The 113,341-nt window shown below is 42.1% G+C and overlaps 2 protein-coding genes across 2 annotated transcripts; one reads left to right on the plus strand and one right to left on the minus strand.

Annotated features, from left to right (window-relative positions):
* Positions 1-56,650: 56,650 nt before the first annotated feature.
* LOC109908395 (mucin-5AC-like) lies at positions 56,651-90,836 on the plus strand. The gene is made up of 93 exons (XM_031793197.1): positions 56,651-56,672; positions 56,774-56,867; positions 57,016-57,197; positions 57,456-57,616; positions 57,851-57,915; positions 58,064-58,245; positions 58,504-58,664; positions 58,900-58,964; positions 59,112-59,293; positions 59,552-59,712; positions 59,948-60,012; positions 60,161-60,342; positions 60,601-60,761; positions 60,997-61,061; positions 61,211-61,392; positions 61,651-61,811; positions 62,047-62,111; positions 62,260-62,441; positions 62,700-62,860; positions 63,096-63,160; positions 63,309-63,490; positions 63,749-63,909; positions 64,145-64,209; positions 64,358-64,539; positions 64,798-64,958; positions 65,194-65,258; positions 65,407-65,588; positions 65,847-66,007; positions 66,243-66,307; positions 66,456-66,637; positions 66,896-67,056; positions 67,292-67,356; positions 67,505-67,686; positions 67,944-68,104; positions 68,340-68,404; positions 68,553-68,734; positions 68,991-69,151; positions 69,387-69,451; positions 69,600-69,781; positions 70,038-70,198; positions 70,434-70,498; positions 70,647-70,828; positions 71,085-71,245; positions 71,481-71,545; positions 71,694-71,875; positions 72,133-72,293; positions 72,529-72,593; positions 72,742-72,923; positions 73,181-73,341; positions 73,577-73,641; positions 73,790-73,971; positions 74,230-74,390; positions 74,626-74,690; positions 74,839-75,020; positions 75,279-75,439; positions 75,675-75,739; positions 75,888-76,069; positions 76,328-76,488; positions 76,724-76,788; positions 76,936-77,117; positions 77,376-77,536; positions 77,772-77,836; positions 77,985-78,166; positions 78,425-78,585; positions 78,821-78,885; positions 79,034-79,215; positions 79,473-79,633; positions 79,869-79,933; positions 80,082-80,263; positions 80,520-80,680; positions 80,916-80,980; positions 81,129-81,310; positions 81,567-81,728; positions 81,965-82,029; positions 82,178-82,359; positions 82,616-82,775; positions 83,012-83,076; positions 83,224-83,405; positions 83,662-83,822; positions 84,058-84,122; positions 84,271-84,452; positions 84,692-84,793; positions 84,956-85,278; positions 85,493-85,557; positions 85,827-86,023; positions 86,228-86,329; positions 86,491-86,813; positions 87,019-87,083; positions 87,354-87,550; positions 88,843-89,060; positions 89,697-89,758; positions 90,018-90,166; positions 90,568-90,836. The coding sequence occupies exons 1-73, from the start codon at positions 56,651-56,653 to the stop codon at positions 81,677-81,679; spliced, it is 9,795 nt and encodes a 3,264-aa protein (XP_031649057.1). The 3' UTR covers positions 81,680-81,728; positions 81,965-82,029; positions 82,178-82,359; positions 82,616-82,775; positions 83,012-83,076; positions 83,224-83,405; positions 83,662-83,822; positions 84,058-84,122; positions 84,271-84,452; positions 84,692-84,793; positions 84,956-85,278; positions 85,493-85,557; positions 85,827-86,023; positions 86,228-86,329; positions 86,491-86,813; positions 87,019-87,083; positions 87,354-87,550; positions 88,843-89,060; positions 89,697-89,758; positions 90,018-90,166; positions 90,568-90,836.
* Positions 90,837-97,128: 6,292 nt separating this feature from the next.
* On the minus strand, positions 97,129-110,565 carry LOC116354382 (mucin-19-like). Its single transcript, XM_031793509.1, has 4 exons — positions 110,527-110,565; positions 110,069-110,282; positions 109,262-109,359; positions 97,129-109,045 (listed from the first exon to the last, which is right to left on the minus strand). Exons 2-4 carry the CDS (start codon positions 110,223-110,225, stop codon positions 98,024-98,026), a joined length of 11,277 nt encoding a protein of 3,758 aa, XP_031649369.1. The 5' UTR covers positions 110,226-110,282; positions 110,527-110,565; the 3' UTR covers positions 97,129-98,023.
* Between the last annotated feature and the right edge of the window lie 2,776 nt (positions 110,566-113,341).

Below are 113,341 nucleotides of genomic sequence, written 5' to 3' on the forward strand. Positions count from 1 at the left end.
CACAACACAACTGATTGGCTCAAATGCATTAAGAAATCCACAAATTAATTTTTAAGAAGGCAAACATGTTAATTGAAATGCATTCCAGGTGACTACCTCATGAAGCTGGCTGAGAGAATGCCAAGAGTGTGCAAAGCTGTCATCAAGGCAAAGGGTCTTGATTTGAGATTTGAAGAATCTCAAATTTAAAATATATTTTGATTTGATTAACACTTTTGGTTACAACATGATTCCATATGTGTTATTTCATAGTTTTGATGTCTTCACTATCATTCTACAATTTAGAATTTCAAATAAAGAAAAACCCTTGAATGAGTAGGTTTTATAAAACTTCTGACCGGTAGTATACATATTACCTCAGCTACCTCTACCACTGCACATTGACTCGGTACAGGTACTCCTTGTATATAGGCCCCCTTTTGTTACTTATTGTGTTTCTATTTATTTTTTATTTGCTAATTTCCTTACCTTTTAATTGTTGGGAAAGGGCTCATATGTAAGAATTTCAGATTAACGTCTACACCTGTTGTATTCGGCATGTAACAAGTAAGATTAGATTTGATTTGATTTGACTGTCCAAATAAAGAGCTCTTTTTTTTTTTGCCAAATTATTTTCCTATTAAGCCAAAACCAGAGTGACAAGTACTGTAATCACGTACAGTTAGATATAAACTGTTGAGAGAAATGTTGTCAGACTGCATAAACTGCGTGGAGGCCCTGGCATGTCACCAGATGGGTGGAGGCCCTTGCACATCACCAGGGAGTGCCTTCACACACACAAGTGACTCTACTGGTTCATACACGGCCCTTACGTAGGTAATGCCCAATATGAGATATAGAGTGGGGTTTGAAATGATTGACATCCTTGATAAAGATGACCAATAATGACTGTATAAAATAAATAAATAATGAAAATACTGAAGTATGCATATTGTAAGCTACAAAAAGGTGAAATTATATTAATTTATACTAATACAATTGTGCACGGGAGGTCTATGGTGCCGTCCTAGGGTCGTATTGTTGTATTGTCTTTTCTGTACTTGTATTGTATTTTTTTTGTATTGAATTGAATGTTATCAGTCAATATGGAGAAGGGAAAACCCTGTGTAGCTCCATTACCAGCAGACAGAATGTGACCAACCGGCTCGATTCGGTCTTAAGTAGCAACATTTGAAATGCTTCTTTTTTTACATTGGATAAAAGTAGAGACTCATCGCTAGAAAATTGTATATCATACACTACAGCTGAGGAATAATGGAAAAGTAATTCTGCTTTGAAATTTGATGAACTTGTAACCTCACTTTTGAGAAAATGGCCCTAATATAATTTTGTAAACCTGCTGGAGAGCTCTTCTTTGTCTACACCCATTCAGCATTGTTCACATCCTCTTAAGCCTTAGCCCCAATCCAAATGACACGTGAGGCCATGTACCAAACAACCAAAGATTTCAAGATTAAAGGCTGTTTTAGACTACGGCTATTGAATAGCTGTCGCAGTTACATTGAACATTTTATTGTCGTCCGACATCAAACGTGTCTTTGTTGTTATGAAAAAGTATAAACACAAAAACTACATGCTGCGTGACATCTGCAGCCTTGGGGTCCAAAATAGCATAACTAGTGTATTTTTACACCATCGTTTAAAAATGAATTTAGTGTATGTCAAACTAGCAAACCAGGCAACTAAAATAAACTTTCTAAACAATGTTTTGGTTTGTTTCTAGCTTGTTAGCTTGGTTTGTTTCTTAGCTAATGTTAAGTTATCTGGCTAGCCAGTTCGACATCATGGGTTTACTAGCCACCGGCCCTGGCAATCATCATTAAGCGCACCTGGTACCAATCATTATGCACACCTGTGTATCATCATGAGACACACATGGACTCCATCACTTCACTGACTACCTCCCCTATATCTGTCACTTCCTTAGTTCCATTCCACAGGGAGTATTGACTATGTGTTCCATTTCTATACACTACTCGTGGTTCTTGTATTGGTCTATGTTCCGTATATTATTAAACTCACCACCTGCACTTTCTTTCCGAATCCAAGTGTATATGTTACAGGTTGTGAGTTTGATGAAATAAAAGCAGTTTATTCTACAGAATTTTTCAAAACTTGCACACTGTCTCATTGGCATAAAGTTATATCCTAATTTGACTTTGGTGCAGGTCATGTTCTTCATATTACCGTCTCTGGTAAATACATACTATATCAAATAAAACCTACGTTTATTTGTCACTTGCACAGGATAAAGAAGGTGTAGTGAAATGTTTACCAACATAGTGGAGTCTTTTGTTTAGACTGGCTAACTAGCTGGCTAAACATACCATAATCCCAACTCATAACATTACTACCCTGCATGAATCTGCAGGTAGCTAACCAACTAATTTCAATATTAGCTAGCTAAGATTAAGGCTATTACTAGCAATGCAAATGACTCTTTGAGATACGAATAATATTACTACACAGATCATACACTAGCTAGCGAGCCAGCCATCTGATGTTAGCTAGCTAACAGTAAGCTTTAACTTGACATGAAAATTACTTTCTGACAAAATGCGAAATGTAAAATATCTGCAAATGTAGCTAGCTATGGCGCCGGCAGACATGACAGCTCTGCTTCTAGATCCTAACCAACTGTGCAGTATATACATGTTTTGTGTGTTATGTCTTACATTATTAGCCCAGAAAGTTTTTTGTGCTATTAGATGCATCCGGAAATAACTTTTGGTTATCAGAGTGGCGGTAACTCACCAGCATTACTATCAGGAATACGACTTTTCCGAATTGGATCCTTTGTTTAAACCCCACAGGCAAAACATCAATACAGAGACAAAGTAAGGTTGCAATTCAACAGCTCAGACACTAGACGTATGTGGCAGGGTCTACAGACAATCACTGATTACAAAGGGAAACAAACCACGTCGCGGACACCAACGTCTTGCTCCTGGACAAGCTAAACACCTTCTTGACCCGCTTTGAGGATAACACAGTGCCACCGATCTAGCCCACTACCAAGGACTGTAGGCTTTCCTTCTCCGTGGCCGACGTGAGTAAGACGGCCCAGACGGCATCCCTAGCCGCGTCCTCAGAGCATGCGCAGACCAGCTGGCTGGAGTGTTCACAGACATATTCAATCTAGGGAGCTATCCCAGTCTGCTGGCCCCACTTGCTTTAACATGTCCACCCATCAGGACTCAGGATAAGACTCAAATGCAGACAGTCCCAATCACAGATGTTTATTTACAAAACAGGGGGCAGGCATAAACACAGGTATAAATGCACAGGGAATAATTGGGAAAATAGCTACACCTGGAAGGGGGTGGAACAGATCAGGGTGTGACAACACCATTATTCATGTACCCAAGAAAGCAAAGGTAACTGAACTAAATGACTATCGCCCCGTAGCACTCATTTCTGTCAACATGATGTAATTTGAGAGTCTTGTTAAGGATCATATAACCTCTACCTTACCTGACATCCTAAACCCACTTCAATTTGCATACCACCCCAATAGATCCACAGATGATGCAATCGCCATCTCACCGCGCACTGCCCTATCCCATCTAGGACAGGAGAAATACCTATGTATGAATGCTTTTCATTGACTATAGCTCAGCCTTCAACACCATAGTACCCTCCAAGCTCATCATTAAGCTCAGTGCACTGGGTCTGAACACTGCCCTGTGTGTCCTGGACTTCCTGATGAGCCGCCACCCAGGTGATGAAGGTAGGAAACAACACCTCCATTCTGCTGATCCTCAACACAGGGGCCCCACAAGGGTGCATGCTCAGGTCCCTCCTGTACTCCCTGTTCACCCATGACTGCGTGACCACGCACGCCTCCAACTCAATCATCAAGTTTGTAGACGACACAACAGTTCTAAGCCTGATTACCAACAATGAAGAAATTCGGCTTGGCTCCTAAGACTCTCAAAAACGTTTACAGATGCACAATTGAGAGCATCCTATCACTGCCTGGTGCGGAAACTGCCCTGCCCGCAACCGCAGGGCTCTCCAAAGGATGGAGCGGTCTGCCCAACAGTTCACTGGGGGCACACTGCCTGCCCTCCAGGACACCTACAGCACCTGATGTCACAGTAAAGCCAAAAAGATCATCAAGGATATCAGCCACCCGAGCCACAGCCTGTTCACCCAGCTACCATTTAGAAGGAGAGGTCAGTACAGGTGTATCAAAGCTGGGAACGAGACTGAAAAACAGCTTCTATCTCAAGGCCGTCAGACTGTTAACTAGCCATCAATAACCTACTACAAACCTGTTACTCAACCCTGTGCCTTTTGAGACTGCTGCCCTAAATACATAGACATGAAATCACAGGTTGTTTTAATAATGGAAGACCAGTCACTTTTATAATGTTTACATATTGCTTTACTCATTTCATATGTATATACTGTATTCTATTCTACTGTATTTTACTCAATGCCACTCTGACATTGCTCGTCCTAATATTTCTATATTTTTTAACTCCATTATTTCACCTTAGATTTGTACAGTATTGTTGTGAATTGTTAGATATTACTGCACTGTTGGAGCTAGGAACACAAGAATTTCGCTACACCCGCAATAACATCTGCTAAATATGTGTTTCAATACAATTTGATTTAGACTATCCTATCTCCCTCTCATTCACTGATGCCATAGTTTCCCTTAGACAGGTGTTTTATACAACAACCTTCTGTGTGTTCTCTTTTGACTCCCTCTGCATATTTTCAATCAAACTCCAGAATTTTCTCCATCTACTTAGCTATCATACTCCACCGGACATTTAAATTATTTCAAAACTCGATCCTCCAGAAAGTGGAGAACAACACTTGTAATTCAACAATGTGATATCTTTTTTTTAAAAGCTGCGTTTGTAACGTCAGGAGAGTGATGGGTGTGGAGTCAGGCGCAGAGAGCAGAAGTTTCGGGGATCGGGGGCAGCTAGTAGACCGGCGACGACGACCGCCGAGCGCCACCCGAACTGCCTTGATGACAGTTTTGCACACTCTTTGCATTCTCTCAACCAGATTCATGAGATAGTCACGTGGAATGCATTGCAATTAAAATGTGTGCCATGTTAAAAGTTCATTTCTGGAAATGATTTTCTTCTTAATGCGTTTGAGCCATTTACATGTGCTGTGACAAGGTAGGGGTGGTATACAGAAGATAGCCCTATTTGGTATTATATTATGGCAAGAATAGCTCAAATAACCAAAGAGAAACAACAGTCCATCATTACTTTAAGACATGAAGGTCATTCAATATGAAATTTCAAGAACTTTGAAAGTTTCTTCAAGAGCAGTCGCAAAGACCATGAAGTGCTATGATGAAACTGGCTCAAGTAACAGACACATCAACATCAACTGTTCAGAGGTGACTACATGAATCAGACCTTCATGGTCGAATTGCTGCAAAGAAACCACTACTAAAGGACACCAATAAGAATAAGAGACTTGCTTAGGCCAAGAAACACAAGCAATGAACTTTGGACCGGTGGAAATCTGGACATTGGTCTAACGAGTCCAAATGAGGGATTTTTGGTTCCAACCGATGTGCTTTTGTGAGACGCAGAGAAGGTGAAGGGATGATCTCTGCATGTTTGGTTCCCACCGTGAAGCATGGAGAAGGGGGTGTGATGGTGTGGGGGTGCTTTACTGGTGACACTGTGTGATTTATTTAGAATTCAAGACACACTTAACCAACATGGCTACCACAGCATTCTGCAGTGATACACCATCCCATCTGGTTTGTGCTTAGTGGGACAATCATTTGTTTTTCAACAGGACAATGACCCAACACACCTCCGGGTTGTGTAAAGGTTATTTGACCCAAGAAGGAGGGTGATGGAATGCTGCATCAGATGACCTGGCATGCACAATCCCTGACCTCAACCCAATTGAGATGGTTTGGAATGAGTTGGACAGCAGAGTGAAGGAAAAGCATCATTTCTTAATGTAATGATGGACTGTTGTTTCTCTTTGCTTATTTGAGCTGTTAATTGAGCTGTTCTTGCCATAATATGTCAGTGGTCTTTTACCAAGTAGGGCTATCTTCTGTATACATACCCTACCTGTAATGAATACTCTGGGAGAAAACGGTGTAGATTCACGTGGAGTGGGCGGCAGGTGTTTATTACGCCTTCGCAGAAGGCAGGAATCGTGGTCACAGGCAGGCAATGTTCATACACAGGTAGGCAAACAGGAAGGTGAATCAAAACTAGGACTGAAGGCTATAACTAGTTCTCACAAATGAGCTAGGAAAAGGCTTGATTGTGTCAAAACGAACAATACCTCACAAAGGCACAAACAGAATGAATTGCACTAAATAAGGAGCTGATGAGACCAGGTGAGTAACTAACACAGTTGAAATCAATGAACAAAAACGAAAGACAGGTCTACATTCAAGAACACCACGAAACAGAACACAAGGTTGACGAAGAAAATAAATACAGAACCTTACACCACCTCGTCACAACACAACTGATTGGCTCAAATGCATTAAGAAATCCACAAATTAATTTTTAAGAAGGCAAACATGTTAATTGAAATGCATTCCAGGTGACTACCTCATGAAGCTGGCTGAGAGAATGCCAAGAGTGTGCAAAGCTGTCATCAAGGCAAAGGGTCTTGATTTGAGATTTGAAGAATCTCAAATTTAAAATATATTTTGATTTGATTAACACTTTTGGTTACGACATGATTCCATATGTGTTATTTCATAGTTTTGATGTCTTCACTATCATTCTACAATTTAGAATTTCAAATAAAGAAAACCCTTGAATGAGTAGGTTTTATAAAACTTCTGACCGGTAGTATACATATTACCTCAGCTACCTCTACCACTGCACATTGACTCGGTACAGGTACTCCTTGTATATAGGCCCCCTTTTGTTACTTATTGTGTTTCTATTTATTTTTTATTTGCTAATTTCCTTACCTTTTAATTGTTGGGAAAGGGCTCATATGTAAGAATTTCAGATTAACGTCTACACCTGTTGTATTCGGCATGTAACAAGTAAGATTAGATTTGATTTGATTTGACTGTCCAAATAAAGAGCTCTTTTTTTTTTTGCCAAATTATTTTCCTATTAAGCCAAAACCAGAGTGACAAGTACTGTAATCACGTACAGTTAGATATAAACTGTTGAGAGAAATGTTGTCAGACTGCATAAACTGTGTGGAGGCCCTGGCATGTCACCAGATGGGTGGAGGCCCTTGCACATCACCAGGGAGTGCCTTCACACACACAAGTGACTCTACTGGTTCATACACAGCCCTTACGTAGGTAATGCCCAATATGAGATATAGAGTGGGGTTTGAAATGATTGACATCCTTGATAAAGATGACCAATAATGACTGTATAAAATAAATAAATAATGAAAATACTGAAGTATGCATATTGTAAGCTACAAAAAGGTGAAATTATATTAATTTATACTAATACAATTGTGCACGGGAGGTCTATGGTGCCGTCCTAGGGTCGTATTGTTGTATTGTCTTTTCTGTACTTGTATTGTATTTTTTTTGTATTGAATTGAATGTTATCAGTCAATATGGAGAAGGGAAAACCCTGTGTAGCTCCATTACCAGCAGACAGAATGTGACCAACCGGCTCGATTCGGTCTTAAGTAGCAACATTTGAAATGCTTCTTTTTTTACATTGGATAAAAGTAGAGACTCATCGCTAGAAAATTGTATATCATACACTACAGCTGAGGAATAATGGAAAAGTAATTCTGCTTTGAAATTTGATGAACTTGTAACCTCACTTTTGAGAAAATGGCCCTAATATAATTTTGTAAACCTGCTGGAGAGCTCTTCTTTGTCTACACCCATTCAGCATTGTTCACATCCTCTTAAGCCTTAGCCCCAATCCAAATGACACGTGAGGCCATGTACCAAACAACCAAAGATTTCAAGATTAAAGGCTGTTTTAGACTACGGCTATTGAATAGCTGTCGCAGTTACATTGAACATTTTATTGTCGTCCGACATCAAACGTGTCTTTGTTGTTATGAAAAAGTATAAACACAAAAACTACATGCTGCGTGACATCTGCAGCCTTGGGGTCCAAAATAGCATAACTAGTGTATTTTTACACCATCGTTTAAAAATGAATTTAGTGTATGTCAAACTAGCAAACCAGGCAACTAAAATAAACTTTCTAAACAATGTTTTGGTTTGTTTCTAGCTTGTTAGCTTGGTTTGTTTCTTAGCTAATGTTAAGTTATCTGGCTAGCCAGTTCGACATCATGGCCCTTACTAGCCACCGGCCCTGGCAATCATCATTAAGCGCACCTGGTACCAATCATTATGCACACCTGTGTATCATCATGAGACACACATGGACTCCATCACTTCACTGACTACCTCCCCTATATCTGTCACTTCCTTAGTTCCATTCCACAGGGAGTATTGACTATGTGTTCCATTTCTATACACTACTCGTGGTTCTTGTATTGGTCTATGTTCCGTATATTATTAAACTCACCACCTGCACTTTCTTTCCGAATCCAAGTGTATATGTTACAGGTTGTGAGTTTGATGAAATAAAAGCAGTTTATTCTACAGAATTTTTCAAAACTTGCACACTGTCTCATTGGCATAAAGTTATATCCTAATTTGACTTTGGTGCAGGTCATGTTCTTCACATTACCGTCTCTGGTAAATACATACTATATCAAATAAAACCTACGTTTATTTGTCACTTGCACAGGATAAAGAAGGTGTAGTGAAATGTTTACCAACATAGTGGAGTCTTTTGTTTAGACTGGCTAACTAGCTGGCTAAACATACCATAATCCCAACTCATAACATTACTACCCTGCATGAATCTGCAGGTAGCTAACCAACTAATTTCAATATTAGCTAGCTAAGATTAAGGCTATTACTAGCAATGCAAATGACTCTTTGAGATACGAATAATATTACTACACAGATCATACACTAGCTAGCGAGCCAGCCATCTGATGTTAGCTAGCTAACAGTAAGCTTTAACTTGACATGAAAATTACTTTCTGACAAAATGCGAAATGTAAAATATCTGCAAATGTAGCTAGCTATGGCGCCGGCAGACATGACAGCTCTGCTTCTAGATCCTAACCAACTGTGCAGTATATACATGTTTTGTGTGTTATGTCTTACATTATTAGCCCAGAAAGTTTTTTGTGCTATTAGATGCATCCGGAAATAACTTTTGGTTATCAGAGTGGCGGTAACTCACCAGCATTACTATCAGGAATACGACTTTTCCGAATTGGATCCTTTGTTTAAACCCCACAGGCAAAACATCAATACAGAGACAAAGTAAGGTTGCAATTCAACAGCTCAGACACTAGACGTATGTGGCAGGGTCTACAGACAATCACTGATTACAAAGGGAAACAAACCACGTCGCGGACACCAACGTCTTGCTCCTGGACAAGCTAAACACCTTCTTGACCCGCTTTGAGGATAACACAGTGCCACCGATCTAGCCCACTACCAAGGACTGTAGGCTTTCCTTCTCCGTGGCCGACGTGAGTAAGACGGCCCAGACGGCATCCCTAGCCGCGTCCTCAGAGCATGCGCAGACCAGCTGGCTGGAGTGTTCACAGACATATTCAATCTAGGGAGCTATCCCAGTCTGCTGGCCCCACTTGCTTTAACATGTCCACCCATCAGGACTCAGGATAAGACTCAAATGCAGACAGTCCCAATCACAGATGTTTATTTACAAAACAGGGGGCAGGCATAAACACAGGTATAAATGCACAGGGAATAATTGGGAAAATAGCTACACCTGGAAGGGGGTGGAACAGATCAGGGTGTGACAACACCATTATTCATGTACCCAAGAAAGCAAAGGTAACTGAACTAAATGACTATCGCCCCGTAGCACTCATTTCTGTCAACATGATGTAATTTGAGAGTCTTGTTAAGGATCATATAACCTCTACCTTACCTGACATCCTAAACCCACTTCAATTTGCATACCACCCCAATAGATCCACAGATGATGCAATCGCCATCTCACCGCGCACTGCCCTATCCCATCTAGGACAGGAGAAATACCTATGTATGAATGCTTTTCATTGACTATAGCTCAGCCTTCAACACCATAGTACCCTCCAAGCTCATCATTAAGCTCAGTGCACTGGGTCTGAACACTGCCCTGTGTGTCCTGGACTTCCTGATGAGCCGCCACCCAGGTGATGAAGGTAGGAAACAACACCTCCATTCTGCTGATCCTCAACACAGGGGCCCCACAAGGGTGCATGCTCAGGTCCCTCCTGTACTCCCTGTTCACCCATGACTGCGTGACCACGCACGCCTCCAACTCAATCATCAAGTTTGTAGACGACACAACAGTTCTAAGCCTGATTACCAACAATGAAGAAATTCGGCTTGGCTCCTAAGACTCTCAAAAACGTTTACAGATGCACAATTGAGAGCATCCTATCACTGCCTGGTGCGGAAACTGCCCTGCCCGCAACCGCAGGGCTCTCCAAAGGATGGAGCGGTCTGCCCAACAGTTCACTGGGGGCACACTGCCTGCCCTCCAGGACACCTACAGCACCTGATGTCACAGTAAAGCCAAAAAGATCATCAAGGATATCAGCCACCCGAGCCACAGCCTGTTCACCCAGCTACCATTTAGAAGGAGAGGTCAGTACAGGTGTATCAAAGCTGGGAACGAGACTGAAAAACAGCTTCTATCTCAAGGCCGTCAGACTGTTAACTAGCCATCAATAACCTACTACAAACCTGTTACTCAACCCTGTGCCTTTTGAGACTGCTGCCCTAAATACATAGACATGAAATCACAGGTTGTTTTAATAATGGAAGACCAGTCACTTTTATAATGTTTACATATTGCTTTACTCATTTCATATGTATATACTGTATTCTATTCTACTGTATTTTACTCAATGCCACTCTGACATTGCTCGTCCTAATATTTCTATATTTTTTAACTCCATTATTTCACCTTAGATTTGTACAGTATTGTTGTGAATTGTTAGATATTACTGCACTGTTGGAGCTAGGAACACAAGAATTTCGCTACACCCGCAATAACATCTGCTAAATATGTGTTTCAATACAATTTGATTTAGACTATCCTATCTCCCTCTCATTCACTGATGCCATAGTTTCCCTTAGACAGGTGTTTTATACAACAACCTTCTGTGTGTTCTCTTTTGACTCCCTCTGCATATTTTCAATCAAACTCCAGAATTTTCTCCATCTACTTAGCTATCATACTCCACCGGACATTTAAATTATTTCAAAACTCGATCCTCCAGAAAGTGGAGAACAACACTTGTAATTCAACAATGTGATATCTTTTTTTTAAAAGCTGCGTTTGTAACGTCAGGAGAGTGATGGGTGTGGAGTCAGGCGCAGAGAGCAGAAGTTTCGGGGATCGGGGGCAGCTAGTAGACCGGCGACGACGACCGCCGAGCGCCACCCGAACTGCCTTGATGACAGTTTTGCACACTCTTTGCATTCTCTCAACCAGATTCATGAGATAGTCACGTGGAATGCATTGCAATTAAAATGTGTGCCATGTTAAAAGTTCATTTCTGGAAATGATTTTCTTCTTAATGCGTTTGAGCCATTTACATGTGCTGTGACAAGGTAGGGGTGGTATACAGAAGATAGCCCTATTTGGTATTATATTATGGCAAGAATAGCTCAAATAACCAAAGAGAAACAACAGTCCATCATTACTTTAAGACATGAAGGTCATTCAATATGAAATTTCAAGAACTTTGAAAGTTTCTTCAAGAGCAGTCGCAAAGACCATGAAGTGCTATGATGAAACTGGCTCAAGTAACAGACACATCAACATCAACTGTTCAGAGGTGACTACATGAATCAGACCTTCATGGTCGAATTGCTGCAAAGAAACCACTACTAAAGGACACCAATAAGAATAAGAGACTTGCTTAGGCCAAGAAACACAAGCAATGAACTTTGGACCGGTGGAAATCTGGACATTGGTCTAACGAGTCCAAATGAGGGATTTTTGGTTCCAACCGATGTGCTTTTGTGAGACGCAGAGAAGGTGAAGGGATGATCTCTGCATGTTTGGTTCCCACCGTGAAGCATGGAGAAGGGGGTGTGATGGTGTGGGGGTGCTTTACTGGTGACACTGTGTGATTTATTTAGAATTCAAGACACACTTAACCAACATGGCTACCACAGCATTCTGCAGTGATACACCATCCCATCTGGTTTGTGCTTAGTGGGACAATCATTTGTTTTTCAACAGGACAATGACCCAACACACCTCCGGGTTGTGTAAAGGTTATTTGACCCAAGAAGGAGGGTGATGGAATGCTGCATCAGATGACCTGGCATGCACAATCCCTGACCTCAACCCAATTGAGATGGTTTGGAATGAGTTGGACAGCAGAGTGAAGGAAAAGCATCATTTCTTAATGTAATGATGGACTGTTGTTTCTCTTTGCTTATTTAAGCTGTTATTTGAGCTGTTCTTGCCATAATATGTCAGTGGTCTTTTACCAAGTAGGGCTATCTTCTGTATACATACCCTACCTGTAATGAATACTCTGGGAGAAAACGGTGTAGATTCACGTGGAGTGGGCGGCAGGTGTTTATTACGCCTTCGCAGAAGGCAGGAATCGTGGTCACAGGCAGGCAATGTTCATACACAGGTAGGCAAACAGGAAGGTGAATCAAAACTAGGACTGAAGGCTATAACTAGTTCTCACAAATGAGCTAGGAAAAGGCTTGATTGTGTCAAAACGAACAATACCTCACAAAGGCACAAACAGAATGAATTGCACTAAATAAGGAGCTGATGAGACCAGGTGAGTAACTAACACAGTTGAAATCAATGAACAAAAACGAAAGACAGGTCTACATTCAAGAACACCACGAAACAGAACACAAGGTTGACGAAGAAAATAAATACAGAACCTTACACCACCTCGTCACAACACAACTGATTGGCTCAAATGCATTAAGAAATCCACAAATTAATTTTTAAGAAGGCAAACATGTTAATTGAAATGCATTCCAGGTGACTACCTCATGAAGCTGGCTGAGAGAATGCCAAGAGTGTGCAAAGCTGTCATCAAGGCAAAGGGTCTTGATTTGAGATTTGAAGAATCTCAAATTTAAAATATATTTTGATTTGATTAACACTTTTGGTTACAACATGATTCCATATGTGTTATTTCATAGTTTTGATGTCTTCACTATCATTCTACAATTTAGAATTTCAAATAAAGAAAAACCCTTGAATGAGTAGGTTTTATAAAACTTCTGACCGGTAGTATACATATTACCTCAGCTACCTCTACCACTGCACATTGACTCGGTACAGGTACTCCTTGTATATAGGCCCCCTTTTGTTACTTATTGTGTTTCTATTTATTTTTTATTTGCTAATTTCCTTACCTTTTAATTGTTGGGAAAGGGCTCATATGTAAGAATTTCAGATTAACGTCTACACCTGTTGTATTCGGCATGTAACAAGTAAGATTAGATTTGATTTGATTTGACTGTCCAAATAAAGAGCTCTTTTTTTTTTGCCAAATTATTTTCCTATTAAGCCAAAACCAGAGTGACAAGTACTGTAATCACGTACAGTTAGATATAAACTGTTGAGAGAAATGTTGTCAGACTGCATAAACTGTGTGGAGGCCCTGGCATGTCACCAGATGGGTGGAGGCCCTTGCACATCACCAGGGAGTGCCTTCACACACACAAGTGACTCTACTGGTTCATACACAGCCCTTACGTAGGTAATGCCCAATATGAGATATAGAGTGGGGTTTGAAATGATTGACATCCTTGATAAAGATGACCAATAATGACTGTATAAAATAAATAAATAATGAAAATACTGAAGTATGCATATTGTAAGCTACAAAAAGGTGAAATTATATTAATTTATACTAATACAATTGTGCACGGGAGGTCTATGGTGCCGTCCTAGGGTCGTATTGTTGTATTGTCTTTTCTGTACTTGTATTGTATTTTTTTAGTATTGAATTGAATGTTATCAGTCAATATGGAGAAGGGAAAACCCTGTGTAGCTCCATTACCAGCAGACAGAATGTGACCAACCGGCTCGATTCGGTCTTAAGTAGCAACATTTGAAATGCTTCTTTTTTTACATTGGATAAAAGTAGAGACTCATCGCTAGAAAATGGTATATCATACACTACAGCTGAGGAATAATGGAAAAGTAATTCTGCTTTGAAATTTGATGAACTTGTAACCTCACTTTTGAGAAAATGGCCCTAATATAATTTTGTAAACCTGCTGGAGAGCTCTTCTTTGTCTACACCCATTCAGCATTGTTCACATCCTCTTAAGCCTTAGCCCCAATCCAAATGACACGTGAGGCCATGTACTAAACAACCAAAGATTTCAAGATTAAAGGCTGTTTTAGACTACGGCTATTGAATAGCTGTCGCAGTTACATTGAACATTTTATTGTCGTCCGACATCAAACGTGTCTTTGTTGTTATGAAAAAGTATAAACACAAAAACTACATGCTGCGTGACATCTGCAGCCTTGGGGTCCAAAATAGCATAACTAGTGTATTTTTACACCATCGTTTAAAAATGAATTTAGTGTATGTCAAACTAGCAAACCAGGCAACTAAAATAAACTTTCTAAACAATGTTTTGGTTTGTTTCTAGCTTGTTAGCTTGGTTTGTTTCTTAGCTAATGTTAAGTTATCTGGCTAGCCAGTTCGACATCATGGGTTTACTAGCCACCGGCCCTGGCAATCATCATTAAGCGCACCTGGTACCAATCATTATGCACACCTGTGTATCATCATGAGACACACCTGGACTCCATCATTTCACTGACTACCTCCCCTATATCTGTCACTTCCTTAGTTCCATTCCACAGGGAGTATTGACTATGTGTTCCATTTCTATACACTACTCATGGTTCTTGTATTGGTCTATGTTCCGTATATTATTAAACTCACCACCGAATCCAAGTGTATATGTTACAGGTTGTGAGTTTGATGAAATAAAAGCAGTTTATTCTACAGAATTTTTCAAAACTTGCACACTGTCTCATTGGCATAAAGTTATATCCTAATTTGACTTTGGTGCAGGTCATGTTCTTCACATTACCGTCTCTGGTAAATACATACTATATCAAATAAAACCTACGTTTATTTGTCACTTGCACAGGATAAAGAAGGTGTAGTGAAATGTTTACCAACATAGTGGAGTCTTTTGTTTAGACTGGCTAACTAGCTGGCTAAACATACCATAATCCCAACTCATAACATTACTACCCTGCATGAATCTGCAGGTAGCTAACCAACTAATTTCAATATTAGCTAGCTAAGATTAAGGCTATTACTAGCAATGCAAATGACTCTTTGAGATACGAATAATATTACTACACAGATCATACACTAGCTAGCGAGCCAGCCATCTGATGTTAGCTAGCTAACAGTAAGCTTTAACTTGACATGAAAATTACTTTCTGACAAAATGCGAAATGTAAAATATCTGCAAATGTAGCTAGCTATGGCGCCGGCAGACATGACAGCTCTGCTTCTAGATCCTAACCAACTGTGCAGTATATACATGTTTTGTGTGTTATGTCTTACATTATTAGCCCAGAAAGTTTTTTGTGCTATTAGATGCATCCGGAAATAACTTTTGGTTATCAGAGTGGCGGTAACTCACCAGCATTACTATCAGGAATACGACTTTTCCGAATTGGATCCTTTGTTTAAACCCCACAGGCAAAACATCAATACAGAGACAAAGTAAGGTTTCAATTCAACAGCTCAGACACTAGACGTATGTGGCAGGGTCTACAGACAATCACTGATTACAAAGGGAAACAAACCACGTCGCGGACACCAACGTCTTGCTCCTGGACAAGCTAAACACCTTCTTGACCCGCTTTGAGGATAACACAGTGCCACCGATCTAGCCCACTACCAAGGACTGTAGGCTTTCCTTCTCCGTGGCCGACGTGAGTAAGACGGCCCAGACGGCATCCCTAGCCGCGTCCTCAGAGCATGCGCAGACCAGTTGGCTGGAGTGTTCACAGACATATTCAATCTAGGGAGCTATCCCAGTCTGCTGGCCCCACTTGCTTTAACATGTCCACCCATCAGGACTCAGGATAAGACTCAAATGCAGACAGTCCCAATCACAGATGTTTATTTACAAAACAGGGGGCAGGCATAAACACAGGTATAAATGCACAGGGAATAATTGGGAAAATAGCTACACCTGGAAGGGGGTGGAACAGATCAGGGTGTGACAACACCATTATTCATGTACCCAAGAAAGCAAAGGTAACTGAACTAAATGACTATCGCCCCGTAGCACTCATTTCTGTCAACATGAAGTAATTTGAGAGTCTTGTTAAGGATCATATAACCTCTACCTTACCTGACATCCTAAACCCACTTCAATTTGCATACCACCCCAATAGATCCACAGATGATGCAATCGCCATCTCACCGCGCACTGCCCTATCCCATCTAGGACAGGAGAAATACCTATGTAAGAATGCTTTTCATTGACTATAGCTCAGCCTTCAACACCATAGTACCCTCCAAGCTCATCATTAAGCTCAGTGCACTGGGTCTGAACACTGCCCTGTGTGTCCTGGACTTCCTGATGAGCCGCCACCCAGGTGATGAAGGTAGGAAACAACACCTCCATTCTGCTGATCCTCAACACAGGGGCCCCACAAGGGTGCATGCTCAGGTCCCTCCTGTACTCCCTGTTCACCCATGACTGCGTGACCACGCACGCCTCCAACTCAATCATCAAGTTTGCAGACGACACAACAGTTCTAAGCCTGATTACCAACAATGAAGAAATTCGGCTTGGCTCCTAAGACTCTCAAAAACGTTTACAGATGCACAATTGAGAGCATCCTATCACTGCCTGGTGCGGAAACTGCCCTGCCCGCAACCGCAGGGCTCTCCAAAGGATGGAGCGGTCTGCCCAACAGTTCACTGGGGGCACACTGCCTGCCCTCCAGGACACCTACAGCACCTGATGTCACAGTAAAGCCAAAAAGATCATCAAGGACATCAGCCACCCGAGCCACAGCCTGTTCACCCAGCTACCATTTAGAAGGAGAGGTCAGTACAGGTGTATCAAAGCTGGGAACGAGACTGAAAAACAGCTTCTATCTCAAGGCCGTCAGACTGTTAACTAGCCATCAATAACCTACTACAAACCTGTTACTCAACCCTGTACCATTTGAGACTGCTGCCCTAAATACATAGACATGAAATCACAGGTTGTTTTAATAATGGAAGACCAGTCACTTTTATAATGTTTACATATTGCTTTACTCATTTCATATGTATATACTGTATTCTATTCTACTGTATTTTACTCAATGCCACTCTGACATTGCTCGTCCTAATATTTCTATATTTTTTAACTCCATTATTTCACCTTAGATTTGTACAGTATTGTTGTGAATTGTTAGATATTACTGCACTGTTGGAGCTAGGAACACAAGAATTTCGCTACACCCGCAATAACATCTGCTAAATATGTGTTTCAATACAATTTGATTTAGACTATCCTATCTCCCTCTCATTCACTGATGCCATAGTTTCCCTTAGACAGGTGTTTTATACAACAACCTTCTGTGTGTTCTCTTTTGACTCCCTCTGCATATTTTCAATCAAACTCCAGAATTTTCTCCATCTACTTAGCTATCATACTCCACCGGACATTTAAATGATTTCAAAACTCGATCCTCCAGAAAGTGGAGAACAACACTTGTAATTCAACAATGTGATATCTTTTTTTTTAAAGCTTCGTTTGTAACGTCAGGAGAGTGATGGGTGTGGAGTCAGGCGCAGAGAGCAGAAGTTTCGGGGATCGGGGGCAGCTAGTAGACCGGCGACGACGACCGCCGAGCGCCACCCGAACAGGAAGGGGAGCCACCTTCGGTGATATTCGTGACCGCGTTAGAAAGGGTTACCTACACATACTAACCAGCTCATGTTATAGACAGAAAGATGCGTGCTACATGGCAGACCAATCTGAACTCATCTCTCGGTATGTCCAGCCCATCCATTATCTCAGCCAATCATGGTTAGCGGGAAGGTTCCTGTCTATTTCAGTTGGCTAAACCAACTACGCTCGTAATGCAACCATTTTATTTGTATTCACAGATGGCATACAAGTTTGTTATTAAGGAACATGAAAGTTCACATGTTCCAGAAAGCATTTCAGACAAAAAACGCATTTTGGGAAAAAAATAGATTATGTTTAAATGGCTCTCCTACGCATGACGTACACATAGTTTCCTGAAACGAGTCACAAATGGCATTAGTGTCACACCCTGACCATAGTTTGCTTTGTATGTTTCTATGTTTTGTTTGGTCAGGGTGTGATCTGAGTGGAAATTCTATGTTGTGTGTCTAGTTTCTGTTTCTGTGTTTGGCCTGATATGGTTCTCAATCAGAGGCAGGTGTTAGTCATTGTCTCTGATTGGGAACCATATTTAGGTAGCCTGTTTGGTGTTTTTGTGATTTTTCTCCTGTGTCAGTGTTTGTTCCACATGGGACTGTTTCGTGTTTACACGTTTGTTGTTTTTGTAGTTTATTCATGTATAGTTTTCTTATTAAAAACAAACATGAATTTCAACCACGCTGCATGTTGGTCCTCCTCTCCTTCGACGGAAGAATCCCGTTACAAATAGGCACAGTATCTGTATCGGCTAGGTATGACAATGAAAGATTAAAGTTGCACATTGTTACGTTAGCAGAACACAGCTTCTATGGTATTAGGTAAAGGGTTGTTTATTCTACATGGATCTGTTACTACATTTGAAAGTTATCAAAACACTTAGTTTAGAATATCTGCATAAATTCAGCAGTTGCATTCTTCTCATATTACTCTGTAAGGTACAGTATCGGCAGCAGAAGAAGCAACACCCAAGTGGATGCTACACTACACTAGCGGAGGGGTCGTCCAGTGGCTACAGAGTGCTGGGTACTGAGAACAATGTCAAGACCGGCTAGCCACCATCACCATCATCAAGCCTGTCCTTCCCTTGTGCCATTCAACTCGGCTGCCAGAAGAAGTGGCCTTCACCAAGAGCAGGCACCAACCGAAGCTGTCAAGACTTGTGGCTAATGGCTAATAAGTGGTTAATAAGTGGCTAATGAGTCTGGCTGCACATTTGAATGGCTGACTTACTGCAAATTGAGAAAATATGTGACTAAAATAAGAAGAAACTGTATTATGAAGCCAAGATCAATGATATAAAGAATGATGTATAACAATTTTGGATTACTTTAAATGAAATTATGGGCAGAAAGACCCATTCAATTCCATCTTCATTGAATCAGATGGCTTATTCATCACAAAACCATTTGATGTTGCCAATTATTTGAATGATTATTTAATTGGCAAAGTGGGAAAACTTAGGCAGGAAATGCCAACAACGAACAGTGAGCCATCTTATTCATGCATAAAAAAACAAATAATTAAAGAAAAGCACTGCAAGTTTAAATTTTGTAAAAGTTAGTGTGGGAGAGGTGGAAAAGTGATTGTTATTGTTGTTATCAATAATCACAAACCTCCTGACATTTACAACTTAGATGGAAAGCTATGGAGGATGGTAGCTGACTCTATAGCCACTCCTATATGTCATATCTTTAATCTGAGCCTAGAGGAAAGCCTTTGTCCTCAGGCCTGGAGGGAAGGCAAAGTAATTAGGGTACCCAAGAGTGGTAAAGCGAGCATTACTGGTTCTAACAGCAGACCTTTAAAACCTCTTGAAACTAGGTTATTTTTGGAAAAATAACCTTCCCAAAGTGAACCTCCTATTTCTCAGGACCAGATGCTAGAATATGTATATAATTGACAGCTTAGGATAGAAAACACTCACAGACAAGATATTGTCTGTGAGTATAATAGAACTGATATTGCAGGCGAAAACCTGAGGAAAATCCAATCAGGAAGTGCCTCGTATTTTGAAACCGTTGTGTTCCTATGCACCCCTATTGGCCATTGAAAGGGATATCAACCAGATTCCTTTTTCTACGTATTCCCTAAGGTGTCTACAGCATTTTGACGTAGTTTCACGCCTTTATGTTGAAGAATGAGCATAAACGACTACATTGCGTAAGTGGCCAGCTGAGGGCTCTCAGAGTGATTCTTGTGTAAAAGACAGAGGTAGTAATTTTTCCTCTCGCTCCTACTGAAAAGCCAATTGTCTCGGTTGATATATTATCGAATAGATATTTGAAAAACACCTTGAGGATTGATTATAAAAAACGTTTGCCATATTTCTGTCGATATTATGGATATTATGGCATTGTCGTGACCACTATTTCCGGTGGATTTCTGAACATAACGTAACAAACAAACGGAGGTATTTTGGGTATAAAAATAATCTTTATGGAACAAAAGGAACATTTGCTGTCTAACTGGGAGTCTCGTCAGTGAAAACATCCGAAGATCATCAAAGGTAAATGGTTAATTTGATTGCTTTTCTGATTTTCGTGACCAAGCTTCCTGCTGCTAGCTGGACATAATGCTATGCTAGGCTTACACAAATGCTTGTCTTGCTTTGGCTGTAAAGCATAATTTCAAAATCTGAGATGACAGGGTGATTAACAAAAGGCTAAGCTGTGTTTCACAGTATTTCACTTGTGATTTCATGAATATGAATATTTTCTAGTAATATTTTTGTCCGTTGCGCTATGCTAATTAGTGTAGTTGATGACAATTCTCCCAGATCCGGGATGGGTAGTTCCAAGAGGATAAGCTTGTTGCCAGCTCTTAGTAAACTGTTGGAAAAAATGGTGTTTTCCCAAATACAATGCTACTTCTCTGTAAAACAAATTAACTTGTTATGGCTGCAATCCCCCTATTGGGATAAGTGTCATCAACAACCGCTGATTAGCATAGCGCTACATACAATAAATATTACTATAAATATTTATATTCATGAAATCACAAGTACAATATAGGTAAAACACAGTTTAGCCTTTTGTTAATCCACCTGTCGTGTCAGATTTTGAAATGATGCTTTACAGCGAAAGCAATCCAAGCGTTTGTAACGGCGTTCTTCGTTTGTTGAGAGAGAGTCGGACCGAAAGGCAGCGTTGTGGTTAATCATGATCTTTAATAAAGAAAACGGCGATACATGAAATAACTAAATAAATACAAAAACAACAAACGGAACGTGAAACCTAATTACAGCCTATCTGGTGAACACTACACAGAGACAGGAACAATCACCCACGAAAGACAAAGCGAACTCAGGCTACCTAAATACGGTTCCCAATCAGAGGCAACGAGAAGCACCTGACTCTGATCAAGAACCGCCTCAGGCAGCCAAGCCTAACTAGACACACCCCTAAACCTAGCAATCCCAAATCCTATAAACCCCAATACGAAACACAACACACAAACCCATGTCACACCCTGGCCTGAACAAATAATTAAAGAAAATTATAATTTTACTATTATAATACTAAGACCAAGGCGTGACAGAACCCCCCCCCCCCCAAGGTGCGGACTCCCGGACGCACCTCAAAACCATAGGGAGGGTCCGGGTGGGCGTCTGTCCATGGTGGCGGCTCCGGCTCGGGACGTGGACCCCACTCCATAAATGTCATAGTTCCTCCCCTTCGCGTCCTGGGATAATCCACCCTCGCCGCCGACCATGGCCTAATAGTCCTCACCCAGAACCCCACAGAACTGAGGAGCAGCTCGTGACTGAGGGGCATCTCGGGACTGAGGGACAGCTCGGGACTGAGGGGCAGCTCGGGACTGAGGGGCAGCTCGGGACTGAAGGGCAACTCGGGACTGAGGGGCAGCTCGGGACTGAGGCAGCTCGGGACTGAGGGGCAGCTCGGGACTGAGGGGCAGCCCGGAACTGAGGGGCAGCCCAGTACTGAGAGGAAGCCCAGTACTGAGAGGAAGCCCAGTACTGAGATGAAGCTCAGGTAGGTAGTAGGCCAGATAGGTAGTAGGCCTGGCTGGCTGGCGGATCTGGAAGATTCAGGTTGACTAGCAGATCTGGAAGATTCTGGTTGACTAGCAGATCTGGAAGATTCTGGTTGACTAGCAGATCTGGAAGATTCTGGTTGACTAGCAGACCTGGAAGATTCTGGTTGACAGGCTGATCTGGAAGAATCTGGTTGACTGGCAGATCTAGAAGATCATGGCTGACTGGCGGATCTAGCTGCTCTATGCAGACTGACAGCTCTGACTGCTCCATGCAGGCTGACAGCTCCTTGCAGACTGGCAGCTCTGGCTGCTTCATGCAGACTGACAGCTCTGACTGCTCCATGCAGGCTGACAGCACCCTGCAGACTGGCAGCTCCTTGCAGACTGGCAGCTCCTTGCAGACTGACAGCTCCTTGCAGACTGACAGCTCCCTGCAGACTGACAGCTCCCTGCAGACTGACAGCTCTGACTGCTCCATGCAGGCTGATGTTACGCCCCTGAAAACAGGGGAGAAATAATCACGAGAGTGATACGGTGTTGTATTCTCAATTTAACGTTTAGTTGAATCAGTTTCACAAAAGTAACACATTACAAAACAACAGAAAAACCATTATACAAATAACACAGCAAAATATCTTATTAACAACGTACATGTTCATTCACAATCGACATAAAATGGCAGCTACTCTCAGTACGATGCTATTCTTCACTTCAACCGAGCAGGGCTAATATTACTCTCTTCAAACTTAACTCTAACTTCCTCAAAACGTTACTAAGACACACCTTAAACACTCTTGACATGTTAGTGAGTTATAACATTTAAATTACTATTTTTATCATCAATAAAGTACCTGAAAACAGGGGAGAAATAATCACGAGAGTGATACGGTGTTGTATTCTCAATTTAACGTTTAGTTGAATGAGAAAAAGACCGCGATTTTCCCCAGGAATATGGGTGGAGACCAGAGCAATCGATCTCCGGCTCATAGATTAAGAGCATTTCGTAGATCACAGATTAACACTTTTAGGCACTACAAAATCAAGTAATCAATATAACATTTACACATTACTCTCACAATTCGTACCCTTTGACAGATTTAAACTTTAACACAATTATATGAATGTTATCAATCTTTATCAACTGATACTGAATGCATCTTTTTAACCTTAGATGTTTTAAGATCCTCACATACTATGAACTTACTAATACTTTTTAATGTATAACAGGCTATGACTATTTCCTTTAACCTGTCACACTGACAGCTCCTTGCAGACTGACAGCTCCTTGCAGACTGGCAGCTCCTTGCAGACTGGCAGCTCCTTGCAGACTGGCAGCTCCTTGCAGACTGGCAGCTCCGACTGCTCCATGCAGGCTGACAGCTCCTTGCAGACTGACAGCTCCTTGCAGACTGGCAGCTCCTTGCAGACTGGCAGCTCCTTGCAGACTGACAGCTCTGGCTGCTTCATGCAGGCTGACAGCTCTGACTGCTCCATGCAGGCTGACAGCTCCTTGCAGACTGACAACTCCTTGCAGACTGGCGGCTCCTTGCAGACTGGCAGCTCCTTGCAGACTGGCAGCTCCTTGCAGACTGACAGCTCATTGCAGACTGACAGCTCCCTGCAGACTGGCAGCTCCTTGCAGACTGGCAGCTCCTTGCAGACTGACAGCTCTGGCTGCTTCATGCAGGCTGACAGCTCTGACTGCTCCATGCAGGCTGACAGCTCCTTGCAGACTGACAGCTCCTTGCAGACTGGCAGCTCCTTGCAGACTGGCAGCTCCTTGCAGACTGGCAGCTCCTTGCAGACTGACATCTCTGGCTGCTTCATGCAGACTGACAGCTCTGACTGCTCCATGCAGACTGGCAGCTCCTTGCAGACTGACAGCTCCTTGCAGACTGGCGGCTCCTTGCAGACTGACATCTCTGGCTGCTTCATGCAGACTGACAGCACCCTGCAGACTGGCAGCTCAGGCTACTTCAAACAGGCAGGAGGCTCCGGCAGCGCAGGAGAGGAGGAAGGCTCTGGCTGCGCTAAACAGGCGGGAGACTCCGACAGCGCAGGAGGGAAGGAAGGCTCTGGCTGTGCTGAACAGGCGGGAGACTCCGACAGCGCAGGAGGGAAGGAAGGCTCTGGCTGTGCTGAACAGGCGGGAGACTCCGACAGCGCAGGAGAGGCGAGGCGCACTGTAGGCCTGATGCGTGGCGCGGGCACTGGTGATACTGGAGCGAGGACACGCACAGGAAGCCTGGTGCGGGGAGCTGCTACCGGAGGACTGGTGTGTGGAGGTGGCACATGATGTGCAAGTCTAGGGATGTGCACAGGAGGCCTGGTGCGTGAGGCTGGCACCAACTTCACCAGCCGACTAACACGCACCTCAGGACGAGTATGGAGCGCTAACTCAGGTGCCATCAAATCCCCGACACGATCCGTCGGACGAATATGATATCTATAGCACCAAGCTAGCAACTCCCTCATTACTCTCCACTCCACTTTCCCCATTAACTCCTTCACAGTCTCATCTTCGCTCACCTCTAACACCGGCTCTGGTTCTGGTCTCCTCCTTGGCTCCTCACGATAAACAAGGAGAGTTGGCTCAGGTCCATCTCCTGACTCAGCCACTCTCCCTCTGAGCCCCCCCCCCCAATACATTTTTGGGGGTGACTCTCGGGTTTCGCTCTGCGCCGCCGTGTCTGTTTCTCCAACTCCATTCGCCTATAGCCTTCTTCGCACTGCTTTAGCGAATCCCATGCGGGCTCCTGCACTCTCTCTGGGTCGGCCGCCCACCTGTCGATTTCTTCCCACGTCGTATACTCCATGCCATTGCTGTCCATAACGTCCTCCTTTCGCTTTTCCTGCGGTCGCTGCCTGTAACCACGCCGCTCGGTCCGTATGTGGAGGGTGATTCTGTAACGGCGTTCTTCGTTTGTTGAGAGAGTCGGACCGAAATGCAGCGTGGTGGTTAATCATGATCTTTAATAAAGAAAACGGCGATACATGAAATAACTAAATAAATACAAAAACAACAAACGGAACGTGAAACCTAATTACAGCCTATCTGGTGAACACTACACAGAAACAGGAACAATCACCCACGAAAGACAAAGCGAACTCAGGCTACCTAAATACGGTTCCCAATCAGAGGCAACGAGAAGCACCTGACTCTGATCAAGAACCGCCTCAGGCAGCCAAGCCTAACTAGACACACCCCTAAACCTAGCAATCCCAAATCCTATAAACCCCAATACGAAACACAACACACAAACCCATGTCACACCCTGGCCTGAACAAATAATTAAAGAAAACACAAAATACTAAGACCAAGGCGTGACAGCGTTTGTGTAAGTTTATCGATCGCACGATGAAACATTAAGTACACTGAGCATCAGGTAGCTCAGTCATGAAAATCAGAAAAGCAATCAAATTAATCGTTTACCTTTGATGATCTTCGGATGTTTTCACTCACAAGACTCCCAGTTACACAACACATGTTCCGTTTGTCAACATGTACGGCACTGAGACAAATGACTGATGACTGATGAATGATGGAAGTACATTGATAATAAGAAGATTGTGGGAGCTGTACGGTTAGATTTCAGTGACGCCTTTGATGTTATTGACCATAACCTGTTTTTGAAAAAAATTTCAACATGTGTTATGGCCTTTCAACCTCTGCCATATGCCATATTGTGGATTCAGAGCTACCTATCTTATAGAACTCAAAGGGTTTTCTTTAATGGAAGCTTCTCTATTGTCAAACTTGTAAAGTGTGGTGTACCGTAGGGCAGCTCCCTAGGCCCTCTACTCTTTTCTAGTTTTACCGATGACATACCACTGGCATTAAACAAAGCATGTGTGTCCATGTATGATGATGATTCAACCATATATATGCATCAGCAACCACAGCTAATGAAGTCACTGAAACCATTAACAAAGAATTGCAGTCTGTTTTGGAATGGGTGGCCTGTAATAAACTGGTCTTGAACATCTCTAAAACTAAGAGCATTGTATTTGGAAAAAATAATTCCCTAAATTCTAGACCTCAGTGGAATCTGGTAATGAATGAACAAGTTGAGGAGACTAAATTACTTGGCGTTACCTTAGATTGTAAAGATGGGGAGACGACTGTCCGTAATAAAGAGATGCTCTGCTTATTTGACACCAGACTCCAAAAAGCATGTTCTGAAGGCTCTAGTTTTGTCCAATCTTGATTATTGTCCAGTCGAGTGGTCCAGTGCTGCAAGGAAAGACCTAGTTAAGCTGCAGCTGGCCCAGACCAAAGCGGCACACTTTGCGCTTTATTTTAATCAGAGGGCTGATATACAGTGAGCACCATTATTCATTGGACAGTGACCATTTTTTTATTATTTTGGTTCTGTACTCTAGCAGTTTGGTTTGAAAGGATACAATAACAATAGGGTGAAGTGCAGACTGTCAGCTTTAATTTGAGGGTATTTTTATACATATCAGATGAAACGTTTAGAAATGACAGCACCTTGGGGGGGCGGAGCTAGCATGTTGGAGTGAACGGCTGTGCGTGAGAGGCTCCTGCAACTTTTTTGTGAAATAATCTAATTTAACCTACTTTATGGCACTTTTTACAACAAAAGTTTCTTTCTAATACAAGATTGTAACTTTTTATATGAAAAAGCCGAGTAATAAGCGACCAAAGGACAATAAATCCACAGCGGAGGCCTACTCCCCACTAAACAACGAGACAGACATGGCGGGAGGCACATGCAACAACGTGACACTTACAGAACTTACCCGGGCTTTGGGGGAGCTACGTGTTGCTATAGCTGAGAATCTTAAGGCCACTATTGCTGAACTGGACACCAAAATCGAGAGCATCATTCGAACGGTCGCTTCGCATGGCCAGAGTATTGTGGACCTTGAGAAAGCTTCTGAATTCAACGCTGGTAGGATCGACGAGTTAGAGAAGCTGTGCACGTCATTGCAGGACACTGTGCAGAGGCTTTCTGTGAAAGTGGTGGACCTGGAGGGCCGATCCAGGCGTAATAACCTTTGCGTTGTTGGTCTGGCAGAGGGGGTAGAGGCGGGCTCTCGCCCCACCGACTTCTTCGCCAAGCTATTGAAGGATGCAATGGGATCGGATGTTCTGGATTCGGATCCCCAGATGGACCGCGCACATCGCTCCCTTGTCCCAGTGCCTGGACCGGGCCAACGTCCTCGCCCAGTAATCATCTGTTGTCACAGTTTCAAGACCAAGGATCTTATCCTGCGTGAAGCTCGAATGAGGGGCAACCTGTCACATAAAGGGCATCCATTCCGTGTCTATGAGGATTATGCGCCCGATGTGGCAAAGCATCGCGCCGACTACAGAGATGTCATGACCAAACTCTACAAACTCCATCTTCGCCCAGCCTTACTCTTCCCTGCAAGACTAAGAATTACCCCGCCTTCCGGTGAGAAGATTTGGCTCTCCTCGGTTTTGGACGCAGAGAAGTTTATCCGGGGATATACACCAATCCCCCGTACAGGTTAGAGTGCCTTGTTATTGCGTGTTAGGGTCTGCTCATGGACTCGAATCCATACTATACCATATTGGGTGAAAACGTATTGAACGGGCTCAACAAGGGCTACCGAACATGTAAGACGCTGAGCAGACCAATGGATGGCGGTCAGAGCTCTCATTTAACGTTAAATTCACTTTCATCCCGGCTGTGCTCAGCGATGCATATTTTTTACTTCCAGGTTTGATCACTGACACCTTCGGACGGATATACTTATATTCCCCCACTTTTGTTTTGTTTCGTTATTTATTTTACAATCCTTACATTATTCTTACTACCATACCATTTATTTATTGCTTGCAGGGGACTGGGGGTGATGGTTGGGAAGGGGGCAGACACCTGGTTAGCAGGTTGATGTTTTGTGCCGTTCTGCCTTTGTCTTGCCGTGGGCCTCTCTCCCGACTAGAGTCCCACCAGCCCTCTGTAGTGCTTATGTCTGTGTAGGTGTGCGTACATATAATTACTATTTGTACTTTATTACTATTTTCTCTTAGCATTTTAGTATTATGTATGTGTATATTTTAAATCAGTGTAGATTGTTATTCTGGGGTATGAATGTTTGTATGTGTATGTGTGCATATGGATGTATGTACATATTCTTTAAATATATATTTTTATATATGATTTTTTTTGTGTGGGTATGTATACATACATGTATATGTATGTATGTGTGTATGTATGTATATGTATATATAGGTATGTGTATGTATATGTGTCTATGTATATATGTGTGTGTATGTATATATGTGTGTGTGTGTATGTATGTATATGTGTATATATGTATGTATGTATGTATGTATATGTATGTATGTGTGTGTATGTGTATGTGTATGTGTATATATATATATGTGTATGTGTGTGTATGTATGTATATATATATGTATGTATGCGTATGTGTATATGTGTGTGTATGTATATGTATATATTTTTATTTATTTTTTATTAAACATGTTTTTTTTATGGGGGGAACGTTTAATTTAACAAATCCTTGTTCCGATCTCCTGACCCACAGTATGTAAAGGTACGGCTGACTATGTCGGTTGCGGATGGTTTATTTTTTGACCGGCAGTGCTTAGCAATATAATCTTGAGGCTATATCTTGCTTATCTCTGGGATTGACCCAGGATCACACTTAAATGCGCAATATGTTTAAGTTGCAACTTATTCGGTTTAGGTTTATTAGATGCTAACTGAACACTTAACTCGCGGGAGCCTCCTCAGTTCATATGTTAGTAGAAGTTCCAGGATAGTGAGAGGTGAACGTATAGTTGGGATTTAATTTTTGTTTTACCTCTTGTTCGAGGTCGCGCCGTGCTTTTTTGGCATCGGCCAGACAATGTGTTTATCATTTTTATTTTTCCTTTTTTTTCTCTCCTGTTTGTACATGCCTGTTAAATGTGGGTTGATGGGGGGGGGGGGGGGTAAGTGTTGGGGAAATTAGGGGAACAGGGTGGGAAGTAAAGGTACTTGCAGGGGGGAAGGGGTGGGTTGGATACTGCTCGGGTGTAGGAGCTACATATGCTGATCGTGATGGTTTGGTGCGCTTTCTTACCTTTTTATCAAGTTACATAGTATGCAGGCCACCATAGGAACTACAAACGAGAGGAGGGCGGGGCTTACATTCACTTCCTGGAATGTCAAGGGTTTAAACGAACCAATTAAGAGGGGCAAGGTCCTAGCCCACTTGAAAGCACTCTCGTCTGATATTATATTTTTGCAAGAAACCCATCTGAAGAATAACTCTCATAGCAGACTTAAGTGTAGGTGGGTGGGGCAAGTGTATCACTCTAACTTCTCTGCCAAAATGAGAGGCACAGCGATTCTGGTACGGAAAGGAATTCCCTTTCTACATAAAACCACTATTACGGATAAAGAGGGTCGGTATGTGATCGCAATAGGAGAAATCCACTCTACCTCAGTAACTCTACTAAATATCTATGGGCCAAACATTGACAACCCCTCTTTTTTCAAAAGAGTCCTTGCCCTGATTCCAGATATCTCTCATACTAACCTGGTCATTGGAGGGGACCTTAACTGTGTGCTAGACCAATATTTGGATAGATCCTCTACCCGGCGAACCCCTACCTCCTATTCAAGCGAATTCTTGAATACCTACATAAAAAAATCGAACTGATTTGATATATGGAGGATCGCTAACCCTACGGGTAGGGAATACTCCTTTTACTCTCATGTTCACAAGGTTTACACTCGAATTGACTACTTTTTGTTGGATGCTAGACTACTCCCCTATACCTGTAATGTGAGGTATCATGATATTATAATCTCGGACCACAGTCCACTCACCTTCTCCCTGAGATTGGGTGACATTGTACCAAACCAGAGGGTCTGGAGGTTGAATCCTCAGCTCCTCACAGAACCAACATTCTGTGAATATCTTAAAGACCAAATTACATTTTTCTTTGATACCAACGACAACACAGAGACCTCCCCAGCATTATTGTGGGAAACACTGAAGGCTTATCTGAGAGGCTGTATCATCTCCTTTCAGGCTGCCAGGAGTAGGCAAAACAGAGGAAAACTGGAAGAACTGGAGGGACAAATTCACTTACTGGATAGGGAGAATGCTAGCCACCCATCTATGGAGAAACATAAAAAAATGACCTCTTTAAAACTAGAATATAATCAGATTCTCTCAGCTAAAATTGCTAAATCTTTTCTCTATGCCAAGCAAAAATATTTTGAGTTTGGTGACAAACCACACAAATTACTCGCCAGACTACTTCGAAAAAATGTGAGTGACCGAATGATTCACAGGGTTAAATCTGCATCTGGGGAATTACTCTCTTCCCCCAAAGACATCAATGACAGATTCCGGCAGTTTTATGAGACTCTATATAGCTGATCCTAACCCCTTAATTATGCAAACATTTTTGGAGGACTGTAATCTTCCTGCCCTGAACCAGGAAGATTCTAACTTCCTGAATAAGGAAATATCTCTTGATGAAATTCGAGAAACAATTAAATCTCTAAAGAGTGGTAAGACCCCGGGCCCAGATGGATACCCTGGTGAATTCTATAAAACATTCAGCAACATGCTCTCTCCCTACCTGCACAAAATGTTGGTTCAGGCCAATGAGGATGGAGCTCTCCCTTCTACTTTGGACGAAGCGTTCATTACAGTTATACATAAGAAGGGTAAAGATCCAGAAGAGGTAGGGTCATACAGACCAATATCTCTCTTTAATACAGACCAAAAGCTTTTAGCAAAAACTCTGGCTAACAGGCTTAGCACTTTAATTGGCAAATTGGTCCATTCGGATCAGACCGGCTTTATCCCTAACAGAAACTCATTCTTCAATCGCAGGCGCCTCTTCAATATTATGTATTCTCAGAGGTTACCCAACGTGGACCTTGCCGTCATATCTCTTGACGCCGAAAAGGCCTTTGACCAAGTTGAGTGGCCCTATCTATTCAAGGTCCTACAGAAATTTAATATTGGAGATAGGTTCATAAATTGGATCCAGCTTTTATATAGGAACCCCTGTGCCAGAATACTCACTAACCAATCATTGTCGCCCCGATTTAACCTCAACAGGGGGACAAGGCAGGGTTGTGCGCTGTCGCCTATGCTCTTCGCCCTAATTATCGAACCGCTTGCTCAGACGATTAGATCTCATGCAGCAATACACGGCTATAATACTAAAGATACTCTAAATAAGATCTCCCTATACGCAGATGACATCCTCCTCTATGTAACAGAACCCCAGGCTAGTATCCCAGCTATTCTTGATGTGATCAATTTGTTTGGTACCTTCTCGGGATACAGAATAAATTGGGACAAGAGTGAATTAATTAATTAATACGGTCGCAAAATACCTCCTGGCTAGAACATCTCCCATTTAAGTTATCTTCAGAAAAATTTACCTACCTAAGAATTGTAGTTACCAAACAATACTCCTTACTATTTAAAGAGAATTTCCCCTCTCTGATACAAAAACTCAAAGCAAACATACTATTTTGGAGAACTCTCCCAATTTCTTTGCTCAGAAGAATTAATGCCATTAAAATGGTCTTCCTCCCACAACTGCTCTACCTATATCAGAACATCCCAGTATTCATACCTAAATCCTTTCATAAACAACTGGACTCAATTATCAATCCTTTCATCTGGGATTATAAAACACACAGGATAGGTAAAAAACACCTCTGTAAATCCAAGATGGAAGGAGGATTGTCTCTCCCAAATTTTATATTTTATTACTGGGCCGCTAACCTCCGCGTTGTTACGTTTCTGTTGGATGATGTACTTCCGGCATCCAGCTGGCTTAGTATGGAGCGTGAGGAGTGTCACCCCTTCTCTATTGGCGCTATGATTTTGTCACCTGTCAATCTGGAGATGTCACTTTATTGTAACAATCCTATTATACATAGCACAGTCCGAATCTGGAAGCAAATTAAAGTCCACTTTGAGCTTAGACCAATGTCATTCATGCTCCCTGTCGCCAGGAACTAGGGACTGACATCTCGGTGGCAGACTGGGAAGAGAGCTTGGAGTATATCCACACATGCTCCATTAATTCCAGACATCGTCTCATACAATTCAAGGTATTACACAGATTACACTATTCCAAAACTAAACTGCATAGGATATATCCTGACACATCCCCTACATGTGATAAATGTCAGGCTACGCAGGGTACACTACTCCACTGCTTTGCCCTATGCTCTAGCTTGCATGGTTATTGGTGTGGAATTTTTGGGATCCTCTCTGAAGTTTTGGAGACTTCAATAGATCCAGACCCACTTCTGATAATCCTGGGAGTATCTGAGTCCCTAAACGGATTAACCAACCCCCAAAAACAACTAATCTCGTACGGTCTCATCTTGGCAAAAAAACGAATCTTGTTGTTTTTGAAAAGGAGGGAAGCGCCCTCTACCAAATTATGGCTCAGTGAATTGGCAAACACTGTACACTTAGAAAGAATTAGATATATTCTGAACAATAAATTATCAACATTTGATCATCTGGCAGCCTTTCCTCTCCTACTTGGACGAGTCGGTGCTGTGAATTTGTACTTTTTAACGCACTCTCAATTGTAATATTTGAATCTACCTTTGGGCAGCATGTGCTGGCCCTGCCACCCGAGCAGTTGGGAGGGGCGGGGGGGGGGGGGGAATAAGCGGGGGGGGGACATCTTCCCTCTTTCTTTCTACGTGTCCTTGTTTTGTATGTCGTGTTTTGTATTATTTGTTCTGCACCCAGAACTCTGGGTCTTGTTGTTCCTGTATGCTCTTTTATGTTTAGATAAGAATTGTATACCTGTCTTGTATACCTATAGACCATTCTTGTGTGTGTTTAGTAAAAAATATTTGAAACAGAAATGACAGCACCTTTTGTACATGATCCCCCCATTTTAAGGTACTACAAGTATTTGTTGAATTGGCTTCCAGATGTGTGTCGTTCGTCAGGTGTATTCATTTGTGTCGTTAGTGAATGCAGGAGAGCTGTTGATGAATAGTATTGATTCTAGACTTTTCTCTTGCCTTTGGAGGTTGTTGTTGGGGTGTGAAACATGAGGAAGACAGCAGTGTCGATGCAAATGAAGCTGGCCGTCATAAGGCTCAGAAATGAAAATCAATCCACCAGGAACATTGCAAAAACCCTGGGCATGCCCAAGTCAACAGTTTGGTTCATCATTAACAAGAAAAAAAACTGTCAAAAGACCAGGTAGACTGAGGAAGACCACTGTAGTGGATGACCGGAGAATACACTCTATGGTGAAGAAAACCCCCCTGACAACAGCCCAACAGATCAAAAACACTCTCCTGGATGCAGGCGTAGATGTGTCAAAGTCTACCATATGTAGAAGACTACTCCAGCAGGACTACATACACTATTTGGTTTTATCTGAGCAGATAAGCCATCTGGAGAGCCTTACGGTTGTGGGCGGAGCAGTTGCTGTACCAGGCGGTGATACAGCCCGCCAGGATGCTCTCGATTGTGCATCTGTAGAAGTTTGTGAGTGTTTTTGGTGACAAGCCGAATTTCTTCAGCCTCCTGAGGTTGAAGAGGCGCTGCTGCGCCTTCTTCACAATGCTGTCTGTGTGGGTGGGCCTATATCGACATAACCTGAAAGGCCGCTCAGCAAGGAAGAAGCTACTTCTCTAAAACCACCATCAAAAAGCCAAACTACAGTTTGCAACTGCACATGGGGACAGAGATTGTACTTTTTTCTGATGAAACAAAAATAGAACTGTTTGGCTATAATGACCATTGTTATGTTTGGAGGGAAAAGGGGGACGCTTGCAAGCCGAAGAACACCATCCCAACCATGAAGCACGGAGGTGGAAGCATCATGTTGTGGGGGTGCTTTGCTGCAGGAGGGACTGGTGCACTTCACAAAATAGATGGCATGAGGCAGGAAAATCAGGAAGTTAAAGTTTGGTCGCAAATGGGTCTTCCAAATGGACAATGACCCCAAGCATACTTCCAAAGTTGTGACAAAATGGCTTAAGGACAACACAGTCAAGGTATTGGAGTGGCCATCACAAAGCCCTGACATCAAGCCTATAGAACTGAAAAAGCGTGTGCGAGCAAAGAGGTCTACAACCTGATTCGGTTACACCAGTTCTGTTAGGAGGAATGGGCCAAAATTCACCCAACTTATTGTGGGAAGCTTGTGGAAGGCTACCTGAAACATTTTACCCAAGTTAAACAATTTAAAGGCAGCGCTTCCAAATACTAATTGAGTGTTTGTAAACTTCTGACCCACTGGGAATGTGGTGAAAGAAATAAAAGCTGAAATAAATCTTTCTCTCTACTATTGTTCATACTTAAAATAAAGTGTTGCTCTTAATTGACCTAAGACAGGGAATGTTTTACTATGATTAAATGTCAGGAATTGTGAAAAACTGAGTTTAAATGTACTTGGCTAAGGTGTATGTAAACTTCCGACTTCAACTGTAATAGGCCTACATGTCCAAATGTTATGAGTCAGAGTACCCTCCCAATTTGTATAGTTATTGCAAAACACCGATGCACTTGGAATCCTCTAGCAAGGACACTTAAACAAATCTCTGACATCAATCATACACATTCCACTTTTGGTAAGTTTGAGGCAGCACGCAGTGCAGTTTTTTCCCCAGCACACGTGGCTGTGTCAACTCACAAAAAGTATTATAGTCATACATAATATTATATATTCAAGCACTGAAAATATTTGTGTAGTAAATATTTATTCTTTATGATTGCCTTTATTGTTTTTTCCTTTGCCCCCCCTTTAAACCTAGCACAATCAGTCTTCCTATTAGTACTGAGAAAACACTGTCTGACCTCACCTCCAGCCTACACATTTACTGTATTAACAACCTAAATAAGTAACATAAAAAATAATACATTGATCGTGTTTAGGCAGGTCTTAAGAAACATTTGGATATTAATTTTCCTTGTATAAAGAACACGATTCCATATTTGCGAGTTTCCTGAGTCCAGGAGTCAATCCGTAGAATGCGGTTGACAATGTGCATTTTAAGGCAATGTTACCACATTAGGCCTTAGTCTATATCTATGAGCAATGCCAAAGGCATAGTTTGTTAATTTAGCAGACAAGACAGTCATATATTCCTGTTCCCTAACACAAATCTATTTTATGAAAATGATATAATGGATTATAATAAATCTCATATAAAATTATATTTTTGCAAAGTTGTAAGTGAGATGAGACCTTAATCCATGTGTTTGAATAGATTTTTAATCATTACAGAAATAGTTTATGATCTGATAGATTTTCGCTAACCTTACCAATGCAAGGATATTACATGGTAGGATATTAATTCCAAGTTATTCCCTCCCATAAATGTCAACATCTATACACATTGCAGAAACCTGTGTATACAGTGGGATAACTAAGAAGAGTTATCTTAGAGATAACTAAGAATAACATTGATTTTCACAAAGTGGTGACAATGTTTTTGCTACAATTACTATTCTAATTAACAGGGCCATGTTGCTTCCTGTTTTGCTCAAGTAAAACTTTGTTTAGTGTTATAACCTCAAGTTGTGATGTTGTTTTCAATAGTTGTTGAAGGCATTTCACCATATCACTAATGTGATGATAGATGGGAACAGAACATTTCTCCAACCCTTTCAAAGAATGACAGAAATGTGTAATGGGCAGGATATCTAGTAAGACTGAATATATTGCAATCAAATACAATTAGTGTACCCTTCATCAGTGCCAAGTGCCCTTAGCGAAGGCAGTGTCTTAATGACATCTGGAATGTCTCAGCATTTATTGTTATGGGCAGGTGCCAAAAAAGTAATAATGTTGCAATACAAGATTACCTTCATGCCACTTTAACAGCTAAAACATTTTGTACTTCTGAAAATCTCTTTATCTGAATACAATGGGAAACCTGTTGATGGCCCATCAGCAGGCACCTCAGAAATGTCCCTGTAACTGTATGAGTCCGGGAAGATATCTGGGGTGAGATCCATTCAAGACACGCACCTAATTGTAGAATATTCTAACTCCGGAAAGGATTTGTCAACATGCTGACAAATCTAAGCCTTTATACTTAGGCATGATCATTTGTGTTCTTATTTCTCAAAAAATACATAATGTCAATAGATATCCTTACATGATATGTAATATTCATCCTTGTATGTCTGATAGAAAATGGGCTAAATATCACTCACGATCAATGTCCAGTGCCCAAATTATTTGTCTGTTCAGGTGCCGAAAATCCTTGTGCTTCTTCACCTGAAGGTGACTTTTCTGAACAAGCATTTACATCGTATTCAGTAGTAAGCCACAAGGCACGGAAAGGCAAACATCGTCATACTTAATCCAAGTTACTATTTCCAAGAGTTCCAATCACAACACAGGTTTTCTGCAAAGATGCAAATGTAGGCCAATCTTTGCTAAAAAAAATACATTTTATTTACTCAATGAAAATATTGTTCAGTGGCGATTGTAGCATGTAAATCTTGGTGGGGCCCAAAAAAAAGTGGGGTGGTTGCGAGCAAAGCCACTACACAACATAACACTAAAGAATACATTAATTACACTATAACGGTGACAAACGGTGCCCACATACTTTTAGGGCCTAAATAAAGCTGTCCCAACAACAGAGTCCCAACAGCAGTCCCAACACCTTACCAGTGCTAAACCTGGCTATCAGCGGAATCTTCGCTGGCAGCAAAACAGTTCATTCAGCAACTTTTACTGCCTTTAAAAAAAACATAGCTGATATGGCTGACTTGCTTAAACAAATGTGGTTTCTACTGACAATTGAGATGTACAAACTATGGCATAAGGGGACGACAAGCGTTTTAGAGGCAATCCGTAATTTTGATTAAAACATTTTGATGAAGACATTAATGGGCGAGCTAGGATGGATGTAGCCGCAATTCAATGGCTCAGACACGAGACATATGTGGCAGGGTCTACAGACATTCACGGACTACAAAAGGAAAGCCACGTCGAGGACACTGACATTTTGCTTCCAGACAAGCTAAAGACCTTCTTTGCCCGCATTGAGGATAACACAGTGCCACCGACGTGGCCCACTACCAAGGACTGTGGGCTCTCATTTTCCGGGGCCGACGTGAGTAAGACATTTATGCTTGTTAATAGGTATGTAAGTGAACACCCCCCTGAAATGGACAAAAATTTATGGGAGGTCATTGGCACTGGACAAACCATATACACGGTGTCCAATACCACTCAATTCGGCGTCATTTGATTCAAAGTTGATTGCAAATGCCATATGGCAAATGCCAGTTGTAACACTTTAAAAATCCAACAGGTGGCGAGCGCGCTCCACCGTGGTTTTTCATATTGCAAATGCAACACAAGTCAACATCCAAAAGCAAAATTTTCAAAAAGTGAAAAACAATATCAGAAACTTATCACCCCCATAAAAAAGTGCTTTCTGGACCGTTTTTCGAAATTCTTTAGAATTTTTTTGTCAATTACACATGTGTAAGAACTGTATGAATATACTTTTGTCCAATTTTATTATCATAATTTTAAAAAATTAAATGCAAAATTGACTGGCCTGATGAACACAGGATGGCCGGGCAGTGATAGTTGTTCCTTTCCATCGCTCGTTGTGTTGACTTCATCATGTCCATTTGGTGATGTTTTTTCACTGTTGAATCATATTGCAAGTGCACGTGCATTTGCAATATGTTTCAATGGGCATGTACCATCACGAGTTAATTCTCATCAGAATGGTATTTTTGTATAATACTGTGGCGAGGTTGCAGTTATCTGTTCTATGTCAAGACTAAGTTGCATGGGCCGCTGAGAGGGGAGAGGTCAAAGTGTCATCATGTGTAAACATATCTTTCACTCCCTACCTTTTTCTAGTGGGGAAAGGAGGGTGGCAGTGTCTGGAATCATTCTATGCTCCCTCTAATGTTGTTTCTATCTTAACCTATAGCCTCATTCTCCTCTCCGTGAGTTTGTCCAGGAGTTTGTATTTAGAGTGGGTTGTATCTAAATGACAATTTGATATATGCCTGTTGATTTGGAGGATTAGTTTATGGTTCTGGGGTTTGGGAAAGGAGACAAAGCTGAACGATGAATTATGTCTATGCTGTCTGACTATGTGTGATCTTTGCTATAAAGGATCCCATTTTGCCATTGTGTGGGGACTCTCAACTTTTCATTAGAGATACTGAACTGTTGAAAGTCAAAATGCTATAGAGCTTATATAATTAAAGATGGACTTTTATAACTAACTCTGACTTGTGTGTGTGGTTTGCTCCCATGATTTGGTAAATAGAGGAACTTTCCATGACACTGGGCAGTGATTCTGGTTCCTCTCCATCGCTCGTTAGGGTTGATTTCAGAATGTCACTTTGGTGATGGTACCTCACTGTTTAAACATATTGCAAATGGACAATAGTCACCAGCAAGTCACCGTCCATCAGTCAATTAGATATTATTCTGACACCAAACTGATACAAACTGACACCAAACTCACTTTGAGGGGTCCTTGAATGAGCAATCGAACAGAAACGTTGGGGGCCGTCTATATGGGCCAAGGCGGTCGTAATACACCTAGTCTTGCGACTCTGGGACATTTCTAAATGTCGTCATTTTCGTGATGCAAAAATGAATTGAAGTTATTGCAAATGTACGAGGCTGTTTCTCGGTCCGAGAACCTTCTAGAGCACTATCGACCTGAGTTCTAGAACAGGTTTCTAAAGTTTCTAAACTCTAGGTCTGACGGTTCTTTAAAAGTCCCAACGAGGTTAACTAATAATGCAGGCAGTGTATGTCTTTACGCACCCCAATGTGTCCCACCTTCCAAGCTGTGTGTGTGTGTGATTTCATTTTTCTTTGAAATTTAATGGGAAAAATGGGGGTTGCCTAATCACACATATGAAGTTTTGGAAAGATCTGACTTTTTTAACCCTTTGAAACAGCCCCTGTGACACCAATTATGGCACTTTCGGTTGGCACAGGAAGCTATAATTAAACACATATCCTCATTGGGTTATGCTTTTACAGAATCCTGAGTTTTAAGTCTTTATGTTAAGAACTGACTGATTTACACAGGGTTGAATGCACTATTTCTATCAAACTGCAGGTAGGATATGGATATACACTTTTAGGGTGATTTTAACCACTTCTGGTTTGTCCAGGAAGCTTAGAATCGACACAGGTAGACCTCATAGTGGCCTGGTGGACTGTCATCGAAGACAGGTTCATACGGCATTCATAACCCACATCGGCTTCAGGTTGAATTTAGGGCTGCAGGCAATGTATTCCTATGGGGAGAGAAGTCAATGCAAACTGTTTGATGTAAACACCTTCTTTTAACTGTTAAGGGTTAATGCCACATGGTCAAGGTTAGGCTTGCACGGATCGGGAGGACCGTAGGAACGTACCTGAGGTCAAATTGGGCTTCTCACCCTAAAGATTCTCTCACTGTCACCCAAAAGCAAATGACGTTGTGGGGCAGGCTTCATTTTGGGCCTACTTTTCTCATGGTCGCTGCGCTCAGACTGAGCGAGCTATGGTCAAGCGGGATATCTCGTTGAACTCGGCACGGCCTAGAGATTATGGTAATGCCCTTGCCTGCTCTCTGTGTCTTTAAGCACCGCACTTTGTCACTCCATCCTTGCTGTGTGTGTGTGTGATAGCTTTTATTTGACATCTGTTGGGAGAAATGACTGATTTACAGTTCATGGGGGTTACCTAGTCACACATATGAAGGTTTGGGATGATGTGACTTTTTCAACCCTTTGAAACAAAAATTGTGACCCTATTAAATGCACTTCCGGTTGGCATAGGAAGCTATAAGTAAACACATGTCTTGATTAAGATAGCGTCTTACAGAATCCTGAGTTTTAAGTCTTTAAGTTAAGAATTGACTGATCTACACAGGGTTGAATGCAGTGATTTTCATAATGACAGGTAGGGTATGGATATACACTTTTAGGGTGAATTTAATCACTTCCGGTTGGTCCAGGAAGCTTAGAATCAACACAGGTAGACCTCATAGTAGCCTGATGGACTGTCATCGAAGACAGGTTCATACGGCATTCATAACCCACATAGGCTTCAGGTTGAATTTAGGGGTGCAGGCAATGTATTCCTATGGGGAGAGAAGTCATTGTAATCTGTGAGAACAAAAAACCCTGTTTTACTGTTAAGGGTTAATGCGACACGGTCAAGGTTAGGCTTGCACGGAGGGATGCTTCTCATCCTAACGGTTCTCTCACTGTCACCCAAAAGCAAATGACATTTAGGGCCAGGCTTCATTTTGGGCCTTCTCTTTTTCAAGGTCGCTGCACTCAGAGCGAGCTATGGTCAAGCGGGGCATCTCGTTGAACTCGGCACAGTCTGGAGACTATGGTGATGCCATTTTTAGTGTTGATTTCAGAATGCCATTTTGGTGATGGTCCCTCTCCGTTTAAACATATTGCAAATGTACAAAAGTCAACTAGCAAGTTAGTGTCATTCTGACACCAAACTGATACCAATTGACACCAAACACACTTTTTCCAACTCATTTAGAAGCCAACTATCACATATTTCAGAGCAGGCCCATAATTCACAGCGCCTTCAGTTTAAAACATTATAAAAACGTAAAACACATAGTTACGTTCTAGCTGCGGGTCCAGTTCGGACATTATGTGTAGGCCTATGTGAGGCGACCCCAAATCCCGAGTTTCGGCTCGATAGGTCATTCGGTGCCCGAGCAAGACCCTAATTGGTGCTGAAAATCCACTTTTTTCCATGCCTTGCTACGGGGTCCTTGAATGAGCTATCGGACAGAAACATTGTGGTCCGTCTCTATGGGCCAAGCCGGTTTCAATGCACCTAGTCTTGCGTCTCTGAGACTTTTCTAAATGTCGTCATTTTCGTAATGGTCAAAATGAATTGAAGTCATTGCAAATGTACAAGGCTGTTTCTCGGTCCGAGAACCTTCTAGAGCCACCTAACTCACCACGCACTATCGACCTGAGGTCTAGAACAGGTTTCTAAAGTTTCAGAACTCTAGGTCTGACGGTTCTTTTTTAGCTCGAACAAAGGTAACTATTGCAGGCACACGCCAATGGGTCCCTCCTGCCAAGCTGTGTGTGTGTGTGTGATTTAGTTTTTCTTTGACATTTTATGGGAGTCATGACTGATTTACAGTTCATGGGGGTTGCCTAATCACACATATGAAGCTTTGAAAAGGTCTGACCATTTTAACCCTTCAAAACAGCCACTATGATACCATTTAAGGCACTTCCGGTTGGCACAGGAAGCTATAAGTAAACTCATATCCTGATTGGGGTATGCCTTTACAGAATCCTGAGTTTTAAGTCTTTACGTTAAGAACTGAGTTATTTACTGAGGGTTTAGCGAGTGTGTGTTATTTCAGAAAATCACAGAAATCTCACAAAGCTCCGTAGCACACTTTAAAAAGATTTGTATGAACACCCTGCAACTGGATCTGTAACTGTTTTTTTTTTACTATTTTTGAACATCACCAATTTGACATTGTACGATTTTTCTTAAACGACGATAGATACATGTCTGGTTCTTTTTTTATTGACACCGTAGGTTCCTTTACTTTGACGTGAAGCAGAAAAATTATTGCTCTATTTTCATTTTGGACCTTTAATCCCAGAAAAATGGCAATAACTCAAAAACCGTTGAGGCCTAGACGCCATCTTGTTCGGGGCCAACTGCCCATTATGCCAAACCTACACTCACCAAGTTTCGGCTTCAAAGTCTTTTCCGTTTTGGAGATAAGGCCATGTCGTGATTCGTGATGTTTTGTACGTTTGCAATATGATTCCATTCGCCCTCTTGTGGGATTTATCGGGACAGCGGAAAAATGACCAAAATTATGATTATTTTATCAAATGGAAACCGAATGTCCGAGAGAGTTTGTTTGATGACTTCCCGGTAGATTACGCACACCTGCTCCCCATCATTATGCACACCTGGACTTCATCATCACCTTGATTACTTTCCTTGTATTTAACCCTCTGTAGCCTATGTAACCCCCTGTAGTCATCAGGCAGCATTGGTTTTGTTCATGTTCAGTATGCTTCTCCTTTTTTGTTGATCTGATTTGTTCCTGTTTATTAAACTCACCTCATTCTGCACCTGCTTCCTGACTCCAAGCGTTACAGAATACTGCCTCAATAATTATGGAAACAGCAGAAGATAAAGACATCTCCCAGACGTTCATTGAAAAGGGGTACCTACGACACCAACATCATGATCAGGTGTTGCAACTGAGTGCAGCTATGGATGAGGTCCTCCGCATCTTCCACGCATCGACACCACCCGAGATGTTTCACCTCCAGCAAGCACAGGTCCTCGTACCACGAGACATCTCAGCCAGCCAGCCAGCCCCCCAAACGACCTGACTGTCCCTCCGGGGAAAGGTATGACAGGACTCCATCCAAATGTGTGGCTTCCTACTCCAGTGGTCTATCTATTTCGCCCATCAGACGGGAGCCCCCACCACAAGAGGTCCAAGGTCCAAAGTGGTCTTTGACCATCCACCTGAGGGCAGAGAGGGAAGTGAGAAACTATTCCAACCAAACAGCTGCTGATTATGCTGTCACCGTCCGGGCCATGGCAGCCTCCAGCGGATGGAATGAACCGGCACTCTGCATCCTATTCCAAAGAGGACTGCGCAAGGAGGTCCAGACAGTGTTGGCGTGCCAGGACAACAACCTTTCCTTGGATGCTCTCATTGCAATGGCCATCCATCTGGACAACCTTCTTTGGAAGCGCCGGCAGCTCAATCTCTCCTCGCCCTACTTCTTTTGCCTTCCCGAGGCAGAGCCTGAACCCAAGGAGGTAGGGGCCACACACCTCTTCGTGTGTGGCCCCAGCCGGAGGCAGCTGGGGCTGTGTCTCTTTTGCGGCCAGGAGCGGCACCAGCTTCAGCAGTTTATGGTGCATACCAACCCGGGATGCACTGGGGCAGAGAGGCTGCCCCGTGATCACCCATCTCCCAAGGTATGCATGAGTATTCTATCGTCATAATTTTCCGCCACACCTTTCCTAGGTTCCATGGTGGTTGAGAGTCCTGTAAGTGCCCTCCAGCCCATCATTCCGTTCTCCCGTATCGTAGGCCCCGTGTTTTGGGACGTAAATGTGGACATCTGCCAGGCTCTGGAGAGGGAAGCTGAGCATGCTACCTGTTCTCTTGAGTGCATCTACGGCCCTGCAGCGTTAGGAGACCGAATGTTGACCTAGGCACACATATCCCTCGTTGCCGGACACGCAGGTATCACCTGCACCATTTTATCTACTGGTGGCCCACCTTGGCTCAGGATGTCACCCACTGTGTAAACTCCTGCTCCGCATGTGCCCAAACAAAATCTCGGTGGCACGCTCCAGCAGGGAAACTTCTTCCTCTTCCCGGGACACAGCGGCCTTGGTCCCATCTATCCATAGATTTCGTGACTGATCTCCCTCTGTCTGATGGTTTCAACATTATTGTGATTGTTGACAGATTCTCTAAATCCTGCCATTGTATTCCTCGCTCCTCGTCTCCCTATCACTCTCCAGGTTGCTGAGGCACTGTTCCGGCAGGTTTTCCGGCACTATGGCCTTCAGGAGAACATTGGCTCTGACCGTGGCCCCCAATTCACTTTGCTTGTATGGAGAGCCTTCTTGGAGAATCTGGGGACCACGGTCAGCCTCACATCCGGGTACCAACAGGCAGGTGGAGAGAACCAGCCAGGAGCTGGGGAGGTTCCTTAGGTGTCATTGCCAGAACCAGCAGGGGGAGTGGGCCACTTCCTTCCATGGGTGGAGTACGCCCAGAACTCACTTCATCCCTCCTCCACCGGGCTGACTCCCTTCCATTACGTTCTGGGAAAACAGCCAGCCCTGGACCCGTGGATCCCGTGCCACTGACAGACCGTCAGAGTTCCTTTGTGGAGATTTGAGAAACTTCCAGAAAGACAATCATCTCTGCACCACTCCACTAATCAGGTCTTTATGGTAGAGTGGCCAGATGGAAGCCACTCCTCAGTAAAAGGCACATGACAGCCCACTTGTAGTTTGCCAAAAGGCGCCTAAAAGACTCGCAGACCATGAGAAACAAGATTCTCGGATCTGAAGAAACCAAGATTGAACTCTTTGTTCTGAATGCCAAGCGACACATCTGGAGGAAACCTGACACTATTCCTACGGTGAAGCATGATGGTGAAGGCATCATGCTGTGGGAAAATTTCAGCGGCAGTTACTGGGAGACTAGTCAGGATCGAGGGAAAGATGAATAGAGCAAAGTACAGAGAGATCCTTGATGAAAACCTACTCCAGAGTGCCTAGTACCTCAGACTGGGCAGGACAACAACCCTAAGCACCAGACAAGACAACGCAGGAGTGGCTTCGGGACAAGTCTCTGAATGTCCTTGAGTAGCCCAGCCAGAGCCTGGACTTGAACCTGATCTCTGGAGAGACCTGAAAATAGCTGTGCACCGATGCTCCCCATCCAATCTGACAGAGCTTGAGAGGATCTGCAGAGAAGAATGGAAGAAACTCCCCAAATATAGGTGTGCCAAGGTTGTAGTGTCATACCCAATAAGACTCGAGGCTGTAATCGCTGCCAAAGGTGCTTCAACAAAGTACTGAGTAAAGGGTCTAAATCTAAACAAATTACTGAGTAGAGGTTCTGAAGTTTATGTAAATATGATATTTAATTTTAAATGTTTTGCTTTGTCATTATGGGGTATTGTGTTGTAGATTGATGAGGGGGAAAAGCTATTCAATCAATTTTAGAATAAGGCTATTATGTAAGAAAATTTGGAAAAAGTCTGAATGCACTGTATATAGACTTTTGACTGAAACATACAACATGTCTTATCCACATGTTCAAAATCTCAATCTAGTTTGAATTTGGGTTAAGATTAAGCAATATTATTCAATGGCTTGTAGGTGGCACCTGGCTCACACCTGGGAGGCAGCCTGGTTACAAAACAGATTGTTACAAAACAGACAAAACTGGTTCATGTTAATCTCCCCCATAAGATGCAGTGAGGAATGGTTAATACCGATCAGGAATGACATCAGTGACTCATCTCCCACAATATGGTGTTGAGTGTTCTGAGAAAGGCCCAGCCTACCCAAATAAACTAGATTCTCTAGATCTCACATTTGAACATATCATTTAAGGTCACTGTACTGAGGTTGATGGATGACAAGCACCTTTTCCAGGTAGACAACATACTATGAATTCTTAAAATGAGATAAAGTTTTTAGTCAACAATCTCTTCTCCTGCTGCTGATAGACAGTCCCCAAATCCAGATCAATTCAAGAAAGCGTACAGTATTATATAGAGCCCTTATTGCATGAAACTTCCTTCCATTTCATATTGCTCAAATAAACAGCAAACCTGGTTCAAAAAACAGATGAAGCAACACCTCACGGCACAACCCATCTCCCCTATTTGACCAAGATAGTTTGTGTGTATGCATTGATATGTAGGCTACGTGTGCCTTTTAATTTTTTTTTATGTCCTTGAGCTGTTCTTGTCTATTGATGTTCTGTATGTCATTCTGTATTATGTTTCTTGTTTTGTGTGGACCCCAGGAAGAGTAGCTGCTGCTTTTGCAACAGCTAATGGGGGGTGTCATCAAAACTTTTGACTAGTACTGTATAAATAATGTTTTCTTGATGCATTTAACTCCTGAAAATCTGTTGCAAAGGTAATTTCCGGAAACATCAGAGTTCTTCATGTGGGAGAAGTCAGTGCTCAGGGATGCAAGATTTTTTTTTCACTAGTAATTACGGGTTGGAGGGGCATTCATGTTGATTTTTCTTGGTTGTACCTTCACATTTATGAATTTATGAGATGTTATGAATGCAGCATACCCCTAGGCTGTGAACTAATTTGAATCCTGCCCAACCCTACTCTATCTGGTTTGAGGAGGTAAGAAAAACTGAGTACCGCCCCATCTTACTGGGAATGAATCATGGGACGAGCTGACTGATGATTAACATAATGTTTTTCTCTTTAGCATATGTGTCACGCTATATTTGGTGTCACTTCATCTTATAAAAGTGATGACAGTCAAGGTGACAGCTCTTTAGAGTCATGCACCACACAATATCAAGATGATAAGGTTCATAACAGTGGGTAAGTATATTAATCTATTACTGAGACATTTTAACAATTCTTTTCCTAAATATTTTCTTTAGACTTGTTTTCTGTAAAACATTTAGAGGCGGGATCCTGGACGGAGATAAAGCCTAGTCTTTAGACTAAATTGCACTTTTAAATTTAATCAATGAACATTTTATTTCTCAAACTTCATTTGTATTTTTATTTTAGCTAGTCCAGGCCTAGTCCATGTCTAAGTACTAAACCTAGAAGGAGGTAGGCTTATATTCAGATTACTGCAGTTTTAAAGGCAATGAGGTTTCCTGCTTTCAATGACATTGTTGAAAATTAGTGTGAAGTGTTTCAACATCCAAACAAATGTTTCCAAACTAGTTCATTTAGAATTTGATACATTACATGTTTGGCAAATGGTAATATAAACGTAATTGTTCATGGCTTCCTGTTGCAGAATCGTGCTGTAATTTAGACATGTTTTATTTACTGCAATTATTTTTGAAAGAATCTGCATTGTTTAATTTTATAAAACGTCAATTTGGATCCTGAATGCTGATTGCTTGAAAGTGGTTAGTTATTTATGGTAATCCATGGCTAATGCCTGTTACTAGTGCTGAGTGATTTGTGTTTTTTTGAGGTTGGTTCATTTTCGGTTTGATCTAGAAAAAAATATAATGGTTTTCTATTTCGGTTTTGATGAATTATTTTGAGACATTAAATGCACTATGCAATATGTGGGTTGAACGCTGTAACAACACTGAATTTATTTTCTTCAAAGATGGTAGTGACTGCCCATTACTGCTTATCACTTACTAACCATTATATATTCACATTAATTTACTTGAATAAAATATGTATTTTATTTGATGACATTATTATTTCATTGCAAATCATCATCTCATCTCTATAGAGCTACTTTAATGACTGCTGAATACCAACTATCAATCACTTACCTTATGTATTTTCAGCCTCTTGAGGCTCTTGATCCCGCATTCTCTCTTCTCTCAGTCTCCATGTCAGCTCTGCACAGATTTAACAAGTTTAAGCAGGCGTGCAAAGGATTATGGTCATTGTAGTTCATTTCCATGGTTTCTGCTCTAAACTACGTATGTAGAATATTGGCCTGTTGGAAACTACAACTCCCTACTACATCACACAGTTCGGGTTTAATTTATCTCCACAGAAAATACAAATGGGGCTCCAATTTTTTTTAAACGAAATAGAATTCAAATAATTGAACCGATGTCGGTCAATTAGTTGTAGAGAAAACAGTGCTATCTAAAACCTAAAAGGGTTCTTTGGCTGTCCACATAGGAGAACCATTTGAAGAATCATTTTTGGTTCCAGGTAGAACCCCTTCGGTCCATATAGAACCCTTTCCACAGAGGGCTCTACATGGAACCCACATTTTTTCTAAGTTTGTACACTATATATACACACTATATACATATTCACTCACATACAACATTGACATTTCTCACAAGGTCCACACACACACACACACACACACACACACACACACACACACACACACACACACACACACACACACACACACACACACACACACACACACACACACACACACACACACACACATAACACACAAGCATACCAACACAACACAAACATACATACACTACATACGCCTCATCACTAATCAACCTGGCACGGGAATCCTGGAAGGATATTGACCTCATTCCGTCAGTAGAGGATTCCTGGTTATTCTTTAAAAGTGCTTTCCTCACCATCTTAAATAAGCGTGCCCCATTCAAAACATTTAGAACTAAGAACAGATATGGCCCTTGGTTCACTCCAGACTTGACTGCCCTTGACCAGCACAAAAACATCCTGTGGCGTACTGCATTAGCATCGAATAGCCCCCGCGATATGCAACTTTTCAGGGAAGTAAGAAGTTAGGTAAGAAAAGGCTAGCTTTTTCAAATAGAAATGTGCATCCTGTAGCACAGACCGCAAAAGGTTCTGGGACACTGTAAAGTCCATGGAGAATAAGAACACCTCCTCCCAGCTGCCCACTGCACTGAGGTTAGGAAACACAGTCACCACGGATAAATCTATGATAAACAAGAATTATAAACAAGAATAAAGAATAAACATGTTTCTACGGCTGGCCATGCTTTCCACCTGGCTACCCCTACCCCAGTCAACAGCTCTGCACCCCCCACAGCAACTTACCCAAGACTTCCTCCACTTCTCCTTCACCCAAATCCAGATAGATGATGTTCTGAAAGAGCTGCAAAATCTGAACCCCTACAAATCAGCTGGGCTAGACAATCTGGACCATCTCTTTCTAAAATTATCCACCGCAATGGTTGCAACCTCTAAAACTAGTCTGTTCAATCTCTCTTTCGTATCATCTGAGATCCCTAAAGATTGGAAAGTAGCTGTGGTCATCAAAGGGGAAGATACTCTAGACCCAAACTGTTACAGACCTACTACATATGTGTGTTTTTTGGATCTCGCTGTGTGACACGCTGTCATCTTCTTCGACATGTGGCAGTGTCGCTTAGAAATGACTACTTCCAGCAAAGATGTTGGGAAATACAAAAATGTCCTGTAGCTAAAACGGCGAGGGAACTGCTTGTGGTCATTATATTTCTATGCTTATTTCTACCATATATAACATTCCTGTCACTTACCTGCATTAATTGTATTGTATGTTTCTTTAGGTGAAAATTTTGAAAGAGCACACAAGATGAATGTTAGGCAAATGACATCAACAGTGCTCCTTCTAATGGGTAAGTGGCTTTTTTGACAGTTCTGGGTATAATCTCCAAAATGTGGAAAACACAGGTATAAACCAAAAAATGAAACGCTTAATTAATTTATGCCCCCTGCCCCCGTCCCCTGCCACTAAAGCCGGCACAAAACACCCAACGTTCATTTTATGCAACAACTTTGCTGTCCCAGACAAAATATCCACGTCTTTGGTAAATTCTTAGGTCGTAAACGATTGTTGGATGTCTTGGCTCGTTCAGTATGACAGGGTCTACATCTGCCGATCAAGTATCACTAAGTGCGGCTGTAGGCTCCGACATAGTTCTGGTCATGTCAGAAATGTTAAGCCTTTGTTGTGTAGTGTGCCTGGTCTTATGAGCTGAACACGGTCTGCACTTAATATAATATTTCGATTTGAACATTCTATATTTAAATGTATTTTTTTTCAACATTGGCCAGCATCCCTGTGGAATGCTTTCGACACCTTGTAGAGTCCCTGCCTGGACAAATTGAGGCTGTTCTGAAGGCAAAAGTGCAGGGGGGGTTCCTAATGTTTGGCATACTCAGGGTATAAAGTATAAAATGTAAGTTTAAAAGTATTTTTAAGATGCATAATTTCACAGAATGTAACCATGTTTCCTTCCAACCATTTAATGTGGATGAATTACCTGACAAATAAATAAAAAATTCACGACAGGCCTGACAGAAACAATCAGCCTTGTAGACACGGGTGTACGGAGTGATTTCAATGCCAACAGAAAAGGTCTTTGAATTCAATTTCTTTTTTTTGTATTTAGATATTGAATTTGTAATGCACAAATTGTATCATTGAATTCATAACTTGAATTTATATCTTATGATTTGATACCGTATGGACTGAATATTGCATTCCGTTTTAAAATCTAATTTCAATTTAATTGAATATCCAAAATTCAATTAATATAATAACACTTGCATTTATTGTCGGTGTATCAAGTTTACAAACTATCATTACAAGTTCCCCAAAGTTTAATGTATTAAACTTCTCAGAAATTGTATATAGTTTTAAAAGTCTTTGGAATTGCGTGTACAATGTCAACCACTGCTCAACCTCCTCATAAATGGACTAATTTACTTATGGAACGTCACATTCAGTACAACATTTAATAGATGCATAATACACACTATCAAATCACAAAATTCAAAAGGAAAAGGAAATCTACACAATCTTTTTTAAATATCTTGTTTATGCATGTGCTTTTCAACTTTGAGGATTAAAGTTGAACAATATTTGGGATTACAGCAGTGCAAACGTGGATATACAGTGAGCTCCAAAAGTATTGGGACAGTGAGACATGTTTTGTTGTTTTGGCGCTGTTCTCCAGCACTTATGAAATGAAACATTGACTATGAGGTCAAAGTGCAGACTGTCAGCTTTAATCTAAGGGTGTTTTCATCCATATTGGGTGAACCATTCACATTCCCAGTGGGTCAGAAGTTTACATACACTCAATTAGTATTTGTTAGTATTACATACTCTCCCAATTTAGGGGACCAAAAGTATTGGGACAAATTCACTTTTGTGTGTTAAGTAGTCAAAAGTTTAGCATTTGGTCCCATATTCCTTGATCGCAATGATTACATCAAGCTTGTGACTCTACAAACTTGTTGGATGCATTTCCTGTTTGTTTTGGTTGTGTTTCAGATTATTTTGTGGCCAAAATGGTAAATAAATTGTGTCATTTCTGGAGTCACTTTTATTGCAAATAAGAATATAATATATTTCTAAACACTTCTACATCAATGTGGATGCTACCATGATTACGGATAGTCCTGAATGAATTATGAATAGTGATGAGTGAGAAAGTTACAGACGTACAAATATCATACCCCCAGGACATGCTAACCTCTCACCATTACAATAAAAGATGAGGTTAGCATTTTTGGGCGGTGCGTCAGTCATTTCTCACTCATCATTATTCACGATTCAAATCCAAAAGTGATGGAATACAGAGCAAAAACATCAAAACATGTGTTACTGTCCCAAAACCTTTGTAGCTCACTGTATTAGAAGTTTGCTGCAAAGACTCATTCAGATCAGTGGTATTTTGTCATTTCCAACAGAAATAAAACCATAATATTGGAATGGGTGTCTGTGATGTTATGGTTCTTGTTTTAATCAAATAAAGTTGCTTCTGTTTTTGCTGTGAAATAGCGGCCATTAATATCTCAATGACTACAACACAACTCCCAGAAACAACTGGAGCTGCTGTCAGTGATGCAATGGGAACTACAGAAGCATCAACAACAACAGGAATCTCAACCACTCCATCCACCACAGTTGGTAGGTGATATCTTGTCCAATCTGCAAATATTTAAAAAATGTACTTTTAAAAGTACACAACAGTACAACCTAAAGTTGAAGTCGGAAGTAAAACTCATTTTTCAACCACTCCACAAATTTCTTGTTAATTAACAAACTATAGTTTTGGCAAATCGGTGAGGACGTCTACTTTGTGCATGACACAAGTAATTTTTTCAACAATTGTTAATAGACAGATTATTTCACTTATAATTCACTGTAACACAAATCCAGTGGGTCAGAAATGTACATACACTAAGTTGACTGTGCCTTTGAACAGCTTTGAAAATTCCAGAAAATGATGTCATGGCTTATAGGCTAATTGACATCATTTTAGTCATTTGGAGGTGTACCTGTGGATGTATTTCAAAGTCTACCTTCAAACTCAATGCCTCTTTGCTTGACATCATGGGAAAATCTAAAGAAATCAGGCCAGACCTCAGAAAAAAATGGTTCATCTTGGGAGCAATTTCCAAATGCCTGAAGGTATCATGTTCATCTGTACAAACAATAGTACGCAAGTATTAACACCATGGGACCACGCAGCCGTCATAACGCTCAGGTTGGAGGAAAAAGGGGGGACGCTTGCAAGCTGTCGTGGAAAGACAAAGCCGAAGTACATCATCCCAACTGTGAAGCACCGGGGTGGCAGCATCATGTTGTGGGGTTGCTTTGCTGCAGGAGGGACTGGTGCACTTCACAAAATAGATGTCATCATATTGAAGCAACATCTCAAGACATCAGTCAGGAAGAAAAAGCTTGGTCGCAAATGGGTCTTCCAAATGGACAATGACCCCAAGCATATTTCCAAAGCTGTGGCAAACTGGCTTAAGAACAACAAAGTCAAGGTATTGGAGTGGCCATCACAAAGCCCTGACCTCAATCCTTTAGAAAATGTGTGGGCAGAACTGAAAAAGCGTGTGTGAGCAAAGAGGCCTACAAACCTGACTCAGTTACACCAGCTCTGTTAGGAGGGATGACCCAGAATATACCCAACTTATTTCGGGAAGCTTGTGGAAGGCTACCCAAAACATTTGACCCAAGTTAAACAATTTAAAGGCAATACTAACAAATACTAATTGAGTGTATGTAAACTTCTGACCAACTAGGAATGTGATGAAAGAAATAAAAGCTGAAATAAATCATTCTCTCTACTATTATTCTGACATTTCACGTTCTTAAATTAAGTGGTGATCCTAACTGACCAAAGACAAGGAATTGTTACTAGGATTAAATGTCAGGAATTGTTGAATGAGTTCAAATGAATCTACAGATTTTAGTATCAGACTCTTTTTACTTTTTGAATTCCAGGTGCTCCTGCAACAACTTCTGTTCATACTACAACTACCAGAACAACTGCACCTCCACTTGTGGCTTTACATGTCACCATACAACAAGTGTTTGTAAAAGCCTTGAGTAATCCTCTAAGCAAAGAATTTCAAGTACTTGCCGCAAACATTGTTAAAATGGTAGGTCATAGAAAGCCAGCGGTGACCATTCACTTGTCTCTGAACAGCTTGTTATTTAATGTATGACCATGGACATTGTGTGATGATAGTTGATACTATCAGTAGTAAGGTTCAGGTGACAATTCTGAGCTTGTGTTTCAGCCCAATGAATGGGGCTAGTGAATGTAACCACTTTCTGATTCAAAGACAGAGCGACAGATGGACTGAAAATCCATGAGATCAACAGGATAGTTTTAACATATTTTGAAGCTATCGTGTTTGTTGTAGCCTAGTGGTTAGAGCATTGGACTAGTAATCGGAAGGTTGCAAGTTCAAACCCTGAGCTGACAAGGTACAAATCTGTTGTTCTGCCCCTGAACAGGCAGTTAACCCACTGTTTCTAGGCTGTCATTGAAAATAAGTATTTGTTCTTAACTGACTTGCCTAGTTAAACAAAGATAAAATAAAAAACCTTACTGGGGCATTTGAAAAACACAGTCCCAAATTTTGTGTGGGACCAAGGCACTTGTTGATTTCCCTTGGAAATTCAATGATTTGATAGGCCAACCATGAACCCATATTACCCAAAACCCAATGCAATCTAAAGTGGCTTAACCATGGTCCCAGATTATATGCTTCATTTGAGGCCAAACCCACCAAACTGTAGAGCGCAAATCCGCTGCCAGTTAGTGGCTTATGGTATCATAAACATTTTAGATATGGTAAGAGGATGAGGAAAGCTCAAAAGGCATTCTTAAGTTACATTTGTCAAGAATCATTAATATTTGTAAAATTGAAATAACAGTGTACCATTTAGTTGTAAAGAATGTTGAGTTATTGATTGGCAAGCTAACTATCCAGTCGCAGAGCTCCGGTGTATAGCAACTGTCGCTAACCAGACCTGGTCTCATTTCAAATGCAAGGAAGCCTATGAGGGCTGTGCCAAAAAATTAGTTTACATTAAAAATGAATTGTTTAAAATGGCTGAAATATTAAACAGTGCACCCGTGGGGGAACTTGTCTGAATCCTGAAATGCGGAGCCAGTTGAAATTATACATGTTGCCTTGTTTGTTGACTAGTTAGCTTGCTTGCATTGCCAAGCACAGAAAAAGTAGCATACGCTAACTAGCTAGCTAACCCGGAAATGTAACTTTGTTTCCATCAAATGTTAAGTTAGCTATATTATGAGCATTCAGACTCATCCAGCAGCTAGCCATACTACAATATTAATTTTAACCAGTTCCCTTGAAGTGATTGAAATGTCAATCAACAAGAACGTAACTGAGATCTTTAGATTAGTATAGGTGGATAGCAGATAACTTCATGAAGTAGTATACATGCAGCTAACATCAAACTGGCTGGTTCACAGGGGGAAATTGTCCAACCTTGCAACAGTAACTGAGGGCAGAACTGGTCAATTGAAAAGAAGGAAATATCCCAGATTCTGCTTTAAATGCATGTTCTACAAATTTTTCATTTTGTTTCCTTTTTCCTTTACAGTGCGACTTGATCTACAGAGCCAGATATGGGACTCTTTTCACCCAGACGGTCGTTGTTGCATTCAAGTAATATTCTAGTCTATGCTAAGCTCTTTTTTAATTTACCAATCACTCTGGGAAAGTATTTTGTTACACAAAAATAGAACAATTAACTTTTATACCACAATTAACATTTCTGTAATATTTACTTATTTTAATAAAATGTTTATTTAGTAATATGTTTATTGTAATATTGATTAAATATATTAAATATGTCATTATTCATCTATTTTATACAAAAACTAACATTTTCTGTGGTATTTATTTATGATATTTTGGTGACAGTGTTTTAACCAATGCTACACATGAATGACTGGCCACTGTTCACTCACCAATTGTTTTCACCTCTGACTCTTTGCAGACCTGTCGTCAACACTGGATTCTGTTCCGGTATGGGAACAGTCACAGAGGCTGAGGTTGAACTTGTGTTCAATGGAACCTCCAACGAACCTTTCCCTAAGGGTAGTGACATTGCAGATATACTGAAGTCAATATTCAACCTTTATTTGGATCCAAACTCCATCACTGTTATAAGTAAGTAAACCCAATCAAAGGGTGCACCAAAAGTCTCCTTTTGACAAGAAATGAACAGTTTTGGCCCCAAAGAAGTTACACTCAGTCCTATCTACGGGATATAGGGGCAACATTAGAGATATTTTATTGTCCCAGTTGCATATTCCTAAAGGTCATGGTGAAGTGATTACATTTAGCTGTGACATTGAAGTGGGGGAAAATGGCCTGGGATGACTGAAACATTGCTAAATTATTGAAATATCCAAAAACAAACAAAATCAAAAATACAAAGCAAACCCAATCAATATATGCTCCAAAATTATCCATTGACATGTAATGTACAGCTGTGGCCCCTTTGAAGTTAAATCACGCTGCGGAATATGTAAAACAATTGAAACAGCACACGTTATCATGTAACCCACCAAAATCGTTGTAATTCCATACATTGTATTCTAGGTATATACCCTAATTTCTGGCATTTTGTATTCACAGCGACCCCAAGCACAGCCACAGATCTGTTCACAAACACAACAGCTTATCCTGTTGCAAAGTCAACAACAAGAGGAACCACAACACCTACTTCCATCTCAGTCGGTAAGGGATATGTTGTGCAATCTGTTATAAGAGAATAGTACTTTAAAGGTGAACACGAGTACGTCACCAGTACATATTTCAATTGGAGCACCTTTCAAATTCTAAAAGAGTGTAATGTTTTATTAATTTCAGATGCCCCTGCTACAACAACTGTTCCTGCTACAACTGCCATAACAGAGGCACCTCCTCCAGTGGTGGAATTACAAGTCACCTTGCAGGAATCTTTTGTACCAGCCTTGACTGACTCTCAAAGCACAGAATTCAAAACACTATCAGTAACCATTACGACAATTGTAAGTCCTCGAAATCCAGATATGACCATTCATTTGTGTCTATGTTGATGTGGTTATTGACTTTACCTAAGGTTCAAGTGACAATGACTTTAGGCTTAATGATCGGTGAGCTACGGGAATAAGGGATTGTTAAAATATATAGGCCTAATAATGTTATATATATTATGTTTGTAAAATCTCTCATACTATTTGATAGTCTATTAAAGTTGACTCTTCTCTCCCCTACTCCTTACAGTGTGACACAATCTTTCGACAAAGATATGGGCTTAGTTTCGTTCAGACGACTGTTACTCAATTCAGGTAATATTGTATTCTACTTTTAAACCATTTTCTTTAATTTAGACATGAAAGTCTTTAGAACCTAAAAAGCCTTATTTTTAGCACAACTTTACTTTTTCAGTCACCTTTTGACTTGACCCTGACCTATGAACTTTTTGACCCTCTGCAGACCTGTGACTCGTCTCGGTCAGGATCCTGACACAGAGGTGGATTTGGAACTGGAGTTCAATGCGACTTCCACAGTACCTATCCCCAAGGGCAGTGACATTGTTGAAACATTGAAAGAGGCTGTGACCAATCCAAACTCTAACTTCAACTTATCTTTGGATCTGAACTCCATCACTGTGATAAGTAAGCAAACCCAATCAATAGGCGCTCCAAAAATATCCATTAACATGGAATGTTCAGTTTTGGCACCTTTGAAGTTAAATAACGCTGCGGAATTGATCAACCAATTGCGGCTACATCAGCAACATTTCACTGTCCTCCCTCCAACATCCCACGTTATCAAGTTGTACACACTAGTACATCACCAGTACAGTTTAAGCACACGTTGCATTTGGAACACCTTTTAAATTCTAAAAGAGTGTAATGTTTTATTAATTTCAGATGCCCCTGCTACAACAACTATTCCTGCTACAACTGCCATAACAACGGCACCTCCTCCAGTGGTGGAATTACAAGTCACCTTGCAGCAAGCTTTTGTACCAGCCTTGACTGACCCTCAAAGCACAGAATTCAAAACACTATCAGTAACCATTACGACAATTGTAAGTCCTCGAAATCCAGATATGACCATTCATTTGTGTCTATGTTGATGTGGTTATTGACTTTACCTAAGGTTCAAGTGACAATGACTTTAGGCTTAATGATCGGTGAGCTACGGGAATAAGGGATTGTTAAAATATATAGGCCTAATAATGTTATATATATTATGTTTGTAAAATCTCTCATACTATTTGATAGTCTATTAAAGGTGACTCTTCTCTCCCCTACTCCTTACAGTGTGACACAATCTTCCGACAAAGATATGGGCTTAGTTTCGTTCAGACGACTGTTACTCAATTCAGGTAATATTGTATTCTACTTTTAAACCATTTTCTTTCATTTAGACAATAAAGTCTTTAGAACCTAAAAAGCCTTATTTTTTGCACAACTTTACTTTTTCAGTCACCTTTTGACTTGACCCTGACCTATGAACTTTTTGACCCTCTGCAGACCTGTGCCTCGTCTCGGTCAGGATCCTAACACAGAGGTGGATTTGGAACTGGAGTTCAATGCGACCTCCACAGTACCTATCCCCAAGGGCAGTGACATTGTTGAAACATTGAAAGAGGCTGTGACCAATCCAAACTCTAACTTCAACTTATCTTTGGATCTGAACTCCATCACTGTGATAAGTAAGCAAACCCAATCAATAGGCGCTCCAAAAATATCCATTAACATGGAATGTTCAGTTGTGGCACCTTTGAAGTTAAATAACGCTGCGGAATTGATCAACCAATTGCGGCTACATCAGCAACATTTCACTGTCCTCCCTCCAACATCCCACGTTATCAAGTTGTACACACTAGTACATCACCAGTACAGTTTAAGCACACGTTGCATTTGGAACACCTTTTAAATTCTAAAAGAGTGTAATGTTTTATTAATTTCAGATGCCCCTGCTACAACAACTATTCCTGCTACAACTGCCATAACAACGGCACCTCCTCCAGTGGTGGAATTACAAGTCACCTTGCAGCAAGCTTTTGTACCAGCCTTGACTGACCCTCAAAGCACAGAATTCAAAACACTATCAGTAACCATTACTACAATTGTAAGTCCTCGAAATCCAGATATGACCATTCATTTGTGTCTATGTTGATGTGGTTATTGACTTTACCTAAGGTTCAAGTGACAATGACTTTAGGCTTAATGATCGGTGAGCTACGGGAATAAGGGATTGTTAAAATATATAGGCCTAATAATGTTATAATATTATGTTTGTAAAATCTCTCATACTATTTGATAGTCTATTAAAGGTGACTCTTCTCTCCCCTACTCCTTACAGTGTGACACAATCTTCCGACAAAGATATGGGCTTAGTTTCGTTCAGACGACTGTTACTCAATTCAGGTAATATTGTATTCTACTTTTTAACCATTTTCTTTCATTTAGACATGAAAGTCTTTAGAACCTAAAAAGCCTTATTTTTAGCACAACTTTACTTTTTCAGTCACCTTTTGACTTGACCCTGACCTATGAACTTTTTGACCCTCTGCAGACCTGTGCCTCGTCTCGGTCAGGATCCTAACACAGAGGTGGATTTGGAACTGGAGTTCAATGCGACCTCCACAGTACCTATCCCCAAGGGCAGTGACATTGTTGAAACATTGAAAGAGGCTGTGACCAATCCAAACTCTAACTTCAACTTATCTTTGGATCTGAACTCCATCACTGTGATAAGTAAGCAAACCCAATCAATAGGTGCTCCAAAAATATCCATTGACAAGTAATGTTCAGTTGTAGAACCTTTGAAGTTAAATCACGTTGCGGAATTGATCAACCAATTGCGGCTACATCAGCAACATTTCACTGTCCTCCCTCCAACATCCCACGTTATCAAGTTGTACACACTAGTACATCACCAGTACAGTTTAAGCACACGTTGCATTTGGAGCACCTTTCAAATTCTAAAAGAGTGTAATGTTTTATTAATTTCAGATGCCCCTGCTACAACAACTGTTCCTGCTACAACTGCCATAACAACGGCACCTCCTCCAGTGGTGGAATTACAAGTCACCTTGCAGCAAGCTTTTGTACCAGCCTTGACTGACCCTCAAAGCACAGAATTCAAAACACTATCAGTAACCATTACTACAATTGTAAGTCCTCGAAATCCAGATATGACCATTCATTTGTGTCTATGTTGATGTGGTTATTGACTTTACCTAAGGTTCAAGTGACAATGACTTTAGGCTTAATGATCGGTGAGCTACGGGAATAAGGGATTGTTAAAATATATAGGCCTAATAATGTTATATATATTATGTTTGTAAAATCTCTCATACTATTTGAGAGTCTATTAAAGTTGACTCTTCTCTCCCCTACTCCTTACAGTGTGACACAATCTTCCGACAAAGATATGGGCTTAGTTTCGTTCAGACGACTGTTACTCAATTCAGGTAATATTGTATTCTACTTTTTAACCATTTTCTTTCATTTAGACATGAAAGTCTTTAGAACCTAAAAAGCCTTATTTTTAGCACAACTTTAATTTTTAGTCACCTTTTGACTTGACCCTGACCTATGAACTTTTTGACCCTCTGCAGACCTGTGCCTCGTCTCGGTCAGGATCCTAACACAGAGGTGGATTTGGAACTGGAGTTCAATGCGACCTCCACAGTACCTATCCCCAAGGGCAGTGACATTGTTGAAACATTGAAAGAGGCTGTGACCAATCCAAACTCTAACTTCAACTTATCTTTGGATCTGAACTCCATCACTGTGATAAGTAAGCAAACCCAATCAATAGGTGCTCCAAAAATATCCATTGACAAGTAATGTTCAGTTGTAGAACCTTTGAAGTTAAATCACGTTGCAGAATTGATCAACCAATTGCGGCTACATCAGCAACATTTCACTGTCCTCCCTCCAACATCCCACGTTATCAAGTTGTACACACGAGTACATCACCAGTACAGTTTAAGCACACGTTGCATTTGGAGCACCTTTCAAATTCTAAAAGAGTGTAATGTTTTATTAATTTCAGATGCCCCTGCTACAACAACTGTTCCTGCTACAACTGCCATAACAACGGCACCTCCTCCAGTGGTGGAATTACAAGTCACCTTGCAGCAAGCTTTTGTACCAGCCTTGACTGACCCTCAAAGCACAGAATTCAAAACACTATCAGTAACCATTACTACAATTGTAAGTCCTCGAAATCCAGATATGACCATTCATTTGTGTCTATGTTGATGTGGTTATTGACTTTACCTAAGGTTCAAGTGACAATGACTTTAGGCTTAATGATCGGTGAGCTACGGGAATAAGGGATTGTTAAAATATATAGGCCTAATAATGTTATATATATTATGTTTGTAAAATCTCTCATACTATTTGAGAGTCTATTAAAGTTGACTCTTCTCTCCCCTACTCCTTACAGTGTGACACAATCTTCCGACAAAGATATGGGCTTAGTTTCGTTCAGACGACTGTTACTCAATTCAGGTAATATTGTATTCTACTTTTTAACCATTTTCTTTCATTTAGACATGAAAGTCTTTAGAACCTAAAAAGCCTTATTTTTACCACAACTTTAATTTTTTAGTCACCTTTTGACTTGACCCTGACCTATGAACTTTTTGACCCTCTGCAGACCTGTGCCTCGTCTCGGTCAGGATCCTAACACAGAGGTGGATTTGGAACTGGAGTTCAATGCGACCTCCACAGTACCTATCCCCAAGGGCAGTGACATTGTTGAAACATTGAAAGAGGCTGTGACCAATCCAAACTCTAACTTCAACTTATCTTTGGATCTGAACTCCATCACTGTGATAAGTAAGCAAACCCAATGAATAGGTGCTCCAAAAATATCCATTGACAAGTAATGTTCAGTTGTAGAACCTTTGAAGTTAAATCACGTTGCAGAATTGATCAACCAATTGCGGCTACATCAGCAACATTTCACTGTCCTCCCTCCAACATCCCACGTTATCAAGTTGTACACACGAGTACATCACCAGTACAGTTTTAGCACACGTTGCATTTGGAGCACCTTTCAAATTCTAAAAGAGTGTAATGTTTTATTAATTTCAGATGCCCCTGCTACAACAACTGTTCCTGCTACAACTGCCATAACAACGGCACCTCCTCCAGTGGTGGAATTACAAGTCACCTTGCAGCAAGCTTTTGTACCAGCCTTGACTGACCCTCAAAGCACAGAATTCAAAACACTATCAGTAACCATTACTACAATTGTAAGTCCTCGAAATCCAGATATGACCATTCATTTGTGTCTATGTTGATGTGGTTATTGACTTTACCTAAGGTTCAAGTGACAATGACTTTAGGCTTAATGATCGGTGAGCTACGGGAATAAGGGATTGTTAAAATATATAGGCCTAATAATGTTATATATATTATGTTTGTAAAATCTCTCATACTATTTGAGAGTCTATTAAAGTTGACTCTTCTCTCCCCTACTCCTTACAGTGTGACACAATCTTCCGACAAAGATATGGGCTTAGTTTCGTTCAGACGACTGTTACTCAATTCAGGTAATATTGTATTCTACTTTTAAACCATTTTCTTTCATTTAGACATGAAAGTCTTTAGAACCTAAAAAGCCTTATTTTTAGCCACAACTTTAATTTTTCAGTCACCTTTTGACTTGACCCTGACCTATGAACTTTTTGACCCTCTGCAGACCTGTGCCTCGTCTCGGTCAGGATCCTAACACAGAGGTGGATTTGGAACTGGAGTTCAATGCGACCTCCACAGTACCTATCCCCAAGGGCAGTGACATTGTTGAAACATTGAAAGAGGCTGTGACCAATCCAAACTCTAACTTCAACTTATCTTTGGATCTGAACTCCATCACTGTGATAAGTAAGCAAACCCAATCAATAGGTGCTCCAAAAATATCCATTGACAAGTAATGTTCAGTTGTAGAACCTTTGAAGTTAAATCACGTTGCGGAATTGATCAACCAATTGCGGCTACATCAGCAACATTTCACTGTCCTCCCTCCAACATCCCACGTTATCAAGTTGTACACACGAGTACATCACCAGTACAGTTTAAGCACACGTTGCATTTGGAGCACCTTTCAAATTCTAAAAGAGTGTAATGTTTTATTAATTTCAGATGCCCCTGCTACAACAACTGTTCCTGCTACAACTGCCATAACAACGGCACCTCCTCCAGTGGTGGAATTACAAGTCACCTTGCAGCAAGCTTTTGTACCAGCCTTGACTGACCCTCAAAGCACAGAATTCAAAACACTATCAGTAACCATTACTACAATTGTAAGTCCTCGAAATCCAGATATGACCATTCATTTGTGTCTATGTTGATGTGGTTATTGACTTTACCTAAGGTTCAAGTGACAATGACTTTAGGCTTAATGATCGGTGAGCTACGGGAATAAGGGATTGTTAAAATATATAGGCCTAATAATGTTATATATATTATGTTTGTAAAATCTCTCATACTATTTGAGAGTCTATTAAAGTTGACTCTTCTCTCCCCTACTCCTTACAGTGTGACACAATCTTCCGACAAAGATATGGGCTTAGTTTCGTTCAGACGACTGTTACTCAATTCAGGTAATATTGTATTCTACTTTTTAACCATTTTCTTTCATTTAGACATGAAAGTCTTTAGAACCTAAAAAGCCTTATTTTTACCACAACTTTAATTTTTTAGTCACCTTTTGACTTGACCCTGACCTATGAACTTTTTGACCCTCTGCAGACCTGTGCCTCGTCTCGGTCAGGATCCTAACACAGAGGTGGATTTGGAACTGGAGTTCAATGCGACCTCCACAGTACCTATCCCCAAGGGCAGTGACATTGTTGAAACATTGAAAGAGGCTGTGACCAATCCAAACTCTAACTTCAACTTATCTTTGGATCTGAACTCCATCACTGTGATAAGTAAGCAAACCCAATCAATAGGTGCTTCAAAAATATCCATTGACAAGTAATGTTCAGTTGTAGAACCTTTGAAGTTAAATCACGTTGCGGAATTGATCAACCAATTGCGGCTACATCAGCAACATTTCACTGTCCTCCCTCCAACATCCCACGTTATCAAGTTGTACACACTAGTACATCACCAGTACAGTTTAAGCACACGTTGCATTTGGAGCACCTTTCAAATTCTAAAAGAGTGTAATGTTTTATTAATTTCAGATGCCCCTGCTACAACAACTGTTCCTGCTACAACTGCCATAACAACGGCACCTCCTCCAGTGGTGGAATTACAAGTCACCTTGCAGCAAGCTTTTGTACCAGCCTTGACTGACCCTCAAAGCACAGAATTCAAAACACTATCAGTAACCATTACTACAATTGTAAGTCCTCGAAATCCAGATATGACCATTCATTTGTGTCTATGTTGATGTGGTTATTGACTTTACCTAAGGTTCAAGTGACAATGACTTTAGGCTTAATGATCGGTGAGCTACGGGAATAAGGGATTGTTAAAATATATAGGCCTAATAATGTTATATATATTATGTTTGTAAAATCTCTCATACTATTTGAGAGTCTATTAAAGTTGACTCTTCTCTCCCCTACTCCTTACAGTGTGACACAATCTTCCGACAAAGATATGGGCTTAGTTTCGTTCAGACGACTGTTACTCAATTCAGGTAATATTGTATTCTACTTTTAAACCATTTTCTTTCATTTAGACATGAAAGTCTTTAGAACCTAAAAAGCCTTATTTTTAGCCACAACTTTAATTTTTAGTCACCTTTTGACTTGACCCTGACCTATGAACTTTTTGACCCTCTGCAGACCTGTGCCTCGTCTCGGTCAGGATCCTAACACAGAGGTGGATTTGGAACTGGAGTTCAATGCGACCTCCACAGTACCTATCCCCAAGGGCAGTGACATTGTTGAAACATTGAAAGAGGCTGTGACCAATCCAAACTCTAACTTCAACTTATCTTTGGATCTGAACTCCATCACTGTGATAAGTAAGCAAACCCAATCAATAGGTGCTCCAAAAATATCCATTGACAAGTAATGTTCAGTTGTAGAACCTTTGAAGTTAAATCACGTTGCGGAATTGATCAACCAATTGCGGCTACATCAGCAACATTTCACTGTCCTCCCTCCAACATCCCACGTTATCAAGTTGTACACACGAGTACATCACCAGTACAGTTTTAGCACACGTTGCATTTGGAGCACCTTTCAAATTCTAAAAGAGTGTAATGTTTTATTAATTTCAGATGCCCCTGCTACAACAACTGTTCCTGCTACAACTGCCATAACAACGGCACCTCCTCCAGTGGTGGAATTACAAGTCACCTTGCAGCAAGCTTTTGTACCAGCCTTGACTGACCCTCAAAGCACAGAATTCAAAACACTATCAGTAACCATTACTACAATTGTAAGTCCTCGAAATCCAGATATGACCATTCATTTGTGTCTATGTTGATGTGGTTATTGACTTTACCTAAGGTTCAAGTGACAATGACTTTAGGCTTAATGATCGGTGAGCTACGGGAATAAGGGATTGTTAAAATATATAGGCCTAATAATGTTATATATATTATGTTTGTAAAATCTCTCATACTATTTGAGAGTCTATTAAAGTTGACTCTTCTCTCCCCTACTCCTTACAGTGTGACACAATCTTCCGACAAAGATATGGGCTTAGTTTCGTTCAGACGACTGTTACTCAATTCAGGTAATATTGTATTCTACTTTTAAACCATTTTCTTTCATTTAGACAATAAAGTCTTTAGAACCTAAAAAGCCTTATTTTTAGCACAACTTTACTTTTTCAGTCACCTTTTGACTTGACCCTGACCTATGAACTTTTTGACCCTCTGCAGACCTGTGCCTCGTCTCGGTCAGGATCCTAACACAGAGGTGGATTTGGAACTGGAGTTCAATGCGACCTCCACAGTACCTATCCCCAAGGGCAGTGACATTGTTGAAACATTGAAAGAGGCTGTGACCAATCCAAACTCTAACTTCAACTTATCTTTGGATCTGAACTCCATCACTGTGATAAGTAAGCAAACCCAATCAATAGGTGCTCCAAAAATATCCATTGACAAGTAATGTTCAGTTGTAGAACCTTTGAAGTTAAATCACGTTGCGGAATTGATCAACCAATTGCGGCTACATCAGCAACATTTCACTGTCCTCCCTCCAACATCCCACGTTATCAAGTTGTACACACTAGTACATCACCAGTACAGTTTAAGCACACGTTGCATTTGGAGCACCTTTCAAATTCTAAAAGAGTGTAATGTTTTATTAATTTCAGATGCCCCTGCTACAACAACTGTTCCTGCTACAACTGCCATAACAACGGCACCTCCTCCAGTGGTGGAATTACAAGTCACCTTGCAGCAAGCTTTTGTACCAGCCTTGACTGACCCTCAAAGCACAGAATTCAAAACACTATCAGTAACCATTACTACAATTGTAAGTCCTCGAAATCCAGATATGACCATTCATTTGTGTCTATGTTGATGTGGTTATTGACTTTACCTAAGGTTCAAGTGACAATGACTTTAGGCTTAATGATCGGTGAGCTACGGGAATAAGGGATTGTTAAAATATATAGGCCTAATAATGTTATATATATTATGTTTGTAAAATCTCTCATACTATTTGAGAGTCTATTAAAGTTGACTCTTCTCTCCCCTACTCCTTACAGTGTGACACAATCTTCCGACAAAGATATGGGCTTAGTTTCGTTCAGACGACTGTTACTCAATTCAGGTAATATTGTATTCTACTTTTAAACCATTTTCTTTCATTTAGACAATAAAGTCTTTAGAACCTAAAAAGCCTTATTTTTAGCACAACTTTACTTTTTCAGTCACCTTTTGACTTGACCCTGACCTATGAACTTTTTGACCCTCTGCAGACCTGTGCCTCGTCTCGGTCAGGATCCTAACACAGAGGTGGATTTGGAACTGGAGTTCAATGCGACCTCCACAGTACCTATCCCCAAGGGCAGTGACATTGTTGAAACATTGAAAGAGGCTGTGACCAATCCAAACTCTAACTTCAACTTATCTTTGGATCTGAACTCCATCACTGTGATAAGTAAGCAAACCCAATCAATAGGTGCTCCAAAAATATCCATTGACATGTAATGTTCAGTTGTAGAACCTTTGAAGTTAAATCACGTTGCGGAATTGATCAACCAATTGCGGCTACATCAGCAACATTTCACTGTCCTCCCTCCAACATCCCACGTTATCAAGTTGTACACACTAGTACATCACCAGTACAGTTTAAGCACACGTTGCATTTGGAGCACCTTTCAAATTCTAAAAGAGTGTAATGTTTTATTAATTTCAGATGCCCCTGCTACAACAACTGTTCCTGCTACAACTGCCATAACAACGGCACCTCCTCCAGTGGTGGAATTACAAGTCACCTTGCAGCAAGCTTTTGTACCAGCCTTGACTGACCCTCAAAGCACAGAATTCAAAACACTATCAGTAACCATTACTACAATTGTAAGTCCTCGAAATCCAGATATGACCATTCATTTGTGTCTATGTTGATGTGGTTATTGACTTTACCTAAGGTTCAAGTGACAATGACTTTAGGCTTAATGATCGGTGAGCTACGGGAATAAGGGATTGTTAAAATATATAGGCCTAATAATGTTATATATATTATGTTTGTAAAATCTCTCATACTATTTGATAGTCTATTAAAGTTGACTCTTCTCTCCCCTACTCCTTACAGTGTGACACAATCTTCCGACAAAGATATGGGCTTAGTTTCGTTCAGACGACTGTTACTCAATTCAGGTAATATTGTATTCTACTTTTAAACCATTTTCTTTCATTTAGACAATAAAGTCTTTAGAACCTAAAAAGCCTTATTTTTAGCACAACTTTACTTTTTCAGTCACCTTTTGACTTGACCCTGACCTATGAACTTTTTGACCCTCTGCAGACCTGTGCCTCGTCTCGGTCAGGATCCTAACACAGAGGTGGATTTGGAACTGGAGTTCAATGCGACCTCCACAGTACCTATCCCCAAGGGCAGTGACATTGTTGAAACATTGAAAGAGGCTGTGACCAATCCAAACTCTAACTTCAACTTATCTTTGGATCTGAACTCCATCACTGTGATAAGTAAGCAAACCCAATCAATAGGTGCTCCAAAAATATCCATTGACAATGTAATGTTCAGTTGTAGAACCTTTGAAGTTAAATCACGTTGCGGAATTGATCAACCAATTGCGGCTACATCAGCAACATTTCACTGTCCTCCCTCCAACATCCCACGTTATCAAGTTGTACACACTAGTACATCCCAGTACAGTTTAAGCACACGTTGCATTTGGAGCACCTTTCAAATTCTAAAAGAGTGTAATGTTTTATTAATTTCAGATGCCCCTGCTACAACAACTGTTCCTGCTACAACTGCCATAACAACGGCACCTCCTCCAGTGGTGGAATTACAAGTCACCTTGCAGCAAGCTTTTGTACCAGCCTTGACTGACCCTCAAAGCACAGAATTCAAAACACTATCAGTAACCATTACTACAATTGTAAGTCCTCGAAATCCAGATATGACCATTCATTTGTGTCTATGTTGATGTGGTTATTGACTTTACCTAAGGTTCAAGTGACAATGACTTTAGGCTTAATGATCGGTGAGCTACGGGAATAAGGGATTGTTAAAATATATAGGCCTAATAATGTTATATATATTATGTTTGTAAAATCTCTCATACTATTTGATAGTCTATTAAAGTTGACTCTTCTCTCCCCTACTCCTTACAGTGTGACACAATCTTCCGACAAAGATATGGGCTTAGTTTCGTTCAGACGACTGTTACTCAATTCAGGTAATATTGTATTCTACTTTTAAACCATTTTCTTTAATTTAGACAATAAAGTCTTTAGAACCTAAAAAGCCTTATTTTTAGCACAACTTTACTTTTTCAGTCACCTTTTGACTTGACCCTGACCTATGAACTTTTTGACCCTCTGCAGACCTGTGCCTCGTCTCGGTCAGGATCCTAACACAGAGGTGGATTTGGAACTGGAGTTCAATGCGACCTCCACAGTACCTATCCCCAAGGGCAGTGACATTGTTGAAACATTGAAAGAGGCTGTGACCAATCCAAACTCTAACTTCAACTTATCTTTGGATCTGAACTCCATCACTGTGATAAGTAAGCAAACCCAATCAATAGGTGCTCCAAAAATATCCATTGACATGTAATGTTCAGTTGTAGAACCTTTGAAGTTAAATCACGTTGCGGAATTGATCAACCAATTGCGGCTACATCAGCAACATTTCACTGTCCTCCCTCCAACATCCCACGTTATCAAGTTGTACACACTAGTACATCCCAGTACAGTTTAAGCACACGTTGCATTTGGAGCACCTTTCAAATTCTAAAAGAGTGTAATGTTTTATTAATTTCAGATGCCCCTGCTACAACAACTGTTCCTGCTACAACTGCCATAACAACGGCACCTCCTCCAGTGGTGGAATTACAAGTCACCTTGCAGCAAGCTTTTGTACCAGCCTTGACTGACCCTCAAAGCACAGAATTCAAAACACTATCAGTAACCATTACTACAATTGTAAGTCCTCGAAATCCAGATATGACCATTCATTTGTGTCTATGTTGATGTGGTTATTGACTTTACCTAAGGTTCAAGTGACAATGACTTTAGGCTTAATGATCGGTGAGCTACGGGAATAAGGGATTGTTAAAATATATAGGCCTAATAATGTTATATATATTATGTTTGTAAAATCTCTCATACTATTTGATAGTCTATTAAAGTTGACTCTTCTCTCCCCTACTCCTTACAGTGTGACACAATCTTCCGACAAAGATATGGGCTTAGTTTCGTTCAGACGACTGTTACTCAATTCAGGTAATATTGTATTCTACTTTTAAACCATTTTCTTTAATTTAGACAATAAAGTCTTTAGAACCTAAAAAGCCTTATTTTTAGCACAACTTTACTTTTTCAGTCACCTTTTGACTTGACCCTGACCTATGAACTTTTTGACCCTCTGCAGACCTGTGCCTCGTCTCGGTCAGGATCCTAACACAGAGGTGGATTTGGAACTGGAGTTCAATGCGACCTCCACAGTACCTATCCCCAAGGGCAGTGACATTGTTGAAACATTGAAAGAGGCTGTGACCAATCCAAACTCTAACTTCAACTTATCTTTGGATCTGAACTCCATCACTGTGATAAGTAAGCAAACCCAATCAATAGGTGCTCCAAAAATATCCATTGACATGTAATGTTCAGTTGTAGAACCTTTGAAGTTAAATCACGTTGCGGAATTGATCAACCAATTGCGGCTACATCAGCAACATTTCACTGTCCTCCCTCCAACATCCCACGTTATCAAGTTGTACACACTAGTACATCCAGTACAGTTTAAGCACACGTTGCATTTGGAGCACCTTTCAAATTCTAAAAGAGTGTAATGTTTTATTAATTTCAGATGCCCCTGCTACAACAACTGTTCCTGCTACAACTGCCATAACAACGGCACCTCCTCCAGTGGTGGAATTACAAGTCACCTTGCAGCAAGCTTTTGTACCAGCCTTGACTGACCCTCAAAGCACAGAATTCAAAACACTATCAGTAACCATTACTACAATTGTAAGTCCTCGAAATCCAGATATGACCATTCATTTGTGTCTATGTTGATGTGGTTATTGACTTTACCTAAGGTTCAAGTGACAATGACTTTAGGCTTAATGATCGGTGAGCTACGGGAATAAGGGATTGTTAAAATATATAGGCCTAATAATGTTATATATATTATGTTTGTAAAATCTCTCATACTATTTGATAGTCTATTAAAGTTGACTCTTCTCTCCCCTACTCCTTACAGTGTGACACAATCTTCCGACAAAGATATGGGCTTAGTTTCGTTCAGACGACTGTTACTCAATTCAGGTAATATTGTATTCTACTTTTAAACCATTTTCTTTAATTTAGACAATAAAGTCTTTAGAACCTAAAAAGCCTTATTTTTAGCACAACTTTACTTTTTCAGTCACCTTTTGACTTGACCCTGACCTATGAACTTTTTGACCCTCTGCAGACCTGTGCCTCGTCTCGGTCAGGATCCTAACACAGAGGTGGATTTGGAACTGGAGTTCAATGCGACCTCCACAGTACCTATCCCCAAGGGCAGTGACATTGTTGAAACATTGAAAGAGGCTGTGACCAATCCAAACTCTAACTTCAACTTATCTTTGGATCTGAACTCCATCACTGTGATAAGTAAGCAAACCCAATCAATAGGTGCTCCAAAAATATCCATTGACATGTAATGTTCAGTTGTAGAACCTTTGAAGTTAAATCACGTTGCGGAATTGATCAACCAATTGCGGCTACATCAGCAACATTTCACTGTCCTCCCTCCAACATCCCACGTTATCAAGTTGTACACACTAGTACATCCAGTACAGTTTAAGCACACGTTGCATTTGGAGCACCTTTCAAATTCTAAAAGAGTGTAATGTTTTATTAATTTCAGATGCCCCTGCTACAACAACTGTTCCTGCTACAACTGCCATAACAACGGCACCTCCTCCAGTGGTGGAATTACAAGTCACCTTGCAGCAAGCTTTTGTACCAGCCTTGACTGACCCTCAAAGCACAGAATTCAAAACACTATCAGTAACCATTACTACAATTGTAAGTCCTCGAAATCCAGATATGACCATTCATTTGTGTCTATGTTGATGTGGTTATTGACTTTACCTAAGGTTCAAGTGACAATGACTTTAGGCTTAATGATCGGTGAGCTACGGGAATAAGGGATTGTTAAAATATATAGGCCTAATAATGTTATATATATTATGTTTGTAAAATCTCTCATACTATTTGATAGTCTATTAAAGTTGACTCTTCTCTCCCCTACTCCTTACAGTGTGACACAATCTTCCGACAAAGATATGGGCTTAGTTTCGTTCAGACGACTGTTACTCAATTCAGGTAATATTGTATTCTACTTTTAAACCATTTTCTTTAATTTAGACAATAAAGTCTTTAGAACCTAAAAAGCCTTATTTTTAGCACAACTTTACTTTTTCAGTCACCTTTTGACTTGACCCTGACCTATGAACTTTTTGACCCTCTGCAGACCTGTGCCTCGTCTCGGTCAGGATCCTAACACAGAGGTGGATTTGGAACTGGAGTTCAATGCGACCTCCACAGTACCTATCCCCAAGGGCAGTGACATTGTTGAAACATTGAAAGAGGCTGTGACCAATCCAAACTCTAACTTCAACTTATCTTTGGATCTGAACTCCATCACTGTGATAAGTAAGCAAACCCAATCAATAGGTGCTCCAAAAATATCCATTGACATGTAATGTTCAGTTGTAGAACCTTTGAAGTTAAATCACGTTGCGGAATTGATCAACCAATTGCGGCTACATCAGCAACATTTCACTGTCCTCCCTCCAACATCCCACGTTATCAAGTTGTACACACTAGTACATCCAGTACAGTTTAAGCACACGTTGCATTTGGAGCACCTTTCAAATTCTAAAAGAGTGTAATGTTTTATTAATTTCAGATGCCCCTGCTACAACAACTGTTCCTGCTACAACTGCCATAACAACGGCACCTCCTCCAGTGGTGGAATTACAAGTCACCTTGCAGCAAGCTTTTGTACCAGCCTTGACTGACCCTCAAAGCACAGAATTCAAAACACTATCAGTAACCATTACTACAATTGTAAGTCCTCGAAATCCAGATATGACCATTCATTTGTGTCTATGTTGATGTGGTTATTGACTTTACCTAAGGTTCAAGTGACAATGACTTTAGGCTTAATGATCGGTGAGCTACGGGAATAAGGGATTGTTAAAATATATAGGCCTAATAATGTTATATATATTATGTTTGTAAAATCTATCATACTATTTGATAGTCTATTAAAGTTGACTCTTCTCTCCCCTACTCCTTACAGTGTGACACAATCTTCCGACAAAGATATGGGCTTAGTTTCGTTCAGACGACTGTTACTCAATTCAGGTAATATTGTATTCTACTTTTAAACCATTTTCTTTAATTTAGACAATAAAGTCTTTAGAACCTAAAAAGCCTTATTTTTAGCACAACTTTACTTTTTCAGTCACCTTTTGACTTGACCCTGACCTATGAACTTTTTGACCCTCTGCAGACCTGTGCCTCGTCTCGGTCAGGATCCTAACACAGAGGTGGATTTGGAACTGGAGTTCAATGCGACCTCCACAGTACCTATCCCCAAGGGCAGTGACATTGTTGAAACATTGAAAGAGGCTGTGACCAATCCAAACTCTAACTTCAACTTATCTTTGGATCTGAACTCCATCACTGTGATAAGTAAGCAAACCCAATCAATAGGTGCTCCAAAAATATCCATTGACATGTAATGTTCAGTTGTAGAACCTTTGAAGTTAAATCACGTTGCGGAATTGATCAACCAATTGCGGCTACATCAGCAACATTTCACTGTCCTCCCTCCAACATCCCACGTTATCAAGTTGTACACACTAGTACATCCCAGTACAGTTTAAGCACACGTTGCATTTGGAGCACCTTTCAAATTCTAAAAGAGTGTAATGTTTTATTAATTTCAGATGCCCCTGCTACAACAACTGTTCCTGCTACAACTGCCATAACAACGGCACCTCCTCCAGTGGTGGAATTACAAGTCACCTTGCAGCAAGCTTTTGTACCAGCCTTGACTGACCCTCAAAGCACAGAATTCAAAACACTATCAGTAACCATTACTACAATTGTAAGTCCTCGAAATCCAGATATGACCATTCATTTGTGTCTATGTTGATGTGGTTATTGACTTTACCTAAGGTTCAAGTGACAATGACTTTAGGCTTAATGATCGGTGAGCTACGGGAATAAGGGATTGTTAAAATATATAGGCCTAATAATGTTATATATATTATGTTTGTAAAATCTATCATACTATTTGATAGTCTATTAAAGTTGACTCTTCTCTCCCCTACTCATTACAGTGTGACACAATCTTCCGACAAAGATATGGGCTTAGTTTCGTTCAGACGACTGTTACTCAATTCAGGTAATATTGTATTCTACTTTTAAACCATTTTCTTTAATTTAGACAATAAAGTCTTTAGAACCTAAAAAGCCTTATTTTTAGCACAACTTTACTTTTTCAGTCACCTTTTGACTTGACCCTGACCTATGAACTTTTTGACCCTCTGCAGACCTGTGCCTCGTCTCGGTCAGGATCCTAACACAGAGGTGGATTTGGAACTGGAGTTCAATGCGACCTCCACAGTACCTATCCCCAAGGGCAGTGACATTGTTGAAACATTGAAAGAGGCTGTGACCAATCCAAACTCTAACTTCAACTTATCTTTGGATCTGAACTCCATCACTGTGATAAGTAAGCAAACCCAATCAATAGGTGCTCCAAAAATATCCATTGACATGTAATGTTCAGTTGTAGAACCTTTGAAGTTAAATCACGTTGCGGAATTGATCAACCAATTGCGGCTACATCAGCAACATTTCACTGTCCTCCCTCCAACATCCCACGTTATCAAGTTGTACACACTAGTACATGCCAGTACAGTTTAAGCACACGTTGCATTTGGAGCACCTTTCAAATTCTAAAAGAGTGTAATGTTTTATTAATTTCAGATGCCCCTGCTACAACAACTGTTCCTGCTACAACTGCCATAACAACGGCACCTCCTCCAGTGGTGGAATTACAAGTCACCTTGCAGCAAGCTTTTGTACCAGCCTTGACTGACCCTCAAAGCACAGAATTCAAAACACTATCAGTAACCATTACTACAATTGTAAGTCCTCGAAATCCAGATATGACCATTCATTTGTGTCTATGTTGATGTGGTTATTGACTTTACCTAAGGTTCAAGTGACAATGACTTTAGGCTTAATGATCGGTGAGCTACGGGAATAAGGGATTGTTAAAATATATAGGCCTAATAATGTTATATATATTATGTTTGTAAAATCTATCATACTATTTGATAGTCTATTAAAGTTGACTCTTCTCTCCCCTACTCCTTACAGTGTGACACAATCTTCCGACAAAGATATGGGCTTAGTTTCGTTCAGACGACTGTTACTCAATTCAGGTAATATTGTATTCTACTTTTAAACCATTTTCTTTAATTTAGACAATAAAGTCTTTAGAACCTAAAAAGCCTTATTTTTAGCACAACTTTACTTTTTCAGTCACCTTTTGACTTGACCCTGACCTATGAACTTTTTGACCCTCTGCAGACCTGTGCCTCGTCTCGGTCAGGATCCTAACACAGAGGTGGATTTGGAACTGGAGTTCAATGCGACCTCCACAGTACCTATCCCCAAGGGCAGTGACATTGTTGAAACATTGAAAGAGGCTGTGACCAATCCAAACTCTAACTTCAACTTATCTTTGGATCTGAACTCCATCACTGTGATAAGTAAGCAAACCCAATCAATAGGTGCTCCAAAAATATCCATTGACATGTAATGTTCAGTTGTAGAACCTTTGAAGTTAAATCACGTTGCGGAATTGATCAACCAATTGCGGCTACATCAGCAACATTTCACTGTCCTCCCTCCAACATCCCACGTTATCAAGTTGTACACAATAGTACATTGCCAGTACAGTTTAAGCACACGTTGCATTTGGAGCACCTTTCAAATTCTAAAAGAGTGTAATGTTTTATTAATTTCAGATGCCCCTGCTACAACAACTGTTCCTGCTACAACTGCCATAACAACGGCACCTCCTCCAGTGGTGGAATTACAAGTCACCTTGCAGCAAGCTTTTGTACCAGCCTTGACTGACCCTCAAAGCACAGAATTCAAAACACTATCAGTAACCATTACTACAATTGTAAGTCCTCGAAATCCAGATATGACCATTCATTTGTGTCTATGTTGATGTGGTTATTGACTTTACCTAAGGTTCAAGTGACAATGACTTTAGGCTTAATGATCGGTGAGCTACGGGAATAAGGGATTGTTAAAATATATAGGCCTAATAATGTTATATATATTATGTTTGTAAAATCTATCATACTATTTGATAGTCTATTAAAGTTGACTCTTCTCTCCCCTACTAATTACAGTGTGACACAATCTTCCGACAAAGATATGGGCTTAGTTTCGTTCAGACGACTGTTACTCAATTCAGGTAATATTGTATTCTACTTTTAAACCATTTTCTTTAATTTAGACAATAAAGTCTTTAGAACCTAAAAAGCCTTATTTTTAGCACAACTTTACTTTTTCAGTCACCTTTTGACTTGACCCTGACCTATGAACTTTTTGACCCTCTGCAGACCTGTGCCTCGTCTCGGTCAGGATCCTAACACAGAGGTGGATTTGGAACTGGAGTTCAATGCGACCTCCACAGTACCTATCCCCAAGGGCAGTGACATTGTTGAAACATTGAAAGAGGCTGTGACCAATCCAAACTCTAACTTCAACTTATCTTTGGATCTGAACTCCATCACTGTGATAAGTAAGCAAACCCAATCAATAGGTGCTCCAAAAATATCCATTGACATGTAATGTTCAGTTGTAGAACCTTTGAAGTTAAATCACGTTGCGGAATTGATCAACCAATTGCGGCTACATCAGCAACATTTCACTGTCCTCCCTCCAACATCCCACGTTATCAAGTTGTACACAATAGTACATTGCCAGTACAGTTTAAGCACACGTTGCATTTGGAGCACCTTTCAAATTCTAAAAGAGTGTAATGTTTTATTAATTTCAGATGCCCCTGCTACAACAACTGTTCCTGCTACAACTGCCATAACAACGGCACCTCCTCCAGTGGTGGAATTACAAGTCACCTTGCAGCAAGCTTTTGTACCAGCCTTGACTGACCCTCAAAGCACAGAATTCAAAACACTATCAGTAACCATTACTACAATTGTAAGTCCTCGAAATCCAGATATGACCATTCATTTGTGTCTATGTTGATGTGGTTATTGACTTTACCTAAGGTTCAAGTGACAATGACTTTAGGCTTAATGATCGGTGAGCTACGGGAATAAGGGATTGTTAAAATATATAGGCCTAATAATGTTATATATATTATGTTTGTAAAATCTATCATACTATTTGATAGTCTATTAAAGTTGACTCTTCTCTCCCCTACTCCTTACAGTGTGACACAATCTTCCGACAAAGATATGGGCTTAGTTTCGTTCAGACGACTGTTACTCAATTCAGGTAATATTGTTTTCTACTTTTAAACCATTTTCTTTAATTTAGACAATAAAGTCTTTAGATCCTAAAAAGCCTTATTTTTAGCACAACTTTACTTTTTCAGTCACCTTTTGACTTGACCCTGACCTATGAACTTTTTGACCCTCTGCAGACCTGTGCCTCGTCTCGGTCAGGATCCTAACACAGAGGTGGATTTGGAACTGGAGTTCAATGCGACCTCCACAGTACCTATCCCCAAGGGCAGTGACATTGTTGAAACATTGAAAGAGGCTGTGACCAATCCAAACTCTAACTTCAACTTATCTTTGGATCTGAACTCCATCACTGTGATAAGTAAGCAAACCCAATCAATAGGTGCTCCAAAAATATCCATTGACATGTAATGTTCAGTTGTAGAACCTTTGAAGTTAAATCACGTTGCGGAATTGATCAACCAATTGCGGCTACATCAGCAACATTTCACTGTCCTCCCTCCAACATCCCACGTTATCAAGTTGTACACAATAGTACATTGCCAGTACAGTTTAAGCACACGTTGCATTTGGAGCACCTTTCAAATTCTAAAAGAGTGTAATGTTTTATTAATTTCAGATGCCCCTGCTACAACAACTGTTCCTGCTACAACTGCCATAACAACGGCACCTCCTCCAGTGGTGGAATTACAAGTCACCTTGCAGCAAGCTTTTGTACCAGCCTTGACTGACCCTCAAAGCACAGAATTCAAAACACTATCAGTAACCATTACTACAATTGTAAGTCCTCGAAATCCAGATATGACCATTCATTTGTGTCTATGTTGATGTGGTTATTGACTTTACCTAAGGTTCAAGTGACAATGACTTTAGGCTTAATGATCGGTGAGCTATGGGAATAAGGGATTGTTAAAATATATAGGCCTAATAATGTTATATATATTATGTTTGTAAAATCTATCATACTATTTGATAGTCTATTAAAGTTGACTCTTCTCTCCCCTACTAATTACAGTGTGACACAATCTTCCGACAAAGATATGGGCTTAGTTTCGTTCAGACGACTGTTACTCAATTCAGGTAATATTGTATTCTACTTTTAAACCATTTTCTTTAATTTAGACAATAAAGTCTTTAGAACCTAAAAAGCCTTATTTTTAGCACAACTTTACTTTTTCAGTCACCTTTTGACTTGACCCTGACCTATGAACTTTTGACCCTCTGCAGACCTGTGCCTCGTCTCGGTCAGGATCCTAACACAGAGGTGGATTTGGAACTGGAGTTCAATGCGACCTCCACAGTACCTATCCCCAAGGGCAGTGACATTGTTGAAACATTGAAAGAGGCTGTGACCAATCCAAACTCTAACTTCAACTTATCTTTGGATCTGAACTCCATCACTGTGATAAGTAAGCAAACCCAATCAATAGGTGCTCCAAAAATATCCATTGACATGTAATGTTCAGTTGTAGAACCTTTGAAGTTAAATCACGTTGCGGAATTGATCAACCAATTGCGGCTACATCAGCAACATTTCACTGTCCTCCCTCCAACATCCCACGTTATCAAGTTGTACACACATAGTACATCCCAGTACAGTTTAAGCACACGTTGCATTTGGAGCACCTTTCAAATTCTAAAAGAGTGTAATGTTTTATTAATTTCAGATGCCCCTGCTACAACAACTGTTCCTGCTACAACTGCCATAACAACGGCACCTCCTCCAGTGGTGGAATTACAAGTCACCTTGCAGCAAGCTTTTGTACCAGCCTTGACTGACCCTCAAAGCACAGAATTCAAAACACTATCAGTAACCATTACTACAATTGTAAGTCCTCGAAATCCAGATATGACCATTCATTTGTGTCTATGTTGATGTGGTTATTGACTTTACCTAAGGTTCAAGTGACAATGACTTTAGGCTTAATGATCGGTGAGCTACGGGAATAAGGGATTGTTAAAATATATAGGCCTAATAATGTTATATATATTATGTTTGTAAAATCTATCATACTATTTGATAGTCTATTAAAGTTGACTCTTCTCTCCCCTACTCCTTACAGTGTGACACAATCTTCCGACAAAGATATGGGCTTAGTTTCGTTCAGACGACTGTTACTCAATTCAGGTAATATTGTTTTCTACTTTTAAACCATTTTCTTTAATTTAGACAATAAAGTCTTTAGATCCTAAAAAGCCTTATTTTTAGCACAACTTTACTTTTTCAGTCACCTTTTGACTTGACCCTGACCTATGAACTTTTTGACCCTCTGCAGACCTGTGCCTCGTCTCGGTCAGGATCCTAACACAGAGGTGGATTTGGAACTGGAGTTCAATGCGACCTCCACAGTACCTATCCCCAAGGGCAGTGACATTGTTGAAACATTGAAAGAGGCTGTGACCAATCCAAACTCTAACTTCAACTTATCTTTGGATCTGAACTCCATCACTGTGATAAGTAAGCAAACCCAATCAATAGGTGCTCCAAAAATATCCATTGACATGTAATGTTCAGTTGTAGAACCTTTGAAGTTAAATCACGTTGCGGAATTGATCAACCAATTGCGGCTACATCAGCAACATTTCACTGTCCTCCCTCCAACATCCCACGTTATCAAGTTGTACACAATAGTACATTGCCAGTACAGTTTAAGCACACGTTGCATTTGGAGCACCTTTCAAATTCTAAAAGAGTGTAATGTTTTATTAATTTCAGATGCCCCTGCTACAACAACTGTTCCTGCTACAACTGCCATAACAACGGCACCTCCTCCAGTGGTGGAATTACAAGTCACCTTGCAGCAAGCTTTTGTACCAGCCTTGACTGACCCTCAAAGCACAGAATTCAAAACACTATCAGTAACCATTACTACAATTGTAAGTCCTTGAAATCCAGATATGACCATTCATTTGTGTCTATGTTGATGTGGTTATTGACTTTACCTAAGGTTCAAGTGACAATGACTTTAGGCTTAATGATCGGTGAGCTACGGGAATAAGGGATTGTTAAAATATATAGGCCTAATAATGTTATATATATTATGTTTGTAAAATCTATCATACTATTTGATAGTCTATTAAAGTTGACTCTTCTCTCCCCTACTCCTTACAGTGTGACACAATCTTCCGACAAAGATATGGGCTTAGTTTCGTTCAGACGACTGTTACTCAATTCAGGTAATATTGTATTCTACTTTTAAACCATTTTCTTTAATTTAGACAATAAAGTCTTTAGATCCTAAAAAGCCTTATTTTTAGCACAACTTTACTTTTTCAGTCACCTTTTGACTTGACCCTGACCTATGAACCTTTTGACCCTCTGCAGACCTGTGCCTCGTCACGGTCAGGATCCTAACACAGAGGTGGATTTGGAACTGGAGTTCAATGCGACCTCCACAGTACCTATCCCCAAGGGCAGTGACATTGTTGAAACATTGAAAGAGGCTGTGACCAATCCAAACTCTAACTTCAACTTATCTTTGGATCTGAACTCCATCACTGTGATAAGTAAGCAAACCCAATCAATAGGTGCTCCAAAAATATCCATTGACATGTAATGTTCAGTTGTAGAACCTTTGAAGTTAAATCACGTTGCGGAATTGATCAACCAATTGCGGCTACATCAGCAACATTTCACTGTCCTCCCTCCAACATCCCACGTTATCAAGTTGTACACACTAGTACATCCCAGTACAGTTTAAGCACACGTTGCATTTGGAGCACCTTTCAAATTCTAAAAGAGTGTAATGTTTTATTAATTTCAGATGCCCCTGCTACAACAACTGTTCCTGCTACAACTGCCATAACAACGGCACCTCCTCCAGTGGTGGAATTACAAGTCACCTTGCAGCAAGCTTTTGTACCAGCCTTGACTGACCCTCAAAGCACAGAATTCAAAACACTATCAGTAACCATTACTACAATTGTAAGTCCTCGAAATCCAGATATGACCATTCATTTGTGTCTATGTTGATGTGGTTATTGACTTTACCTAAGGTTCAAGTGACAATGACTTTAGGCTTAATGATCGGTGAGCTACGGGAATAAGGGATTGTTAAAATATATAGGCCTAATAATGTTATATATATTATGTTTGTAAAATCTATCATACTATTTGATAGTCTATTAAAGTTGACTCTTCTCTCCCCTACTCCTTACAGTGTGACACAATCTTCCGACAAAGATATGGGCTTAGTTTCGTTCAGACGACTGTTACTCAATTCAGGTAATATTGTTTTCTACTTTTAAACCATTTTCTTTAATTTAGACAATAAAGTCTTTAGATCCTAAAAAGCCTTATTTTTAGCACAACTTTACTTTTTCAGTCACCTTTTGACTTGACCCTGACCTATGAACTTTTTGACCCTCTGCAGACCTGTGCCTCGTCTCGGTCAGGATCCTAACACAGAGGTGGATTTGGAACTGGAGTTCAATGCGACCTCCACAGTACCTATCCCCAAGGGCAGTGACATTGTTGAAACATTGAAAGAGGCTGTGACCAATCCAAACTCTAACTTCAACTTATCTTTGGATCTGAACTCCATCACTGTGATAAGTAAGCAAACCCAATCAATAGGTGCTCCAAAAATATCCATTGACATGTAATGTTCAGTTGTAGAACCTTTGAAGTTAAATCACGTTGCGGAATTGATCAACATATTGCGGCTACATCAGCAACATTTCACTGTCCTCCCTCCAACATCCCACGTTATCAAGTTGTACACACTAGTACATCCAGTACAGTTTAAGCACACGTTGCATTTGGAGCACCTTTCAAATTCTAAAAGAGTGTAATGTTTTATTCATTTCAGATGCCCCTGCTACAACAACTGTTCCTGCTACAACTGCCATAACAACGGCACCTCCTCCAGTGGTGGAATTACAAGTCACCTTGCAGCAAGCTTTTGTACCAGCCTTGACTGACCCTCAAAGCACAGAATTCAAAACACTATCAGTAACCATTACTACAATTGTAAGTCCTTGAAATCCAGATATGACCATTCATTTGTGTCTATGTTGATGTGGTTATTGACTTTACCTAAGGTTCAAGTGACAATGACTTTAGGCTTAATGATCGGTGAGCTACGGGAATAAGGGATTGTTAAAATATATAGGCCTAATAATGTTATATATATTATGTTTGTAAAATCTATCATACTATTTGATAGTCTATTAAAGTTGACTCTTCTCTCCCCTACTCCTTACAGTGTGACACAATCTTCCGACAAAGATATGGGCTTAGTTTCGTTCAGACGACTGTTACTCAATTCAGGTAATATTGTATTCTACTTTTAAACCATTTTCTTTAATTTAGACAATAAAGTCTTTAGAACCTAAAAAGCCTTATTTTTAGCACAACTTTACTTTTTCAGTCACCTTTTGACTTGACCCTGACCTATGAACTTTTTGACCCTCTGCAGACCTGTGCCTCGTCTCGGTCAGGATCCTAACACAGAGGTGGATTTGGAACTGGAGTTCAATGCGACCTCCACAGTACCTATCCCCAAGGGCAGTGACATTGTTGAAACATTGAAAGAGGCTGTGACCAATCCAAACTCTAACTTCAACTTATCTTTGGATCTGAACTCCATCACTGTGATAAGTAAGCAAACCCAATCAATAGGTGCTCCAAAAATATCCATTGACATGTAATGTTCAGTTGTAGAACCTTTGAAGTTAAATCACGTTGCGGAATTGATCAACATATTGCGGCTACATCAGCAACATTTCACTGTCCTCCCTCCAACATCCCACGTTATCAAGTTGTGCACACTAGTACATCCAGTACAGTTTAAGCACACGTTGCATTTGGAGCACCTTTCAAATTCTAAAAGAGTGTAATGTTTTATTCATTTCAGATGCCCCTGCTACAACAACTGTTCCTGCTACAACTGCCATAACAACAGGCACCTCCTCCAGTGGTGGAATTACAAGTCACCTTGCAGCAAGCTTTTGTACCAGCCTTGACTGACCCTCAAAGCACAGAATTCAAAACACTATCAGTAACCATTACTACAATTGTAAGTCCTCGAAATCCAGATATGACCATTCATTTGTGTCTATGTTGATGTGGTTATTGACTTTACCTAAGGTTCAAGTGACAATGACTTTAGGCTTAATGATCGGTGAGCTACGGGAATAAGGGATTGTTAAAATATATAGGCCTAATAATGTTATATATATTATGTTTGTTAAAATCTCTCATACTATTTGATAGTCTATTAAAGTTGACTCTTCTCTCCCCTACTCCTTACAGTGTGACACAATCTTCCGACAAAGATATGGGCTTAGTTTCGTTCAGACGACTGTTACTCAATTCAGGTAATATTGTATTCTACTTTTAAACCATTTTCTTTAATTTAGACAATAAAGTCTTTAGAACCTAAAAAGCCTTATTTTTAGCACAACTTTACTTTTTCAGTCACCTTTTGACTTGACCCTGACCTATGAACTTTTTGACCCTCTGCAGACCTGTGCCTCGTCTCGGTCAGGATCCTAACACAGAGGTGGATTTGGAACTGGAGTTCAATGCGACCTCCACAGTACCTATCCCCAAGGGCAGTGACATTGTTGAAACATTGAAAGAGGCTGTGACCAATCCAAACTCTAACTTCAACTTATCTTTGGATCTGAACTCCATCACTGTGATAAGTAAGCAAACCCAATCAATAGGTGCTCCAAAAATATCCATTGACATGTAATGTTCAGTTGTAGAACCTTTGAAGTTAAATCACGTTGCGGAATTGATCAACATATTGCGGCTACATCAGCAACATTTCACTGTCCTCCCTCCAACATCCCACGTTATCAAGTTGTGCACACTAGTACATCCAGTACAGTTTAAGCACACGTTGCATTTGGAGCACCTTTCAAATTCTAAAAGAGTGTAATGTTTTATTCATTTCAGATGCCCCTGCTACAACAACTGTTCCTGCTACAACTGCCATAACAACGGCACCTCCTCCAGTGGTGGAATTACAAGTCACCTTGCAGCAAGCTTTTGTACCAGCCTTGACTGACCCTCAAAGCACAGAATTCAAACACTATCAGTAACCATTACTACAATTGTAAGTCCTCGAAATCCAGATATGACCATTCATTTGTGTCTATGTTGATGTGGTTATTGACTTTCCCTAAGGTTCAAGTGACAATGACTTTAGGCTTAATGATCGGTGAGCTACGGGAAAAAGGGATTGTTAAAATATATAGGCCTAATAATGTTATATATATTATGTTTGTTAAAATCTCTCATACTATTTGATAGTCTATTAAAGTTGACTCTTCTCTCCCCTACTCCTTACAGTGTGACACAATCTTCCGACAAAGATATGGGCTTAGTTTCGTTCAGACGACTGTTACTCAATTCAGGTAATATTGTATTCTACTTTTAAACCATTTTCTTTAATTTAGACAATAAAGTCTTTAGAACCTAAAAAGCCTTATTTTAGCACAACTTTACTTTTTCAGTCACCTTTTGACTTGACCCTGACCTATGAACTTTTTGACCCTCTGCAGACCTGTGCCTCGTCTCGGTCAGGATCCTAACACAGAGGTGGATTTGGAACTGGAGTTCAATGCGACCTCCACAGTACCTATCCCCAAGGGCAGTGACATTGTTGAAACATTGAAAGAGGCTGTGACCAATCCAAACTCTAACTTCAACTTATCTTTGGATCTGAACTCCATCACTGTGATAAGTAAGCAAACCCAATCAATAGGTGCTCCAAAAATATCCATTGACATGTAATGTTCAGTTGTAGAACCTTTGAAGTTAAATCACGTTGCGGAATTTATCAAACAATTGCGGCTACATCAGCAACATTTCACTGTCCTCCCTCCAACATCCCACGTTATCAAGTTGTGCACACTAGTACATCCAGTACAGTTTAAGCACACGTTGCATTTGGAGCACCTTTCAAATTCTAAAAGAGTGTAATGTTTTATTCATTTCAGATGCCCCTGCTACAACAACTGTTCCTGCTACAACTGCCATAACAACAGCACCTCCTCCAGTGGTGGAATTACAAGTCACCTTGCAGCAAGCTTTTGTACCAGCCTTGACTGACCCTCAAAGCACAGAATTCAAAACACTATCAGTAACCATTACTACAATTGTAAGTCCTCGAAATCCAGATATGACCATTCATTTGTGTCTATGTTGATGTGGTTATTGACTTTACCTAAGGTTCAAGTGACAATGACTTTAGGCTTAATGATCGGTGAGCTACGGGAATAAGGGATTGTTAAAATATATAGGCCTAATAATGTTATATATATTATGTTTGTAAAATCTCTCATACTATTTGATAGTCTATTAAAGTTGACTCTTCTCTCCCCTACTCCTTACAGTGTGACACAATCTTCCGACAAAGATATGGGCTTAGTTTCGTTCAGACGACTGTTACTCAATTCAGGTAATATTGTATTCTACTTTTAAACCATTTTCTTTCATTTAGACAATAAAGTCTTTAGAACCTAAAAAGCCTTACTTTTAGCACAACTTTACTTTTTCAGTCACCTTTTGACTTGACCCTGACCTATGAACTTTTTGACCCTCTGCAGACCTGTGCCTCGTCTCGGTCAGGATCCTAACACAGAGGTGGATTTGGAACTGGAGTTCAATGCGACCTCCACAGTACCTATCCCCAAGGGCAGTGACATTGTTGAAACATTGAAAGAGGCCGTGACCAATCCAAACTCTAACTTCAACTTATCTTTGGATCTGAACTCCATCACTGTGATAAGTAAGCAAACCCAATCAATAGGTGCTCCAAAAATATCCATTGACATGTAATATTCAGTTGTAGAACCTTTGAAGTTAAATCACGTTGCGGAATTGATCAAACAATTGCGGCAACATCAGCAACATTTCACTGTCCTCCCTCCAACATCCCATGTTATCATGTAGCCCACCAAAATCGGTGAAATTTCGTACAATGTATTCTCGGTATGAACTCTCATTACTGGTATTTTCTCTTCACAGGGACCTCAAGCACAGCCACAGATGTCTCGACAAATACAACAGCTACACCTGTTGCAACATCAACAACAAAAGGAATCACAACCACTACTTCCATCTCAGTCGGTTGGTGATATGTTATGCAACCTGCACATATTTCAGAGAATAGTTCTGTAAAGGCACACACTAGTATTTCACCAGTACAGTTTAAGCACAAGTTTCAATTGAAGCACCTTTCAAATAGTAATGGAGTGTCCTTATTTTCCCAACTGCCCCTGCAACAAATAGCTGTTCCTGTTACCACAGTACCTGGTTCTGCCATCACAATACCAACTGGAGAACCCGTCACTGTTCTTGTTACTGGTTATACAACTACAACCACATCTGTGGCCCCCTCAACTACTGTTTCAAGCACAGCCCCAACATTGGCTATGACAACTACCAGCACAATTCCAACAACTACTTCTACTACTACGACAACAACTACCACAACGACTGCACATCTTGCAGTGGTTACATTACAACTCACCATACAAGAGGTTTTTGTACCAGCTTTGAGTAATCCTCAAAGCACAGAATTTCAAACACTTGCGGTATCCTTTACTTCAGAGGTAAGTCCTGTGATCATATCTTTCTTGTATTTCTTTGTTTTGATTGTTACTGAGAATATGGTCGACGTACTGGGACATAGTTACTTTTTTACCTCATATCAAGCTTAAATAAAGTGACAGAAAAATAAAAAACAGAAATGTTTTTTTTTGTATGTAGAATATTATTCATTCTATTCTATAGTCCATGAATGTTGTCTGTTCTTTTCTCAAACAGTGTGACGTGATCTATCGAGCAAAATATGGGATATTTTTCATCCGGACGATTGTCATTTCATTCATGTAATATTCTATTCAATTCTACCTCTAAAGTAGCTTGATTCAATTTATCCAATAGCTTGAAAAGTATGTCTCAAAATAATATTTTAAGCATTATATTGCTTTTAAAAACATTCACCAGTCAACATTCTTGTCATCAGAATACATTTTATGTTGATTCCATTGTGATGATACTGTTATTACCTTAGGTGCAAGCCGGACATGCATGACTGTCCACTTTCCAGTCAGCTTTTGATTTGACCCTTGACATCTGAAATTTGTGCCCTTTGCAGACCAGTGTTCCGTTCTCGTATGGCAGCAGACACACAGGTGGAGCTGGAAGTGGTGTTCAATGAGACCGCCATTGCAACTATCGCTAATGCAACTATGCCCAAGGACATTGACGTTAAAGATACACTGAAAGAGGCTGTGACCAATCCAAACTCTACCTTCAACCTCTCTGTGGTTCCAAACTCCATCACTATTATCAGTAAGCAAACTCAATCAATAGGTGCTCCAAAATTATCTATTGACATGTAATGTTCAGTTGTGGCCACATTGAAGTTAAATCCCGCTGCCTAATTGATCAAACAATTGTGGCTACATCAGCAACATTTAGATATCCCCCCCCGTTGTAATTCAGTACACCGTATTCCAGGTATGAACTCTAACAACTGGAATTTTGTAATCAAAGGGACCCCAAGCACAGCCACAGATGTCTTTACAAATACATCGGCTTCTCCTGTTGCAACATCAACAACAAGAGGAATCACAACCACTACTTCCATCTCAGTCGGTTGGTGATATGTTGTGCAACCTGCACATATTTTAGAGAATAGTACTTTAAAGACACACACTAGTATTTCACCAGTACTGTTTAAGCACAAGTTTCAATTGGAGCACCTTTCAAATAGTAATAGAGTGTCCTTTTTTCCCCAACTGCCCCTGCAACAACAGCTGTTCCTGTTACCACAGTACCTGGTTCTGCCATCACAATACCAACTGGAGAACCCATCACTGTTCCTGTTACTGGTTATACAACTACAACCACATCTGTGGCCCCCTCAACTACTGTTTCAAGCACAGCACCAACATTGGCTATGACAACTACCAGCACAACTCCAACAACTACTTCTACTACTACGACAACAACTACCACAATGACTGCACATCTTGCAGTGGTTACATTACAACTCACCATACAAGAGGTTTTTGTACCAGCTTTGAGTAATCCTCAAAGCACAGAATTTCAAACACTTGCGGTATCCTTTACTTCAGTGGTAAGTCCTGTGATCATATCTTTCTTTGTTTTGATTGTTACTGAGAATATGGTCGACATACTGGGACATAGTTACTTTTTTACCTCATATCAAGCTTAAATAAAGTGACAGAAAAATAAAAAACAGAAATGTTTTTTTTTGTATGTAGAACATTATTCATTCTATTCTATAGTCCATGAATGTTGTTTGTTCTTTTCTCAAACAGTGTGACGTGATCTATCGAGCAAAATATGGGATATTTTTCATCCGGACGATTGTCATTGCATTCATGTAATATTCTATTCTCTTCTACCTCTAAAGTAGCTTGATTCAATTTATCCAATAGCTTGAAAAAGTATGTCTCAAAATAATATTTTAAGCATTATATTGCTTTTAAAAACATTCACCAGTCAACATTCTTGTCATCAGAATACATTTTATGTTGATTCCATTGTGATGATACTGTTATTACCTTAGGTGCAAGCTGGACATGCATGACTGTCCACTTTCCAGTCAGCTTTTGATTTGACCCTTGACATCTGAAATTTGTGCCCTTTGCAGACCAGTGTTCCGTTCTCGTATGGCAGCAGACACACAGGTGGAGCTGGAAGTGGTGTTCAATGAGACCGCCATTGCAACTATCGCTAATGCAACTATGCCCAAGGACATTGACATTAAAGATACACTGAAAGAGGCTGTGACCAATCCAAACTCTACCTTCAACCTCTCTGTGGTTCCAAACTCCATCACTATTATCAGTAAGTAAACCTATGAAATGGATTCACTAAAATTATCCGTTGTCATACAGTGGGGTCCGGAATTATTGGATACCTTGAAAAAGATGAGCAAAAAAGACTATGTAAAATAAATTACACAAATACTGACCTTTATTGCGTGATCAAAGACATTTTACAAATGATATTATTTTATACTATTTTTTTGAACAAGTAATGAAAAAATATCTCTAATAGATACAATCCCCTGTTTTCAATACTCCAGCAACCTCAATCTCAAAATCAACACTTCAGACTTTTTCTAAAATGTTTTATTAGACTGAAGAACACATTGGGAGGGATCTCGACCATTCCTTCATACAGAATCTTTCCAGATCCTAGTACCTTTTGGTCTGTGCTTAAGGACTGCCTTCTTTTAATTCAAACCACAGGTTTTCAATGGGGTTCAAGTCCGGAGACTGATATGGCCATTGCAAAATATAGATTTTGTGGTCAATTAACCATTTATTTTTGTATGTTGATGTGTGTTTGGAGTTATTGTTTTGCTGGAAGATTCACTTGTTGTCAGGTTAAAGCCTTCTGGCAGAGGCAACCAGGTTTTTTTACTAAAATGTCCTGGTAAAGTTCATGATGCCATTCACCTTTAAAAAGGATCTCAGGACCAGTGGAAGCAAAATAGCCCCATAACATCAAAGATCCACCATCAGATTTTACAGTAGGGATGAGATACCTTGGTGTACGTGGCCAAAGTGCTCTATTGTCATGTCATCTGACCATAGGTACAAGTGCAAAAACAATAGATCTGTGACAAAAGGGCTGTGTATATTAAAAACATTGAATTTACATAAATAGTTAAATGTCAAAATATGCAGTGATTCACACATTCGCAATACAATTGTGGAGCAATTTAGGCAAGACACCAACAAAGGTAGCTAAACTTGAAAGTGACTGTTAACATTACTCAAATTTGTCAAATAAGGTAAATAAGGCCCTAAAAAGTGCTGTAGCTCAGCCACCATCCACCGCTAATGCGGAAGGCCAACATAAGCGGATGCGGTGGATTGGCACAAATCTCTAGTTTAAACTGATGGATTTTGATGGGGAATTTTTTATGATGTTACTTAGATTGACGAACGGCTGCCTCAGTAGACTCTTAAGGATTAATAATAAGAGATCATTTTCATTTTATTTCAGGTGGTCCTACATCTGCTGTTCCTACTATAACTACAGTTGAGTTGTTGCTAGATAGAACAAACTGTCAGGTCATACACAACGTTCACATTTCATTCATTTTCTGTTCCCAAATACATCCACAGGTGCCACCACAATTACAACGGCTACTCCTGTCATCACAACCGTTGTCCCAGCTGCTCCAACAACTACAACTGCTGCTGCCACTACAACCTCTGTGGCCACAAATACACTCACTACAGTGTCTGTGGAGTTCACGTCCAAAGGAGAGACATTTATCTCCGACCTATCAACCTCATCCTCTCAGGCCTTTCAAACTCGAGCATCACTGATTAAAACACAGGTGAGCCTCCTGAAGGAATGATAAGAACACAAATGTGGGAAGGACATGATGAGAGGGGTAAAATACAGTAATAAACACCATTCAGTTGACTCTTATTATGATTGCTAAATACTGCATAATTTAAACACTTTCCCCCCAATCCCCCCTTCCCCAAAACACGTGTAAATATTTGACTATAAATTGCGCCTTCGTGTATTATACTTATGCTAATATTATACTCTAGGGAGCAATTATCTTTTAATATTTATTATTATTATTACATTGTCGAGAAGGAACCTGCAAGTACGCATTTGGTTGGACGGTGTATATCATGTGTATCCCCTACATACGACTAGTATGTATCTCCTACATACAACTAGTATGTGTGGAATACCGAGTGGTTCAGCGGTCTAAGGCACTGCATCTCAGTGCTAGAGGTGTCACTACAGACCCTGGTTTGATTCCAAGCTGTATCACAACCGGCCGTGATTGGGAGTCCCATAGGGAGGCGCACAATTGGCCCAGCGTCGTCTGCGTTAGGGTTTGGCCGGGTAGACAATCATTGTAAATAAGAATTTGTTCTTAACTGACTTGCTTAGTTTAAAAAATGTACTTGAAACTTGTTGATCTAAACTTTACATGTTTTTTGCTTTTCAGCTTGAACCTTTCTATCGATCAGCTTTCACCTCTTTCAACAGTTTGACAGTAATAAAATACAGGTGATTTGTTTGCATTCAATTGATTATGTTGATTTTAATTAATTGAATTCTACAGCCAAAGAACCGTATACAGATTTCATGAAAATGTATATAAACATGCTACATCATTAAACAAAAGGAAAAAATAAATAATTGATCAAAAAAGTATACCTCATATAATTCCTTTTTAAAATAAATACATATTTCATTATGAAAATGTATTGTAGTTCTGCATTGCAAGGCTCAACTGTCATTAAAACAATCTCTCATTTGTTCTCAGAAATGGATCAATCATTAACACCATGAATTTAGCATTTAGCTCCTCCGCTGTGCCAAATTCCAAGGAAATCGGCACCGTTTTGATAAAGGCTGCACAAAACATCACAGCTTTCAACATCAACCCCACGTCAGTTACTGTCAGCGGTGAAGGTAAAAAAATATTGTCCATGCTTTATGGTAAATTCAGATTTTGTATGCCATTATCTAGAGGGTCTATATGGCAGAAAACAAGGTTATTGTAACAGTATTTGTATTTATTATGGATCCCCATCAGCAGCTACTCTTCCTGGTGTCCAGCAAAATTAAGGCAGTTTATACAATTTAAAAAAACATTACAGATACATTCACAGATTTCACAGATTTCACAACACACTGTGTCCTCAGGCCCCTACTCCAACACTACCACATATCTACAGTACTAAATCCATGTGTATGTGTGTGTAAATATTTAACAGTAAATATGTACAGTCCTTATTCACAATAATCATGTTACAGGTTGGCAAATACATATTTCCCTTTCATGTTCACTTTCTCTCTCTTTATCTATGCAGTTGTGACCTCAAGTGGAATAAGCAGCAAGACCAGTCTCTTCACTGCTTCCTGTCTGGTGGTGTTGTCGCTGCTGCTGTCAAGCTAGTCTCAGCAGCAAGCAGCAGTATGAAATATCTTAACTTTGAAAATGTATTTACCTCATGTCCCCCACTCCCATCATATGTAATGGCAACCTATTTAATCAGTATTTGTTAACCTAAGTTGATTCTCATTATAGTTATAGTTATTATACTCATTATTCAAATTGAAATAAACCTATTCTAAACAATTGGAGCTTCTTACTGTGGTACATTTACTTTGTCTTACATTACATTGAAAAGTTTATTTTCCAACCAAATGAGGATTAGCAGATTATAATTTAATGTCTTTAATGATTTAGAAGTGCATCCCAGTCATTTTGTACTCATTTGTACTCATCAGTAGCAGAAAATGTATTGAAATATAAGAGTTGATGTTCTTCCATGATCAGATATTCTTTGGTTGTGGGGCAAAATAAAAAAAAATGTAGATGCTTGCCAGCAAACCCACTATACAACACAACACTAAACAATACATTAATTGCACTGTAACGGTGACAAATGGTGCCCACACACTGTTAGGTCCTACATAAAACATTCCCAACAGCACAGTCCAAACAGCAGTCCCAACACTGCTACACCTGGCTATCAGCGGGGCCTTGTCAAGCAGCGAAACAGTTCATTCAGCCTCGGGGCAGCAGGGTAGCCTAGTTGTTAGAGCCACAAGCAAAGGACCTTGTGAAGATGCTGGAGGAAACCGGTACAAAGTATCTATTTCCACAGTAAAACGAGTCCTATATCGACATAACCTGAAAGGCCGCTCAGAAAGGAAGAAGCCACTGCTCCAAAACCGCCATCAAAAAGCTAGACTACAGTTTGCAACTGCACATGGGGAAAAGATTGTACTTTTTGGAGAAATGTCCTCTGGTCTGATGAAACAAAAATAGAACTGTTTGGCCATAATGACCATTGTTATGTTTGGAGGGGGAGGCTTGCAAGTTGAAGAACACCATCCCAACCGTGAAGCACGGGGGTGCAGCATCATGTTGTGGGGGCGCTTTACTGCAGGAGAGACTGGTGCACTTCACAAAATAGATGGCATCATTAGGGAGAAATTTTGTGGATATATTGAAGCAACATCTCAAGACAAAGCTTGATCGCAAATGGGTCTGCCAAATGGACAATGACCCCAAGCATACTTCCAAAGTTGTGGCAAAATGGCTTAAAGACAAGAAAGTCAAGGTATTGGAGTGGCCATCACAAAGCCCTGACCTCAATCCCACAGAAAAGTTGTGGTCAGAACTGAAAAAGCGTGTGCGAGCAAGGAGGCCTACAAACCTGACTCAGTTTCACCAGCTCTGTCAGGAGGAATGGGCCAAAATTCACCCAACTTATTGTGGGAAGCTTGTGGAAGGCTACCCGAAACATTTGACCCAAGTTTTGACCCAATTTTTGACCCAAGCATTGTAAAAGCGAGGGGATGTACTGTTGAAATATCACTTACGGGCTATAGATATGGTGTTGAAATTCTGCTTATAGTTTACAGAGGGTTTGTAGAGCATCTATAGATGGACTATAGACTACCTTGTTGAACATGTTGAGATATACTGTTGAGATGCTACTGAAAGTCTAAAGAGATGTTGCTGAAATGCTGCTGATAGTCTACAGTTAGTCTAACATCTGTAGATGAACTACAGACATGCAGTTCACATATTACTGATAGTCTGTAGAGCATCTTTTTTTAAATAAAAAAATAAATAAAAAATGTAACCTTTATTTTACTAGGCAAGTCAGTTAAGAACAAATTCTTATTTTCAATGACGGCCTAGGAACAGTGGGTTAACTGCCTGTTCAGGGGCAGAACAACAGATTTTGTACCTTGTCAGCTCGGGGATTTTGAACTTGCAACCTTTCGGTTACTAGTCCAATGCTCTAACCACTAGGCTACCCTGCTGCCCCATCTACAGATGGACTATCCAAATAAAGTGTTACCTTGTGTAAACATAAATACATTTAATGTGAAACCTGCCCCCCTGTATGAAATCCTACAGGAATGCATTACATCCAGCAAAGAGGTACAGGTAACCAATTTTTGCTAAACGTCTTCACAATGAGTGCACCAAATTTGACACGAAGCTAGAAATATGGCCGCCAACCAGCTCCATTGGTTTTAATTGGATTGGTCTGACATTGCCACAACTCTTCCAATAATAGGTGGAATATGCCCAATGATAACTCAAATATGATTATAGTTATGCAGGTAACGCAACCAATTTAGCCAGGTTTGTAAAATACATAATCTTTGTGAAATATTAGCAAAAATGTTCACAACTTTTGCCAAAAACACATTGTTTTTCACTCATTTATATATATTATTTTCAAACATTAAAAAAAAAACTATAATATTCCTAAAGGGATATTCCTGGTAGTGATTATAATGATATACAATATTATGCCATGTTGTGAAATATATAATCTATGTTTTGAATCCTGTCATATACACGCATTCCAAAATAAAATTATAACAAAACACTTGATAAGGGCATTAACTTACATAGCTGGTGAAGAGTATAAAAGCCTTAGGTTTACAGCCTTTATAGATGGTGTCAAGTTCCAGTATGAAAAAAATGGTATATTGTTGTGAAATATGCATTGGTTGTTAAAATGACATGATGCACACCAGTAGTCATCAGTGTTGCATTCACATGTCTTGAAATGCCTGCAAGGGAAAGGACAATGTTACCCCTCAAGCTATGGACTGGGGTCATTTTGACTCGAGGCATACTTCTTTTATCACAGCCCAAAGGTGGTTTATTAAATTCTTCAAATTCTTCATGAGTTTGTCAATCAACTTGTTCTGTGTTTCTGTATCAATATGGACTTTAAAAAAGTTCCAAGTCCTTTGGGGTCATTTTGACCCGAGACAAAAACACCTAATTCTGTCTATAGTCATGTGATAAATCTGACCTTTATTTGAATGTAGGTTTCTCTGGAGACATAATATTAAGTAATACATATCGTCATAGGGTAAAGGGAAACTGTATCAGTGATTTTGACCAGATAGACAGATCATTTGCAGAGATGGGGCACCTTGTGTACTCACCTGTGGTTATAACTGATTATAGCTAGGTATGACTGACTAATCAAAATGACCTTAGACATGTTCTTAGTTGCAGTCGAAACAGCGCATAAAAGTCTGTCAGCGGTATGAACACTTGGTAGAACTATAGTACAGAAACCAGCTACCCTCTAAATGTACACTGTGCTTTATTGGTGAAAATGTGTTATACTACTGCAAATTTTATATAAATACCAGAATTCCTATAATATCCTCCAATATTCTTTATGTGCAACTTGTTATACTATTTTGGGTGCTATACCATTTGGTTTAAAGAAACTTCAAGCATTTAATGATGGCTGTGGAGTAAGTAAATAAAGAAAACTAAGCCATATTTTGGGTATTTTCAAACGTACTGCTTCCTATAATATCCTGCTCCTTCAATTTAAACGGCAGTCATTTTTACCACAAATATTAAACAATTTATATTTTCTTAAAAATTCTAAAATCTAAATACTGTAATCAAATTATTGTACATCTGATGTTTTGACAAGAACTAAGTTGATATTTTGCTGTGATTGTTGATTGATTGATGCTTTTTCTTCTGGTCAAAATGAGCCCAGTTGGTAATCAATGTATGTAAAATACAGTACCAGTCAAAAGTTTGGACACGCATACTCAATTCAGGGTTTCTTTATTTTTTACTATATTGTAGAATAATAGTGAAGACATCAAAACTATGAAATACAGAATCATGTAGTAACCAAAAAAGTTTTAAACAAATCAAAATATAATTTATATTTGAGATTCTTCAAAGTAGCCACCATTTGCCTTGATGACAGCTTTGCACATTCTTGGAATTCTCTCAACAAGCTTCATGAGGTGGAATGCATTTCAATTAACAGGTTTTCCTTGTTAAAAGTTAAGGAAATAATTCCACAAATTAATGAGTTTGAGACAATCAGTTGTGTTGTGACAAGGTAGGGGTGGTATACAGAAGATAGGGCTATTTGGTAAAAGACCACATTATGGCAAGAACAGCTCAAAATAGCAAAGCGAAACGACAGTCCATCATTCCTGTAAGACTTGAAGGTCAGTCAATCCAGAACATTTCAATAACTTTTAAAGTTTCTTCAAGTGCATTCGCAAAAACCATCAAGCACTATGATGAAAAGGGCTCTCATGAGGACCGCCACATGAAAGGAAGACCCAGACTTACCTCTGCTGAAGAGGATAAGTTCATTAGAGTTAACTGCACCTCAGATTGCAGTCCAAATAAATGCTTCACAGAGTTCAAGTAACATACAAATCTCAACATCAACTGTTCAGAGGAGACTGTGTGAATAAGAAGAAACTTGCTTGGGCCAAGAAACACGCGCAACGGACATTAGACCATTGGAAATATGTCCTTTGTTCTGATGAGTCCAAATTTGAGATTTTTGGTTCCAACCGCTGTCTTTGTGAGATGCAGAGTAGGTGAACATATGATCTCCACATGTGTGGTTCCCACAGTGAAGCATGGAGGAGGCTGTGTGATGGTGCTTTGCTGGTGACAATGTCAGTGATTTATTTAGAATTCAAGGACACTTAACCAGCACGTCTACCACAGCATTTTCCTGCGGTACGCCATCCCATCTGGTCTGCGCTTAGTGGGACTATCATTTGTTTTTCAACAGGACATTGACTCAAAACACACCTCCAGGCTGTGTAAGGGCTATTTGAGCAAGGAAAGTGATGGAGTGCTGCATCAGAGGACCTGGCCTCCACAGTCACTCAAACTCAACCCAGTTGTGGTGGCAAGGGTTGATGTTGTGGTGGCACAGGCTGTCGTAGTGTGCTGGCAGCTGCTGTCATAGTGGTAGCTGCGTTAGTGGTGGCAGGGGCTATCGTAGTGGTAGATGCCATTGTTGTAGTGGCTGAAGTTGTTCTAGCAAGGGCTATCGTTTTGGCATCTACAGTTGTGGTAGCAGGGGCTGTTGTGGTGGCAGCTACAGTTGTGGCAGTAGCTGCTGTTGTCGTGGTAGCGGATGAAATTGAGGTGGCAGGGGCTGTCATAGTGGCGGCTGCAGTTGTGGCAGCAGTTGTGGTGGCAGCGGCTGCTTTCATATTGGGAGCTGCAGTGGTAGTAACGGCTGCAGTAGCGGCAGCTACAGTTATGGTAGTGGCAGCAGTAGTGGCGGCAGCAGTTGTGGTGGCAGTAGCTTCCGTAGTGGCAGCTGCGGTTAGGGTGGCAAGGGCTGTCATAGTGGCATCAGCTGTTGTCATAGTGGCAGCAGCAGTTGAGTTACCAGCTGTGGTGGCAGTAGCTTTCATAGTGGCAGCTGCAGTTATGGTGGCAAGGGTTGTCGTAGTGGTAGCGGCGGTTGTTGTGGTAGCGGCTGAAGTTGAGTTGGCAGAGCCTGTCGTAGTGGCGGTTACAGTTGTAGTGGCTGCTGCAGTTAAAGTGTGTCATGGGCTGTCGTAGTGATGGTCACAGTTGCGGTGGCGGCTGCTGTTGTGGTGGCAGGGGCTGTCATAGTGGTGGCTGAAGTTTTGCTGCCAGCAACTGCAGTTGTGGTTGCAGCAATTGTTGCCTTAGCGGCGGCTGCAGTTGTGGTGGCGGCTGCAGTTGTGGTGGTAGCAGCTGCTGTAATACTGGCAGCTGCAGTTGGGATGGCACCTAATGTCGTAGTGGCGGCTTCAATTGTGGTGGCAGCGGCTGTCATAGTTATCAACTGCTGTTGTGGTGGCAGAGGTTGCTGTTGATGTAGCGGCTGAAGTTATGGTGGCTGTCGTAGTGGCAACCGCTGTTGTGGTTGCAGAGGGTGCTGTTGTTTTAGCAGGGGCTGTCATAGTGGCGTCTGTAGTTTTGTTGGCAGCAACTGCAGATGTGGTTGCAGCAGCTGTTGTCTTAGTGGCAGCTGCAGTTATGGTGGCTGTTGCAGTTGCCTCAGTTGTGGTTACAACAGCTGCTGTAATACTGGCAGTTGCAGTTGGGATGACACCGACTATCGTAGTGGCGGATCCAATTGTGGTGACATGGCATGTCAGTGGCGGCTGCAGTTGTGGTGGCAGCGGCTGTTATCATTAGCGACTGTTGTTGTAGCGGCTGAAGATGTGGTGGCAGGGGCTGTCGTGGTGGCAGAGGCTGCTGTTGTTGTAGCAGTTGAAGTTGTGGTGGCAGAGGCTGCCGTAGTGGCAGTTGTGGCGTTTTCATTTGTGGTAGTGAATGCAGTTCTGTTGACAGCAGATGTGGTGGCATCAGCTGCTGTCGTAGTGGAGCTGCAATTGTGATGGCAGCGGCTGTGAAGTGGTGGTTCCAGTTGTGGTGGCAGGGAATGTCATAGTTGAGTATGCAGTTGTGGTGGCAGGGGTTGTCGTAGTCGTGTCTGCATTTGTGGCGATAGTGGCTGTTATCGTAGTGGCAGCAGCAGTTGTGGTAGCTGTGGCTGATGTTATGGAAGTGGCTAAAGTTGTGGTGGCAGGGGTTGCCATAGTGGTGTCTGCAGTTGTGGTGGCATCGAATGTTGTAGTGGCGGCTGCAGTTGTGGTTGCAGCTGCTGCTCTTGTGGTACCAGCTGGAGTTGTGGTGGCAGTGGCTGCTGTTGTAGTGGCTGCTTTACTCGTAGTGGCGGCTACAGTTGTGCTGGCAGCTGCTGTGGTGGCAGAGGGTGTCGTAGTGGAAGCTGCAGTATTGGTAGGGTCAGTCATTATTGCAGCTGCAGTTGTGGTAGCATGTGCACTTGTGGTTGCAGTGGCTGCTGTTGTGGTAGCGGCTAAAGTTGTGGTGGCAGGGGCTGTCGTAGTGACGTCTACAGTTATGGTGGCAGGGCTGCAGTAGTGTTGGCAGCGGCAGTTGTCATGGAGGCAGGGGTTGTCTTTGTGGTATCTGCAGTTGTGGTGGTAGCGGCTGTTGTCGTAGTGGCTGTTGCAATTGTAGCGTCAGCGGCTGTCATCGTAATGGCAGCTGCAGTTGTGGTAGCAGCTGCATTTGTGGTTGCAGTGGCTGCCTTTGTTGTAGCGGATAAAGTTCTAGTGGCAGGGGTTGTCTTGGTCGTGTCTGCAGTTGTGGTGGTAGCAGCTATTGCCAGAGTGTCAGCTGCATGCTTGGTTGCAGTGGCAGCTGTTATGGTAGCGGCTAAAGTTAGCGGCTAAAGTTGTGGTGGCAGGGGTTGTCTTAGTGGTGTCTCCAGTTGTGGTGGTAGCGGCTGTCATAGTGGCGTCCTCAGTTACAGTGGCAGCTGTAGTTGTAGTGGCAGAGGCTGTCTACATAGTGGCAGCTGCACTCTTGGTTGCAGTGACAGCTGCAAGGGGTAGCGGCTAAAGGGGTTGTCTTAGTGGTTTCTGCAGTTGTGGTGGCAGTTGCTACTGTTGTAGTTTCTGCTGTAATTGTACTGGTGACTACAGTTGTGGTGCTGGCTGCTGTTGCTTGGTGGCAGGTGCTGTCTTATTTGTGGCTGCTGATGTGGTGGCAGGGGATGTCGTAACGACATCTGTAGTTACGGTGGCAGGGGCTGGATTAGTGGTAGCGGCGGCTGCTGTCATGGTGGCAGCTGCAGTTGTGGTGGCAGCAGCTGTCGTCATAGTGACAGATGCAGTTGTCATGGCACTGGCTGTCGTTGTGGTGGCAGAGACTTGTGTTGTAGTATCAGCTGCAGTTGTGGCTGCAGTGGCTGCTGTTGTGGTAGCGGCTAAAGTTGTGGTGGCAATGGTGGTCTTCATGGGGTCTTCAGTTGTGGTGGCAGGGGCTGTCATAGAGGCACCTACAGTTATGGTGGCAGGGGCTACAGTAGTGTTGGCAGTGGCTGCTGACGTGGTGGCAGGGGTTGTCTTAGCAGTGTCTGCAGTTGTGGTAGTAGTGGCTGTTGTCGTAGTGGCAGCTGCAGTTGTAGTGGCAGCTGCAGTTGTAGTGGCAGCTGCAGTTGTGGTTGCAGTTGCTGCTGTTCTTGTAGTGGCTAAATGTGTGGTGGCAGGGGTTGTCTTATTGGTGTCTTTAGTTGTGGCGGTAACAGCTGTTGTTATAGTGGCAGCTGCAGTTGTAATGGCAGAAGCTGTTATCATAGTGGCAGCTGCAGTTGATATAGCAGCTGCACTTGTGGATGCAGTGGCTGCTGTTCTGGAAGTAGTTAAAGCTGTGGTGGCAGGGGGTGTTGTGGTAATGGCAGCTGTTGTGGTCGCAGTTGTAGTGGTGGAAAATGCAGTTGTGTTTGCAGCTGCTGCTCTTGTGGTACCAGCTGGAGTTGTGTTGGCAGTTGCTACTGTTGTAGTGGCTGCTGTAGTTGTCGTGACGGCTACAGTTGTGGTGGCGGCTGCTGTTGCTGTGGTGGCCGGGGCTGTCGTATATGTGGCTGCAGTTGTTGTGGCAGGAGCTGTTGTATATGTGGCTGCAGTTGTGGTGGCAGAGGTCGTCATAGGGACGTCTGCAGTTACGGTGGCAGGGGCTGCAGTAGTGGTGGCAGCGGCTGTTGTCGTGGTGGCAGCTGCAGTTGTGGTGGCAGCGGCTGTCGCCGTGGCGGCAGCTGCTGTTGTGGAAGCGGTAGTAGTGGTGGAAAATGCAGTTGTGGTTGCAGATGCTGCTCTTGTGGTACCAGCTGGAGTTGTGGTGGCCGTGACTGTTGTAGTTGCGGCTGCAGTTGTTGTGGCAGGAGCTGTTATCATAGTGGCAGCTGCAGTTGATGTAGCAGCTGCACTTGTGGATTCAGTGGCTGCTGTTCTGGTAGCGGTTAAAGTTGTGGTGGCAGGGGGTGTTGTGGTAGTGGCTGCAGTTGTGGTGGCAGAGGTCGTCGTAGGGACGTCTGCAGTTACAGTGGCAGGGGCTGCAGTAGTGGTGGCAGCTGCAGTTGTGGTGGCAGCGGCTGTCGTCGTGGCGGCAGCTGCTGTTGTGGTAGCAGTCGTAGTGGCGGCTGCAGTTGTGGTTGCAGTCGTAGTGGTAGAAAATGCAGTTGTGGTTGCAGATGCTGCTCTTGTGGTACCAGCTAGAGTTGTGGTGGCATCGGCTGCTGTTGTAGTGGCTGCTGTAGTTGTAGTGGCATCTACAGTTGTGCTGGCGACTGCTCTTGGTAGGGTGGGAGAGGCTGTCGTAGTGGAAGCTGCAGTTGTGTTGGCAGGGTCTGTCGTTATTGCAGCTGCTGTTGTGGTAGCAGCTGCACTTGTGGTTACAGTGGCTGCTGTGTTGGTAGTGGCTAAAGTTGTGGTGGCAGGGGCTGCAGTAGTGATGGCAGCGGCTGTTGTCATGTTGGCAGCTGCTGTTGTGGTGGCAGCGGCTGTCATCATAGCGGCAGCTGCTGTTGTGGTAGCAGTCGTAGTGGCGGCTGCTGTTGTGGTAGCAGTCGTAGTGGTGGCTATAGTTGTGGTGGCAGTGGCTGCTCTTGTGGTACCAGCTGGAGTTGTGGAGGCAGCAGCTGCTGTTGTAGTGGCTGCTGTAGTTGTAGTGGCAGCTACAGTTGTGCTGGCGACTGCTGTTGTTATGGTGGCAGAGGCTGTCCTAGTGGAAGCTGCAGTTGTGGTAGGAGTCATAGTGGCATCTGCATTTGTGGTGGCAGGGTCTGTCGTTATTGCAGCTGCTGTTGTGGTAGCAGCTTCACTTGTGGTTGCAGTGTCTGCTGTGTTGGCAGCGACTGAAGTTGTGTTGGCATGAGTTGTCTTAGTGGTGTCTCCAGTTGTGGTGGCAGGGGCTGTCGTAGTGGCGCCCTTAGTTATGGTGGCAGGGGCTGCAGTGGTGGTGGCAGTGGCTGTTGTCATGTTGGCAGCTGCAGTTGTGGTTGCAGCGGCTGTCGTAGGGACGTCTGCAGTTACGGTGGCAGGGGCTGCAGTAGTGGTGGCAGCGGCTGTTGTCGTGGTGGCAGCTGCTGTGGTCGTGGTGGCAGCTGCTGTGGTCGTGGTGGCAGCTGCTGTGGTCGTGGTGGCAGCTGCTGTTGTGGTTGCAGATGCTGCTCTTGTGGTACCAGCTGGAGATGTGGTGGCAGCGGCTGCGGTTGTAGTGGCTGCTGTAGTTGTATCTACAGTTGTGCTGGTGACTGTTGTTGCTATGGTGGCAGAGGCTGTCGTAATTACAGCTGTAGTTGTGATGGCAGTGGCTGCTGTTGTGGTCGCGGCTAAAGGTGTGGTGGCATGGGTTGTCTTAGTTGTGTCTCCAGTTGTGGTGGCAGGGGCTGTCATAGTGGCGTCCTCAGTTACGGCGGCAGCGGCTGCAGTAGGGTTGTCAGCGGCTGTTGTCATAGTGGCAGCTGCTGTTGTGGTAGCGGCTGAAGTTGTGGTGGCATGGGTTGTCTTAGTGGTGTCTCCAGTTGTGGTGGCAGGGGCTGTCGTAGTGGTGTCTTCAGTTATGCTGGTAGCGGCTGTTATCGTAGTGGCAGCTGCAGTTGTGGTCGCAGCTGCAGTTGTGGTTGCAGTGGCTGCTGTTCTGGTAGCGGTTAAAGTTGTGGTTGCAGCTGCTGCTCTTGTGGTGCCAGCTGGAGATGTGGTGGCAGTTGCTACTGTTGTAGTGGCTGCTGTAGTTGTAGTGGCGGCTACAGTTGTGGTGGCGGCTGCTGTTGCTGTGGTGGCAGGGGCTGTCGTATATGTGGCTGCAGTTGTGGTGGCAGGGGCTGTCGTAGGGACGTCTGCAGTTATGGTGCCAGGGGCTTCAGTAGTGGTGGCAGTGGCTGTTGTTGTGGTGGCATCTGCAGTTGTGGTGGCAGCTGCTGTGGTTGTGGTGGCAGCTGCTGTTGTGGTAGCAGTCATAGTGGTGGAAAATGCAGTTGTGGTTGCAGATGCTGCTCTTGTGGTACCAGCTGGAGGTGTGGTGGCAGCGGCTGCTGTTGTAGTGGCTGCTGTAGTTGTAGTGGAATCTACAGTTGTGCTGGCAACTGTTGTTGCTATGGTGGCAGAGGCTGTCGTAGTGGCGTCTGCATTTGTGGTGGCAGGGTCTGTCGTTATTACAGCTGTAGTTGTGATGGCAGTGGCTGCTGTTGTGGTCACGGCTAAAGGTGTGGTGGCAGGGGCTGTCATAGCGGCGTCCTTAATTACGGTGGCAGCGGCTGCAGTAGTGGTGTCAGCGGCTGTTGTCATAGTGGCAGCTGCAGTTGTGGTAGCAGCTGCACTTGTGGTTGCTGTGGCTGCAGTTGTGGTAGCGGTTGAAGTTGTGGTGGCATGGTTTGTCTTAGTGGTGTCTGAAGTTATGCTGGTAGCGGCTGTTATCGTAGTGGCAGCTGCAGTTGTGGTGGCAGCTGCCCTTGTGGTTGCAGTGGCTGCTGTTCTGGTAGCGACTAAAGTTATGGTTGCAGCTGCTGCTCTTGTGGTACCAGCTGGAGTTGTGGTGGCAGTTGCTACTGTTGTAGCGGCTGCTGTAGTTGTAGTGGCGGCTACAGTTGTGGTGGCGGCTGCTGTTGCTGTGGTGGCCGGGGCTGTCGTATATGTGGCAACAGTTGTGGTGGCAGGGGCTGTCGTATATGTGGCTGCAGTTGTGTTGGCATGAGTTGTCTTAGTGGTGTCTCCAGTTGTGGTGGCAGGGGCTGCAGTAGTGGTGGCAGTGGCTGTTGTCATGTTGGCAGCTGCAGTTGTGGTGGCAGCAGCTGTTGCCGTGGTGGCATCTGCTGTGGTCGTGGTGGCAGCTGCTGTTGTGGTAGCAGTCGTAGTGGTGGCTGCAGTTGTGGTAGCAGTCGTAGTAGTGGCAAATGCAGCTGTGGTTGCAGATGCTGCTCTTGTGGTACCAGCTGGAGATGTGGTGGCAGCGGCTGCTGTTGTAGTGGCTGCTGTAGTTGTAGTGGAATCTACAGTTGTGCTGGCGACTGTTGTTGCTATGGTGGCAGAGGCTGTCGTAATTACAGCTGTAGTTGTGATGGCAGTGGCTGCTGTTGTGGTGGTCGCGGCTAAAGGTGTGGTGGCATGGGTTGTCTTAGTTGTGTCTCCAGTTGTGGTGGCAGGGGCTGTCATAGTGGCGTCCTCAGTTACGGCGGCAGCGGCTGCAGTAGGGTTGTCAGCGGCTGTTGTCATAGTGGCAACTGCAGTTGTGGTAGCAGTTGCACTTGTGGTTGCTGTGGCTGCTGTTGTGGTAGCGGCTGAAGTTGTCTTAGTGGTGTCTCCAGTTGTGGTGGCAGGGGCTGTCGTAGTGGTGTCTGCAGTTATGTTGGTAGCGGCTGTTATCGTAGTGGCAGCTGCAGTTGTGGTCGCAGCTGCACTTGTGGTTGCAGCTGCACATGTGGTTGCAGCTGCACTTGTGGTTGCAGCTGCTGCTCTTGTGGTACCAGCTGGAGTTGTGGTGGCAGTTGCTACTGTTGTAGTGGCTGCTGTAGTTGTAGTGGCGGCTACAGTTGTGGTGGCGGCTGCTGTTGCTGTGGTGGCCGGGGCTGTCGTATATGTGGCTGCAGTTGTGGTGGCAGGGGCTGTCGTAGGGATGTCTGCAGTTACGGTGGCAGGGGCTTCAGTAGTGGTGGCAGCGGCTGTTGTCGTGGTGGCAGCTGCAGTTGTGGTGGCAGCTTCTGTCGTTGTGGTGGCAGCAGCTGTTGTGGTAGCAGTCGTAGTGGCGGCTGCATTTGTGGTGGCAGGGTCTGTCTTTATTGCAGCTGCTGTTGTGGTAGCAGCTGCACTTGTGGTTGCAGTGGCTGCTGTGTTGGTAGCGACTAAAGTTGTGGCATGAGTTGTCTTAGTGGTGTCTCCAGTTGTGGTGGTAGGGGCTGTCGTAGTGGCGTCCTTAGTTATGGTGGCAGGGGCTGCAGTAGTGGTGGCAGCGGCTGTCATCATAGTGGCAGCTGCTGTTGTGGTCGCAGTCGTAGTGGTGGCAGCGGCTGCTCTTGTGGTACCAGCTGGAGTTGTGGTGGCAGTTGCTACTGTTGTAGCGGCTGCTGTAGTTGTAGTGGCGGCTACAGTTGTGGTGGAGGCTGCTGTTGCTGTGGTGGCCGGGGCTGTCATATATGTGGCTGCAGTTATGGTGTCAGGGGCTGTCTTAGGGACGTCTGCAGTTACGGTGGCAGGGGCTGCAGTAGTGGTGGCAGCGGCTGTTGTCGTGGTGGCAGCTGCAGTTGTGGTGGCAGCTGCTGTCGTCGTGGTGGCAGCTGCTGTTGTGCTAGCAGTCGTAGTGGTGGCTGCATTTGTGGTGGCAGGGTCTGTCTTTATTGCAGCTGCTGTTGTGGTAGCAGCTGCACTTGTGGTTGCAGTGGCTGCTGTGTTGGTAGCGACTAAAATTGTGGTGGCATGAGTTATCTTAGTGGTGTCTCCAGTTGTGGTGGCAGGAGCTGTCTTAGTGGTGTCTGCAGTTATGCTGGTAGCGGCTGTTATTATAGTGGCAGCTGCAGTTGTGGTGGCAGCTGCACTTGTGGTTGCAGTGGCTGCTGTTCTGGTAGCAGCTAAAGTTGTGGTTACAGCTGCTGCTCTTGAAGTACCAGCTGGAGTTGTGGTGGCAATTGCTACTGTCGTAGTGGCTGCTGTAGTTGTAGTGGCGGCTACAGTTGTGGTGGCGGCTGCTGTTGCTGTGGTGGCCGGGGCTGTCATAGGGACGTCTGCAGTTACGGTGGCAGGGGCTGCAGTAGTGGGGGCAGCGGCTGTCGTGGTGGTGGCAGCTCCTGTCGTGGTGGTGGCAGCTCCTGTCGTGGTGGTGGCAGCTGCTGTCGTGGTGGTGGCAGCTGCTGTCGTGGTGGTGGCAGCTGCTGTCGTCGTGGTGGCAGCTGCTGTCGTCGTGGTGGCAGCTGCTGTCGTCGTGGTGGCAGCTGCTGTCGTCGTGGTGGCAGCTGCTGTCGTCGTGGTGGCAGCTGCAGTTGTGGTGGCAGCTGCTGTCGTCGTGGTGGCAGCTGCAGTTGTGGTAGTAGTCATAGTGGCGTCTGCATTTGTGGTGGCAGGGTTTGTCTTTATTGCAGCTGCAGTTGTGGTAGTAGTCATAGTGGCGTCTGCATTTGTGGTGGCAGGGTTTGTCTTTATTGCAGCTGCTGTTGTGGTAGCAGCTGCACTTGTGGTTGCAGTGGCTGCTGTGTTGGTAGTGACTAAAGTTGTGGCATGAGTTGTCTTAGTGGTGTCTCCAGTTGTGGTGGCAGGGGCTGCAGTAGTGGTGGCAGTGGCTGTTGTCATGTTGGCAGCTGCAGTTGTGGTGGCGGCTGCTGTTGCTGTGGTGGCCGGGGCTGTTGTATATGTAGCTGCAGTTGTGGTGGCAGGAGCTGTCGTAGGGACGTTTGCAGTTACGGTGGCAGGGGCTGCAGTAGTGGTGGCAGCTGCTGTCGTGGTGGCAGCTGCTGTCGTGGTGGCAGCTGCTGTTGTCGTGGTGGCAGCTGCTGTTGTCGTGGTGGCAGCTGCTGTTGTCGTGGTGGCAGCTGCAGTCGTGGTGGCAGCTGCAGTCGTGGTGGCTGCTGTTGTCGTGGTGGCAGCTGCTGTCGTGGTGGCAGCTGCAGTCGTGGTGGCAGCTGCAGTCGTGGTGGCAGCTGCAGTCGTGGTGGCAGCTGCAGTCGTGGTGGCAGCTGCTGTTGTGGTGGCAGCTGCTGTTGTGCTGGCAGTTGTAGTGGTGGCTGCAGTTGTGGTGGCAGGGTTTATCTTTATTGCAGCTGTGGCTGCTGTGTTGGTAGCGACTAAAGTTGTGGCATGAGTTGTCTTAGTGGTGTCTCCAGTTGTGGTGGCAGGGGCTGTCATAGTGGCGTCCTTAGTTATGGTGGCAGGGGCTGTCGTAGTGGCGTCCTTAGTTATGGTGGCAGGGGCTGCAGTAGTGGTGGCAGCGGCTGTTGTAATGTTGGCAGCTGCAGTTGTGGTTGCAGCAGCTGTCGCCATAGCGGCAGATGCAGTTGTGGTGGCAGCGAGTGTCATCATAGTGGCAGCTGCTGTTATAGTAGCAGTCGTAGGGGTGGCAAATGCAGTTGTGGTGCCAGCGGCTGCTCTTGTGGAACCAGCTGGAGTTGTGGTGGCAGCGGCTGCTGTTGTAGTGGCTGCTGTAGCTGTAGTGGCAGCTACAGTTGTGCTGGCGACTGCTGTTGCTATGGTGGCAGAGGCTGTCATAGTGGAAGCTGCAGTTGTGGTAGGTGTCGTAGCGGAGTCTGCATTTGTGGTGGCAGTGGCTGCTGTTGTGGTAGCGTCTGAAGTTGTGGTGGCATGGGTTGTCGTTGTGGTGGCAGGGGCTGTCGTAGTGGCGTCCTTAGTTACGGTGGCAGCGGCTGCAGTAGTGGTGTCAGCGGCTGTTATCATAGTGGCAGCTGCAGTTGATGTAGCGGCTGTTATCATAGTGGCAGCTGCAGTTGATGTAGCGGCTGCACTTGTGGTTGCTGAGGCTCCTGTTCTGGTAGCGGCTAAAGTTGTGGTGGCATAGATTGTCTTTGTGGTGTCTCCAGTTGTGGTGGGAAGGGCTGTGGTGGTGGCAGCTGCAGTCGTGGTGGCAGCTGCTGTCATGGTGGCAGCTGCAGTTGTCGTGGTGGCAGCTGCAGTTGTCGTGGTGGCAGCTGCAGTTGCCGTGGTGGCAGCTGTTGTCGTGGTGGCAGCTGCAGTTGTGGTGGCAGCTGCAGTTGTGGTGGCAGCTGCAGTTGTGGTGGCAGCTGCTGTTGTGCTAGCAGTCGTAGTGGTGGCTGCAGTTGTGGTGGCAGGGTCTGTCTTTATTGCAGCTGCTGTTGTGGTAGCAGCTGCACTTGTGGTTGCAGTGGCTGCTGTTTTGGTAGCGACTAAAGTTGTGGCATGAGTGGTCTTAGTGGTGTCTCTAGTTGTGGTGGCAGGGGCTGTCGTAGTGGCGTCCTTAGTTATGGTGGCAGGGGCTGCAGTGGTGGTGGCAGCGGCTGTTGTCATGTTGGCAGCTGCAGTTGTGGTTGCAGCAGCTGTCGCCATAGCGGCAGATGCAGTTGTGGTGGCAGTGAGTGTCATCATAGTGACAGCTGCTGTTGTGGTAGCATTCGTCGTGGTGGCAAATGCAGTTGTGGTGGCAGCGGCTGCTCTTGTGGAACCAGCTGGAGTTGTGGTGGCAGCGCCTGCTGTTGTAGTGGCTGCTGTAGCTGTAGTGGCAGCTACAGTTGTGCTGGCGACTGCGGTTGCTATGGTGGCAGAGGCTGTCATAGTGGAAGCTGCAGTTGTGGTAGGTGTCGTAGTGGAGTCTGCATTTGTGGTGGCAGGGTCTGTCGTTATTGCAGCTGCAGTTGTGGTGGCAGTGGCTGCTGTTGTGGTAGCGTCTGAAGTTGTGGTGGCATGGGTTGTCGTTGTGGTGGCATGGGTTGTCGTAGTGGCGTCCTTAGTTACGGTGGCAGGGGCTGCAGTAGTGGTGTCAGCGGCTGTTATCATAGTGGCAGCTGCAGTTGATGTAGCAGCTGAACTTGTGGTTGCTGTGGCTCCTGTTCTGGTAGCGGCTAAAGTTGTGGTGGCATAGATTGTCTTTGTGGTGTCTCCAGTTGTGGTGGGAAGGGCTGTCGTGGTGGTGTCAGTGGCAGTTGTGGTGGCAGCTGCAGTTGTGGTGGCACCGGCCGTCATCATAGTGACAGCTGCAGCTGTGGTGGTAGTGGCTGTTGTCTTAGGGGCAGGTGCCATTGTGGTGGTAGCGGTTGTTGTCGTAGGGGCAGCTGCAATTGTGGTTGCAGTTGTTACTGTTATAGTGGCTGCTGTATTCATTGTAGTGCCTACAGTTTTGGTGGCAGCTGCTGTTGCTGTGGTGGCAGGGACTGTCATAGTGGAAGCTGCAGTTGTGGTAGTGTCTGCAGTTGTGTTGGCAGGGGCTATCCTATTTGGGGCTGCAGTTACAGTGGCAGGGGCTGCAGTAGTGGTGGCAATGGCTGTTGTGGTGGCAAATGCAGTTGTGGTGTCAGCGGCTGTCGTCATAGTGGCAGCTGCAGTTGTGGTGATAGCGGCTGTCATAACAGGGGCAGCTGCAGTTGTGGTATCATATGCACTTGTATTTGCAGTGGCTGCTGTTGTGGTAGCGGCTAAAGTTGTGGTGGCATGGGGTTTTGTCGAAGTGGCAGCTGTCGTAGTAGTAGCTGCAGTTGTGTTAGCAGTCGTAGTGGCAGCTGCTGTTGTGGTAGCAGATGCTGCTCTTGTGGTACCAGCTAGAGTTGTGGTGGCAGTGGCTGCTGTAGTCGTAGTGTCTGCTGTAGTCGTAGTGGCGGCTACAGTTGTGCTGGTGGCTATTGTTGCTGTGGTGGCAGAGGCTGACGTAGTGGAAGCTGCAGTTGTGGTAGTAGTTGTGGTAGTGTCTGCAGTTGTGTTGGCAGGGGCTATCCTATTTGTGGCTGCAGTTACAGTGGCAGGGGCTGCAGTAGTGGTGGCAATGGCTGTTGTCGTGGTGGCAAATGCAGTTGTGGTGTCAGCGGCTGTCATAATAGGGGCAGCTGCAGTTGTGGTATCATATGCACTTGTATTTCCAGTGGCTGCTGTTGTGGTAGCGGCTAAAGTTGTGGTGGCATGGGGTTTTGTCGAAGTGGCAGCTGTCGTAGTAGTAGCTGCAGTTGTGTTAGCAGTCGTAGTGGCAGCTGCTGTTGTGGTACCAGCCAGAGTTGTGGTGGCAGTGGCTGCTGTAGTCGTAGTGGCGGCTACAGTTGTGCTGGTGGCTATTGTTGCTGTGGTGGCAGAGGCTGACATAGTGGAAGCTGCAGTATTGGTAGTAGTCGCATTGGTGTCTGCAGTTGTGGTGGCAGGGTCTGTTGTAATTTCAGCTGAAGTTGTGGTGGCAGGAGCTGTTGAAGTGGCGTCTGCAGTTATGGTGGCAGGGGCTGCAGAAGTGGTGGCAGCGGCTGTTGTCGTGGTGGCAGGTGTTGTCTTAGTAATGTCTACAGTTGTGGTGGTAGCGGCTGTTGTCATAGTGACAGCTGCAGTTGTGTTAGCAGCTGCTGTTGTGGTGGCATGGGTTGTCTTAGTGGTATCTGTAGTTGAGGCGGTAGCTGCTGTTGTGGTAGTGGTTGTATTGGCGGCTGCAGTTGTGATGGCAGCGAATGTCGTAGTTGCGGCTGCAGTTGTTGTTGTAGCTGCTGCTGCTGCTCTTGTGGTAACAGCCTGATTTGTGGTGTCTGCTGTAGTCGTAGTGGCAGCTACAGTTGTGGTGGTGGCTGCTGTTGCTGTGGTGTTAGCTGCAGTTGTTGTGGCAGCGGCTGTCGTAGTGGCGGCTGCACTTGTGGTCGCAGTCGTAGTGGCGGCTGCACTTGTGGTGGCAGGGGCTGTCGTTGTGGCAGCGGCTGCCGTAGTGGCAGCAGTTGTGGTCACAGTCGTAGTGGCTGGAGTTGTGGATTCTTTACAAGGAAGAAAAGCTCCAGTAGGAATGAATGGGAAGCCCCACAAGCAAAATGCTTCTAGTGGGGTAGATGCTGCAGATGTTGAAGGAACATTGGTGATGACTGGGGTTTGATCTATCATATAGGGTGCAGTGGGAATATTTGGGAATCCCCATAAATCCCCAAAGGGTTCTTCTACATTTCTTGAGTTGAAAGGTTGAGGGAAACAGGATACCATTGTGGTGGACAACTCTCCAGCAGAGTTCTGATAAACCAGTTGAAGCGAGAGACTGCCATACTGTGGAAGAGGAAATCAGTTAAGGGCAACTGCAATCACCAGCACAAGTTAAATTGTATTTATTTTTAAAATGTCTAAAATGTTCAACCATTGCCACAAAGAATCATATGTGCATTTTTGTCAATTTTAATCTAATGTTTACATTTCAGAGCATGATCATTTTTTTAAATCAGTTTCTATGCAATATTGATAAATGACACCCCAGGAATTTCTTACCTCCACATTTGATTGGGAAAATTTGACAAACAAGGCATTGAGACTTTTCCACTGAGTTACAATGTATCCATCAGGAACGTGCAACAACGCTTCTGGACCTGCAAAACAGCATATCAATCAATATCAGAGCCAACTTTTTAAAATAAAGGATTTAACATGACATTGCAGTTCCGTCTGTTAAGTTAAAGTAAGGCACAGCCTTTAAAAAAAACTTCCAGTTTCCATTTCAGTGTTCAAAGGTTTGAAAGTAGATGTAAGCAATATGGTGATGGCACCACCAAACCTTCCAATAGGTCAAGTGTTGCTGCTACCATGTTGCATCCACCTAAGCCAGCGATTCCCAAACTTGGTCCTCGGGACCCCAAGGCGTGCACATTTTGGTTTTTGCCATAACACTACACAGCTGATTCAAATGATCAAAGCTTGATTATTAGTTGATTATTTGAATCAGCTGTGTAGAGTGCTAGAGCCGAGTTTGGAAAACCCTGACCTACGCAGTCTTTTCAGATCTGTGAGCACAAAGGATAAGTTTACACAGGCAGTCTAATTCTGATCTTTTGTTTTACTATTATTTTGGCCAATCACATCAAGTCTTTTGCCAATAAAAATATCAGAGTGGGGTTGTCTGTGGTCAAAACAAAGTAACCAACAATCCACACTATGACTTGCTAGTTATCTACTACATGACATAGCAATGCATTTTTTAAATCAATCCATTGCTCCAATATGTGAAACATGTCCTCAGATTAGTATTGACATCAAATAACTGCAGTTAGTTCCGTGGGAACATGAATGATCAGTTCTTACCAAGCACCTTCACATCTATCAGCATTCCAACAGGTAGTTTAACAGTCATGTCTGTTTTCCCACAGGTGACTTGGGGCAGCCACAATGTTGGTGGAACAGAGGTAGGAGGGGTGGAGATGGGAGTCTGACAAGTTGCCGTGCCAGACACATTCCTCATGAGAAGGCGGTCAAAGTAATGGACTTTCACAGAGTGTTGATGGACGCCACCCTGGATCTACAGAGAGCATGATAATGAGCCCATATGGGAAAAATTACTTTAAAAACGATATATATACACACTACCGTTCAACAGTTTGGGGTCACTTTGAAATGTTCATGTTTTTGAAAGAAAAGCATTTTTTTTGTCCATTTAAATAACATAAAATTGTTCAGAAATTCAGTGTAGACATTGTTAATGTTGTAAATGACTATTGTAGCTGGAAACAACTGATTAAAATGGAATATATACATAGGCGTACAGAGGCTCATTATCAGCAACCATCACTCCTGTGTTCCAATGGCACGTTGTGTTAGCTAATCCAAGTTTATAATTTTAAAAGGCTAATTGATCATTAGAAAACCCTTTTGCAATTATGTTAGCACAGCTGAAAACTGTTGTTCTGATTAAAGAAGCAATAAAATTGGCCCTCTTTAGACTAGTTGAGTATCTGGAGCATCAGCATTTGTGGGTTCGATTACAGGCTCAAAATGGCCAGAAACAAAGACCTTTCTTCTAAACTCGTCAGTCTATTCTTGTTCTGAGAAATTAAGGCTATTCCATGTGAGAAATTTCCAAGAAACTGAAGATCTCGTACAACGCTCTGTACTACTCCCTTCACAGAACAGCACAAACTAGCTCTAACCAGAATAGAAAGAGTGGGAGGCCCCGGTGCACAACTGAGCAAGAGGACAAGTACATTAGAGTGTCTAGTTTGAGAAACAGACGCCTCACGTCCTCAACTGGCAGCTTCATTAAATAGTACCCGCAAAACACCAGTCTCAACGTCAACAGTGAAGTGGCAACTCCGTGATGCCGACAGCCTCTGCCACCACAATTAAAGAATGTATTTGAGTATATTTTTACATGTATGTATCAATATATTTGGTAGATTTTAAAATGTATTTGGAAATGTGTTCTAAAATAAATTCCAACATGTATTTTAAGCAATATATTTTTAGGTCAAATCAGTGATCATGGTTGATATTCATAAACAATTACTTCATAATACATTATCACTTCTCTACCTACAACATATTTGGCTAGACAGCCAATACACTTTATAGCCATTTTTCTCAGTTTCACTGTTTGCGTAGTTACTGGTCTTTGTTTTTGTATGGCAGAGCGAGTAACTGAAGTCAAAACATGGTGGAACAAAGCCATAGTGCAGTAACTTAACATACTGCTGTTTGCCTTGTTTTTACTTGGATTTTGTAGTTACTGCAAATTTCACACAACATTTTCACTGAAACTAAACATAATTGATTCCAGGACACGTTGTCACAAGATTAATCAGATACTAAAAAGCCTGATTTAAGTCTTTACTCAATTTTAGTCTAAAGTGTAGTTACTGCATTTTGCCTTTGTGGGGCATTGCATGATGTATGTTTTTTGTTTAAATCGATTAAAAACTCAAATAAAATAATTATAAAAACATTATTTAATTAAGCTGAAGAGAGGCACTTACTATAATTGTTTATTTACCACTTGAGATATACAACACATTTTCCTATGTGGTCTTCATGACTTTGTTTTGTTCTCACCTTCACAATTCAAATTATATCACTGCCAAAGTTTTGGCTTGGTGGCCAAAATGTTTTCTCCATTGATACATTTCAGAAGCCGAATTAGGAACCACTTTGGCCACCCTGTAGATTACATTTTATAGCCATACCTTTCTGTAATATTGTCAGGCATTATATGTATTTGAGCAAAGATGCAAATGCACAGTGCCTTCAGAAAGTATTCACATCTCTTGACTTTTTCCAAATTTGGTTGTGTTAAAGTTTTTGTTAACGAGCTACACAAAATACTTGAATGTGAAAGTAGAAGAAAAATTTGAAGACTTGTACATTTTTTGGGGGAAAAATAAAACACTAATATATCTTGATTACATAGTATTCAACCCCCTGAGTCAATACATGTTAGAATCACCTTTGCCAGTGATTACAGCTGTGAGTCTTTCCAGGTAAGTCTCTAAGAGCTTTCCACACCTGGATTTTGCAATATTTGCAATATATTATTATTTTCAAAATTCTTCAAGCTGTCAAGTTGGTTGTTGATCATTGCTAGATATTTTCAAGTCTTGCCATAGATTTTCAAGCCAATTTAAGTAAAACATGACATGAAACTGCCGCCTTGGTAAGCAACTCCAGTGAATATTTGGCCTTGTGTTTTAGGTTATTGTCCTGCTGAAATGTAAATTAATCTCCCAGTATCTGGTGGAAATCAGACTGAACCAGGTTTACCTTAAGGATTTTGCTTGTGTTTAGCTCCATTACGTTTCTTTTTTTATGCTGAAAAACTAACCAGTCCTTAATGATTACAAGCATGCTCATAACATGATGCAGCCATCACTATGCTTGAAAGTAGGTCAATATTGTGGAGTAACTACAATGTTGATCCATCCTCAGTTCTCATATTACAGCCATTAAACTCTGTAACTGTTTTAAAGTTACCGTTGGCCTCATGGTGAAATCCCTGAGCAGTTTCCTTCCTCTCCGGCAACTGAGTTAGGAAGGACACCTGTATCTTTGTGGTGACTGGGTGTATTGGTACACCATTCAATGTGTAATTAATAACTTCACCAGTTTTATTTTTTACCTTTATTTAACTAGGCAAGTCAGTTAATAAGAACAAATTCTTATTTTCAATGACAGCCTAGGAACATACATTACTGCCTTGTTCAGGGGCAGAAAGACACATTTTTAACTTGTCAGCTCAGGGATTCAATCTTGCAAACTTTCGGTTACTAGTCCAACACTCTAACCACTGGGCTACCCTGCCGTCATGCTCGAAGGAATATTCAATGTCTGCTTTTACATTTTTACCCATCTAGATCCTCAAGAAGTTCAATAACTGAACCATCGAGAGGATCTTGACGGGCTGCATCACCACCTGGTATGACAAGTGCACTGCCCTAAAATACAAGGCTCTACAGAGGGTGGTGCGGATGGCCCAGTACATCACTGGGGCCGAGCTCCCTGCCATCCAGGACATTTATACCAAGCGGTTTATGAGGAAGGCCCAGAAAGACTTCTGCTACCTAAGCCCTGGACTGTTCTCTCCTCTTCCTT

This window comes from Oncorhynchus kisutch, linkage group LG17 (assembly GCF_002021735.2).
Source record: "Oncorhynchus kisutch isolate 150728-3 linkage group LG17, Okis_V2, whole genome shotgun sequence".
NCBI lineage: Eukaryota > Metazoa > Chordata > Actinopteri > Salmoniformes > Salmonidae > Oncorhynchus > Oncorhynchus kisutch.

What these genes read in the sequence shown, in the direction of transcription:
- LOC109908395 (XM_031793197.1), top strand. Translation starts at nt 56,651, where the DNA reads ATGACTTTAGGCTTAATGATCG. An exon ending in GACTTTAGGCTTAATGATCG is followed by an intron (nt 56,673 to 56,773) that starts GTGAGCTACGGG and finishes AGTCTATTAAAG; the next exon opens with GTGACTCTTCTCTCCCCTAC. An exon ending in ACGACTGTTACTCAATTCAG is followed by an intron (nt 64,210 to 64,357) that starts GTAATATTGTAT and finishes GACCCTCTGCAG; the next exon opens with ACCTGTGCCTCGTCTCGGTC.
- LOC116354382 (XM_031793509.1), bottom strand. Translation starts at nt 110,225, where the DNA reads ATGAGGAATGTGTCTGGCACGGCAACTTGTCAGACTCCCATCTCCACC. An exon ending in GATAGATGTGAAGGTGCTTG is followed by an intron (nt 109,360 to 110,068) that starts GTAAGAACTGAT and finishes GCTGTTTTGCAG; the next exon opens with GTCCAGAAGCGTTGTTGCAC. An exon ending in TTTCCCAATCAAATGTGGAG is followed by an intron (nt 109,046 to 109,261) that starts GTAAGAAATTCC and finishes CCTCTTCCACAG; the next exon opens with TATGGCAGTCTCTCGCTTCA.